The sequence below is a fragment of the Emys orbicularis genome, chromosome 1, assembly GCF_028017835.1.
Source record: "Emys orbicularis isolate rEmyOrb1 chromosome 1, rEmyOrb1.hap1, whole genome shotgun sequence".
In the NCBI taxonomy this organism is placed as follows: Eukaryota; Metazoa; Chordata; order Testudines; family Emydidae; genus Emys; species Emys orbicularis.
The window spans coordinates 113815056-113959234 of NC_088683.1; the positions used below are offsets into that span (position 1 = coordinate 113815056).

At 47.3% G+C, this 144179-nt stretch overlaps 2 protein-coding genes across 2 annotated transcripts; one reads left to right on the plus strand and one right to left on the minus strand.

Annotated features, from left to right (window-relative positions):
• The first annotated feature begins 2193 nt into the window (after positions 1–2193).
• DDX11 (DEAD/H-box helicase 11) lies at positions 2194–34686 on the plus strand. Its single transcript, XM_065402096.1, has 26 exons — positions 2194–2294; positions 4210–4446; positions 6984–7070; positions 8844–9001; positions 10489–10534; positions 11482–11589; positions 13872–13959; positions 15749–15954; positions 17410–17562; positions 17689–17735; positions 18632–18711; positions 19981–20025; positions 20152–20219; positions 23107–23145; positions 23658–23778; positions 24412–24546; positions 25850–25962; positions 28385–28454; positions 28893–28996; positions 29703–29852; positions 31482–31550; positions 31732–31832; positions 32368–32452; positions 33456–33531; positions 33882–34036; positions 34260–34686. The coding sequence occupies exons 1-26, from the start codon at positions 2229–2231 to the stop codon at positions 34302–34304; spliced, it is 2652 nt and encodes an 883-aa protein (XP_065258168.1). The 5' UTR covers positions 2194–2228; the 3' UTR covers positions 34305–34686.
• A 1680-nt stretch (positions 34687–36366) lies between these two features.
• Positions 36367–118722, minus strand: WASHC1 (WASH complex subunit 1). The gene is made up of 11 exons (XM_065412573.1): positions 118638–118722; positions 95581–95734; positions 60580–60691; positions 59865–60011; positions 51382–51518; positions 50223–50358; positions 41189–41393; positions 40308–40463; positions 38644–38802; positions 37730–37798; positions 36367–36828 (listed from the first exon to the last, which is right to left on the minus strand). The coding sequence occupies exons 2-11, from the start codon at positions 95727–95729 to the stop codon at positions 36677–36679; spliced, it is 1422 nt and encodes a 473-aa protein (XP_065268645.1). The 5' UTR covers positions 95730–95734; positions 118638–118722; the 3' UTR covers positions 36367–36676.
• Positions 118723–144179: the final 25457 nt, after the last annotated feature.

Consider the following 144179-nt stretch of genomic DNA (forward strand, 5'->3'; position numbering starts at 1 on the left):
TTAATTCAGGTCCTGGGAGTCAGCTGGAAGTATTCCACAGTTCCATAGGACACCTGCCTTAGTTCTCTCTAGCTCAGTGGTTCTCGAACTTCATTGCACCACAACCCCCTTCTTACAACAAAAATTACTACATGATCCGAGGCAGGACCAAAGCCTCAGAGCACCTGAGCACCACCACTGGGGGGAGGGAGCAAAGCTGAACCTCAGGGCTTCAGCCCCAGGCAGGGGGCCTGTAATCTGAGCCCTGCAGCCCAAGGCCTGGCGCCCTTGGCTCATCTTTGGCCTCAAGCAGTGGAGCTCGGGTTTTGGCCCCAGGCCCCAGCAAGTCTAACACCAGTCCTGGTGACCCCATTAAAACAGGGTTGTGACCCACTTTGGGGTCCTGAGAGAACCCCTCCTCTAGCTCAACAATCTACAATCCACTTTACTGAAAGCAGAAGTCACCTATGCTTTGCAAATAGCAGCAGTTCTGGTCAGCATTAACCCATTCTCTTCTGATCACTCATCTGCAAGCACGCTATCAGCCATCCTCCTGGGTTTGCAGTGGGGAGTGAAGCAAAATGTAAGTGCAGGCTGGATGGTAAAGTTTTCCAGTAGTACACCATGGTCCTAGGGCTAGAGTGGCCACATTTTGGGAGAGAGGAGCACTAGGGACTTTGGAATATGATTATTTTGACTCGGGTCTGCGCACCACCCTGGGGATGCCAGAGCCCTAGTTTTGAGCATGGGTTAGAAAAGTCTTAACGTATGGTTAAAGTATAGTATAGCGATGCTCAAGCCCAAGGTTCCCTCTCACAGGTCATCTGACTCAGGTCTCACTAACCCTGATCTTACATTGCCGTGACCCTTTGAAGCCAGTGGACATAGATCATGTAGTCCTCGCTAGCCCTCAGCAGCTGACTGACTAATACAGTCTGTGCTGCCTGCTGGTATTGCACAGGGTTTCCTTAACTGCTGACCTAAATCCTTCGTTGGCCTAAATAGTCACATAACCGAAACTACACAATCAACTACATAATCCATGATTAACCTGAAAAAACCCTTCCCCAGCCAGCATTAAACTACTATCAGACAAATGTTAGACCCTTAAATCCGTTTGTCCCGCTCTCCCCACTCCAGATCCTGATTCCTGGGGTTTGAGTTCCCACTTCATCGCCTGTTCCCTCTATTCCCCCTCCCCTCAATCTCACCAGCTCTTCCAAAGCCTCCCTCCCCCGCATCTGCTTCCTCGGCCCGTTCCCCCAACAAGGGGCCCTGCCCAGGTTGCACTAACGGAGGAAGTTAATGCCGGCTGCTCTGGGGGTTAATCTCAGGCTGCAGGCGGTGACTCTGCGCCGCTGCCCTCGCGCACACGAAACGGCAGCGCGGCCGGCGCGCAGCCCCACGGGCCACGGCTTGGCCCTGCACGGGGAGCGGCCCAAGCGCGCGGTCCCTCCGGGCCATATTCAGATGAGAGGCGGCGCGAGGCTGCCTGCGCCGAAGACCTGAGGGGGGAGGAGGAGCATCGCTCGCAGAAAACGATGCTTTGGCATCTCCCCGCCAACAGCACGCGTGGCTTCGTTCCTCGGTCCGCGCGTGCGCAGCGCGGGAGTTGGCTGGGTCTTCCCGTGCGAGAAACGTCTGACGTTGGCGCTGGAGCGAGGCCGACGTGGTGGCGTCAGGCGCAGGGGGTGGGGCTGAGGCCGTCCCGCATCATTGGCGCTTCGTTCGAAGTGGAACCTTCGGTGACGGGTCTGGCGCGGCCCCTGAGTGGCGCGCGAGGCGCTATGGAGCCCGGGCGCGGGCCGGGGGCTCGGCCGGGCACGGAGGTGGGCAACAGGGCTGGCGGCAGAGCGATGCCGGGGGAGCGCAGCGCCTGGGATGGGGCTGGCTGGGGGGCGGGGCTGGGGGGTCAGGCTCGGGAACTGGCCCCGGGGCTGCACTGGGGGCTGGGGAGTCAGGCTCGGCGACTGGTTCCGGGGCTGCACTGGGGGCTAGCAGAGGGGCTGGGGAGTCAGGCTCGGGGGCTGGCCCCGGGGCTGCACCGGGGGCTGGGGAGTCAGGCTCGGGGGCTGGCGGGGGGGTCAGGCTCGAGGGCTGGCAGAGGTAACGAGAGGCATGCAGAGCTGTGTTAGCACACTTCACATTGAATGTGTTTTCTATGCCAGGAGGCGGCTGGTGCAGCTCAGGGGAAGGGCAGGGTTAATTTCCCATTTCCTTACACCCCTTACTCCATCCAAGAGGATTTCATGGCCAAGCTGTATGATGTTCTGGAGGCTGGCAAAGTCGGGATCTTTGAGAGTCCCACAGGGACGGTAAGCGAGAGCTGCGTGTGGCTGAGCTTGTCCTGCATTTGGATATTGAAGAGACTGCAGTTAACAGTACCCCCACTGCAAGTTGCTTCAGTATCCCTTTCAATCCTGTTTGGATCCAGAATTATTGAGTTGTCAGGGAGCCTAGAGCTGTTGACAGCCACCTTTGGCTTATAATTGTCATGGAGAAAAGGTACAAACAAAAATATGGGAAACATGCTGGCAATAAAAAGATTCTGCCTGGACAAACTACATCTAGGCCGGGGAATAACAACACTAGTCAGTCAATGGCCTGGAGAAACCTGGAAAGCAGTAATTCTGAAATAGGTCATAGGGTAGGTAGCAGACTTCAAAAGTTGTACTAGTAATATGATATACTGTAGTATCTTAAAAGTGCCAGTGGAAATTTGAGTTGTATATTAAAAAGAATAAATCACACTGTATGGAAGCAATAGCCCCTGTCTGTACACTATATGATTGTGGTGTTCTCATTATTGCAAATACTACTGAGCCACATCTCTGGGGCTTGTTGTCTAGCAGTGGGCTAGTGCCTCTTCCTTATGGAAATCCTTCTTGTGAAACTTGTATTAATACATCTAGTTTTGAATCAATGTGTTTCCTCTTGAGGGTTTTCTGTGATTATTTTTTTAATTGATTTTTCTTGAGGAAACAGACAAAAAGTACAAAAAAGATAAATGACTTGCAGCTTGTATATGTACATGCTTGAATACCATATGCTTCATAGGGTATCCAGTAGAATTTATGCAATTACGCAATTTTACAGTTTGTCAAAAAGTCAGACCAGACAATACAAAACCAGGCAACACTATATAGACATAACATGTTAGGATGGAGGTAACAATAATAAAATAGAAGAAGAAATAAATGAATAGGGAGAGGAGGGAAGGAGGTAATGGGGGGGGGGGGAGGGAAAGAGAGGAGGAGTTAAATGGAATGGAGGTCTGGCATTCTTTGAGTCATCTCAGCATTTTTTTTTTTTTTTATCCAAACATATCTAGAAACAGGGTCCAGATTTCTTCAGATTCATATAATTGCTCTCTATGGTGATAAGATATTCTTTCTTTGGCTGCTAACTCAGACAGGTCTGAGTACCACTGCTCTATTGTAGACATAAGTGTACTCCTCCATTTTTGTAAAATCACGCACTTGGTGATCATTGCAGTCCTGAAGAACCAAAAACTTTGTGGCGGCGTTAACACAGCTTAGCATATAAATAATGTAGGATATACTTTTTGGTTGAGGTTTTGCTGCTGAAGCTGAGCACTGTTTTCACTCGTGTCCACCTCTTTCCACAGCTGCCTGACTGTTGCACTGTCCCATAGCATATGCCTTAGGGTTCCTATTTCTTATTACAACACCAGCAAACATCAGAGGCTAAAGTCTTTATCTTGTGCAACCTCTATGGCAGGGGTAGGCAACCTATGGCACGCATGCCAAAGGCAGCACGCAAGCTGATTTTCAGTGGCACTCACACTGCCCAGGTCCTGGCCACCGGTCCAGTGGGCTCTGCATTTTAATTTAATTTTAAATGAAACTTCTTAAACATTTAAAAAACCTTATTTACTTTACATACAACAATAGTTTAGTTATATATTATAGACGTAAAGAAAGAGACCTTCTAAAAACATTAAAATGTATTACTGGCACGCGAAACCTTAAATTGGAGTGAATAAATGAAGACTCGGCACACCACTTCTGAAAAGTTGCTGACCCCTGCTCTATGGCATCCAGTACATTTTGAATAAAATCTTTTGTTGTTTCAAGCATAACCTGAGATCCACAGAGGCATTTTTAACATAACAAAATATGTTTTGCCATTGGGATTATTTTAAGGGATGTGATAACTCCCATTTCCACCATGTGTTTTTGGATATTTTTGTTCTTTTTTTAATTGCAGGGAAAATCCTTGAGTCTTATCTGTGGAGCACTCTCTTGGCTCAGAGATTTTGAAGAAAAAAAGAAGCAGGAGGAGGCCCGCCTCCTTGCAGATGAACATAATGGACAAGACAAGCAACAACAGCCTACATCATGCAGCGCAGAGGCCTCAAACTGTCAGGGCTCAGCAGGGGAGCTAGATTGGATCACTGAGTTTATGCAGAAAAAAGAAGAGCAGGCCACGGTGGACAGACTAAAGGTCGGGAAATGCTCCTTTATAGTCAGGATCAGTAGCAGTCTGTAAGGAACACAATGGATGGCATAGTGGGAACAGGGAACTTTGTAAAGTCAAATGTTCTGATCTGCTAAGCACTTGTAGCTGACCATATGTAAATGATACTTTTACTCTTGTGTCTAAGGACTGTAGCAAGTGTCCCAATTATACTACTAATCAAAAGAATGTTAGGCAGGACATGCAGCTATTTACATGTTCATAACTTTCAGCTGTATTTCTGGAGAACATCCTCTCAATGAGCTGGGACAATGGCAGCTGAGAGGGACATTCAGCTCCAGTGGTTTAAACCATTAGCTGGATGTTTCTGGTGTGACTGTCTGCAATGAAACAAGATTGGCACATAGTGGCCATAAACTGGTCTCAAAGGTAATCCCATATTAAAAATGGGAGGATTCCCAAACCCTCTCTGCACCAATGTCTGGTTGTGTCACTAGATGACAGAGATTAATGGTCACATGGCTCTTCACAGCCAGAAAGTTCAGAAACTGTTCATGTGTGAGAGAGAACAAAAACATAGGGTCTACAGCAGTGGTTCTCAACCCCTTTACCATCGTGAGCTGCATATGAAGCTCTCTAAGTGTTATTTGGGCTGCATCCACACAATATATATACTACCTGTATGGCCCTGAGGATGTCACATGGGCCGCAGTTGTGTGCTGATTGGCCGCAAGTGGCTTGCGAGTTGAGAACTACTGGTCTAGAAAAACATCTAAATCAGCAGATGCCCCTCAAATCATCAGAATTCCCTGATTCTGGAGGTGCCTTAGCCATCTGTTATATGGCTAGCTGCTGACTGCTGGCAGTTGGAGGTATAAGCAGGGCCGGCCTTTGGGGTGGGCAGCCGGGGCGGTTGCGCAGGGCGGCCCACCAAATTGGGTGCCGTGCGCTGGCCCAGCGCTTCACTTGCGCACTGTGACCAAGCAGCTGTGATGCTGCTTCCTTTCTCTCCCCTGGCCCAGCATCCCCCCCACCCGCTCCTCTCGCCCGCAGGCCCACGGCTGCCTTCTCCCTCCCCACTCCCTTCCTCTCCCCCCCCACCCACTTGCTCCTCTCAGCCAGCTGGCCGCCAGCTGAGGGCTCCAGCCAGTGACATGGGGCTGAGAGGAGCCCTCAGCTGCTGTGGCCCCACCTCCTCCTCCCAGAGGCTCGTACCACTTGGTGGAGCAAGGGGTGGGGGGTGGGGTGGGGAGGCTCAGCGGCAGGCCTGGGGGTTTCTAGCTGCCGCAGACAGCTGGGCTCTCCTGTGGCGCGACCCCCGCCTCCCTGGGCTCTCAGGCCCCTGCCAGGCCTGGAGAAGCGCTGGTGGGAGGGTGCTGCACATACAGCTCCCCCCGTGTGCCCGCCTCGGCCCTGCCATTATTCAAATGCGGAGGCCAGGGAGTGTGGGGGTCCCGGACCATGCTGGGCAGGAGGTGGCACCGGCACCCAGCGGACAGACACCCCGACCAGTGGGTGCTCCTTGCTCCAGGTAAGCCCCCTCGGCATGAGCCCCGCAAAGCACCTGGAGTCCTTCACCCCATCCTCCCACCAGTGCCCCTGGAGGAGACACAGTGCCCCCTGCCAGCACCCCTGGGGGAAACTGGACCTTCCCCAGTTCCCCCTATCCCATCCCCCCACCAGCACCCTGGTCTAGGGAGGGATGTGGGTCAGGGCCAGTTTGGTGTGGGGGGGATGTGGGTCGGGTCCGATTTGGAGGGTTGGCCTGGTCTTGTGGGGGGCACAGCTGGTCTTGATCCTAGTCTCTGTGCCTCTCTGCCTGGGGGGGAAGGACTAACAAGACTATTATGAATAATGGTACTGTAAATAAAATGTATTAAAGTTCTTCATATTTTTTTATTTTTAAAATGTTTTAAACAGTTTTTAAATTCACCCCAATTTCATACAAAAATTTAATTCGAGCCCTGGTAGCTCATATGAGAAATGTGAAGGATGAGATAGTCTGATGGTTCCCTTTTAGTGGGAGCAGCGCGTGGCTGGTGTTTTGGCCAGTTTTGGCTTTTGTTATCTGTTTTTACACACACACACACACACACACACACACACACACACACACACACAGAGTCCCCCCAACACACACACCAGGGCTTCCTGCATCCAGGTCACTTTCCCCACATGTGCTGTGCTGTTCGGCATCAGGAGCTGTTGCTCCCATGCCGTCTCCTTATGCAGCCCAGGTGGGGAAAGTGACCTGGAAGCAGGGAGCCCTGATTTTGCTCCTCGCTCCCCCCCCCCACACACACACAGCCCCTTAGGGGTGTGCGGGGCAGAGCAGCAGCAGTTCTGGGGGAGCGAGCAGCAATGCCAGCTGCTTCGTGCATCAAGGTCAGTTTCCCCATGTGGGCGCAGGAGGGGGATGCAGAGGTTAGGAGTGAAGAGGGTGCAGGGATTAGGGGCGCAGGAGGGGGAGCAGGACGAAGGGAGGTTGGGGAGCCTAGAGGGGAATGCTGTTTGGGTTCTAAGCCTAAATTAGTAAATTGACCTATATACACCTTTCATTTCAGGAAGAGCAAATCAGGAGGAAGAAACGAGAGGATCGGCTTGAGAAAATTCGCCATAACGTGCAACTCAAATATGCATCAAAAAGAAAGGTGAGTTATCCCAGAGAGCAGAGGAGTTTCTGTACTAGAGGTTCAGGTCCTGCTATCGCTTGTTCATACGTGTGCCTTTACTCTCATGAATATTCTTGTTGAAGTCATTGGGACTACTTGTGTACGTAAGTGTTAGCAAGATTGGGGTGTTAAAGTCTTGGATTGTGGGTCACAAGTTTCTGTCTGTGTTTGTTTTGGAAGCTCTCAAGATCTGGGTGTGAAATGTGATTTTGATATGGAATATTTCCTGTGATTGCATTTGTATGCCTGGAGAGGAAGAAGGTGTACTTTGGTGGACTATACTCCCTTCTGTTGTCATCCTGTATGTCTACTTCTAGTGTTTTCAAAAAGCGTTGTTATTTGGTTGCTTTGAAAATTCACTAAAAATAGTACAAATGTGTTGGATTATTATTTTTTTTAATAGTCTCTAGATTTGGGTTCAACTTCAGCTCCTGATTGTGGCAGCAAAAAAACAGCTCCATGAAATTAATCTGAGGGTTTTTTTATTTTATTTATTTAGTTAGGTTCCCCTTTGGGGAACAATTACATCTATTGTCGTGCTTCACACAGTGATATGTTAATGTGTTTTGGAAATGGCCATGCTTTCTGAATAAAGACAGTAGATTTTATTTTTGCTCACTAAGAAGAGGGCTGGCGGGGGGAGGGAGGGGGCTGGTCTTAGCTCTCCCAATTCTGAGCATCTAGTTATGCATCTGGTTATGCTGTGGGCCAAAGTTTCAGAGACACCTGCTGAAATTTGCGTACGCTCATTCTGTGTGCCTGAGCAGGTAATTCTGTGTTCAGTTACCTATTAGGAAAATATGCTATTATATAAATTGTTGGCATGCCTTCACCTGGAATACGTATTCAGTTCTGGTCACACCATCTCAAAGGATACAGCTGAACTAAAAAGGGTGCAGAGACAAAAAATAATTAGGTATAATGAAAAATTTCCATGTAAGGAGAGACTGAAAAAAATGGAACTGCCTAGTTTAGAGAAGAGACAAATAACAATAAGGTGGAGTTATACAAAATAATGAATAATCTAGAGAAGGTGGATCAGGTGCTGTGTTTTCCCTTTTTCATGACACAAGAACCAAAGGGACATTCAATGACATGGAAAGGTGATTAATTTAAAACTGATAAAAGCCCCCTTTTTTACAGAGCACAAAATTAAACCATGGAACTTACTTCCATAAGATATTATTGATGATGATTTTAATAGAATCCATAAAAGGGGTTAGATACTTCTAGGAATAAGAACATCACAATGTTTTTTTGTTTTGTTTTTTTAAGCTGTAAGGGATATAAGGATATGGGATATGCTTCAGGACATAAATCAACCACTAGCAGCTTGGAGCTAGGAGAAAATTCGTTTATGGACAGTTTATGATCTACTACATGCTTTTTTACACACTTGTACAGTACACTGTCTTGTACTGGCCCCTGTCAGATAGGATGATGGACTGGATGGACCACTGGTATGAGCTGGTATGTTGGTTACTTATGGGCAGTTCTGCACATAAGTACTTGTTTTTGCACATCTGTTCACTGCACAAGCACATCTGTATTGTCTTTCTTGTACTGACTGCATCCTGTGGTGCTGAGCAGTTCCAGAGACCATTGGTCATGTACCTCTCTGTTCTGCTGGGGATGTGAATGAATCCTGTTCCCTCCATTCTGTAGGAGATGGTGCTGCCCTCTGAACTGTCTGTTGTACGGAGTGGTGCTCTCTGTCTTTGAGAGAATGATAGTCCTTTGTGTTAATTTCAGAGGCTTGAAGATGATGAGACACAGCGGCTGCTCCAGCTCAGTAAGGAGATCTTGTCGACGGAGTTAGGGTCAGATGTTCTAGAGCAGCTGGATCACGAGGAGGAGGAGCTGATCCTTGCCGAGTATGAGAGTGATGAGGAGAAGAAAGTGGGATTGGGGTAAGGGTTGGGAGTGGGTGATTCCTTGCCAGGGACTTGCTGCTTGTATCGCGTTCAGATAGTGATAATGATGGGGGGGGGGGGGGGGTTTCTGCTTTGCTGGTTCCTGGGGTTCTTTTGTGGAAACTCAAGCATCCTTCTTTTAGATCTAAATGTATCTCTGTCACATAAATCTGGAGTTTCTCCCCTATTTGGTCCTTGGAAGGCAGATTCTGTATTTCCATGTAATTACATGAACCCCGAAGGCTTTTGTTCAGCTGGATCAGCTTCATGCTGACAGCACTGTGGCCTGTAACTCCGATCTGAAGAAGTGCATCTTATCCGGAATGCGCAGAGCCATTTACTTCATCCAGGCCTGTTTCCCCACATAAACCCTCTGAGTGCTGGGTAAATGACTTGAGTTCAAATTCCTTACATCAGAGAAGCAAAATACTCCTCAGGGTGTCAGTAAAAGATGTTAATCCTGCAGATTAGTACTGACAGCTTTTGAGAATCTAGCATTTAAAAAGAAGACATGAACATCTTGAAGGACACTGAACCTCTACATAAAAACCACACAGTCTGTCTCTCTCTCTCTCATATAAACACAGTTGTTCCTTTGGCATCTGGATTTCAGCTTAAACCATGTGTTACCAGGGAAAGACAAAACACACTTAAAATTTGGATTTACCAGCAAGTATAATAAATACTTGTATAGCACTTTCCATCCGAATAAATCCAAAGCACTTATTAAACTACATGTAAATGGAATTGCTTTACCCAGCACTAAAATGCAGTCACTTCTGGGGTAACCAGGCACGCACCTGGAGCGTATGTTGTTATGCAGTAGTATGGGGAGTAGATGATTTTAGTCAAGGACACTAGGGCAAATACCTACTTGCCCCAAAATACCTTTGATTCTTTACTGAACGCAGAGAGCAGATAGTACCTCAGTTTCATCCTAAAGGCTCAAACACACGGCAAACTGCATCAAATTCTGTTTAAAACTTAATGCCTGCACCACTCAGCCATGCACTCTGGTTTATTTTAACATCTTTTGGAGACTCTCGTGTATTACATTTTTGGCTCGCCTGACCTCTGTCTCTGCTTTGTGCGCATATGGATGTGTTTGAGGTTTCATTTTAAATAGTGTAGCAAGGAATATTGTGGAACTGATTAGCGGGGGCTCATGAGCTAATAAATCCTCATAAACTCTGTAAAGTGCCTAATAAAGAGAATGCCAAAGAATGCTCAGGTTTGTGCTGGATACTGGAGTCATAATTGCTAAAAAGTGCATGTTTGACCCTTGATTGCTGTTCATCAGACTTACAGGCCACTTCTAGAAATCTGACTTTAACACAGCTAACGGTTCAGGAGACTGAGGTTTTTCCTGAGCTGATGCTGCCATCTCACTTGAAGTCACTTTCTCATGGGTGAGCACTGTATATGAGACAAATCTTTTGGAGAGCTGCTGAAATAAAACAGTTTTGTTTTCCCCACCCCCACAGGTTGGATGATGATGATGATGATTTGGAGGAGGAGCATGTGACCAAGGTAAGATGTGGAGGGGCCTCTAACACTTCCCCTTTACAATGTGTGTAAAAGAAGAATTAAAGTTTCCTTAGATCTACAGTGTGATATGGGACAGTGGGATCTAAGAACCGGGTATCTGGATTACTCCTCAACCTGTCAAAAGCAGCTTTGTGGATGCCATTGCCCGGCTAAGGGGATCTCTGCCATCATCTCCTTTTGAATTATACTGGCTGTTTAGGCAGCTTACTCTGCTGAGATCACTAAGATTTTTTCCCTGAAGTCACTGTAAACGCACACTACTGGAAATGGCCATTTATTACTTTTAAGAGCCACTGCATGCTTGCCACTTGGTTCTCTAGTGCCTGGACTGGTGGAGCATGCTGCTGTGTCCCCTGGAGAGTCTCTCTGAAACTTCGGAGAAATGGCAAGAGTCTCTTAAAATTTATATTAGCAGGTTTTTTCCCCTCTGCTTTACTCCTATTAGTAAGAGACAATGCTACAATCTGCTGGCCCCTGACAAAGTTCAGCCTTTGAAAGGCACACCTGATACGCAAGGCAGGAAATGCTTTATTAAATGTCCCAGCACCTTGTGGGGGCTACTTGAAATCCAGTCGCACATTGACTCCTTGGTTAGATTGGGAGACACAGATGTCCCCTTTCACTGCTAGGCTGTATTGTAGGTAACTTGCTAACAGTGTGCCAGCTGTCAGGTTTGGTCCTCAAAGGTGGGATGCTAGTTCCAGAGGCTGACCCCTCCTACTGAGTCACGCAGTGCCTTATTTCTCTCAGGATATTTGACAGCCAAAAGATGGTCCTGTGTGCAGTCATGGGGTCTTCAAGCGTCCCATGAGTCTGTCTCAAAGTCCCTCCTGTCCAGGTTTTGAGGATCTTTCCCATCCAGATTCTCTCATAGCAGGGTAGGCAGACAGCCCTCCTTGAGTTCCTCCAATCTTCCTTTTTCATCACAGATTTACTACTGCAGCCGCACACACTCCCAGCTGGCTCAGTTTGTGCATGAAGTTCAGAAGAGCCCTTTTGGTGAGGAGATACGGCTGGTGTCACTGGGGTCCAGGCAGGTATGCAGCACTCTGAGGTGATTCCCAGGGGAACTGAAATGCTGTCTTACAAATACAACCGTCCTTCTTGAAATCCCGGGAGATGTGTGTGGGTATGACAGCTATGTCACTAGTAAACACCTAGTAAAAATATTTGAGACTCACTTCCTCAGGTGCGCAGATTTTGCTCCTCTGAAAGTGACATTAGCGATGCGTGGGCTTAGCTTAGGTTGCCAAAATCAGAGCGAATACTAGCTACCCTAATCTTTTTAATTTGGCATTGTGGTGGTGCCTTATGCCCCACCAGGAGGTTGGTGTGACAACCTGCTGAGGTTCCCAGGACTGTGAGCCACTGTGTTACCCCTCTGAGCCTCAGCAAGTGAGAGCTTTGCTGCTGCTAAGCAGTGTGTCAGCTCCCTGACATGCCAGCTTGTCTGCCTTGCCAGCAAACTCTTCGGGACTCTGCCAGCCCAAACCTTGCCTAGCAGGTAACACTCAATGAACTCCAATTCCCGAGTTCTGCAGAGACATCTTTCTCTGCAATGCTCCGCCCTTGTTGTAGCACCCACAAAATCTTATCAAGTTTGCTGCTCCTTTAAAAGTACACAGCATCTTACTAACCTAACTGGGGTTGACAAATCCCCCTCTTCAGTGAAAAGCACTGAGTTGGTTTATGATAAAAGTAAAACAGGTTTATTAACTTGAGGCATAGGTTTAAGTGATACCAAGTATAAGGAATAGGGATAGAAATGGTTACCAACAAATAAATGCTTCTAGGACTCAAACTTAATTTCAGCAAGTTACAATCTTTGCCTATGCAGGTTTCTCACCTATACTCCGTTCCCAGAGACTTCAACCCCCTTGGCTGAAGGATCCACTATTCTGTGACTTCAAGAGCTCTATCCCTGTTAGTCCCCCAAGTGAGGGATGCCAGAATGGCTTTTTTTCTCTCTGCTTATATCCTCAAAGTTTTGTCTTTGTATTCAAAGTTGGGAAGCCCTGCTTGGGGCTCAGCTTGCTGTGCCCACCCAGGGAGCTGATGCCATGTTAATGTTTGCGGTCTTCCCCCCCCCCCCCCTCGAGTGACTATCTTCTCGCTTACTAGTTTGATGGCTTTGTTTACCTTTTATGTAAATGTATTTTCACTGTCCCTCTTTGCTCAACTTAAGTTGGAGACTCATTAAAGCAGGAGGGACCACATTCCTTTGTCTGAGGTGGGGGTGACTTAAGCTTTATCTGCCAAACACATCTTAAAAACATATTTCCCAGCACATATGTATAACTTGTCATACATCACCTGTACATACACGACCCAATATTAACGACCAGTGTGTTACTAGTTCGCATATGATACTTTTTAGATACAGATTATGACAACAGTGTGTTAGGTGTAGTGAGTATGTCCAGTCAGACGAGTTGCTGACACAGTGTAATGAACCAACAGTGGGCCTCTGTGTCATACTTGGATCAAGTGCTGGAACCTGTAATCTCCAGGGGTGAACCTCTGTATTAAAAATTAGAGCACCCAGGGGCCACGTTTGGCCCATGGACTGTTCTTTGGCCACCCTTGTCATACGTTCAAGAACGTTGCTTTCCTCTTCTACTTTGGGGACATCACAAACACCTGAAGTGTTAGGAGAGCAGTTCCTTGCTTTGTTTGGTATTCCTGCAGGTTCTGACATAAATGGCAAAAGCACAGAACCATGGATGCAGGCATAGATCATCTTTGGGGCACTTTTTTTTTTTTTGGGTCTGCTTGCTGGTTTATAAACTTTATGGTGGCGTACAGGAGATTTGGTAGCTCGTTCCTGAGTAAGGCAAAGTATGCACACCTGGCAGCATCCCATATACTGTAGAACAGTGGTTCTCAACCAGGGGTCTGGGGGCTGCGAGCAGGTTTCAGGGGGTCCGCCAAAATAAACCAGAAAGTACGGCCGGTGTTAGACTCACTCGGATCTGCGGCTGGAGCCCGAGCTCCACCGTCCTGGGATGAAGCCGAAGCTCGAGCAACTTAGCTTTGTGTGGCATGGGGCCCGAGGCAGTTGCCCTGCTTGCTACCCCCTAATGCCAGCCCTGGCTTTTAATCTATTGGATATGCAGAAAGAGAGTTGTGGCAGAGGAGGGCCGTGGCGTTTTTATAGCATGTTGAGGGGTGCTCAGAAAGAAAAAGGTTGAGAACCCCTGCTGTAGAAGACCTTTCCATTTCTAGGGCTAGTCTTAGACTGACTGTTATAAAGGAAATTATACCTTACAAATGAAAGTGAGAGCACATAACAGCCTCTCTCATTCTGTTTCTCTCTAAGAACCTCTGTGTGAATGAGGAGGTGCGCCATCTGGGGGCTGTCCAGCTGATCAATGACCGCTGTGTGGAAATGCAGAAGAACAAACATGGTATGAACACTTCCTAACTTGGACTACTGGGGAAGCAACTGCTACTGCAATCAGTGCGAACACTTTTCCAGTGCAATGCACTTTGGCTGCTGATACAGTAGCCTATGGGAGTACAAGGGGCTTTCTTCAAATGCTGCTGTTTCCCGTGTGGGAAGTGGCGCTTGTCTCTCTAATCCAGCTAGGCTGTGTCTTGGGGATGTTTGTTTCAAAGGGAGAGGGTATCATTTCCAGCTGGACTTCGGAGCTTTGTGAACAGACAAGTGGCGATCCAGAGTGATGCTTCAGTGAGTGGAAGGTTGTATTGTAGATATGGAAGAGAGATGTCTAGAATAGGAGCTAAAAGTCAGGAGATCTTTTTCTTTTTTTCCCCTAAATCTATTCCCAGCTCTGCCACTGAGGACAATCCTTCCCTAAAGTACCATCCACCAAGATGCTCACTTTTCAGCTCCCTAGAGCAAGACTGACAAGAATTCCCTGAGCTCGTTGGCCTTTAACATCAGTGGTGGTAGGGTAGGTTGTGAGCCAGAGTTCCTGCTTCCTGTCCTGGGCCAGGCCCGGAGCTTACTAGCTGCACTTGGAATGTTCCAGTTGGATTCTTCTTGACCACGATTGGTGATGAAGGTGTGGCTTCTGCAGCAAGCTCCAATACTAGCTGCTCCGGCTCTTCCCCTGCGTTACTCAAAGCCGTTGAGTGGCCTTTTAAAAATTCAGCTTAGCCTTCCCATCAGGTCCATTACTGACATATAATTTTCTCCATGAGGCTTTTGGTCTGTGATGCTTTTGGTTATCCTCACTCACCCATTCCATCTTCCCTTGGAGTTTAGAGATTATCTTTATTGACATGCGACCATATTTTCAAAAGCAGCTAAGTGACCGAGGAGGCCACGTCCCACTGAAATTCAGTCGGACTCAGGCACTTTTGAAAGCATTGCCCCCAGCGATGCTTTTTGCACTTTGCTCTTCGTTTTGAAGCATATTTTTGATTCTGGAAATTTTCACCAGTTGTGTAACTGGAACTGACTTGAATGTTCCAAGTGCACTCAATATTCTGGTGATGGGCTTTGTACAGGCACGTGAAGGAATAGAATAGAATAGAAAAGCCAAGTGCTCAGTGTGTGGTAGCTTGTATTGCTCCCTGCTATGACTGCCCTTAAGAGCTAAAAAATACTTTTAAGAGCTTGGAGAGTTCTAGGGGGAGACTGGTGGGAGCTTAGACTCCAGGAGTGAGAATCCTGTGGGAATGATATCTTCAGAGAAGCAGAACTAGTCAGAGACACCCCTCCTCCCTCTACCTCACAAGGGTGTGGAGATCCTTCGAGACACTTGTGCTCATTGGGTACTTTGAATCTGTCACTGCAATCGGGAGGACGTTGAGTGGAAGGTCCTTGTGTTTGTAACTCCCTACTGCTACTAGAGGTGATCAGAATGATCCCAAGTACGAGCATTTTTACAGTCTGCTGTTGAAGCCACCTTGTGATAATATCAGAAGCTGCACAATGGTGTGGGGGTGAGAAAAGAAGAAAAAATTCCAAGTGGCTAAATCTCATGATAGTAAGAGCAGGATCCACTGGGGACAATACTATGTGCAAGTCTTAATTCTCTATTCAGTGTCTCGATAATACAGCACTGGGCACTATATATGCAATAGGTAGGTAGTGGATGGTCAGGTGTGTTGCAAAATCTACTTTGAAATCCATGGATGAAAGGTGCTATAAAGATGCAAAGTAATTGTTCTGACTCTTGTGAATGTTGCTTATACTAACAGTTCCTTTCTGCCTCCTGTCCTCAGGGAAGAAGAGTGAGGGAGAGGAATCAGAGGGGAAGAAAAGGCGTGTGAGCCGGGCTGTGTGTCCATTTTACTCCTATGAGCAAATGCAGTTTCTCCGGGACGAAGTTCTAGTCAAGGTGAAAGATATTGAGCAGCTGGTGGCCTTGGGCAAGGAGACTAAAGCCTGTCCGTATTATGGGAGTCGCTATGCCATTCCTGCTGCCCAGGTGAGAAGCTAGGGCTGTTGGTGAGGAATAGCTCCCTGGCACCAGAAAATAAACGGACTCGCCTGTTCTCTGTAATGCTGTATTCCTCAGGTTTCCTGCTGACCATGTCAACCAAGAACTGGAAAGTTGAGTGTTTTCTACACATCAGCAAAATTAAAGCTGATTGGAAATTCCATTTTGCAGGAAATTCCAATATTTCAACTTTGGTTTCAGTCCCATTTTGGGATGAAAAGTCAAAATATTGAAACTTGTCTTGGAATGAAAAGTTCTGAAAGATTTGGAAATATCTAAATGTTTTTGTTTCACTGTTTGTGCTTGGAATGAATTGTTTCAATGTTCCTGAATTGAAATATTTTGTTTGTTTGTTGACCAAAAATGAAACGTTTCTGGTTGTTTCCGCATTATTCTCTGGCTGCCTGGGTTGCCATGGAGCCTCATGGTAGTTCAGATGCCTCAGACTCACATTTCCCAGCATGAGTCAGGACTATGTCTTCCATGTTGCACCTCGTTCCTGGGAAACCCAGGATGCACATGGCAGCTTGGCTAGGCGAGAATGTGGTGTGCCATGGGAGATGTAGTCTGGCGGGGGAGCCCAGCCCACGTGGAAAAGGGAGGCATGAGGCACACGATGGTGACTCAAGCTGATGTTGGGATGAATGTTAAATTGACTCACAATGAAACATTTTGTTTGCATTTTCCTGAAGGAAAATTGAAAAATTTCAGCAAAACTGACCCATTCCCATGGAAATGCAGAAACCAAATTTCCTACCAGCTCTAACCAAAAGGTAGAGCTAAATATAGCCCTTTGGAGGAGTGGGAGAGGAGGAGAGTGGTTAGAGCGGAGGGTTGGGGATCAATGCCACTATTTCATTGTGATGTGGTGCAATTCATTTAATCTCTATGTGCCCAGTTTACTCTCAGTTATAATACCCAGCTCCCTTACCAGGGACATTGTGAGGCTTACTTAATGCTTGTAAGGCATTTTGAGATACTTGGATGAAAGGTGGCTTATAAGTGCAAAGTGGTATTTGTAATGGTACTCTGGTGCCAGCCTTGACACGCAAAGACAATCCGAGCCATTTCCATTGCTCTCTGTGTGTTTCTGTGAGAAGAATTTCTCTGTGACCATCTAATAACATGAGAATTTGTGAAAGGCATTCATCTGCAGGTTCCTTGCTAAAATAGTGTTTTTAATGTAAATACTTCGGGGGAAACACACATCCAGTGGCTAGAGCATGGGACAGGCAGTTGGAAGACCCAGCTTCTCTTACCAGCTCAGCTGTTCACTTGCTGTATGATCTTGAACAAGTCCCCTAGCCTCTTTCTACCTCTGTTTCCTATCCATAACAAAAGGGAGTAATATTACTTACCTGCCTTTGGAAAGCCCTTTGTAAACGCCCACTATTCATACTATTGAAATAGTCAGGTCATTTAAGGCTTGGGTTTCTCCCGCAGCTGGTGGTGTTGCCTTATCAGATGCTCCTGCATGAATCTACCAGATGTGCTTCTGGGATCAAACTGAAGGATCAGGTGGTGATTATTGATGAGGCCCACAATCTGATAGACACTATAACCTGCATCTACAGCGCTGAAGTCCGTGGCGCTCAGGTGAGTCAGGGACTGGAGGTCCCTGCTCTGTTAACCACTCTTGTGTTCTGTATCTAGTAGATTTGCCACCTGTAATGGAACCCAGCATTTATGGAATTGTTAATACCAGCTCTGTTTCTGTTGTAGCTGTGCTGTGCCCACTCCCAGCTGCTGCAGTACATGGAACGATACAGGTGAGGATCCCAGAGAGGAACAGCCCCACAGCTGCAAGCAGAGGAGATGCCAGAGTTTATTTCTCTCTCATCTGCAGGGCCTTGTCCCGCTTTTCCCATGTGGAAGGCTATTTGTACTAATGCTCTGACAGATGAAAGGAGCGTGCTGGTTTACTAGCTCTGTTTAGAACCTTTGTAAGCCTGTTCCCAGGGTTGGTATTGGACAGCAAGGGTGACATTTTAGCATGTGTGGCTTTCTCGTTCTCTTAAATTCTTTCCCAGTTTCTCCCTCTACTTTCTACTTCGGCAGCCACATGCTGTGCCATAAGCTCCAGTTTTTAGTTTTTTCTCATCTCTCCCAGGCTTTGACCCTTCGTGTTCTAGCTGCCTTTGTGGCTGAAACAGAATGAATTCTGGTGACCTCCAAGGCAGAATTTGTGTACAGCGTATCAGCCCTATCCAAAGCCTGCATCAGGCTTACCAGCTCTACAGTGATTGTTGCATATAGGGCTAATAATTGTGTATTTGTCTAGCACCTAGCACAGTGGGGCCTAAATCCTGATTTGGGCTTTGGGCACTACTGCAATATAAATAAATTAACCCTAACCGGTGAGAGAGGAAAAAGTCAGTGCTAGAAACTGTTAAACACTTGGACTCTTGAAGTGACATCGCTGGGTAGTGCAGTGATTCTGGCACCTGTGAACACTTGGCCAGGGCTTTCTGGGGTTTGTCCCTTGCACACAAACCGGAAGAGTGAGTCCAAGAGAAAACTGTGTCTTAGTTCTCATCTCCTCACGATAAAGAAATGGAGTTGGGCCGATCAGCTTGATGGCTTGTGTTTGGGACTTAGGAAGCCGTGTGTTATAGTCCCTGTGGGCCATTCGTTCTGGAGTTTAATACCATCAACTATCTCATAGGAAACGTCTGAAGGCAAAAAACCTGATGTACATTAAACAGATTCTGTATTTGCTGGAGAGGTTTGTGTCCATACTAGGAGGTAAGAAAGCTTCCACTTCCATTGATGTTCCTAACGCTCTGAGCTGGCTGGTGCTTCCTCAGAGTGTAATTGCCTCCCCTCTCTCTCCCTGCGGCTTTTGCGAACTAGCTGTTTATATCCTAGCTCCGTCACCTGCTAACTTTATTTTTTCAACCTGTTCCGCAAACTGGGGATGTTGACTGTTGGATCCACCTGAAGCTTGCCTCCTCTTTCATTAAAAGGAGGCAGCAGGTCATGCTGTAGGTCACTGGGGAAAGAGCTTTTTTTCCTGTATTCCCAACAATTTCTCAGATTTGACTTTGAGTGATAGGGAAATTAAGGGTGCCAAATTACTAAAATGGCAGACAGATACTACAGTGATGAGTGTGGCTTAAGAGCCTGAATACAACAGAATTGCTGTACTCGTAAGCAGTGAGGCCCTTTGCCTTGGCAGACTCTTAACCATCAAGTGAATTTCTCTTTTGAATATTGCCTTTTATTCTGCTGTGATTCTAGACCCTCTGGAGCTAACCTGGCTTCTTGTTACTTCTCTACTTGTCCACTAGGCATCAGATGTGCCTTGAGGGGAACCGCGGCCTTCTGTAAAGAACTCTTCATTGTCACTAATAGGAAGATGCAATTTGACACACTCTTCTCCCTCTCCCTTTTCCCTCTTCTCTCAGGTGCTCCATCCTTTTTTCCTTACCTCCTTCCCACCCTGGCCCTCCCTTAAATACTTCAATCAGGAAATGCAGTTCAGGATTTAGGCTCCAGAAGTGTGAGACGGGAGGTGGGGATTAAATACTGGAAACAGAAAATAGTCAGGCACCAACTAACCTTGGTTTGTCTGCTGATGGCTTGAGGGAGAACTGTCCCCCTTCACTTGCCTACGTGCATTCCAGCTCCCTCGCACTGTGTCTACAAAGGTCACTTAGTGCTTGCGTGAGAAGGTGCTTTGCACTCCTTTAGTCTCTGCAGCATGATGAATACTGTGTTAGTGTTTCTATGCACCTACCCATCTGCTGCCTCCTGTACAAAAGTAACCTAGGCGTTAGCTTGCAGGGATGCTACAGAACATTTGTCCTATGATGTGGAACTATCCTACAGAGGAAAGCAAAGAAATGAATAGTAAAAGGCAATGTTTTGACTGTAGACCCACTTTCCAACCAGACGGGTGCTGTCTTTGTGCTAGAGTTGCATTCCCCCTTAGCTCTTTTAAGTGTGTTGCTTAAGTTTTTAGACAAACCCAGTGTGAATCATGCTGCCTTGAACTGGTTTGATATTTTGCAGGAAACGTGAATCAAAATCCAAATGCTCAGAGCATTTCTCAAGCAGGTAAGATGTGCCTCTGAATGCCTCAGGTGCCTAGAGCAGTGTACAGCTCAACAGGCAGGGGAGATGGGTGGTGGTGGGGTAAAGGTCTGTGGGCCCAGCAGGTAATGCATGTTTCTCTTCTCTCAGGGACAGAACTAAAATCCATCAATGACTTCCTGTTTCAGAGTCAGATTGACAATATCAACCTCTTCAAGGTAGTGTGAGGATTGTCTTCTGCTAGGACACAGAGGGGTAAAGTGACTTGGTGGGGGTCACGCAGGAAGCATGTAGCAGAGCTGGGAATAAAACCCAGATGTCTTGACTTGGTCCTATGCTTTGTTCAGAACACTAGCCTACTTCCTGCCAGCTTCTCTCCATTGCCCCAGTTGGTCTTAGGCTACGTCCTCACTACGGGGGGGGTCGATTTAAGATACGCAAATTCAGCTACGCGAATAGCGTAGCTGAATTCAACGTATCCGAGCTGACTTACCCCGCTGTGAGGACGGCGGCAAATCGACCTCCGTGGCTCCCCCGTCGACAGCGCTTACTCCTACCTGCGCTGGTGGAGTACAAGCGTCGATTCGGGGATCGATTGTCGCGTCCCGACGAGACGGGATAATTCGATCCCCGAGAGATCGATTTCTACCTGCCAATTCAGGCGGGTAGTGAAGACGTAGCCTTAGAAGGTATTTTTTTACGTTGGCTATGGCAGCATGCTAAAGCTGTGTGCACCCAGGGAGTGTAGTCTCAAGCCATGGCAGCAACACACGAGTGGAGGTGGGCTGTCTGTGGGCGAAGCAGGGTTATTTATACATGTGGGGCTTGTGATGCTCTCCTTAGGCTGCTCAGAACTAAGCCAGGGGGAGCTTTGCTGGGGTTTGGAATGTATCAGCTCCCTGCCACACCACTTCTGTCAGCCTCACCAGCAAGTGCCTTCAGAATCTGCCAGTCTTAACCTTGCTTTGCAGGTAACATTCAGCACACCCCAGTTCCCCAGATATGTCTCTGCAGTGTCTAGTCCCTCTTACTGGGCCCTCACAGAATTTATTAAGTCTGCTGTCTCTCCTGTTGGCTCACTGAGGATGCTCTTTCCCTTAGTACGCAGCATTGAGATGGTTCATTAATAAAAACAAGAATAAGTTTATTAATAAAGAACATAGACTTAAGGGTTACTAAGCAAGAGAAAAAGACTGCTATGGTTACAAGCTAAATAAGTAAAAATACGTTTTCTAGCATCTAAAACTCAACAGGTTTCAGAGTAGCAGCCGTGTTAGTCTGTATCCGCAAAAATAACAGGAGTACTTGTGGCACCTTAGAGACTAACAAATTTATTAGAGCATAAGCTTTCGTGGGCTACAACCCACTTCTTCGGATGCAGTTTACAATCCTGGTCTCAGGCAATTTCTCACCTACAGTCCCCTGCATCTTCAATCCATGAGGTTGAAGGATCCACCTTTAACAGATTCCAAGAGTGCCAGCCTCTTCTCCCTTTAGTGATGGATAACTAAGGGTTCTCTACATTTCAAGGGCTTACTGGACTAAAGAAAGGGATTCTTCTGAAGTGTGTCCCTAGATAAAGTTCTTCTCCCATACTGTTTGTCTCTTCCTGATGAATTCCCATGCCCTGGTTGACTCCTATATAAATGTAACTTCCATTGTCTCTAGCCTTGGCTTACTCAATTTACCAGAGACCCAGGCAAACAGGAAAAACAACATTCCTTTGTCTTAGGCAAGCTTGTTTATCAAGTCTGCCCCCAAAAGGTATTTAGGAACGTATTTCCAGCGCACATACATAACTCTGTACAGACATCGTGGAATAATGCAATTAATGACCTGCGTGTTACCAGTTTTTACGTGATACCGGTAACGGAGTCACACTCACCTCTCCCAAGCGCCCCCTGTCCGAGTGCGTGTGCCTGCACTCTCTCTGTTTGAGGTGGGGTCTTCGGTGACTCAGCCCTCTGGCCGAGTCTCTCTCAGTCTGCATGTGAAATAAAAACCCCTTCCAGGAAACAGTCTGATGGGGGGGACCTATCCCAGTACCCTTGGTTGGCCTTTCTTTCCATGGACTCAGGCCCTTAATTAATCCAGCAGTCTTTAAAATGGCCTCAGCCCTGGTATTGAGCTGTACTCCTGCAGCTCCCTCCCTGGAGGCAATGTCCTCACCCTCTCTGGGCCTTTCGGGCCCCAGCTCTCCTGCTTGGCCACTAAGAGTTCAGTTCCTCTTCTGGGATGCATCAAGTCCAGACCATTTTCCCAGTGGCTGATGGGGGAGACCCAGGCCTGTCCTCTACTCCAGGTCCCAGCCCAGGGACCCTAAAGATAGCAGTAGTCCGCCATGTCCCTTTAACTAAGCTGCATTGTTGCTAGGATTCCCTGGACCACTTCCCTGTGCCCCAGCACGTTCTTCACTCTTCCCTCAGGGCCTTGTCCTGGTTGAGTCCCAGCCGCCAGCCCGCAGCTCCTTCTCGCTCCCCCCAGTCTTTGCCAGCACTGCTCTGTCTGAGGTCCTGTAGCTCCCTCAGACAGCCAGGCACACTGTTCACGCTCCTCCAGCTCCAGGAAGAAACGGAACTGATCTCTGCTGCTCTGCATTGCAGCTCCTTTTATATGGGCCTGCTGTGGGCCTGGATTGGCTGTTCTCTGGAGACCTTCTGTGATTGGCTGTGTCCCACACCGCCACTCTAGGCAGCTTGGAGGACTCCACTGCCCTTTTCTGGGGTGCGGTGTGGCAGGGCCTCGAGGCCTCCAGCTGGGGGTGGGCGTAGGACCTAGTCTACCCCATCACAATACCTCACTGTTTGGCTAAATATTCTGACAACTGTGTGTTGGGTGTGCCTTTTGCTAGTTGGCATTAAGGAGTTCTTTGGTCAGTGGTTTTGAAGAACACACTTATTCTGGAACCTAGCAAGTCATTTAGCTGCAATTGTAATAAAGTATAGCTCACGTTAGGCCATTAATATTACGCTGCACTTCTCTCCCAGCATTGCTATTGGAGGAGAGATTGCGGGGGTGAGGAAGGGATAATAGTCCAGCAGGGGGGGCTGCAGGATGGGGAAGGGGATTCTGAGTATTAACACGCGCTCTCTCTTCCTCCCACAGGTTCAGCGTTACTGTGAGAAAAGTCTGATCAGCAGGAAGGTATTTCCCCACTGCTCCTTAACCAACATGGCAGGACATTCAGCCCCGTCTAGTTCAAGGACAGGGGCAGTCAGGCATTTAAAGGGGAAAGAGCATAGCAGCTGGGCATATGGCTGTAAGCCTCTTGCTTTCTTCTGCATGCTTATTATGCTTTCCTCTGATTTACAAAATGATCCCTGCAAGTGTCCCCGACTGTGCTGGGTATTTGACATTCACAGTGTATGGCAGCTAGTAAGCACTGGAACGCTAATACGGTGCTAGTTCTGCACTGCCTTTTCTGGGACTCTAAAACATGCCACCCCTAGCGGCTGCGTCGTGTGGAAGGGGCGAGCATTAAGTTTTGATTCAAGGGAGGGAAGACGCTCCGGCTAGAAGAGTTGGGAAGCACTGAGACATGCCACAGTGTCTGGCTTCTGTAACAGGTGTATAACATTCAGTGAGGGCCTTTGTATGTGACGTGCTGTCAGTGCGTTTGTATCCTGTGTAAATCCTGCTCTTTATTTACGTGGCAGCTTTTTGGGTTTGTGGAGAGATATGGAGCCACCAGTGTTGTAAAGACTAACAAGGAAAAGCAGAACATGGCTGGACTGCAGAACTTCCTTCTCACCCTGCATCAGGGGCCAGACAAAGGTGGTGAGTTCAGATGCAGGGTAAAGAGGCTGTGGAGCTTGCATCTACATGGGCCAAGGGGGGAGATGAACTTGGCTTCAGAGCTGTCTCCCGGGGAGGGAGACACGTGCTGCAGAAGCTGCCTTAGGAAAGCGAGTGAAGCAAGGGAGGAGTAGGCCATGAGGAAGGTGAAATTTGGGTTCCCTACTCTACCTATTCTGTTTGCCAGAGTGGGTGCTATTTATCTGGAAAGATTTGTTCCTTTCCTCAGGGAAGTGGCATGTGTTCCATAGTATACACCTTAGGCCACTTTAGCACCGTGGCTAAACTAGCATAATCCCCGAGGGTAGATGCAGTGTATGGCAATGGAAGGGGTTGGTCTGTCTCTCTCAGAACTCTACCTCTTGGACCAACAGTAGCTAGGTTGACAGAAGCATTCTTCTATCGACCCAGCTGTGTCTGCACTGGGGGTTAGGTCGCCGTAGCTTCAGCGCTCAGAAGTGGGGATTTGCACATTCCTGAGTGCCATCACCTTTTCAACCTAAATTTTACATATAGACCAGGCCTTCGCTCTTGCATTCTTACTCCTCTGGGAATGGAACCTAACCACTGATTGGGTGATTTTCCCCTCCTCCCCCTTTCTCTTTTGACCTGCAGCTGCTATTCAGTGCCATCCTGTGGAGGTTGAGGATGGCCAGCCCAAGATGGCATCTCCTCTGATGCAGATTGAAGGATTTCTCTCTGCTCTCACCAATGCAAACCAAGATGGGAGAGTCATCCTCAACCGGCAAGGTAGTGGAGTGAAGAGCACTCACGAGGCTCAAGCAAAGCAGCGTTAAAGCCACTGGCTAGTACCTAGACACCTCACTGATGGGAGACTTAGAAATTTAAGTATAATTAGATTGTAAGCCTTAGATTGCATTGTAAGAGACAGGGCTGTCTCTTACTCTGTGCAGCATTGTATACACAGCACCTAGCACCATGGGGTGCTGCTGGATTGGGGCCTGGGAGCAACATAAATAATTAGTACCAGCTGAAGGGTCCTGCAGGAATGTGAGACCTGTGTTGGAAGGGCCTCATTCCCAGAGACAAGTACTCTATGTAGGGTTCTCATGAAGCTCAAGGAGAAACCTTGGCAGAGTCACCCACTTGACATTGGAGCTGGCCATCCAAACTATTACTCCTGGGGGAATTTGCACAGAATTAATGTTCTGCACATAATTTCCTTTTTCCCTCGCAGAAATGGGCTGCAGAGCTGCTGGCCGCCACTAGGGGCCATTAGACCTGGCAGAGCCCAGCTCCTCAGCCTGAAGATAGAAAACACTGCTGGGGTGACAGGGAGGGAGTTGGAGGGTTCCCGGCAGCTGCGGTTCCCAGCACTCCCTGAGGGAAGGAGGTGGTGTGCAGGAAACTCCACAGAAGTCTGGGACCCAGCATCAGGCTGTTTCTCCCTCTGGGCTCTGAGGAGTAGCGGGTTTGGAAGTCTGGGCTGTGGGATTCCTCGCAGCTGGGCTCTGGGGGGGAAGAGGGTGTGGATGTCTGGGCTGGGGGATGCCCCATGGCTGGGATTTGGGGGGAAGGAGGTCTGGGCTGTAGGGGCTCCATGGCTGGGCTCAGTGGGGGATGGAGTGTGAGTGTCTGGGATTGGGGGGGGGCCTGCAGCTGGGCTCTGTGGGGGATGGGGTGTGCGTGTCTGGCCCCCCTGCTGGGCTCTGGGGGGAAGGAGCAGAGAAACAGGAACTGGGTTGTCATCGGAGTTTCTTTAACTCTCTACTCCTGGGGGATTTTTTTGTTGTTGTCTGTATTATTACAGACACACTTGCTGACAGGTATTTTGAAATAAATTACCACAGTAATTGAAACTGGTGTGATGACATTGTGTTGTTTTGACAAATAAAATATGCAGAACTTTAAAATATTGTGCGCAGAATTTTTAAGTTTTTGGCACAGAATACCCCCAGGTGTAAATGATTTAGATGGGCCCTGCAGCACTCTGCTCCTGCTTTGAAAGTGGGATTTCCCCTCACAAGGTGGTCTGCTGATAATCATGGGTGTTCTACTAAGGTGTGTGTGTCTGTTTGTCTTCTTTACCCAGGCACTGTAGCTCAGAGCAGCCTCAAATTCCTCCTGCTGAATCCAGCTGTCCATTTTGCCAAGGTGCTGAAGGAATGTCGTGCTGCGATCATCGCAGGGGGCACCATGCAGCCGGTGAGGGAGCAAGGTTGCTTCTTTAAGATCTAACCGGCCTATCTGTCACCTTCTGCCAATCCCCAGGCAGCAGTGGGAGGAGATGGATATTGGTTGTAATTGGGATGCTTTAAAATACACCAATGAACCGCTAAGCAACACTAGAGCCATGTATTCCCACCCCATTTTAGCACGTTTCTCCATGCTGCCCCCATTGCAGTGATCCGGCTGGGAATCGGCTTTTCCATCCTCCTGGTGGCGGGGAAAAGGTGGCAGTCTCTTTGCATATTAGCGTGAGGCCTAGGGACTTTGTGCTGTGCCCGTGCTTCATTTATTGCTCCTCTCAGCAGCAAAAGAAAAGCATTGTAGGCACCAAGCAAAACCCTCCTCTGTCCCATTGCGCCATTCCCCATGAGGTAGCTACAGGATTAACGATTCCTGACGGTACAAGCATTGCAGGACCCAGTCTCCCTGACACGCTGTCCATTTGAACTGCTAGGGATGGGTGTGCTAATACCCCCTTTGCTGTGCCTCCTGCGTGGGAGGATACTCACCCGAACGCCTTCAGACATCGTAACTCCTCGGAGTGGTCTCTCCATTAGACGTCTCATCCTGGCTGAATGCCTGGCTGTGGCTTAACATTGCACAAAGGTGGGATGCCCTGGGCCAAGTCTCCCAGCCCTCAAGATATCTGATTGCCCTTTGAGTTATGTGGTCTGATCCAGTCCCTCAGGCTGAGTGCAGCTCAAAACTAGCACTGGATAGAAATCTTCTGACCGATCTTATAATGCTGATCTTGCCAGAGGGACCTTCCAGAAAAATCAGGATTTCAGTAGTGCCACAGTGGTGTGAACGACCCATCCATGTTAGGCTTTTCTATCTAGCCCTTCTTCCCATGGTATGTAGGTGTGACAGCACATTACTGTTTCCCTCCTGGTGTGCACCTGCATGGGGGGCACAGGGGTTCTGTTAGATCACTGCTCATGCCAGATAGTCCAGTTTGCTCATTTAATTTTGCCGAAGCTGAGTCGTTTCCATTGGGTGAGTGTAAGCCACTGACACGGTCACACCAGAGAAGAGGGAGTGGTTCCCATGCTGCAGCTCTCTGTGGGTAAAGTCATGTGGAGGGACCAGGGACTAAAGACTCTAGGGGTAAGTCTACACTGCAGCTGACTCGGGCTAAGAGGCTGTTCAGTTGCAGAGTAGACGTTCGGACTCAGGCTGGGGCTCATGAGATGGGAGGGTCCCAGAGTTCAGGCTGCAGCCTGAGCCCCATAATCTACACTGCAATATAACAGCCCTGTAGCCTGAGCCACGGGTGTCTAACTGCAGCATAGACATACCCCAAGGATTCCTCATGTAGTGTGTGCTGCCTGCAGTGACTGAAGGGTCGTTTTGCTGTTGTGGAGACTAATAAAGGAAGGGAGGGTGCTGGCTATAGGGCCTCTATGTCTAGTAAAATAATGATTCTCCTATGGTATCCCTCTGGGAAAGTCACAACCCAGCCACCCATCAAACCCCGTAGTTGTCACAGTTCTGCTCTTGGCATGAGCTTGGCTCGTGGGAGGTCTGGCACTTTGGCATCCTGGCGTGATGGGCTTCCTTGTGAGAGACCCAGTTGCCGTAGTGACCCTGCGAGACATGCCCCCTGAGCACTGCAAGGGTAACACATGGAGACTGTTGTACCCTGCTGTCTGGATCCTCCTCCCGCCATAACTACCAGCCCAGGGAAGGTATTCAGTCTGTTGCCCGTAAATGGCAAGGCAGGGGAGTGGAAGAGGTGTGCTATGGTACTAGGAGTTCGGTTCCTGATCAAAGAGGCAGACCCAAGCTCGGAAAGCTAGGCCGAATGCCTCGCTCACAATATACGCTGTGGATGGCTCTGTCTAAAAAGAGCATTGCACTGGTAGGATGAGGCTATTGGACCACAGGGTGGCGCTCCTGCTCTGCACCTACTAGCACTGGCCATAGGAAGCTGTGGAGGTGGCTGGCTGCTGCTTCAGCCCATGCTTTGTGGGTTCTCTGTTTTCCTGCCTAGAAACCAATGGTTCCCCCTGCCCTGCAGAGGGTCCTGCCCAAGGACTTGGAGAAACTTTAATTGCAGCATGGGATGGTGCAGCTGTGCTGGCTGTGGAATTGCAGAATTTACCTGCCAATCAACCCCGCTCCCCTGGGTACAGCTCTGGTTTGAGGCCAGAGTTGCACCTACAGTATTTCTGCATCCGTTCATCCCTCTGTGCGCCCTTGTGTTTCGGGGTCCCACACCTGCACCAAGTACCCAGCACATGTCTTCCCTCTGTCCTTTTCCCCAAACCATTGGCCTGACTCCTCCTCCTCCATCCTTGTATCTGGTCCTCCCACCCGTGTGCTGACTGCAGCCCTTCCCCATCTCCTGATGAGAGCACTTGGGCTTTGCTGATTCTTCTTGGCTCCTGGTTTGTAGGTGTCTGATTTCCGAGAGCAGTTGCTGTCCTGTGCCATCGGTGCTGACAGGGTGGTGGAGTTCTCCTGTGGTGAGTGTCGGGGGAGGGGAGCTGGTCACATGCTCTCTCTGTAGCTGGGCCCCTAGTTGAGCTGTATGGGAGTTCAGGCAGATGCCATTGACTTGTTTGTTTGCCAGCTCCTTCTAGTGACCAGACATCCTGCCTGGAAATCACAGCAGCAGAGGGCAGCCAGGTTCCCTTTCACCTCTGGCTGCTAGGGGTGTACCGTATTCCTCTGCCCCAGAGAGAATGGGCAGGGAATGATTTGAACCAGGTTACGGCTTGTGTGATCCTTTAAAAGGCATTGACAGGCTTGTGCTAAAGCTGCTTGCACTCCCCCAGACCAAGAGAAATGAATGTGTACCTGTGCTGCTATGTGCATGTGACCTACTCCCAGAGGCCTTGCACTGTTAGCTTGCTTTGCTTGAACATCTGTAGCTTTTATTCAGTCTACTTGTTTGTCATCAGGTCATGTGATTCCTCCAGACAACATTTTACCCATAATCCTCTGCAGTGGTCCATCTAACCAGCAGCTAGAGTTCACCTATCAGAAGAGAGACCTGCCTCAGATGGTCAGCACGTCTATTTCATTCTTAAGCTATGCGGTCTGATGGTTCAAGGGGACGTTTTGTGTGCAGAGTGGGGGATTCTGGGGGGCTCCAAGATGGGAAAAATAAGTCCAGAGGGGTGTGCAGATTGGCAGGGGAGCGGTCCAGTTGTGGAGGGGCTCAGGGGCAGGCATACTGGGGGCGGTCTGGTTTTGTTAAGCCATTTTAAGTGAGTTTAGTGCTAGTGAAAGCTGACTTGACAGGCCTGGAGCGTGAAGCAAAAGCTTCCCCATCCTCCTTTGCCTTTGAGGGGCCCCTAGGAGTGAGACATCAGTCCTCTGGCCCATTCAATCCTTAGTTGAACCTGCTAACAGAGCTGCCAGTGAGCTCTCGCCATCATTCCGGGGGTGTGAAGCAGACACATTTCTCTGGGAAATGGACAGACCTCCTAGCTCATTTCACAGCCGCACCAAACAGCCATTGCTTTACAATGACTCGAGACTGCAGCTTAAGATGGGGAGACCAAGGAGTGAAAGGGAGCATGTTCATTCCCAGGCCCTGGAGCCAGCTAGTGCCTCTAGGCAACTGTTGGTGAGCTAGCACTGCACTGATTTCTCTACGTGGAAGTGGCTACACGAGTGTTCTAAGACTTGTCAGTGGGAGGCATCTGTCCTTAGGCCATGGCAGTGCCATGGTAAGCCCCAGCAAACACCAGTCTTTCCCCTTACAGATGGATGAGATGGGCCGAATCCTTGGTAACCTGTGCAATGTGGTCCCTGGGGGCGTGGTGTGCTTCTTTCCCTCCTATGAGTACGAGAAGCAGGTGTACACGCACTGGGAGAGGACGGGGCTGCTCACCCGCTTGGCGACTAAGAAGAAGGTAATTGTGTAACTGAGGGTGGTTGGTACCTTAAATGGAGGTTTCAAAAGTCCAACAATTATCTGCACATTACAGGCCTTGTCTCTCTCTCCCCAAATTGTTCTTCTATCCTGCAGAGCAGAGAGGATGTTTATCTAGCCAGTCCCTCCAGTAATGAATAAATGATTCTTCCCACGCGGCTGATCGCTGAGCTAGGATCTAAATTAGTTTAAATGCTGTTACATGGCTCCTGTAAATGCAGAGACGTTCTTCATCTGCATTAGTCAGCCTACAATGCTCTCTGATTCCCTTGCTGTGAGGGGCAGGTTTATTAAGTTCTTACAGGGGATTTGTTTTCCCCAGACTTGGCTGCACATCCCCTGTCCAGGGAATAGTGTGATTGACTAAGGGCTTGTCTTCACTCTAGCGAAGACCCGCTAAATCGACGGCAGAGCGCTCTCCGGTCGACCCCGGTATTCCAGCTCTCCGAGAAGAGTAAGGGAAGTCGACCGGAGAGTGTCTCCTGTCGACGCAGCGCCGTGAAGACACCGGGGTAAGTCGACCTAAGCTATGTTAACTGTAGCTGGAGTAGCAAAACGTAGGTTGGCTTACCCCGGTAGCGAAGACAAGCCCTAAGACTCAACTATACACTGTCAGTTACACACAAGCTTTCAGCTCACTGTGGGTCTACTGGGAGGATGAATGGGTCTTCTGGTTAAAGCACAAGGCTGAGGATCAAGAAATCTGTGTTCTGTTCTTGACTGTGGCACAGGGTCACTATGTAATCTTGGTCAAGTCACTTAATCTGCCACTTCTGTAAAATGGGGATAATACTTGCCTACATCTCAAGGTTCAATGTTTTAGCATGGTACAAAGGGTGTATAACCAGGAGTAATAGAATGAAACTGAACAGAAGAAAAGTGGCTGAATATCAGGAAACCTTTCTGAACAGTGAACTCTGATAACAAAGCCTCCAAAAACTTTCCTGCTTGTGCAATTTAAAACTGGACTGAACAATGCTCAGGAGGCTATATTGTGAGAAACAGACCTGTACTGCTCCTCAGGAGCTGAATTGGCAATAACCTCACCTTTCTATAACTCTGCTTCCCCTCCTACCCTATTTCAATTCTAATCTCCCTTGGGCAGGGACTGTCTCTTACATTGTTTGTACAGCACATCAGCACACATGGGCCCTAGTCACACCTGAGTGCTACTGTTCTATAAATTATCATACTAGTTCTGGAGATCTCTTCCAGCTTTGTTACTCTCTTGCTACACCTGAATTCCCAGATCTTCACTCTCCCTTTGTCCTCTTACATGGATGTTTCTTTCCACTTTTCAAACAGTAGAGATCTGGGAGCAATGACCCATGAAGAAAAAACCCTGGTTAACATCTCAATAACTGGAAATGTCTCCAAAGTCACTAATGGCCATCACTGCTTCTACTTTGGATTTGCTAGGTCCCACAGGTGCTGAGCAGGATACCATTAGGATGTGTCTGCATTGCTTAACCAGGGAGCATAGTTGGACATTGGTTAGAGATCAATGGTAACATGCCTCTAGACCCTCCTCTCTGTGTTATTTTTGGAATGGCACCATTAAATCTATTTGCATCTTCCTGCTGCAACTTATGCTTTATGCCTGTGACAGATATTTCAGGAGCCCAAGAGAGCAAAGCAGGTGGAGCAGGTGCTGGCAGAGTATGCTAAGTGCATAAAGGTAAGCAGGGTTGGCAGGTTGCTGAACGTTCAATACCCCATATTGCAAGAGAGTATTTCTAAAGCAGGTGATGTGGGTGGTTAATTGCTCTGGCCAATGTAGACAGGTCTCTGTGCTGCCAATGCACAGAAGTTTCCACAGCTCCAGTGTCTCCTGAGTCATTGGGGGTTCTTTTGTGCAGCGCTGCAGCCAGGTGGGAGGCCATGTGACGGGGGCCCTGCTCTTTTCTGTGGTTGGAGGGAAAATGAGTGAAGGAATCAATTTCTCTGATGACCTGGGAAGGTAAGAAATATCTGGTTTGCTGCTCATCTCCTAAGATGGTATCTGAACACAGCTCTCTGCTGATGTTGTTGCTGGGTCTCCTAGGCTATGCTGGGCGGGGTGGGGGGAAGTCTGGTCAGGACTTGGGTGGGAGACCTGCAAGTAAACCTCAGGGGTGCAGGAAGTGGGGGTGGTGTGATTGAGTTAGGGCTGAAAGCAGTGTGCCTGGTATGGTGTCAGGAAGCACTGTGAGCTGAAGGTGCCTTTCAGACACAGCATAAAGCAGACACCCAACCACTCTGTGGTCATGAACTAGCCTGAAGTGCTTTTCACAGGACAATGCTGGGTGGGATAAATCCCCACTCTGGCTGCCTGAATTCCCCTGGCAGTTTTCAGTTCAGTATTCCTGTCACGTACAGCTGGGCAGTGTTGTTGCTTCCACGCCAGAGTTGACTGCGTTGCAGTGGTAACCCTCTGCAGTATAGTGTCCCTATCAGTTTGTTTGGGATGACAGGGCACTAACAATGCTTGTGTGTTCCCCTCCTTCCATTTCCAGGTGTGTCGTCATGGTGGGCCTGCCTTACCCCAACATCAAGTCCCCAGAACTCCAGGAGAAAATGGCCTATCTTGACAAAACAATGGTAGGAGTAAGCACCCCAGCGCCTATTTCAGCTGCTTCACTTACTGTCCTTTCAGGGTCCAATTCCCTCTGCGAACTAAAGACCTGGCTCTTCCTGTGCCTCCGCCCGTGTTTGCTGTGTCTGGGTCAGTCACGCTGGGGAGAGAGATCTCCTTGACTGTGCACTTGAGTGGCTTTGGGGGTAGTAAATGGGCTCAACAGGGCTAGAGCCGGGCAGAGATCTGCAGGAATGACCCTGCTGAGTTCCCAAGAGAGGCTGCCAGAGTAATACTGCACAGAGAACTGCATTGCAGGGTCATGTGCCTCTTCCTAACGCAGTGAATCCTGCTCATTGCCTGCCACAGCCCCTGTTCCATGCAGCTCTGAAGCCCTGGGGGTTGGCATTGAAACTACCTTCCTCCTTCAGGTGCCCTGGAGCTGGTTAGTTTGAATGTCCTCTCTGAGGAGCCTGATCACACTTCAGCTGCACTTCCCAGGATCTAGTGTGTGACTGAACTCCCATCTCTTTGTAGTGGCCCTTGAGGTCCCTTCTTTATTGCAAGTACCTGGGGCTGCCTGGCAGCACCATTCCCTAGGCCAGCTAGGCAGCCGCAGGGGTAAAGAATACACTACCCCTCCAGGGCCTGGTTTCGGCACTGAAGAGCTTTAATTCCTACTTTGACCTCCATATGCCTTTTACTCAGGCTTTGTCTACACTGGCAAGTGAACAACAAAACTTTTGTCTTTCAGAGGTGTTAAAAAACAAAACAAAACACACACACCTCCCGAGAGACAAAAGTTTTGCGGACAACAAGCGCCAGCGTGAACAGGTCTTGTTAGCAGGAGCGCTCTCCTGCCGACAACGCTAATACCACTCCGTGGGGGTGGACATTTTTTGTTGGCAGGAGATCTGACAAACAGCGGCTACACTGTGCACTTTTTAGTGACACGGCTGTAGCAACACAGCCCTGTCGCTAAAAACTGCTTTGTGTACACAGAGCCTGAGTCTTATTTCTCTCCTCTAGCCAAGAACTGTGGGCCAGCCACCTAGCAAAATGCTGATTGAAAATCTATGCATGAAAGCAGTAAACCAGTCAATAGGTAAGACTTCATCTTTCATGGGGCTGGATGGGCGGAGTATGGAGAGCAGTTTACGGTAGCTAGGGTCATGGAATAGGCAAAGAAGCAGTTGTGGCAGAGTGGGATTGGTGGGGAGCAGCATAAGGAGAGGATTCTTTTATGAGAGACAAGGTATTGGGAAGAATTGTCTTGGCACATGCAACTCAGGTGGTAGGAGATCCAACAGTTACCTGATTGTGTGTTCAAGCTAGTGGCTAGCAGCCTGGTGGAGGCCTGTATCTAGAGTGGATCTGCAGATAATCTTGTGCATGTAAGAATAGGGGGATACAAAGTGACAAAACTGAGGTTTCCCTTTATGGTGATCTGTGCAGGGCGAGCGATTCGCCATCAGAAGGACTTTGCTAGCATCCTGCTTGTAGATCACAGGTATGCACGCCCCTCCGTCTTCAACAAACTACCCCAGTGGATCAAGGAAAGAACAGAGATCAAACCTACCTTTGGACTAGCATTTGCAGCATTAAGGAAGGTCAGTATTATTTCATGCACCTGGCAGTAGCCAGCTCTTCTGAGCATTCGCTATGTCCTACTTCCCCTTATGCACCCATCATCTCCACCCCGTATATGTCCTGTAACTGCCCCCCAGCAATACCTCCATGCCCTCTTCCCCCTGCTCACAGGCCTGACCCCTCTGGATACTAGAGTGCTGGGGCTAGGAATGAACAATGCCATGTGATCTCCTCTCTTCCTAGTTTCACCATGAGAAGAAGTCATGTTATGGGTCAGAAGCTTCCTGAGGGAGATGGAAGAGCAGTGTGCTGATGAATGGGGTGCTGAGTGGCTGTATCAGCTCAAAGTGGAGCCTCCTGCAATTGCTGTCCCTGCAACAGAAGTTTTTTTCCCCCAAGACTTTGCAGTTGAAAATTATTGACCAAAGCTATTCTTGCCTATGTGGCTTCTGGACTGCATCAGAGCTGGGCTGGACAGGGGAAAGTACCCTAGCTCAGACTTTGGGGGGAGGGGGAGATAAAAGCACCCTCAGCTGGTGCATCTGAACCCCACGTGGACTGGGTTTGTGTTACTCCTCCCCTTTGTTCTGTTTCCCAGCCTCGGGTATTACTACTTGCCCTCTTGGGGCAGGGTGAAGTAAAGTATTAAAAATCAGGCTAATGTTCCATGGCTGCTGCTGCTTTTTCTTTCTAGTATGGGGTGGGGGACTAGAGCTTCTGGCAGCCTCCATGGGAGCAGTACAACAACAAAGCTCTCTGGAAGCTAGAGACTAGATTCCTAGCCCGTGCTCCAGTGGCCACATACCTGCGCCATAGATCAGTTAATTCAGTAAGGGTGAATGCCTTGGGCCATCTCAACTTCTGAGGCATTTTTAACTCTTAGCTTTGCCCTGCCTGAAGTTACATCTCTGACCACTGGCATTGTGGTGTTAATCTGTGCTTTACCAGAGCCCTCCCTAGATAATGGCTGGGGAGTGGTAGTACTGCTAGCTGGAGGTAGGGGCCTGACTTGCTTACCCCTTGCAGACAGCAAGACTATTTAGGGAACTTTGGAGGCTTTTTTCTGCCATGGCAAAAGTGCTGTGACAGCATGAATCTGTAGCACTCCACACAGGGCTTCAATTGTTGGGGGCTGAATCCATGACAGCTGGGTGGCTTGCGTGTGTATTTACACACACACAGCAGGCCTTTATTTCCTCATCAATGCTGTGTAAGCATTCTCCAGCTGAGGCTACTGCCATTCACCTCCCACCTGGCCTGTCTGCTAATGTGGACCAAGAATGTTAAGCTACCGCACAGCCCAAGGCCTGTGTCTATTACTCCACTTTACTAACCTAGCCATAAAGCAGTGCAGCATTTATTTCATTTCCTTTTGATTACATACCTGTCTGCAGGTGTTCAGCTTTACTGCTGCCTTTTCCTGGGGCTCATGGTTAGCCCTCCCTCAGCATAGTTTATTGTAAATCCCTTTAAAAAAAACCCTTTCCCTTTCTTGTAAAGGGAGTGGGCCACATTCATTCCTGGCTTTTGGATATTTCAGCTTTGCGGTGTAGTGGGCTGCTGCCAGGAACCCCCTAGTGATCAGTTGCCACCTAGTAATTCAGGAAAGCCATTAACTGATGTGCTCTAGGCATTGGCTAACAACTGTTCCTGTGTGCTTCTACACATACCTGGATAAAATCTCTATTCTGCTGTACCAGTCCCTGCAGCGTCTAGCACATCTAAAGAGAGCTCTGACTTAAACGCTATACGTAGGAGCTCAAGGACATCTACTTTCCACCTACAGTGATAAGCAAACTATGACTAGACTGTACTGTAGTTGCATAGTTCTACTCCTCTGCCCATCACCTCTTTGACAGAGTAGAAGTTGTAGGTAGAGGCTTTCATACTGCACCTCAGTGTACAGCAGTTTTAGGGCTTCTGCCTTATGTTTGTCACACACACAGTACCCCTCTGCAAAATGCCTGCTGTTCCCTAGCTCCACCAGAGAGACTAATGGTGGACAGCTGGGTCTCTCCTCCTCGAATCTGTTAATTAAGAGCACTCCACTTGTAGACTGGAGTGGGCTAGAGAAGGCTGCTGGGCACTTGTAACTCAAAGGAACACTACAGCTGCTGTAGAAGCCATTCATACCCAACAACAGAGTTTCCATGGCTGTTTTCACATGAGGGAGGCTATGAGGCAGCACTGGACCAACCACCTTCTATCCTATCAACCACTTCAAGAATTTCTGCCCAGGAGCACCCAAACAAGCCAGGCCCAGCCCAGCTGGCTGAGGAGAAGGCTGTTAGAGCTGCCCGTGCAGTTGTGCTTGATCACGCTCGGTAGAGATGCTAGTTCTGATCTTCCATGAGCATGAGCTGCCCTCCAGCTACAGCAGGATTTATTGAGTGAGCAGGAGCAGCAGCATTTGAAATTAAATGCACTATTTGTGGGGGAGTAAACAGAGCAGAAGTAATGTTCATTGATAACTATACTCAACAGTGGTTAGAGATGAGCAGGAACTAAGAGAAAGTGACGGGGTCCCTCTGCCAGGCCTGTGCCCTCTCACCAGCAGTTATTTCCAAGAGCTGGTCCATTTCTGAGGTGCTTAGCTCAGCCGGGCCGGATTGCCAGTTAGCCAAGAGGAAACCAATCCCAGGCCTGCGGCATGATAGCATTTATGATTCCCAGTCATCTTCCTCTTCATCCCCCGGGGGTTGTTGTGGGGCTGGCAGAGGTGGGATTGAGTCCGACATGCGGGCAAAGGCACCAGCAGGTGCACTGGGAGCATCAGCACTTCCTGCAGCTGCAGGCCCCTTGCCTGAAATGCCTGCGGGAGGAAAAGCAGGTGAGTGAGTGAGGCCTAGGAACTAGAATTGAGAGGTGAGTTGAAATGAGCGAGGATGAGAAAGGCAGCAGCTAGCCCTGCACCTGTGCAAAATCCTGCCTCATCAGCTGAGTGACTCAGGCACACACAATCTCACCTCCGCTGCTGCTGGGAAAGGGTTCATTAGCTAAAGCACCAAGTCAGCATTTCCAGCTGGCAGAACAGTAGAGGGCAGGGACCAGAACCGGCTCTGACTCTGTGAGCAGGGGAGGAGGCAGCCCCCAGCTGAAGCAGGGGAGGGGCGGAGGTGTCTGCCTGGTACCTACAGAGGGCCTTGTCATTAGGTTATGGCTAAGAAGCTACGACAGCAGGTGGCAGGCCCCAGCCCTTAGAGAATAGGCATATGCAAAATGCTTCCCCCCTCTGAGGCTCTCTGGATATGCTGAGCCTTTGCCCAGCGTGTGCAGTGAGACGCGCCCCCCCTGCAGCGTAGGGACAGGGGAGCTTTCCCTTAGAGTATTAAAAACATACAATTCACTCTACCTCAGCCAGTGCCCAGGTTTCTGCCTTGGGGATGCCAGGTAAAGCTTAGGCACTGAAGCCAGCTAAGCCCCTCCCCACTACAGCAGCACCTCCTGTCTGGATTCACTGCAGTGACACTCTGCTGTCGGCAGCATTGGTATACAAGTAAGTTCTTCCTGCTCTGCAAGGGGCTTGCCCTGTCTGGTCCATAAGGGCATTGTGTGCCTCCCCAGCAGGATCAAAGCATTCAGCCAAATGGCATGCCAGGCTGGCCAAAAGCTTCCTTCTTTCTAACTCCTGCAAGCTGCAGCAGTGAGGCAAGGGAACCTGCCCCTCTTCATGTCACACTACAGGAAAGGAGCAGCCCTCCACGGCACGGTACCTTTGCGCCTCAGGAGCAGCTTGTTGAAGAGGTCGGACATCAAGTCTCCACCCTGTGCTGTGGTTATCACTGAAAGAGTAAAGCCCCACAAATCAGGTGACATACCAAATGTCTTGCTCACAAGGTCCAGACTCCTACTAAGGGCTAGTTATTAACTGGGGACCAGCTTCAACACGTGGTCAGGACACAACAGGAGGACAGGGTATGTCCCACCCTATTCGACGTGACACACTGACTCTGCAGGGTACAATGGTGCTGTATTGGCAGAGCTGCCTAGGAGTGCAGGGTTGACTAGCAGGATATGCTGAAGGCTAGGACGGAGCTGCCTTGGCAGAGATTGTGTTGGGACCCTCACTTGGAAATTAAATAAATAAATTGACCCCTCCCATCCTTGTACCACATTTACCCTTCCCCCTTATGGACTTCAGATCACAGCACCCACGGCCTGCCTGGGAAATGTGTCAGCTTCCTACAGCAGCTCGGAGGAATTAAAAGATCGGGCGTTTCAGCCAGTTTAAGTGAACTGGAGTTAACCAGTCTACTAAAAACAGCCCAATCGTGACCCAGGACTTCCAATGGCACAATTTCCTCTCCAGAGGCAGCCTGCCCTGAGCTATCTTTGAAATGCTTCCAGCGATACAAGTTCACATGAAACATTTTCATCTCCACTCTCAAGAGGGGAGAATTCCCCAATGCAGAGCGTTAATGCATTTCTGGCACCTACGGGCTAGTGAGTTCAGACAAACATTCCAAACTGTAACGTGAGGTGAGATAAAATCCCTCTGCTCCAGGGCTTCTGTGCAGTGCGGGCTTTGCCTCTCAGGTATTTATGGGACTCCTTCACGTGGGTACCTAGGCATATCTAGCTGGGGCGGGGGAGTGAGGATGACTACTGATGGGAGCGCTCTGGGCACCTTGTTCTTGCTCCTTCTGCTTCTTCTTCTCCAGCTTTCTCTCCTTAACGCTTCGGAGGTTGGCCTTCCCAATGCCGCCAGCCTGGCGGATGGACTCCAGGAGAGTGGCCCGGCCAGTTGAAGGATTCACAACTTCCTTTGGAGCCCCTTGGACTGGAGCTGCAGGGATACAGAAAGGAGTCAGCCCAGAGGAAACGACACCATCTGATGTGTCAGCAATTAAAAATTAACAGCAGGCACTCTACATGCTGCTGCTTTAGCTAAACCTAAACCTAAACCTAAACCCTAAACCACCTGCCTGGGTGTGAAACCTGAGAGACTGAAGAGCTCTGGCACCTCATCACTTGCCCATTCCAAGTCACTGGGAGATGACGCAGTGCATAGAATGCAGGGGAGCCTTTAAAATAAATCAATGAATACTGTGGGCTGTGCAGGGTGCTGCCAGATGAAGGGTTTTGAGCTAGAATCCTTCCCCGCACCCTCATATTCTGTCCCTTGATCCCAAACTGACCATCTCACACCGTTCTCCAGAGAGCCCTCTGCCCTACAGGGGAACAGCACCCACTGCCTCTATAGGAAGACCTGCCCTGCCCAGTTAGCAACACAGGGATTGCCAGAATGGATCCGAGCAATCCGTCTAATCTGGGGCCCCCATCTCCAGCAGTGGCCAGTACGAAATGCTCCAGAGGAAGGAGCAATGTAACCCCAAACTAATTCAACCATTTCATAGCCTGAAAGCAGAAACACTGCTGCTTCCCTGGGTTTGGAGGCAGCTTTTTTGCATTGCTCCTGTTTTAAGAAATTCACTTCCTTGTGGGACCAAGAGAAAATAGCCCGGACCTTGTCAAAGGGGCACTGTAAGGGATAGGGTTCTTGTGACAAATGTTTGTATCAAACTAAAGCCAATAGAAAGGTCCATGAAGATTTTAAGCTATTCAATTCTATTAAATTAAGTGAGCAGGAGTAGAAAGTATTTGCACCCAAAGCATAGCTGCATCTTGCTAGTGCATAAGAACTTTCATGGGAGATTCCCTAGTAAACCAATACTCGCCAGAACAGTAAAACGGATTTATCTTGCTTCCATTGCCCTTGGGAGGAGAGATGCAGATAAAAGTTCCATGGCCCATCTGTGCCACAAAAACTGTTTTTCTGCATATAAAAGCCAGGGTCAGCATTAGGGGGTAGCAAGCAGGGCAGTTGCCTGGGGCCCCACTCCACAGGGGACCCTGTGAAGCTAAGTTGATCAGCCTTCAGCGTGCTGGCCCTGCTTGGGGGACCCCCTGAAACCTGTGCGCTGCCCCGCAGTGGGCCCCAGATCTCTGGTTGAGAACCACTGCACTATTAGATCTAGTCTCTCTGCAGCCTACACTTGGGTACCGAGGTCTACTCAGCCTGCTCTCCTGGGGCTGTTTGTTCAAGTCAATGGGCCACAGCGACAGTCCCGTTTGCAGATTGAAGAGTTGAAGGATTCGGCACCAGGGGAGGAAACAGCCAGAACTCCACTGAATTTTCATCGTTGCTTGTAAGGAGAGAAGAGCCACTGGAAAAGCTGGCCCAAGCCTTGGGGTTACCATTGGAAAAGCTGGCCCAGGGAAAAGGGCGGGGCCAAGTTGCTAGGTTAGATCCTGCCAACTAACAAGCCATAGCAAAAGCTCAGTCCTTACCTGCAGACATTGCACTGCTGCTCTCCTCGCTTGCTGGCTGTTTGGAAAGGGAGGCAGGCTGGGGCAGAGGAGGGGGTGGGGGAGCACTAGTTGGCATCACAGGGGGTGGAGGAGGCGGAGGTGGGGGCGGGGGCACTAGCACAGCATCTTGAAGACCTGAAATGTTAAAGGGAGGAGTGTGAAGAGTCACCAAGGGACATTACCTGCTAAGACACTATCTCCCCCCCGCCAGCAAGCGCGGATGCTCAGAGCCCTCACCCACAACAGTACCACCACTAACAATCCTCAGCACTTTGTGCGGATGAAACGGGCAGCATTAGCCCTTCTGTTATAGAGGGGGACAGGGAGCAGGGCCCCAGAGCCAGCCCATGGCATCAGGGGGCTCTTCCCCCATTTGCCGTGTGTAGTCAGGGTGGCACAAACTAGCAGTTTCTCATCACAACAACACGGCTGACCGGCTGCCAGCAAAACACAAGTGCTTGCAAGCTCCCCTCCTTCCCAGCCGGGCAGGAGGGAGGGGCTGACATTTTGTGCCACAGGCTGTGCAGCAAAAGGCCAGGGCCACACTCGTCTGTGCGGGGAAAGGCGCTAGATTTGGCCCATGCACGTGAAGCTGGCCAGGAAAGTCAAGGACTCCTCCAGCTTTAATCCTGCTGGGGCCTCTAACAAGGGACTTTTCTAGGTCCTCACCAGGGTCTACGCAGAAGTCAGTGCTGGGGAGAAGTCACAATTCCAGCCTCTGGGGCCTGCCACTGGGCAAGTCTGCATCTGCAAATACTTATTTGCTCACAACTCCTTTCCCTGTTTATCCATCTCCGCCTTGTCCTAGTGGCCTTCCCCCCACCGCCTGGATGAGCCCCAGACAAAGGGAGTTGAAATACCTGGCCTGAAGTTCTCCACGGACTCAGTGTTGAAGGTGGGTAGCTCTGGGATAGTGCTGCTGGGTGCCGAGGGTGCAATGCCAGGCCCCAGGTCTGCGATGTACATGAGATCAGCAGCGATGCCAGGCAGGTCTGGCAGGTAGGACGGCACGTCTATCTCAGGCACCTGACCCAGATCTGGTACGTAAAAGTAATTTTCAGCTACCTGGAAGACAGAAATACAAAGGGTAACAGCTGGGCGTCTGGAGACTGTTTTCCCTTAGAGAAGCCAGTAACAGAGGGAAGGGATGCAGCCTGCAGACAGTGGCATGTGGGCTGCAGTCAGCTCTCCTGGTGGCTCATCACCAGGTTTCAGAGCCCTGAACATCTACACGGCTATTTTTAGCTCTGCAGCCCAAACCCCACAAGTCCAAGTCCTCTGAGACTCAGTGCCATGGGTTTTTCTTTGCAGTGTAGATGTACTCTTCCTGGCAGATCCTCAGCACACTACACAGGTATTTAATCAGCTCAGTCTGCACTCTGGGATAACAGCATCCCTGGTGTTACTCCAGTGTCGAATGTGTGCGCTAAAAGCAACCTGCATAGGGGCAAAAAGTGGGTTTGTGCCCTTTCTTGCTCCATTCTAGAGGGGTGTCTGCATGTGTGTGTGTGTTGGTGTCTGTGTTCCTTCAAAGGGTTATTTCCATCAGAAATTCTGGTCCTGTTCAGGTTAGAAGATGACGGACAACTGGCGAGCTGATGAAACAATGGCATTGCAAGGTCTAACAGTGAAGCTGAATTGTTCAGCAGGGAAAGGGTTTTCTTTAGCCGTGTTGTTAGTTTATTTTGCTTCCACTCAAACTCCAGTGACCAACATGCATTTTAGAGAAGGGAAGTTTGAGTTGAAGATTTAACACCGCCATCTCTTCAATTATGGCCTCCAAAGCTCACAATAAACCTCCCAGAAACCCTCCAAAGCTGCCAGGGAAGACTGGACTTTACATTCCTTTTTCTTCGATGGGAAAAACCCAAGCAGGAAAGAGTTAACACGCTTCCTGGCCTCCTCCAGGCCTCAAAAAGGGCACAACACAATTCTTACTATTTCCTTGGCAGGTTCCCTTTACTTAAGATGCAGAAGAGAGAGATTCAAACACCAGCCCGTTTGCAAAGGGATGCAGACTTGCTACCCTCACAGTGGCAGAAGAGCCCCCTTCCTTGCCTCTTTCCCCTCCCATTGACTGACACTGGGGGCCAGAGCAGCTCAGCACCACCATCACAGGGCACTGTCAGCTGGCGTGGGCTGCTCTCCGTGGCTGGACTTTTCTCCACACTTGGGCTGAGCGCAGTCCTGCTCAAGAGATTGCTCCACACGGGAGGGGATAAAGAACTCAGCTAGATTAGTCTGAGGGCATTATCTGAAATCCCTGACAACACACCAGTACTGTGATCACCCGCCTCCAGCTAACAGGCTGCTCCTTCCATCAGCCCTGTCTCCTGCTGTGCCACGGGCACTTCATATTAAAGAGATAACAGTCCTGTCAGGCTTTCCCAATGGGGTGAAATGCAGGGTATTTGAACGGTCAATAATTTTTTAAGAGCCTAGCGCTCCTTTGGTAGTTCCCAAGCATCGCACTGCAGCCACTTTCCACCTGAGGCTGGGGGAAACTGCTCCTCCTAACACCTTCCTCTCAGGACCAGAAAGAGGGACTCAGAATAGCGGCTGCTTTTCTCCAGCTCAAATAAAACCGCCATTTCTCCACCTGCCTGCCAAAAACCCCTTCTGCAGCTCAGGCTCTGACCAGGCCAGTGCAGGAGGGAGACAGCCCTGCACCAGAGGAGGCCACATCAGCGCTGTCACTACCCAACCCGCCAATTCTACATAGAGCCTGGAGAAACACAACCCTCAGGCATAGGTGGTGAGTTATATGGGCCAGTGGTGCCCGTGCTCCACCAATATTCAGGAAAGTGGGCCCACTCCACCAATGTTTGGGCTTATATTTTCAGAGCCATCCCATCCATAGGATGGACCGGGGCAACCGTCCTGGGCCTCACACTCGGGGGGGCCCCACACTTCAGGGGGACACGGGGTCCAGGGCGGCCTGGGGGACGAGCAGGGGGCCTGGCGCTGGCAGCAGCGAGTGACCCAGCCCCTGTCCTCCCCGCTCCGCTCTGCCTCTTCCCGCCCCTGCTCTGCCCCTACCAACCCCCAAGGCCGCCTGGACTCCACATCTCTCTGAAGCGCAGGGCCCCCCAAAGCACGGGGCCTGTGGCGGTTTCCCCGGTCCGTCTGATGGATGGGATGGCTCCACTTGGACCCACTCTGGGCGCCACCAAAAATTATACAAACCTGGCACCCATGCCCTCAGGTGTAGAAGTCTCATTGCATCCACCAAGCCCAGCAAGGACTATACACACAAACCCTAATGAGGTTACTAAGGCAGGTGAAATGCCCCACTGCCCATCACCCAAGATCTCCTCTCTGGGCAGAAGTGAAAGTAAGCCGGCAAGAGCCGATACGCCATGCCGGACCCGACCGGCTTCCCCAGGCTGGCGATTTAAAGGGCCATGGGTTCCCTGCAGCAGCCGGAGCCCCTGGCCCTTTAAATCCCCACGGGAGCCCCAGGGCTCCCAGCCGCCTCTGCAGCTGGTAGCTCCAGGAGTGATTTAAAGGCCCCAGGGTTCCCAGCTGCAGCCAGAGCTCTGGGGCCTATAAATCTTGATTTAAAGGCCCCGCCTCTTCCGATTGAGGCCACGCCCCTGCCCAGGACTCTGGCGTACCGGTAAGTCCTTTAACTTACTTTTACCCCTGCCTCTGGGCCATTCCCCCACCAACTCCTGCCTCTACAAAACCCAGCTCTCCTCTAGAAGGTAAGCATGGTGCTTTCTTCTTCGAGTGATTGTTCACGTCCATTACACATTAGGTGTGCGCGCGCCGCGTGCACGAACGTCGGAAACTTTTTCCCTCAGCGGCTCCTGTCGGGCCTGCAGGATCTCCCCTCCCGCCAGAGCGGCGCCCCGCTCTAGCGTATATATATCCCTGCCGGCCCAACACTCCCTCAGTTCCTTCTTACCGTCCGTGGTGACGTTGGAACAACTCTGTCTCTCATCTGAGAGTGTCCCTTAGCATAGTAATTAGTGTTACAGTTATCAGTTCGTTAGTAGTTAGTAGTTAGTGTTAAGCTAGCAGTTATCAGTTCTTTACAAAGGCTTAAACTCTTTGTGTTAGGTGTTTGGCTAACCCCGGCACCGGCCCTGGGCGGCGGGGCATGCCGCACGCCCAAGGCTTCAAGGCTTATGCCACGTGCCGCAAGCCTATGCCATTGAGTGATCCACACGACTCATGTCTCCGTTGCCTGGGGGAAGCACACCAAAAGGAGCGCTGCAAGATCTGTAAGGCTTTCAAGCCCAGGACTAAGAAAGAGAGAGACTTTCGCCTTAAGCAGCTGCTCATGGAGTCGGCGCTGCAGCCCTCCACTTCGACGGCACCGTCAACCTCGGTGCGGAGTGCCCCGGCATCGGTTCGGGATCCGATGCCGGCGGGGCAACCTAAGCCTACGGCACCGGCTCGGAGGGAACACCCCCAGCACCGGTCCTCTTCGCCGGCTAAGCCGAAGGGCCAACCCAAGGCATGCGGACGTTCCCCGCACAAGAGGGTAGCGCCCACGAAGACCGCAAGTGCCACTAAAGCCGTTGTGGTCCCAACACAGATCCCGGTGCCAGTGGCTCCGGCGCCGAAAGGCCTGTCGAGCCCCGGGATAGGCGCGTCGAGTGAGGAGGAAGGCTGGAGGAACTGTTGGAATAGTCCTCCACCCCGGACACATTTGAGGCAGCAAAGGACCTCATTGAATTGTCCACTGAAGGCACCCTCCGCGCTAAGGACATTCCGCCGAGACTGCCGTCCAAAGGCAAGCCGGCGATGATGCGCCCATCACGGTCGCCATCTCGGCACCGTTCGCGGCGCCAATCCCGGTCGAGCTCCGCCTCGGTGGACTCCCGGCTTCCCTCCGCGCAGCGGGCCGCACAACCGTCGGGCCCCAGCAGACGCGAGGCACCGGCCCAGCAGCCCTGCTCGAGCAGGCACCGGGACGTTTCGGTCACGCGATCCCTGAGACCGTCCTCCCGCAGCCGCCACCGGTACCAATCCAGGTCCAGGTCGGCACGGCGCTACTCCCGGTCCCGAAGGCACCGCTCTCCAACCCCGGACCGGCACCGCCCCACGGCACCGCCGTGGCCCTCTAGATCACCGTCCATAGTTTCGGAGGTGGACTCGGGCCATTCCAGCAAATATGCCCACAGAGCGCAGGCCAGTAGGGAGCACGAAGCCTCTTGGCAACCACAGTGGGGCCACCCAGGGCAATGGCCATTCTGGACCCCTTGGGCCTACCATCAACAAGGCCCCCCGTCCAGAACCTCGAGATCGGGCCCCTCAGGACACCGGTCCCGCTCCCCACGGTGGCGCCCACCCTCCCGCAGGGAGTCCACGGTATCCAGGCCGCCAGAAAGGGAAAGGGCCGACTCGGCACCGAGCCCGGCACCGTCTCAGGCCCACGTCAGAGAACGCATTCCGGAGGAGCGCCCTGCTGATGAGGAGTTACAGGAGGAAGAGGACGCACAAAAGGCCATGACCTCCTCCTCCTCACCAGACGAAGCCGTGGCGGGCACAACAGTGTCCGGTCCTCCCCTGATTGACCATCGGGCACACCAGGACCTGCTCCGCCGAGTAGCCCTCAATTTGGGGTTGCAGGCAGAGGAAACCGTAGAGCAGGAAGACCCTATGGTCGACATTCTAAGCCCGGAAGGCCCCTCCAGGATTGCGCTCCCGCTCATAAAAACGGTCCAATCTAATTACAAGACCCTATGGCAAACACCAGCCTCCGCGGCGCCTACGGCAAAGGGCGTAGAGAGGAAATACTTCGCCCCATCCAAGGGGTTTGATTTCCTATTCTCCCACCCAACCCCATGTTCGCTGGTCGTCTCCGCGGTCAACGAACGGGAGCGACATGGCCAACAGGCCCCGGCCCCCAAGGCCAAGGAGGCAAAACGCTTGGACTTATTTGGGAGAAAGGTCTACTCGTCCGGAGGCCTCCAGCTGCGGATCGCGAACCAACAAGCGATCCTGAACAGGCACAATTTCAACTCCTGGGCATCAGTGTCCAAGTTCAAGGAAGCCTTGCCTCAGGGCTCGCAACCCGAGTTTGCTGCCTTAGTAGACGAAGGGAAGGCGGTGGCCAAAACCTCCTTACAGGCCTCACTTGACTCCGCTGACGCAGCCGCTAGGACAATTGCGTCAGGAGTGGTAATGAGACGCTCGGCATGGCTGCAGGCTTCCGGCCTTCCCCCAGAGGTGCAAAACACCCTCCAAGACCTTCCGTTCGAGGGTTCAGGCTTGTTTTCAGACCAAACGGATGCCAGACTACACAGCCTTAAGGACTCTCGAGCTACCCTCAAGTCGTTGGGGATGCACACCCCAGTGACGCAGAGGAAGCCCTTCAAGCCCCAACCTCCGCAGAGGCAGTACCACCCTTGTCCTAGACAGGAGCCGTACCGCAGGAGGGGCAGGGATAACAGGCGTAGACGCAACAACACGCCCAACCAAGGCCAAAATCAGGGCCAAAACAAACCGCAGCCGGGAAACAAACAAGGGTTTTGAAGCTGCGATCGAGGACCGTATACCAACCTCTGTTCCGGATCCCCCCCTGTGTTTCAGGGACCGCCTGTCCCGTTTTTACCGTGCTTGGTCACGTATAACATCGGACCGCTGGGTCCTATGCATGGTGGAGGCAAGATACACCCTTCAGTTCTCCTCGCCCCCTCCCTGCCACCCCCCAACCCCGTCCCTCTTCAGGGACCCCTCTCACGAGCAACTCCTCTTGCAAGAGGTGCAGGCCCTCCTCACAGTAGGAGCGGTGGAAGAGGTTCCTCCGGACCTCAAAGGGAAAGGGTTCTATTCAAGATACTTCCTCATTCCCAAAGCAAAAGGGGGCCTTCGTCCTATTCTGGACATACGCAAGCTAAACAAATACTTGCTCAAACCACATTTCCGTATGGTCTCCCTTGGTACCATCATTCCATCCCTGGATCCGGGGGATTGGTACGCTGCCCTCGATATGAAAAATGCCTATTTTCACATCGCTATCCGACCGGCCCACCGGCGGTTCCTGCGCTTCACTGTCAGCCAGCGCCATTTCCAATTTACAGTTTTGCTCTTCGGCCTGGCAACAGCCCCGCGCGTATTCACGAAATGCATGTCCGTGGTAGCAGCTTTTCTTCGAAAAAGAAGGATGCGTGTCTACCCTTACCTGGACGACTGGCTCCTAGCGGGCCGGTCGGAGGCCGAGGTTCGCTCCCATGTGGCATTGACGCTACAGGTGTTCCACGAACTCGGTCTACTGGTCAATGTACCCAAGTCATCACTGGTCCCTACGCAGAGACTGGACTTCATAGGGGCAGTCCTGGACCCAGTGGCGGCACGGGCGAGTCTCCCCGTGTCGAGGTTCCTGGCCATTCAGAAGGCCGTGAGCTCCATCCAGCAATTCCCCACGACCACGGCCAGATGTTGCTTACAACTCTTGGGGCACATGGCGGCCTGCACCCACGTAGTCGGACACGCCTGCCTCAGACTCAGGCCGCTGCAGTTGTGGCTGGCCCAAGCATATCGCCCCAACAGAGACCCCTTAGACCTGGTCGTGACTATCCCGGCTCGGGTGTCGAACGCCCTCCGTTGGTGGCTCGATCGGCAGCAGGTTTGCGCGGGAGTCCCTTTCGCCGCCCCACAGCCCGTTCTGACATTAGTAACAGACGCGTCGGACCTGGGTTGGGGGGCGCACCTGGGGGACCTGCGCACTCAGGGCTTGTGGTCCAGGGAAGAAAAGTTGCTTCATATCAACCTGAAGGAGCTAAGGGCGGTTCGCCTCGCCTGCCAAACCTTTCACGCTACCATAAGAGGCCACAGCGTGTCGGTTCTGACGGACAACACTACCGCCATGTTCTACATAAACAAACAGGGCGGGTCCCGGTCCTCTCCCCTCTGTCACGAGGCACTCCGCCTCTGGGACTTTTGCATAGCCCATTCAGTCCACTTACTAGCGACATATCTCCCGGGGGTCCAAAACGGACTAGCGGACCACCTCAGCCGGTCATATCTCATGCACGAGTGGACGTTGAAGCAGGACGTCCTGCGTTCAATCTTCCGGAGGTGGGGGTTTCCCCAGGTGGATCTCTTCGCCACTGAGGACAACAGCCAATGCCCCCAGTTTTGTTCATTCCAGAACCGCAGTCCGGGCTCATTGGCAGATGCCTTCGCAATCCCGTGGGGCGGGAGCCTGGGGTATGCCTTCCCCCCATTCCCGCTCATCCACAGGGTCCTCCTCAAAACCCGCAGGGACAAGGCGACAGTCATCCTTATTGCCCCGGCGTGGCCACGTCAGCACTGGTTCACGTCCCTGTTGGAACTGTCCGTGTCCACTCCGATAACCCTCCCCCTCCATCACGACCTCATCACACAAGACCGAGGTCGCCTGCTCCACCCGAACCTACCGTCACTGCATCTCACGGCGTGGTTTCTCTCTGGCTAAACAATAGGGAGCACGGGTGCTCTCATGAGGTCCAGCAAGTCCTCCTTGGTAGTAGAAAGCCCTCCACAAGAGCGACCTACCTTGCCAAATGGAAACGGTTCTCCCACTGGTGTGAGCCTCACCACATCCAGCCTCTGCAGGCCTCAATCCCATCAATTCTAGACTACTTGCTACCCCTCAAGCATCAAGGGCTCGCCCCCGCCTCAATTAAGGTGCATCTGGCTGCCATATCGGCATTCCACCCTGGGGAGTTGGGGGTTTCGGTGTTCTCCAACCCCACAGTAGTCCGATTCCTCAAGGGGTTGGAGAGGGTGTTTCCCTACTCGCGCCCACCGGTCCCCGCGTGGAACCTCAACCTGGTCCTCACTAAGCTCATGGGGCCGCCCTTTGAACCCCTAGCCTCTTGCTCCCTCCTGCACCTCTCATGGAAGGCAGCGTTTCTCGTGGCCATCACATCGGCTAGGAGGGTATCGGAATTGAGAGCCCTCACTTCGGAACCTCCTTATACAGTTTTTTATAAGGATAAGGTGCAACTGAGGCCGCACCCCAAATTCCTTCCAAAAGTGGTCACGCACTTTCATATGGGGCAGGACATTTGTTTACCGGTGTTCTTCCCCAAGCCCCATACGGACCCAAGCCACCGCAGCCTGCATACCCTGGATGTCCGTCGGGCCTTGGCGTTTTATCTAGACCGCACCAGGCCATTCCGCAAATCGACTCAGCTGTTTATTGCCGTTGCGGAGCGAATGAGAGGCCAACCTATTTCGACGCAACGCTTGTCGGCATGGATTGTGCTTTGCATACGCACGTGCTACGAGCTCGCCAACGTACCAGCCCCGGAGATCAGGGCTCACTCAACTAGGGCCCAAGCGTCCTCGGTGGCCTTCTTGGCACAGGTTCCGCTCCAGGAAATCTGCAAAGCAGCCACCTGGTCGTCGGTGCATACGTTCACAGCCCACTACGCGATCCATCATCAGACCTGAGAGGATGCGGTTGTCGGCAGGGCTGTGCTTCAATCAGTTATTCCTTGACTCCTACCCTCCTCCAATGGTAAGCTTGTGAGTCACCTAATGTGTAATGGACGTGAACAATCACTCGAAGAAGAAAAAACGGTTACTTACCTTCTGTAACTATTGTTCTTCAAGATGTGTTGTTCACGTCCATTACACTTCCCACCCTCCTTCCCCTCTGTCGGAGTCACCGGCAAGAAGGAACCGAGGGAGGGTCGGGCCGGCAGGGATATATATACGCTAGAGCGGGGCGCCACTCTGGCGGGAGGGGAGACCCTGCAGGCCCGACGGGAGCCGCTGAGGGAAAAAGTTTCCGACGTTCGTGCACGCAGCGCGCGCACACCTAATGTGTAATGGACGTGAACAACACATCTCGAAGAACAACAGTTACAGAAGGTAAGTAACCGTTTTTTCTGCAGCATGGTATCCCTTCGCTCAGCATGTACAGCCCCACCCGCTGCTGCATCTCACCTGCCGATCCAGCTGCCCCCTTTTGGTGATAGAAAGGGGTGCATCAAAGAGCTTCTCCTCAGTCTCTGTTCCCAGAGTCACATGGGTCTTGGTCACTGCTCCTGCCAGAGGATCCAGGAAGACATACTTCTTGTACCTGGGGATGGAGAAAACCTCAGTGATTCTAGCTCAGGGAAGAGCCAGGGAAAGGTTCTTCAGCCAGAGGATGGGACCAGGCGTTAAGGGGTGACAAAACAGACTCCTGATGTCCCAAATCTAATCCCAGTCCCAGTCAATACTGCCTCCACTCAGCTACATCGCTCCTGTGTTCTATCCCACCTCGCCCACAGGTTTGCCCCTCTCCCTTCTTCACCGCCACAGCCAGGAGCTGGGATTTCCCCATCCTGACCTCACACTCTGCAGGCTAGTGCAGGGCGAACCTGAACACCTGTCACTACCATCTGGATTCCACCAAGCTTCTCTCCCCTTGCCCACCACACACCATGTTACGGGGACAGCAGTTACACCACTGTCTAGAGCAGGGCATGCCTAGCATGCCAATCTCTGCTGGACACACTGTTTGAGAGGGAGGAAGAAAGTCAGAAAGGAGAACATCGAGAGCCCCAGGAGCAGCGAGGGAAATACTGTCCAAAGCAGATGAAGATCAAGGAGGATAAGCACCATGGGGGCATCCTTAGATTTGACCAGGAGAAGACATCCTTGGCAAGCACTGTTCCACTCAAGGAGAACAGGAGAAACAAGGACTGCAAGGGACTGAATCAGTCAGGGAGGAAGTTGAAGTAGTGGGAATGAAGTGACCACTCAAGTTTAGGCAAAGAGGTGGAGGGAGATGTGGCAGTAGCTGGATAAGCAAACGAGACAGAGAGAAGGACAGAGAACAGAGAAAATATTCAGGCGCTGGGCAAGTAATGATGGGGGAGAGGAGAGGTGTTCAGGGGCACATGCTGGGTCAGAAGTTGACAGTAACAAACAGCTCTGACTCAGAATGGGGTGAGGAAGAAAGGATGTTGGGTGGAGGCTGCTATTCAGGGGAATCAACCCACCAGCCCCCCAGAGCAAGAGCATCTCCCCAGATAAGGTGGCAGGCCGGGGTGGGGAGGCAGCAGATCAGAGGCCAGGCGGTGGGAGCAGAGCTGCTTGGTGCTGCTCCAACACTCACAGGTTCTCGGTGGTGTTGAACAGCAGCAGGGAGCTAAGGGAGCTGATGTTCCTGGGGAGGCTGCCAAGACCTTCTTCTGCATCATCCTCCTGATGAACTTTTGTGCTCACACACACTGGGAAGTACTTGAGCTTCTCCTGCAATGAAATAAACAGGTGGCAATACAGTGGGAATGCATGGCACCTCTGGTGGCCCTCTCCATTATCCACATGCTACCACTGCTGCTCCACATAGCCACCCTGCTACGTTACCCTTGTTCACACCAGGCAGGATACCGGCTCCGTGTCCAGCAACAGACATGGTCATGTTTCAGAAGAGAAGCCACAGTAGTGCATTTAAGATGTTGTACACAAATCACCTGGACCTGAATTTTTGTGGCAAGCACCTCTTATGGACTGAGCCCCACAGCCCTTCCATTAACCTACCCTATCCTGTGCAATGCCTCCTGCTGAGCGGGGCTGGGATTGGAGTGATTGTGCATGTCCGCACAGCCAGCGCTCCTACACCAGTATCTACAGCGCTTCCCTCTGGGACTGACCTGTCAATTCCGCCACCTTCAGCTCTCCTCCTATTGAGATGCCCCCGCCCCGGGTGGGGGGAGAGAAAGGCAAGCATGCCAGCACCAACTAAGAGGGCAGACGAGGGAGGGTGAGCGGAGGGAAGAGTGTGAGAGCCAGATGGTTTTACAAAGCCCAGGAGATTTGCAGGACTTTTCAACTCCAGTGAACCAAAAGCTCCTCTCTCTCAGCTCTTCAGCTTCATACATAATGTATAGAACTCCCTTTAGAAAGGGAGTTATTTCAGCTGAACAGCTTAACTTTTAAAGAACATGGGAATTGCCATCTCAGATCAGACCAGTGCCTGATGTTGTGGGGAAGATGTACAACCTCCATAATGTACTTAGCTGTACTGTACTATACATAGACTCCGGATTTAAGATCAGACGGGACTATAAGATCATCTACTCTGACCTCCTCTATATCACATACCATACCACAGGGGAGGGGAAGGGCTATTGCTTCTTGGGCCCAGTTGCTGACCAGCTTAAGAGGCCACAGGACTGAGACTGGACTACTGGACTGAGCACAGGACTTGGAACAAGGAACTTGTGTTCCACATCTGCCTCTGGCTTGGCCAGTTCACTTATCCCGTCAGTTTCTCCTAGCTGTAAAATGGGCACAGCCCTTGTCTCACAGGGATGAAGCGATGAACCCTCAAACCAGAAGTGATTTGTACAATCAAGTAAATTAGCCACATTCATATTTTCACTGTTCACATATTTGAAGTGACGACAACCATGCAGCATTGGCCATTAGCAGCAAATAAAAAAACCTGATGTAAATTGTTCTTTAGTGACTGTACAAGTGGAGATTCAACAGAGATTCAGAAATAAAGTTCCATTTGGTCATTAATATTCATTTCCTAATGTTTAATTTTTAAGCATCATGGAATCCTGACGTCTTCGGTAGAACTGCTCACACACTAAGCCCTCAAGAAATGTATTTTTTAAAACTTTCCCTTTGTAAATTTCAATTAGCACTGGAAGGGTCGGTGTCGCTTTTCGGATGGAGTGAGAAATCAACCATTACTCACATTTACTTATTAAAAAGTCTAATCCTTCTAAGGCATTTATAAAAAGTACAAAGCATGACTATTACCCTGAAGTATGAGGCTTTATATAGTCCTTGTAATTTTTGTGCTACTTAAAGTAACTGCAATGACACTTTTATACAAAGATCTAATCCTGTTCTGAAATTTATATCTACCTCAGTAACATCCTGCAACTGTGATTTCCGCAGGTGAAACCACATCATATTTTTTTTTCTTGTAACTTTTAAAAGGACTGATCCTGCAATATGCTCAGCAAACTCAACTCACTGAAATCAGTGGGAGTCTAGAGCACTAAACACTTAGCAGAACAGGCAGCTCAGGACCTGGCAGGATCAGAGCCCTAAATTTGCTGTCTTTCAATTTACTCTTTCTAAATAGCCAAAAGTTCAAATATATTAACCCATGACAGGACTTCATCTCTCACCCTCCAGTTACCAAGTTTCATTAATACTAGGGTGACCAAATGTCCCGTTTTCATCATAGAAGATTAGGAGGTCATCTAGTCCACAACCCCCTGCTCAAAGCAGGACCAATCCCCAACTAAATCACCCCAGCCAGGGCTTTGTCAAGCTGGACCTTAAAAACCTCTAAGGAAGGAGATTCCACCACGTCCCTAGGTAACCCATTCCAGTGCTTCACCACCCTCCTAGTGAAAGGACAGTCCCGTTTTTTGGGACTTTTGCTTATATAGGCACCTATTACCCTCCACCCCCTGACCTGTTTTTTCACAGTTGCTATCTGGTCACCCTATTAATATCGTCTCCTGTTAGGGGCTTTAGAGAGTCTAAATAAATTACATACAAAAACATACATTAAAAGAATATTATTTCGGTTACAAATTCAAGCATTTGAAATTCAGGAAATGCCATACTCATGGTTGTCTGTGCAACCTTGATTGGCCTCCCCATGTGCCCATGGTGTGCACTGAACAGGGCAGAGTCCCACTGAAAAACAGAATGTGCTCATGTAATTAACGACTATAGCATGCATATGCACTAGGGGGCCAAATTAAGCTGGTGTGGGCAACGGTAGTTCTGACATTTCTGCTGCCCACTTGTTAAACCTTCAAACAAGCACTTTCATGCCTTCTCCCATGCTGCCCCACATGTGTTGTAGGTGGCCCCAATAAACAACCGCAAAGCTACCTCATTGTCCACCTTCAAATCCCGCCTCAAAACTCTCCTTTGCACACCAACAGCCTAACCATCACATTTTTTGTAGGCATCACAGCAAAAACCACTGGAAGTCGTGCTGAACAGTACTGCCTCATTGAGTCCTTGTACTCCCTCATCGGTCAGCATCCATCTTTTGTCTATTGTCAGCTCCCTAGGGACCAGCCTTTCTTTGTGTTCTGTGTCTGTGCAGCACCTAGCACAATGGGGTCCTGGTCCATGACTGGAGCTCCTGGGGGGTCACAGTACCACAAATAATAAATAAGTTTGGCGATGGTGACGGCAGCAAAAGCCACCCGGGGCTTTCCTGCAATACAGCAGATATGAAGCCCTCCGGTTCCTCAGCCCAGTCAGGGAAGGCCCCGCCAGCTACTTTCAGCATGTAACGCACAGCAATGGGCCTCGTCGGATGTAACAATGGGCAAGGAGGCTGCCACTGAAAGCCTGAATAACTGAGGGTATAAATACACTGGTCTACAATTTTTGAGAAGTCGTCTGCTTCAGAGATAAACTGTGCTATTTATTATGTATTTTGATGTGCTGAATTCAAATATGACAATTAAAACAACTGATTGGCTACTGTTTCTAAGATATTTAAGTTTTTACATTTTATGTCTATGTATATTGTGTAGATAGTAGAGTTTTAATCATAAATTGTAAACCTAGGTCTTTTCATGTGTTTATGGTTGCTTTACATGATAATATTTCACCTGTCCTGTTTATGGAACACTTTAAAAATCAGCAAAAGGGTTATATAAATAAAATTTATTATGAAACAAAAGGCAAAAAACTATTATGTACATAGTTTAGTCCTATTCAGTGTCTACTTGGCGCTTCTTGGCTTGTCTCTTGTATTCATTAAATGGAGCATCTCTTGTCACTGTCCAGCAACAGTCTGCAAGCATTGATGGGCTCCATTTGCCCTGATAGCGTTTCTCCATTGTTGCAATGTCCTGGTGAAATCGCTCGCCGTGCTCGTCGCTCACTGCTCCGCAGTTCGGTGGAAAAAAATCTAGATGAGAGTGCAAAAAATGTATCTTTAGTGACATGTTGCAACCAAGGCTTTTGTATGCCTTGAGGAGGTTTTCCACCAACAACCTGTAGTTGTCTGCCTTGTTGTTTCCGAGAAAATTTATTGCCACTAACTGGAAGGCTTTCCATGCCGTCTTTTCCTTGCCACGCAGTGCATGGTCAAATGCATCATCTCGAAGAAGTTCACGAATCTGAGGACCAACAAAGACACCTTCCTTTATCTTAGCTTCACTTAACCTTGGAAATTTTCCACGGAGGTACTTGAAAGCTGCTTGTGTTTTGTCAATGGCCTTGACAAAGTTCTTCATCAGACCCAGCTTGATGTGTAAGGGTGGTAACAAAATCTACCTTGATTCAACAAGAGGTGGATGCTGAACACTTTTCCTCCCAGGCTCCAATGACTGTCGGAGTGGCCAATCTTTCTTGATGTAGTGGGAATCTCTTGCACGACTATCCCATTCACAGAGAAAACAGCAGTACTTTGTGTATCCAGTCTGCAGACCAAGCAAGAGAGCAACAACCTTCAAATCGCCACAAAGCTGCCACTGATGTTGGTCATAGTTTATGCACCTCAAAAGTTGTTTCATGTTGTCATAGGTTTCCTTCATATGGACTATATGACCAACTGGAATTGATGGCAAAACATTGCCATTATGCAGTAAAACAGCTTTAAGACTCGTCTTCGATGAATCAATGAACAGTCTCCACTCATCTGGATCGTGAACGATGTTGAGGGCTGCCATCACACCATTGATGTTGTTGCAGGCTACAAGATCACCTTCCATGAAGAAGAATGGGACAAGATCCTTTTGACGGTCACGGAACATGGAAACCCTAACATCACCTGCCAGGAGATTCCACTGCTGTAGTCTGGAGCCCAACAGCTCTGCCTTATTCTTGGGTAGTTCCAAATCCCTGACAAGGTCATTCAGTTCACCTTGTGTTATGAGGTGTGGTTCAGAGGAGGAGGATGGGAGAAAATGTGGGTCCTGTGACATTGATGGTTCAGGACCAGAAGTTTCATCCTCTTCCTCTTCCTCGTCTGACTCAAGTGAGAATGATTCTGGTGCATCAGGAACCGGCAGTCCTTCTCCAGGGGGTACTGGGCGTATAGCTGATGGAATGTTTGGATAATGCACAGTCCACTTTTTCTTCTTTGACACACCTTTCCCAACTGGAGGCACCATGCAGAAGTAACAATTGCTGGTATGATCTGTTGGCTCTCTCCAAATCATTGGCACTGCAAAAGGCATAGATTTCCTTTTCCTGTTCAACCACTGGCGAAGATTTGTTGCACAAGTCTTGCAGCATATGTGTGGGGCCCACCTCTTGTCCTGATCTCCAATTTTGCAGCCAAAATAAAGGTGATAGGCTTTCTTAACCATAGTGGTTATACTGCGCTTTTGTGATGCAAAAGTCACTTCACAACAAACATAGCAGAAGTTATCTGCACTGTTCACACAAGTACGAGGCATCTCTGCTCACTTTGGCTAAACAGAAATGTGTCCCTTTGCAAAATCAAACACTGACAAATGAGAGAGCACAACACTGTATGATTTCTAGAGCTGATATAGGGCAATTTGTTCAGCAGAGTGATGTAAACTTAGTTATGATTGCATCATCCATGACTTCTAGGAATAACATGATGCAATTCATATCATGTATGCCGCAATACCAGCTTCAGATTGCATCATTCCTTGTTTTGCCTAAAAAGCAAGTACTGTCCAAACACAGTCATAGATTTATTCATAGATCCAGTCAAAGATGTATTTTAGTCATTTCTGGTTTAAATTGAGATCCCTTCCCTTTATAACTCACTTATCCTCCGCCATTCCCAAGTCAAGGGTCGTATATACTGACCCAATAGCATATCTTGAAAACTAGAGCCAATCAACAATTTTAAGCATCATTTTCGTTCTCAGTGACCCAGAATTAGTCAAGTTTGACTACTTTTATTTCAGAAGCATTTTGGCTGTAGAGCAGTGATACCAATACAAGATTTTCCTTTGTCATGTCTCATTATTGCGAGAGCCTCAGTCTCTCTCTGTTTGTATGTGGCAAACAGCCACATACAAGCCGGATCCCTGGAACGAGCTCAGCACTCTGACTATACTGAGCCTTACACAACGTGCCAGCTGCCACTTCGCCCAGACCCCTCCTGTCATTAATAAACCAACTGCCACCTGGTAACACAGCACTGGGCCTCTCTGCCCACCCCCCATCCAGCCCTCCAGGGAGCTTCACCAGGAGGCAGTTAGATGAGGCCAGGGATGGGACTAGCTGGCAAAGTCAGGCCCTGAGGTGGGTGAGTGGGTAGAAGCCAGCAATGCAGAAGGGTCAGGAGTCACAAAGGAGGGTGCAAGGGCTGGGAGCTGGAGGTAGCCCAGTGCAGGGGAAGAGGGCCAGTGAGGCACTACTGGAGTGTAACATGTGCGTGCACACGTACCGTGGGGGTTGGTCCTGGAAAGTAAAGGAAGAAATCAGAAAGGTGCAATGTAGGAAAGCGGGTGCAGAGAGGCAGCACAGAGGAGGGAAAAGGAAGGCACTGCAGACGGTTGTGAGGCGGCGGTGGAAAGAGAGGGCAGACTGACGGAGCCACCATGGCAGCTGACATAGATGTACAGCATACATGGTAATAAATGACTGGGATTAGGTGGCTAAAATGTCATTCCCAGGCCAGAGAGACACTGCCCCTCCCTGACAAAGTACAGATGGCACATGGGGACACAGACTGGCAGCTGCCTTTTTGGCTCTGGAAGCAAGGGAAGGAGAAAGTCTTGCATGTCCCTTACTGAGATACAGCTCCTCAGCAGGCTCTGACCTCTAGTCAGCAGGATTCAAAGCAGTCTCTGCCCAGGGGCCGTCAGCAGGTTTCATACAACTGCTACTCTGAAGCCACAACAAGGGAAGCACAAGCCAGCTTGGGTGAGCTATCAGCTGCCTGCCCAGCCAGCAGCTCCACTTCCCTGGGAAGTCCTGAGGACTGGCTGAAATATTCATGCTGCTTTGCTGGAAGAAGCTTCAACTCCTTTTAAGCTCAGGAAAGTTTATAGCACTGAATTATTCAGGGACAGCTTTATTTTTGGGCTGAGACACACGAGGAAGAGAAGGAAGAGGAAAGTACTTCCAAGGGGAGAAGAAGAGACAGACAGGCCATTCGTCTGGTTTTAAACCAGACAGTCCTGCTTTTCTGAGGTTTGTTCCCCATCTGGTACTGAGACAAAAGCAGTTATGTCCGGGCACCATGACGAAGAGAGCGCCACTGCACCCTACCAGCATGACGTCGTGTGCACGGGGGGAAGGGGGGGGTCACGCTGGCAGGGGTGGTGCGCTCTTCAAAATGGCGCCTCCCGGGTGGTGAAGTCACTCCGAGAGGGGTGGGGTCACGCTGGCAGGGGTTCCCGAAAGTACTGGAAAGTCTGGTATTATGGGAATGTGTGAGCAGCCACCCTAGGAAGGGAATTGCTGGGCTAATCCCTACCCTGCAGGGATCAGCACCAGATAAAATTTCCAGCATCGTGCATTAGCCATCCCCTCGAAGAGCAGCACAGAGTTATTCTTCCTCTCCTGGGGGTGTTCTAGCTCTGACAGCTTCAGAACCGCCAGGCAACACCTCCCTCTAAGCCACCTTCTTGGCTATCCCACAGGCCCCACTCACGGGCTGCCCTCCCTTCACCACCACAGAATCATTAGCGCTGAGGGGAATGCCATGGAGATCTTGGGTCATTCGCCAATAGCTACACATCTAACCTTAGCCTTTAATAGCACCACTGGTTACAGACATTACTTGTATTATGGGAGCAGGCAGTGATGACAGAGGCCTCAGCTGACAAAGACTCCCATTGTGCTAGGTGCTGTACTAACAGTAAGAGAGAGTCCCTGGCAAGAGGAGCTTACAGTCTAAACAGACAAGCATGGGAGGGGAAGGGACTTGCCCAACCTCATCCAGCAGGTCAGTGCCAAAATTGGGAATAAAACCCAGGTCTCTTGACTCCCAGCCCAGTGCCCTAATCACTAGACCATGCTGCCTCCTTAGAAGAGATCTCTTCCCCTCTTTCTTCTCCACAGACTCACATATACAACACGTCCATCTTCTCCTTCACATAATTACTGTGTAATAAAGAACTATGATCTGACAAACTGTTCCTGAAAGGTCCCCCGATCCTCCCAGACCATCAGCCCATGCAGGTCCCAACCACCCTGGCTCCCCCCTGCCCTGTGTCACACCACAAAACACCCTCAGGAGAGTCGGCAGCTGCTGTCAATGCCACTGCAGGAAACAATCAAGTTGCTCAAACCAAATAAGAAAATGGAAACACAGATGGCAAGGTGAGTAGCTATGGCCTGTGCTAAGAGTGCCAGAGACCAGAGAGGGGACCCAACAGCCTCCCACGCAGAGCACACCAGCCAGTAACCACCACTGAGGGGCCAGGAAAGTCTTCCACTGGCACAATCCTCGCACGTTCCACAAGCTTTGGAACACATGCTCCCACGTGTCTTGTCAAGTCAGGTGGAAAACAGACCAGACCCTTTGCCTATGCCCATCCCCAAATTTCTCCCATATACCTATATGCCTTCAGCCCCTAGTAACACAGTCCCCTCCAGCCCTCATCCCCCTCCAACTGCATATTCATTCACCCAGGGGGCCTCCCCCCTCAACTCCCTTACCTGCAGGGATTTCTCATCCAGCAGTCTGTGTTTGCTCTGAATCTTGTGTCTCGGCCGTTTCTGTGTGGCTGGATCCTCTGCACCAGCGAAAATGGAGCTGTACTCCTGCAGCCGCTCTGGGGCAGGGTACTTGGCACTGGAAAACACCTGCCGGGAGAGGAAGAAACTAAAAATCCTATCGGCAGAGCATTCCAGCACCCCAGAAACAATCAACACAATGGGGCTGGGAGACGGGCAACAGGACAGGGATTTTCCACACAGTTCTGTTTGGATCCCAAGATTAGCAGGGGTTGAATGTGAGATGCTACAACAGCAGCTCCCAACTGGATGAACAAGGTGTAAGGGGTTAAAGATGGTGAAGATGCAATCCTTACTAACAAGAATGTGTCCTGGGCTCCTCAGCAAAATGGGATTTTGAGAGAGCCAGGGGAGTGGAGGTGGAGGGGGTGACCTTTTCTTGAGACACTCCTTCCTATTCAAGGCCAGAAATATGTGGGTCTGAGAGAAGAGAACTACCATGTGAAGGGGTGGTCCTGTCAGGAGGGGAGTTCATACCATAGCTGTCAAGATAGAGGGACTCTGACTGGAGAGCCCATGTGTGTCAGATTGCCTGTACTGCTAGTGAATTCACATCCAGAGACTAGAAAGTGAGTGGGAAGAGACCCAGAGGATGGCTGCGCAGCCTACAAAGGTGGCTGTGAAAAGCACCCACTACCTTAATCGCCTTCTTGCTGCCCTTTATCTTCTCAATCTTAGCCTGAGCCAGTGAGACTCTCTCTCCGATTGCCTGCAGCTGCATCCGGCTGGCCTCCACCCGCTGGGAGATTCTGAGGGGTAAACACATTCCCCCAGGGTAAGACTCCAGGATCCAGAGACACTTCTGCAAAAGCAAGGACCCCCACGTGCTCATGCCGGAGGGGGAAGGACATGGCTCTCGGCAGACTGCACTTTGCAGCAGGGTAAGTTTAGTGCTGGTGAAACATGCTGGCCTGATAGCTCTAGAGATTTAAGTCCTCCATTTTTCTGCAAACAGGTATAGCTAGGGCAGCGTTCCCCTCACTGCTGACTGACCCAAATGGAAAAAGGCCAGGGGGAAGCAGGAACAACCAGCCTGGTGAATCCCGGCCCTCTGCTGAGACTGCTATCAAGAGGTCCAATTGGTATCAACTGCTGAGTGGTTTTTTATTATTAAAATCCTTTAATAAAAGGGAAGGCAGCATGGCATAGTGGCTAAAGCACTGGACTAGGACTCCAGAGACCTGGGTTCTAGTTCCAGCTCTGCCACTTGCCTACTGGGTGACCTTGGGGAAATCACCACCCCACTCTGTGCCTCAGGTTCCCCATCTATAAAATGGGAATAATGATACCAACCTCCTTTGGAGTATCAGTACCACTACCTAGCTCTTACAGTGCTTTTCATTAGGCGCTTTCAAAAGCATTATAAAGGAGATCAGTATCAAAGTACTTTAAGTTCTATGGATGAAAAGCACCACATGAGAGCTAGGCACTATTTATTATTAAGCACCAGTGTGCTCGGCACTGTACAATACACAAGTGATACAGTTCCCGTCCCAAAGACCTTACAATATGACATGGTCACCTGACCACTAGGAACAGGACTGAGACCATCACCTTATTTCAGATTGGCAATTCCTATGACTGCTGAACTTGAATGAATATGCAAACTAGATACCATTAATTTAGGCTTGAATAGAAACTGGGAATGGCTGGGCCATTACACTAATTGAATCTATTTCCCCATGTTAAGTATCCTCACACCTTCTTGTCAATTGTCTGAAATGGGCCATCTTGATTATCACTACAAAAGTTTTTTTTTTCCTGCTGATAATAGTTCATCTTAATTAATTAGCCTCTTAGAGTTGGTAGGGCAACTCCCACCTTTTCATGTTCTCTGTATGTATATATATCTCCTTACTATATGTTCCATTCTATGCATCTGATGAAGTGGGCTGTAGCCCACGAAAGCTTATGCTCAAATAAATTTGTTAGTCTCTAAGGTGCCACAAGTACTCCTCATTCTTTTTATGACTATGTAGTGGCTTTATGGTACAAGCCCAGTGGCCAGATTCATTCCCTTCCCACCACCCACCCTTCCTCTCCACTGAGTGGTTCCAGTTAATTTATACACTGATGGCTTCTCTGAGTAGTTCAAGTTGCTCCTTTTGGTGTGCATTACAAAGCATTTGTCTTCACTGAATTTCATCTGTCATAGCGTTACCCAATTGCCTAACTTTGCTACGTCCTTCAGAAGCTCTTCACAATCTCTCCAGTCTTTATTATCTTCAACATTTGTATCACCAGCAAATTTTGCTACTCACTGTTCACCTCTTTCGGATCCTTAATAAGAATATTGATTAACACTGTTCCTAGTACGGATCCTGGGGGCACCTCACTATTAACCTCCTTTGATGCTGAAAATTGACCATTTATTTCTGCTTTGCTTTCCTCTCTCACCAGCCTAAAATCCATGATGTGACTTTATCTTTCACCCGAGACTACTTAGTTTCCTTAGCAGCCTCCTGAGAGAGACTTTGTCAAAGGCTTTTTGAAAGTTCAAATATAATTTATTGATTCTCCTTGCGCCTCTATTCTGTTAGTTCCCTCACAGAATCCTGATAGTCTGAGGAGGTACAAGTTTCTCACAGACGCTGTACTGATTTGTCCGTTTCGTGTGTCCCTATCTGCTTGCAGAACGAACGGCTGCCCGAGCTCATGTTTCAGACCCACAGTAGCAGTCTCTTCTCTTCACATTTGACCATCTCCCTCACTCCATCTCCTCTTCATCCACTCACCTTCCTCCCACTTCTCCTTATCACCCCTTTTCCATCCCATGCCCTCCTCCTCACTTTCATTGAGCGATGCGGACAGATTGGAGGGAGAGTATTTGAGTCCCTTCCCCCACTGCCTGCAGCTGTGAGAAGAGGTGCCCTTGAGCACTGCCATGGCATGGGAAGCAACTGGGGAAGGGGAAGCCCTAGAGCATCCCCCTCCTGCTAGTCAACAGCAGTCCAGGGAAGAGGAGCCTTATGGTTAATGTGGTGGACTTGGACTCTGAGTCCAGAGACCTGGGGTCAATTCTGGCTCTACCAAACACTCCCTGTATGGCCTAGGAGGACATGTCATTTAGTCTGTGCTCTCTGCTCCCCCCCGTAGAATGGGGATGACAGCACTTCCCTACCTCAGAGTTGTTGCAAGGATTAATACATTAGAGACTGTGAGGGGCTCAACTACTATGGTGAGGAGAGCCAATTAATAGCAGAGCTAGCTAGAGCCCTGGAGTGCTACCCTCTACCCTCCCAGCTGGCAGCTCCATGGGATGCCTGCACAGGTGCATGGCTTAAACAGAGACCCCTGGTCATCAGACAGGAATGATTTATTGTCTCCACAACCTGGGCCAGATTCTAAGAGGCCTGGGGGTGACTTTATCCCACTACCAATTCCATGGGACAGCCAGCTCCCCACCTTTTCATTGCTTTTAAAACATTTAGATGGTGGGAAGCAGGTTCTTTCCTCAATGATCTGAGTTTTACAGACATTGATTTTCCACCTCGCCATGTTTTACAGGAGTGGAGATTTCCATAGCTTCATTTCCTTCCCTGGCCTGCACTCCAGCATCATGAAAGTCACACAGCTCAAAGAAGTACTTTATGATGGTCAACATGTCAGCATTTATTTTCCATTGGCACAACAGAAACAGTGGCTATATTTCTCTCCCAGGTAAGCCACGTATGACTAGTACGACTATTGCACACAAGCAGCGGTCAGGGAGAAGGGAAGAGAGAAGAGAAGAAAGCACCTCTCAGCCAAAGCACTTTACAAGCCCTACTTATATAAGAATCACTGAAATGTAGCCACCTCCAGATGGAATATGTATGGCAGCTGGTGCACAACTTACTATCACAACTAGGACAGGAAGTGAAGGTGAAAACTGCATGCAAAGGAAATATGGAGTTTGTTTTTTAAAAATAATGATCACAAGTTATCGGGGCCTCTGTCTCAAATCCCATCTAAAGACAGCACTTGGAGACAGCAAGCCCTCCCCTGGGGAAGTTGTTGAATACCAACTCAGATATAAGAGTACGCTGTACTGAATCACCAATGATATTCCCTGAAGCACCTTGCATTTTTCTTTGTGATCTCCCATCCCAGGATTTACCAGGCCTAATCCTGCTGAGTTTGGCAGATCTGACAAAAGCTTAGCCTGCAGTGGTATGGCTACAGGCACCTATCACAGGAGCAGTACATACAATCCTCAGGAATTAATCTATTTCTTGCTGAGCAAGGGAAGTATAAAAAAATGATTAAGTCACCTCAATCCGACTAATGCAGTGAATACCCATCACATGTGTAGGGACCTAGAAGTTACACTACACTACAATGTTCTGAGTTTAAATTTCAAGTTACACTGATATATAGAAGTTTAAAGAAAGCTCAGTGTTCTCCCTAAGAAAGACTGTACTGTACAGGTATCCTTTGAAAAATACATACAAAAGTAAGACTCCCATTAAAGAACTCTCTGGAAGCTTCACCCTTTCTATTGCAGTGATACGAGAGCTCACTTCCAGGAGGCGGCCATACGCGTGTGAAAAGGCAGGACATTTGACGGGATGGAGAGCTCGTCCATTCGTTTCTGGGGGCAAAGTGCTCTACTTGAGTGCTGCGTTAGGTACGTTTTAGCCATGTATTTAAAATGGAGGGGTAAGCGTAAGGTTTTTTTTTTTTTTTTTTTAAAAGGTAGCTGGGGGTCTGGGATTGGTCCATGTAAATAGAATGCACCGCCTGAACCCTAAACAGCAGACAGTGCTATTAATATTTAAACGGATTGTGCTCGTATTAGTCACTGCTGTTTGTTAGTGATCTTGCTCTCAGTACTCCGTTCTGCCTGAGACGCTCCCTTCTTGGTTTCAATGTCACTTTGGAGCTCCAGAGAGGAGCATGCAGGCAGCAAGATCTCTCCCCCTCCTCTCACGGAGCCTCCACACGCAGGGAAAGGAGAACAGTGTCTGAGCAAGGCATGTGACCACATCACCCATATTTAAGTACAGATCCTAATTCAAAACCAGAATAACCATCCCCTCACACCCAAAAACAGTTGTCTTGGGGGAGGTAGTACAGGTTTCTCTAATGGATTAGTTTTAAATCCAGATTTAGAATCCAGATGGGTTTTAAACCCGTCCTTTCAACTGCTACAGCTTCACCACACACACACACCCCACTTCACGTTCAAAGCCCTCCAGCTATCTAGCACAGATCTCATCTGTTCCTGCACCCAACTTGCTCTTTTAAGCTCCTCTCTGTCAGAGGTGAACTCCTTGCTCCGGCCACACCAGATGATGGAAATACTCCATTCCATCTCACCTATTCCCCATCCCTTTCAAAACCCACCTCTTGGACACTGCCTACAGCCAGTGAGTCAATGGCCAGTTTCTCCACAACAGCACTTCCTGTTACCTCATCCACTCGTATCTTTATTGGGAGATCCTCAACACTGAGCTTTTAGAATTGTAACTCATTTTTCATACATCCCCCTCCAATGGGGAGAGGATTTGAAGCATCAGACAGCAGTCACTGCTACAGGCAGGACATTAGACTCAACCGACCAATAGTGTAATCCAGCACTGGCAAAAATCCTACGTTCCTATGAAAGTGTCTCTGGACAGGACAATCATAAACCAACAGTCCCTGAAGCCAAAGCCTGTGTGATTTATATGGGATTAGAGGGGATCAGAGATGGACCAGATGTGAAGGAAGGTGCTTCCAAAAAGCACATCTCAATGCCAACTTTTGAACTAGAAAGGATACAAAAGCAGGACAGAGGACTTTCAAGACACACCCCATAGTAAAGCAGCCTGAGGAAAAACTGTATTAGGCTTTGTCTACACTACGCACCTTTTAGCAACACGGCTATGTTGCTACAGCCATGCCGCTAAAAGGCGCGCAGTGCCGCTGTTTGTTGGTAGGAGAGAGCTCTCCCGCCAGCAAAAAACTTCCACCCCCAACGAGCGGCAGTAGCCAAAGCGCTGTTCACATCGACGCTTTTCCTTGACTAAAATTTTGTCTTTCGTGTGTGTGTGTGTGTGTGTGTGTGTGTGTGTTTTAACACCTCTTAACGACAAAAGTTTTGTCGTTCAGTTGCAAGTGTAGACAAAGCCTTAGGCTCAATTACATGTGGGATGGGTCAAGGCAGAGAAGGGTGATTCACAATCCGTAACTAGGTCCTGGACAGATTCAATGGGTAAGAGGTCACCCAAAGATGGAAAGAGGGATCAGAAATATGGGGAAGTTAGACAAATACGGAGGATTATCAGAAATGCAAAGAGAGGCTGTGAATAGATCTCCCTGGAATACCAAGCAACTCCAATTTTATATCTGAAGTACAAAAGTAAGCGATCAGCCAAGGAGAAAGAACATTACAGAATGGAATGAGAAATGAGGGCGCACACGAGGATAAAGCAGCTGAAGTATTAAATGACTTTTCCCTAAAAACGTACTGTATATACAAGGGGCAAGCCAGCCTCTGGCTCTGTGTCAGCTTGAGCTGCAGCCCTGGGCCCTCACACTGAGTGACTCCATGGAGGGGAAGGGGATACTAGCAGAGTTAGCCAATCGGCTACATGCACTTGTCAGGTTAACGCTACATGCCCTTGGCTTTTTTAGGAGTTCCAACATTTACCAAAAGTTTTTGTAAGGTAATAAAATGGGTTGTCTGTAAGCGAGGACTGGCCTGCCTCCCAAGGTCTGTGAGAGTGAGGGATCATTTTCCAGGATAGGTTGTAGATCGTGGATAATGCACTGGAGAGGTTTTAGCTGGGGGCTGTATGTGATGGCCAGTGGTGTTCTGTTATTGTCCTTGTTGGGCCTGTCCTGTAGTAGGTGATTTCTGGGTACCCGTCTTGCTCTGTCAATCTGTTTCCTCACTTCCCCAGGTGGGTATTGTAGTTTTACGAATACTTGATAAAGATCTTGTAGGTGTTTGTCTCTGTCTGAGGGGTTGGAGCAAATTCGGTTGTATCTTAGGGCTTGGCTGTAGACAATGGATCGTGTGATGTGTCTTGGATGGAAGCTGGAGGCATGTAGGTACGTATAGCGGTCAGTAGGTTTCCGGTATAGGGTGGTGTTTATGTGGCCATCACTTATTTGCACTGTAGTGTCCAGGAAGTGGATCTCTTGTGTGGACTGGTCCAGGCTGAGGTTGATGGTGGGGTGGAAATTGTTGAAGTCCAGGTGGAATTGTTCAAGGGCCTCCTTTCCGTGGGTCCATATGATGAAGATGTCATCAATGTAGCGCAAGTAGAGGAGGGGTACTAGGGGACGAGAGCTGAGGAAGCGTTGTTCTAAGTCAGCCATAAAAATGTTGGCATACTGTGGGGCCATGCGGGTACCCACAGCAGTGCTACTGACTTGAAGGTATAAGTTGTCCCCAAATCTGAAGTGGTTGTGGGTGAGGACAAAGTCACAAAGCTCAGCCACCAGGCTTGCTGTGGCCTCATCAGGGATACTGTTCCTCACAGCTTGTAGTCCATCCTCATGTGGAATATTGGTGTAAAGTGCTTCTACATCCATGGTGGCCAGGATGGTGTTTTCAGGAAGAACACCAATGCATTGTAGTTTCCTCAGGAAGTCGGTGGTGTCTCGAAGATAGCTGGGAGTGCTGGTAGCGTAGGGTCTGAGGAGAGAGTCCAAATAGCCAGATAATCCTGCTGTAAGAGTGCCAATGCCTGAGATGATGGGGCGTCCAGGGTTTCCGGGTTTATGGATCTTGGGTAGCAGATAGAATACCCCTGGTCGGGGTTCTGGGGGGTGTGTCCATGTAGCTTTGTTCCCGTACTGTAGCTGGGAATTTCTTGAGCAGATGGTGTAGTTTCTTTTGGTATTCCTCAGTGGGATCAGAGGATAGTGGCCTGTAGAATGTGGTCTTGGAGAGTTGCCTGGCAGCCTCCTGTTCATAATCCGACCTGTTCATTATGACTACAGCACCTCCTTTGTCAGCCCCTTTGATGATAATGTCAGAGTTGTTTCTGAGGCTGTGGATGGCATTGCGTTCTGTACGGCTGAGGTTATGGGACAAGTGATGTTGTTTGTCCACAATTTCAGCCTGTGCACGTCTGCGGAAGCACTCTATGTAGAGGTCCAGTCTGTCATTTCGACCGTCAGGAGGAGTCCATGCAGAGTTCTTCTTCTTGTAGTGTTGGTAGGAGGGTTCCTGTGGGTCAGTGCACTGTTCAGTGGTGCGTTGAAAATATTCCTTGAGTCGGAGACGACAAAAGTAGGCTTCCAGATCACCGCAGAACTGTATCGTGTTCGTGGGGATGGTGGGACAGAAAGAGAGTCCCCGAGATAGGACAGACTCTTCTGCTGGGCTAAGTGTGTGGTTGGAAAGATTGACAATGTTGTTAGATGAGTTGAGGGTACCACTGTTGTAGCCCCCTGTGGCAGGTAGGAGTTTAGATAGCTTACTGTCCTTTTTCCTCTGTAGAGAAGTGAAGTGTGCATTGTAAATGGCTTGTCTCATTTTTGTAAAGTCCAGCCACGTGGAAGTTTGTGTGGAAGGTTGGTATTGTATGAGAGTCTCCAGTTCTGAGAGCTCATTCTTGATCTTCTCCTGTCTGCTGTACAGGATGCTGATCAGGTGGTTCCTCAGTTTCTTTGAGAGTGTGTGGCACAGTCTCTCACCATAGTCAGTGTAGTATGTTGATTGCAATGGATTTTTTACCAACACTGTGCCCAAGATACACCTGTGGAACAAGGATCCCCATTCTGAAGTGACAGAAGAGTCTAGATGAGAAGGAGCTCATTTGGAAAAGTGTGGGGGCCGGTTGGATGCTGCTGGGGGCCTAACAGATGGGGGGGTGCTTGGGTCCCGCTGTGGATAAGCTGAGCGGCTCCACTGGAAGGGTTGTGGGGGGCAGATGGGGAGCCCGTCCTTGCTGCAAACTTTAAAGGAGGTATGATGGGAGTGTCACACTGAAGTTTCACTTAGGGCAGTAGATTGGCTTGAGCAAGCTCTGCACCTAGGGACTGAAGTGTGCGTAAAGCCTTAATACTTCTGGGTGTTGGGTAGGACACCCTTTTACAGATTGGTAAACGAGCACAGAGAGATTGAGCACCCCATGTCATGCAGTAATCCATGGCAGAGTCACGAATAGATTCTAGGACACCTGACAAGCAATCCCATACTCTAACCACTAATCACTCTGCCACGCCAGCCAGCATTTCCTCATAACAGTGGAGGAATGAGCAAGAGAAAAAAAGCTGCAAAGACACTTACAATTTATGGTTGTTCAGGGAAGCATTCAGAGTCCATTAAAAATACCAATTCCCCTCAAAAGTTTGAAAGGCAGTGAATAAGAGTATGTTTTCACCAGAAAGTCAAATAAGTTAAATCACTCAGTTAAAGAAAAAAATGCAGCTTGTTTGCCTTCTGCTCTCTTTCTCCTTCACATTTAAGCAGCTTTTTAGAGTCTTTTTTCATGTCTGAGTAAGTGTAATCAAAAACTGTCATCTAGCACCATCCTTGACAGAATGAAATCCTAAGTGAGATAACGTAATCAGCATTTCTTCCTCCAGTAAGGGGTTGGTTATTACCCTAATTAATGTTTATCACACTTTGATTACTCCTTGAGCCTGATTTGCAGGTGTCTAAGTGTTAGCATATAGTCCCATTTCTCTAGAGCCCAAACATCCTTTCAGAGCTCATACAGTCAGGTTACATGCAGCAGGATCTTGTGTGCATTACATTACACAGGGTAGGTTTTCACACTCAAAAATAATTTTCTTTTGTCTTTGAATTTTTCATTTCACAGTGTTCCCAGCACAATGAATTAAGACTAAGGGTATGTCTACACTACCTGCTGAATCGGCGGGCAGCGATCGATCCAGCGGAGATTGATTTATTGCATCTAGTCAAGACGCGATAAATCGACCCCCGAGCGCTCTCCCGTTGACTTCTGTACTCTACCGCTGTGAGAGGCACAGGCAGAGTCGATGGGGGAGTGGCAGCAGTCAACTCACCGAGTAGGTCTAAGTTGCGTAACTTAGATCGACCCCCCCAGTGTAGACCAGGCCTAAATGAAAGTCCAGGCTACCACAATTTTGTCCTATTCACAGCCCACAACTAAGGATCTTCCCTTCCCAGGGCTCAACCCCCCCACAAATCAGCAGCTATAAATTTACTGTTGCAATCAGGGTTCCAGTGGTATTTCCCAATACATCCTGGGGAGAAATTCCTTTCCAATCTCAAATCTGACAGTTTGGTTAATCCTCTGCACACACAAATCAGAATCCTTTGTTAAGCACCTTAAACCTAGTCTACATCAAGTTTAACATTTCTCATCAGTGGTACCCAGAGTGTTAAGCACTAGTGTTTTCATAACTAGCATATCCACGGGGAGCTGCATCCTGTGCTAACAACGGAGGGAAATCTAGTGTAGACACACCCTAGAGGAAGGGCTATTTCATGGCTGGAGTCCAAGGAGTCCAGGACTCACGGGTTTAATTCCCGGCTCTGCTACAGACATTCTACATGACTTTAGTCATGTAGTTCTTTGCTGCAGTTTCCCCCATGTAAAAAAGGATAATATTTACCTCACAGGTGTGTTAGACTTCATTCATTAACACGTTTAGATCCTCCAATTGAAAGATACCAGACTTGATGGGCCAATTGTTCAATACAGTATGGTGCAAATCTTATGATCCCATGACAGGTGATTATTTCTTACGAGTAGCACCTAGGGGCCCCATTGTGCTAGGTGCTGTACTAACAGCAAATTTTTCCACGCAAGTACAAAAATAAAAAAAGATAACCAGTGTTCAAAGCACTAGCCATTCCGCTCCCCCTACCTCCAAATTCTAGTACGTGGAATCTTCTTCTCCCTGTGACAGAACGCCACATGCTGATCACCCTCCTAGGAAAATGGCCTCTCTGTGTATTTAATCTAATAATGGTTTGAATTTCATTGCTTTTCATCCCAGGAGCTCAAAGCAATTCCCAAATGTTAAATAAGCCTCAATACCTAGGACACAAAGGGGCAGAGTTACATGTCCCCAGTCAAAAAGCCAGGCTGTGATAGTCAGCAATAGAACTCCAGGAATTCTGATTTCCAGGCTCTTGTTCTAGCCACTATTTAACTTGAGCTTTCTTTTTGTTAAGTTCCCATGGGTGGCCACATGTTTTCCAGCTGCAGCTTACTTGTAATGGTTTGACTAAATCTGAACACCCCCCCCCACACACACACACATTTTTTTAAAAGTACTTCTGCACTGCAATGCATCTCTCCTACAACTACTTATTTTTCCAGACTAAATAACAGTAAATAAATAAATAAACAGTAAATAAATAGAGAGACAAAGTGGGTGAGGTAATATTCAGTATCCTGGGAGGGACATGGCTATAACAGTGCATAGAGTAAATAAATAGCAAGATTTTGCACAGGCTTAAGCTTATTTACCCCTGCCCCCCGTTCTCTGGACCAAAGATGTAACCCCCTTCAGATGTCCTCAAACTGGGGTCTCACCAATGAACTCCTTTGCTTTATTTATGGTATTCTCCCACCCTTCGATGGAGTGTGTGATCAAACAGCATGCTCTTTGCATGTTAGTGATAAGCTGAAGCCCTCAACACTTTGCCTGTCAGAAGATGGTCCTGCTATGAACACTAACTCCTGTATATCTAAGTGTATACTTTAAATGTCATCCTTCATAAAAACACTGATCCATCCATGTATAACTAAAATTAGCTTATTCAGGAGGAGACAAGCCCAAGTCAGAGAAAGGGCCTGCCATGGCAAAGCAGCCTATCCCACAAGCAAAGAGCTTGTAACCTGCACTATGTAAGGGCTTGTCTACACTGGCACTTTACAGCGCTGCAACTTTCTTGCTCAGGGATGTGAAAAAACACCCCCCTGAGCGCAACAAGTTTCAGTGCTGTAAAGCGCCAGTGTTGACAGTGCACCAGCGCTGGTAGCTACGCCCCTTGTGGAGGTGGTTTTTTAGAGTGCTGGGAGAGCTCTTTAAAGTTGCCAGTGTAGACTAGCCCTAAGAGAAACACTAGCAGACAGTTTTGCCGGAGCAGCACGGGCTTTCTTCTCCCACTTGTTTCTGTCTCCTTTCAACTTGCACCTTCTAATGAGGGCCAGTCATTTTGTCTTTCCCTCCCCAACAGTTTGGATGCCAGCAGGTTTGGTAAGTGGGCCACCTGGGCTTTTAAAGAGTTGCCCATCATCAAGGTATCCAAGTCCTTGTTCTTCCTGGTGACATGTTCACTTCTTTCGACATATTTGCTATAGTAATTAACCCCTCTTACAATTCATTGTATCAATCTAAATCCGTCTCTACTCCTCCCTGCCCTACCATTCAAAGTTTTTCTGCCAACATTTTTCTAGCTGTTTTTGTTCAGGTGCCAGAGATCTTCATCACTATCTTGTGATCACTACTGCCAATTAGTTCTTAAATGTCAAGATCCCTCATCATTTTTTCCAGGATTAGTAAGTCCAGCAGCACCAGAAAATATCCTCTCCCAGTAACTCAAAGCCCCTGCTTGACAGGCTATCAGTTCATTCCTGCTGCCAGTTTATCACTGGCTCTAAAAAAAAAAAAACCCAACCCTTGACTGACACGTTCCTTTCCTCATCTGTGCTTCTAATTTCAGCTCCCAGGTCTATCTCAAAAGGTTCACTCTAGTAGCAAAGGCTTGGTAACAAGCTACTTGTACACAAGTATTTCGCCAACTTTTCTGTATTGCAAATGAACATTCCTTCAGATAGGCTCATCTTCTACCGTCCAGCTGTGACCCCAACACCTCCCCTGAGGAGACCACAGTGCTTGCTTACACACGCGGGGGGTTATGTTTAGTTGCCCACGAAAAACCTTTGACACCCTGTGGAGAACATGGGAAATGTCTGTATTATTTTTATGAAAAAATGTGTGACTGTCTCCACCACTCACTTTTGTACTGTTACCTAGTGGGAATGAAGGGGTTCATTTCTTTCATGGATTAGGGGAATAAGAGATGGGTATTTGTCACATAGTTTTCATACCAACGCAGACATGCCTATCAACAACTGTCAACATGTGAATGGAGCTACCTTGGAAAGGCAATGGATGACCGCTGACTGGACATTAACTTCTAATACCAGGCAAGGGAGACAAAACGTGTGAACACCAAGGATGCGGGCTGCCCCATGCAGTGAGGTGATAGGATCCAGGACCAGTGGGGGAGGCAGGCCGCCTTCTGCAAGCAGGGACTCTACCTCTCAGACCAAGGCAAAGAAGGGCCCACCGAACTGAAAAAAGAAGAAGCTAGCAAGCTAGGAGAGAACCATGCATGAACATTTTACTCTACCATTTTAACCCTGTGACTCTAAAATAGTATGTTCCAGGTGACTAATATATGCTGTCTTGTTTTGAAATAGCTGTCCTATGTCACTGCAAACATCTGCTTGTTGTACAGCTTCCAAAAAGGCTAAGACCCCAACAGGAGTTCACGGTCTTTGGGACCAGTGGAAGGAGCCACCGTGAGAAACACAAATACTGAAGCCAGCAACCCAGTCTCAGAGCGGTGGGGCCATCGGGCTCACCACTGAAAAAAGTTGAGGCCTAGGGTTTACATTAAGAAGATGATACTCCACCAGAGAGGCTGTATAAATATCAGAGGCAGAGCACACTCTGTTGAACAACACCACACCCCTAGAATGAATCTTAGACTGGGTTCCACTGAGCAGAATGGTCACCACTTGAACAGATAGATGCTAATCATTCTGATTCAAACAGCTCATGGCTCTCCAGTGACCCAGTTTGAGAACAGCTATAGACAGGTAATCTTCTTTACTTCTGTGCAATGAAAGGCCCCACCTTTTGAATAAATCTGTCCCAAGTAATGGACTTCCTTAAAATGAAAGTGTATTGTAGACAAATCATTAAGAATGGTATTATGGGATTCCATCTTTCTTGCATCTCCTTGATACCTGCTCAAATTTGCTCAGTGCACAGAAGTTTTTCTAAGTACCATCCCCACAAATGCAACCTGGGCTCTGACAGACATGCTGGCTTCTCTCCTTGTGGCACATCACAGTCAGTAACAAAGGTTCTGCTGGACAAACTATGTCCTATATAACAGCCATCCAACCCCATAGGCAGATAATGCAGTAGGCACAAGTATAACGGAGGGCATGATTTGGCCTGCAAAATCTTTGACTGACCATGCCGCAGAAAGAAAGAACACAGCTTGATTCTCAAAGCTCAGAATGAGTTTTTGCAAGACTAGAAAAACATCTCAAAAATCAGCACCTTGATATGAAATCAGCAAGAAAAACTCTGAACAATGCCATATTCAGAAAGCCAAGTTTCAGAGGAAAAAATAAGCTTTGAAAAAAATTCACTCCTTAGAACCATGGAGCGAACACAGGACCGTGTGCTTTCTACAGAACTACATTTGGTGCTGAGATACTAAGGTGATAGGTGCCTCAAATATCTTAGGCCTGGTCTACACTGGGGGGGATTGATCTAAGGGCAGGTTTTCACTACGGGGGGGGGGGGATCGATTTAAGATACGCAAATAGCGTAGCTGAATTCAACGTATCGGAGCCGACTTACCCCGCTGTGAGGACGGCGGCAAAATCGACCTCCACGGCTCCCCGTCGACGGCGCTTACTCCCACCTCCGCTGGTGGAGTAAGAGCGTCGATTCGGGGATCGATTGTCGCGTCCCGACGAGACGCGATAATTCGATCCCCGAGAGATCGATTTCTACCCGCCGATTCAGGCGGGTAGTGTAGACCTAGCCTAAGATACGCAACTTCAGCTACGAGAATAGCGTAGCTGAAGTTGACGTATCTTAGATCGACTTAGAATCACTTACTTCGCGTCCTCGTGGCGCGGGATCGACGGCCGCCGCTCCCCCGTCGACTCCGCTTCCGCCTCTCGCCCTGGTGGAGTTCCGGAGTCGACAGCAGAGCGATCGGGGACCGATTTATCGCGTCTACACTAGATGCGATAAATCGATCCCCGATAGATCGATCACTACCCACCAATCCGGCGGGTAGTGTAGACGTACCCTTAGATAATCAAAAAGACATTCCACTTCTCTGCAATCTTACCACAGCACTAGCACTGACAGAATGCCAGCCATTCAGCATCCCACCCTCTTTCCTAAAGCCCTATCCTGCTGATGTGGAGTGCTCATGTGCTTCTCATCCGAATCAAGGGGCTCCTCTTAAACAGCTATTGAATGCAGCTCCAAAACCACAGTATTAGTAGTAAAAAGTTCAAGTCCCATTTGTTTAAAAGGTGCTTTAATTCGGATAACAAGATCACTATTCTTGGATAAACTAAGAAAGGCAGCTGCCGTAGAAGATACACGCTCACCTATTTAGAGAGCAGAGGGTGGAGTGCACTTACAAAACCCTTATACCTAAATAATCCTCCAACCCCCCCAAAATTTTCCATTCTCTCCCCCCCACACACCCCTCCAATCTCACAGGATGGCACATTCCCTCCATGAAACAGACCCTTCTTTTTCTCTCAAAAAACAGGATTTTTTCTTCAACAAATGAGGTTTCTCCTTCCTTACTCTATAAATGGAGTTTTCCTCATTTCATGAGTGTTTGCTAGCTCCAGAAATAGATTTTTTGCTGACATAAAGATTGCATTTACACTCTGAGATCTCAATCCTATCGAATTTCAGACAAAGTCAACTGACAGCACCACATTTAGTCAAAGAAAAAGGATCATAAAGAGAGAACGTAACGTGCCAGCCAAGTGTAAAGAGCAGACCTTTTGCACTCTTCCTTCCCCTTCCCCCCATTTATATTGGTGGGAGTCTGCAATACACATTTCAAGTCACTCAATGTTATTTTCCAGACAGTTTCCTCCACACTAAATCCCTGATGGAAGTCATGCCTATAAAATGAAGTGACTTCTCTGCGTCTCCTCCTTCAGGGCTGACTGAGTAGAAGAAACTCATCCATAGGAAGAGAAAGGACTCAAGCCTGTGTGTGGGAGTTCAAGTGATGGAAACTGGTTGAGAAGGTAAAGCTATCACATTGCACAGGAAAACAATGACATCAGGAGGACGGATGGAGTTGGGGCCAGTTCAGACAGTGCTGCCAAACCTGTAGGCTAAGTCATTTATTTTTGGGGATGGCGGGAAGGGGTGTCCCATGCCACCAGGGACAGGTTGAAATGACAGTGAGATTTTTTCCCCTCTGCTCATGCTCCAGTGCCACGTGATGTGGAGTACAAGCTGCTTCCTGGTGACAGATTTGTGGGGTGATAACTGAAACCACCTAGGGAAAAAACTCGATGTTTCCCCTAATTGGGGAAACAGGAAACCTCCATCCACTATTTCCCTAGGACTCTCCAGAGCGATCCCCTCTTTCTGGAATACTCTTGATTGGCTCACCTTCCACGCTGTGGGACTAGAGCTCCTCCACCACACTGCTATTAGGAGCAGTCTGAAGCAGGTTATGGGCTGAAGGGAAGGAAGATCCCACATGACCTTGGTCGAGAGCACAGTTTGCAGAAGGCCTCAAAGCTTTGCTTGAGCTGCTCATTGTGAAAGTTATGAAGAGAGTGGAGATTGGGAGCGATGTCAGGGTAAGAGGGCACATACATGGAGGGAGGCAGAGCATGGTTATAGGGTTGATGTGGGCAGCAGAGTAAGCTGAAGTTCATGTGTCCACTGTTCCTGTCTGAGGGTGCAATCATACCATATGACATTTCAGGAACAGTCACACTGGGCCTAGTCTACACTTCAAAGTTAGTTGACATAGCTATAGTGCTCAGGGGTATGAATTTTTCATAACTCCTGAACACCGTAGAGGGTTGCTAACCCTCCAGGATTATCCTGGAGTCTCCAGGAAAATAAAAATTAATCTTTAATTAAAGATGGTCCTGTGATGAAACCTCCAGGAATATGTCCAACCAAAATTGGCAACCCTAGCACCACAGCTATGTTGACCTAACCCCCTAACCCCTAGTTGAGATGTGGCTAGGTTGACTGAAGAAGGCTACCATAACCTAGCTACCGCCCCTCAGAGAGGTGGATTACCTATAGCAACGGAAAAACCCCTTCCATCACTACAGGAGGCATCTACACTACAGTACTAAAGCGGCACAGCTACAGCGCCAAAGCAGTGCCGCTGTAGTGCCCACAGCATAGACCTGGACCTCCTTACAGCATGGGCAGTAAGACAGCACCTTTTCCCAGTGGCTATATCTTGTGTTCCAGAAACTGAGGGCATGTCTATACTACAAACTTAAGTCAACCTATAATTAGGTCAACTTATAGCCACCACAGTAATTACTGCAGTGATTCATGTCCACACTGCCCTCCTTCGGTCAGTGGTGCACATCCTCACCAGGAGCACTTCCACCAACTTAAGAGGGGCAGTGTGAGGGGCTGCCTGCCAGAGCTTGGGCAGCAGCTTGGCTGGGAAAGAGGAACCTGGGGGGCAGCCAGGCTCTAGCTGGAGCTCCCAGGGCAGCTGGGCTCTAGCTAGAACCCTCCCAACCCCACCCTGGGGTGACAGCCCAAGTTGTCAGAGGCTTTCTTGTCAATTTCACAGGTCTACCATGGAGGAGCACAGGAGAGCTGTCATGGGTCCGGATCAGAAAGGCTCATCCTTATTCAGGTTTTAGACCTGGGTTCAGACTACTCGCTTTGATGCCACTGACCTACTCCTATAGATGCTTCTGCCTGAGTCACCTGTGAATAACTCTATTCCTTCCTCAGAAATTCCAAGGCGTCCTTTCACCTGCTCTTCAAGTCTGCTTTTGGGTATGCAGAAAATGCCACCTCTTCCTCCCACATTTGGAGACTGCAAACTTAGAATGTTGCCACATTAATCCATGCTTGTATCACATCAATCCTGCATTGCTGGAACACACCATTCTGACAGCCCTGGATGAGCCTTCAAAAACATCCACTAGTGCAGCTTCTGAGTGGAATGGATCACTTGGAGAACATATCACTTGTGCTCCATGATATCTGCTGGCTACCATCGAGTTCCCATCACAGTTTGAGAATCCAGAGAATCCTAAAACCCTACATTGTTCTGAAACCCAGTTATTTAAAGGATCACTTTGTTCTATCAGCAGATTGAAGGTCCACTTGGGTATCTCTGTTGTCAGTGCCTGAAAATCCGTTGTGGTGGATGTGATAAACAAAGGGGGGAGGGGGAGGTAGCTCCCTTTGATGGACACCCAGCCAGCCAGTTAGCCATAAAATCCCTCTTGGTAGCTGTTCTTTACTTGCTTTACCTCTAAAGGGTTAAAAAGTCCACCAGGTAAAGAAAAAAAAAAAAGTGGGTACCTGACCAAAAGAGCCAATGGGAAGGCGAGAACTTTTTAAAATGGGAAAAGAAACTTTCCCTTTGTTTGTGGTTGCTCTCTCTAGGCTGCAGGAACACAGAACAGCAGTGCTATAAGAACAGGATTGGATTTTTGGTGTCCTACGAAGTTTGTGCATATGCTGTTTGATTAGCTGGGGGCAACAGCTAATTTCCTTTGGTTTTCTTACTCAGCTCTTCCCCGGAGGGTGTGGGTGAAAGGGCATTAGGGTACCCCACAGGGAGGAATTCCTAAGTGCTCCTTCCTGGGTCCAAGGGGTTTTTTTGCATTTGGGTGGTGGCAGCGTTTACCAAGCCAAGGTCAGAGAAAAGCTGTAACCTTGGGAGTTTAATACAAGCCTGGAATGGCAAGTATTAATTTTTAGAATCCTTGCAGGCCCCCAGTTTCTGCACTCTGAGTGACAGAGTGGGGATTCAGCCTTGACGGTGGGCAATGCAAAGATTGTGGCTTAGGATACCTTCCTCCCACCCTCTGCTGCCCTCCTGCCTTCCAAACTTCTTGCTGCTGTCACAGCCCCAACTCAGAGCGCTTCAGATCACACTCCAAAGTTTTTGCAGTCAGTCAGTCTTTAGACTGAACATCATTTTAGTTTGTGCTTCTGGACACTGTATGATTAAATTAATATTTTATGAAAGGCAGAACATTCCTGTCTTTTTGGCTTGTGTGCACTGCTTCTATGTACTTCTGTTCTAGGCACCATAACGATTAAAATATGCTAAGCAGTCAGCCAGTGGCCAGTTGGATTCATTTCTTAAATCCCTTTCAACTTCGCCACTCAACTTGACCACTCACTAAGCTCACCTTTGGTGAAATAGGAATGATCAGCCAGGAGTATTATTTCCTACCTGCATCTCCATCAGCAGTTTTAACATATGCCTCTTTCTTCCCTCCTAATAGAAACCTGGTTATGAATCTGGAACAAACTTTCATTCCATCTATAGAATCATCTATTTTGGCTCAAGATCCTTGGCCAACAGGCAAAGACAGCTACTGCACGTGACATCCGTAGCATTAAATCTCAGCTGTTTAAAAATTTTAGAAAGGTTTTGCTAAGCCAGAGTGGGCGAGAGGTGGCAGAAGTTAATTTTAGCCTAGACATGTAAAATAGTTATTGAAAGAAAGTAAAGAATCAAGTCAAAAAAACGGTGTGAACTGAATTTGATTGGACTAAATGAATTTTTGATTAGCAGTTTTCCAGGGGGTTGCTACAGAATCTTTAATATGAGAGGAAGTGTTCATATATCGACTACCAGAAACTTAATTTTAAGTGTGGAAAGGTTGCCACGGACTCCTTTGGACACCTCTTTTCTGGGGAGCAGTTGGCAACTTGATTCAAAAAGTGGGCATCACCATGGTTACTGCTCCTATATACTGAGACCTAAGAGATATACTGTTGTGCTGTTGAGCCTCTCTTTTCCCCACAAACCTGAAATATCCTGACCAGATGAGATGAGAACAATTAAGTTGCTGGAAGACCACAAGCAACTAGAGACCGAAGTGCATCTTCCTATCCCTTTTCTATTATTTTCTTTCACCCTTACACACCTTTGCAGGAGTTTGTCTTGTCTTAAGAGTCAGGATCAGCCTTCAACAACAGAACTGGAGAGCTGCCACCTAAAATTGACATTTTTCCCCCCATCAAGAGATCTGATGCAATTTGAGAGACTTTCAAGCAAGGGTTTTAAAAAAATAAAAAGATATAAGATATTCCAAGGTTGTACAGTGCCCTTCTGTACAGTGTTTTTTGTAAAATATATGTTATGTTTTGATCAGTCTTCCTTGTTCTCAGTGCAAATTTCAAAACATGGATAAAAGCATACAGAAAGTCTTCTCTGAGCATTCCACCAAGTATCACTGGGAAGCAGGGGAAATTATTTTTAAAATTAACCAACCCTGAGGCCGATAGTGGTTGTGGAAGGTTTTTTTCCCCCTTTACCTTCTGCATTGTGCTTAAGGCCAGTTAAGTGTTAGCTTCTTAAACACTAAAAGAGAGAACTGATACATCAGCAGTTTAACCTGATTGCACCCGAAGTGCATTTTATTTTCAGTGATTGAGCATATGGCTAAAACCTTGTCATGTTTCCCTTTGCACTCTTGGATAGAATCTTCAGTAGCCTGCACACAAGGTTCTCTCTCCTCTGATATAAGATCCAGCATTCAGTAAGAACACTTTCCCACCCATTATAAGGATGCTTTTGTAGATACTACGAAATAATTTCTCATGTTTTCCCAAACATCTTGTATTAATACCGGTGCTTTTAGTTAGTCCTTAAAATGTACATTTCTTCACTTGTGGCATCTAGTAGCAGACCTGTGAGTTTCAATCTGTTTGTATGAGTGCTTCAATCATTTCTTTAAATGGCACATTTTGTGCTATACTGCAGGCCTTGTTAGCATAAAAGAAGGCTACAGCTTTCTAATCAAGTTCAAGTCTTTGCCTTTAAGTCACTTATGGCATAACTGATTGAACTCTGCCATTCTGGGGGGATGGGGTTCAAGGACAAAGACTGCTCCTGAATGTTAAAGAGTTGCTAGAGACCTGGAACAAGGACTTAAGTAATCATGGCTTCATTTCAATGACAATGGCATCAAAAGTATCTCAGCTGCAGGATTAAATTCAATATTCTGCTCCTCTACTTCAAGAGAGAGATTTAATCTTGAAGAATTCAAAGAAACAGATACTCTGCCCTTTTGGAGGTGAGCAAGAATCCTGCATTGCTAATTCTTGACAATATTTACATTTTTATTTTAAAGGAATTATCTGTTATAATTACTCAATTCCATTCAATCTCTTGTCTCCTACCATTTCCTTCAATTTTAAGCTATTACAGCTCTAGCTGAGCTCCCTCTGTGAACAGTCACCAGGCTGCTGAATTGGACCCAGCTTTGGATTCGACTTATTTTAAAGCCTATTGGTACAGAGCAGCATCCAGACACTGTCTCTTAGTCTGTCCCAGGGGTGGCCAACCTGAGCCTGAGAAGGAGCCAGAATTTACCAATGTACATTGCCAAAGAGCCACAGTAATACGTCAGCAGCCCCCCATCAGCTTCCCCTCACCCTGCTCCCAGCGCCTCCCACCCATCGGCAGCCCCACCGATCAGCACCTCCCCCTCCCTCCCGATCATCTGTTTCGTGGCATGCAGGAGGCTCTGGAAGGGAGGGGGAGAAGCGAGGGCACTGCAGGCTCAGGGGAGGGGGTGGGAAGGGGTGGAGTGGGGGCAGGGCCTGTGGCAGGGGCAGGGGTTGAGCAGTGAGCACACCCCGACACATTGGAAAGTTGGCGCCTGTAGCTCCAGCCCCGGAGTTGGTGCCTATACAAGGATCCGCACATTAACTTCTGAAGAGCCGCATGTGGCTCCAGAGCCACAGGTTGGCCACCCCTGGTCTGGCCTCTCTGGCACACAGACACCCTGTTTGGCACCCCCTTCTTGGGTATGTGGGACTCTGCAGTCCAGCCGCTCTAGGCCCCAAAACCAGTACTGATTCCTCTAAGTCTCCCAAATAGCTGTCATAGAAATTCATGTCCGTTCCAGCTGAGGAATAAGGACAGACGGACACAGCTAATCAAGCAAGGAGCCCCGGGAGGGGCGATCCGTTTATTTCAATTGCAATTGGGTTTGAGCTCATAAGTCAGCAAGAACAAAGAAAACACTTACACCAAAGCATTATATGCAGTTGACTATGATAATCTATCGCTCTATGATTGGCCAAAATTTGCCATCATTACCATACATAGTTAGCAAGCTACATGTATCTGCCCCTCTTATGACCCCTTATTGTTCATCTACTTGCCCCCTCCTTGGGTTATTTTGCAAACCAAGCAGTTAGTTATCTACAGGACGCAGGCACAGAAAGTTCCATTGTCTCCAGGTTTGGAGTTTGGCTATATTTCCTCTCAAAGGAACTTCCTGAGTTAAGATATAGCTATAGCTGATGCTGCATGTTGCCCTTCTCCCATGTGTCCGTGACAAATTTGCCCCCTGGCAGTTAAGTAGAATAATTTTATATCATAGCTTAAGCACGCCCTCCCCAGAGCTCCACCCTCCTGGGTATTTTGATTTACAATGTAACTCTTAGGGTGTATGTAAGCTACAGTTGCTACAGCAGTACAGCTATGGCATTGCAGCTGTAGCACCATAGCTTAGAAGGTTTCTACAGCGATGGAAGGAGTTTTTCTGTTGATGCAGTAAATCCACCACTCCAAGAGATGTTAGCTAGGTTGATGAAAAATTCTTCCACCGACCTAGCCGCATCTAGACCAGGTCAACATAACTACATCAGCTCAGGGTGCAAAATTTTTCACAGCTCTGAAAAACGTAAATAGGTAGATCTAATTTTTAAGTGTAGACCAGGCCTCAGGATCTTGAGACAGTTGAAACAAGAGAACACACAGACTTTATAAAGGAACTTCTAAACCAGATACACTTTACTCACAGACAAAGCACAAGATTTACAGATCCAGGCAAAAACAACAAGTGCCTGAAGCAAAACCCCTTCCTCGGGCATCCTTACCACTTTTGGGTTTTGATTAGTGTCTTTTTGGGATCCCAAGACCATCCAGTTCCCCACTTCTCCTGCTCAGACTTCCTGATCCTGGCAGTGGATGGCTGGTGAGAAAGCCCCACAGCTGGAGAAGATCTGGCCTTTAAACAGAATTGTCCTGGGGTGGATCCGTTCGAATGGAAAACCATCAAAGTTGACTACTCTTGGTGGCTTTCCCATGGTTAGTCCCTCTGCTAAGCGTAAGGATTTCTCCTAATACCACTTGGGTGTTCCAGCTCAAGATGGAGGGTACAGTGCAAAAGCAAAAGGCATAGTACAGTATGAAGTCAAAATGGCATTCACAAAACAATGAGTTTGCAGACTGATATAGACATATACTAATCTGTCACATGGAGTCAAAAAGATTCAGTGGCAAAAAAAAATAAAAAATCATTAACACAGAGTTAAGGTTGCTAGGTGGTACATCACCCCTTGCAGAATGATGTGTTGAGCAAAATTCAAACTTTTGAAAGCCAGAAAAATGCACAATTAAGGTTGCCTATGACATCTTAACTCTGCCTTCTTTCAGCAATGCCCCAATACAGCCCTGTTAACACACATACCTTCACTCTGCCAACCCCACAGTTGCTGAACTGTACAAGCTCTTGCTCCTGGGGGAATTCTGCACCAAAAAAAAATTCTGCGCACAATATTTTAAAATTCTGCATATTTTATTTGTCAAAATAACACAATATGATCACACCAGTTTCAATTATTTTGGTAATTTATTTCAAAATACCTGTCAGCAAGTATGTCTGTAACAATACAGTCAACAAAAAAGACTCTGGAAATGTTTTTTTGTCAAACAGATTCCTTGCTAGGCATAGTAATACAGAACTTGGAATAATTCATTTAAACTACAATACAGAAATTGTACGTCCACCAATGTTATATATGCCATCATGTGCCAGCAATGCCCCTCTGCTATGTACATTGGCCAAACTGGACAGTCACTACGCAAGAGGATAAATGGACACAAGTCAGATATCAGGAATGGCAATATACAAAAACCTGTAGGAGAACACTTCAACCTCCCTGGACACACAATAGCAGATGTAAAGGTAGCCATCTTACAGCAAAAAAACTTCAGGACCAGACTCCAAAGAGAAACTGCTGAGCTCCAGTTCATTTGCAAATTTGATACCATCAGATCAGGATTAAACAAAGACTGTGAATGGCTATCCAACTACAGAAGCAGTTTCTCCTCCCTTGGTGTTCACACCTCAACTGCTAGCAGAGCACCTCACCCTCCCTGACTGAACTAACCTCGTTATCTCCATACTGATTTATACCTGCCTCTGGAGATTTCCATTACTTGCATCTGAAGAAGTGAGGTTCTTACCCACGAAAGCTTATGCTCCCAATACTTCTGTTAGTCTTAAAGGTGCCACAGGACCCTCTGTTGCTTAATACAGAAATGTACTTCCCCCACCCCTCAGAAGCAGTGCAAAGGCTTGGGGGAGTCAGGGGTAATGGAGGAGCTGAAGGAGCCTGGGTGTGAACTTGGAGGGTTGTTGGGTGTGGGAAGAAGTATGAAACAGGTGGGGGTTTTGCGGGGGAGGGATTGTCAGGGAGTTGGGGAGCCTCCCCCATGCAGACCATGGCTGACCCTAGCCTCTCCCATTCAGTCAAGCACATCTGTACCTGTCCCAATGTGTCCCTGCACCTCCCTCCCCCATCCCCATATGTCCCTGCACCCCCACTGAGCCAGCACCATCCCCCATGTGTCCCTGCACTCCCACTCAGTCACCCTCCTCCTCCGTAAGCATGTGTCCCTGCATCCCCACTCCCATTCAGCCCCCACCCCAGTCTGTGCCCCCCACTAGCCCTTCTGAACTCCAGTCTGTGACCCCTCCCCCATATACCCCATGCTGTCCATCCCCCCATATCCTGTGCCTCCTCACCTGGCCCTGTGGGCAGGGTGCTGTGAGGAAGGCAGCCTATTCTCTTCCCTATCCATTGTTGGAGCCCCTCCCACCCGAGAGTGGCTGCTTTCTGTTCTGGTGACACAGCAGCCCCTGGTGGGCGAAAGGCGTAACTGAAACACTTCTATGCAGAATGTATTTTCTGCTTAGAAAAAAAATTCTGCATGGCACATGAATTCTGTGTGCACACGGTGGTGCAGAATTCCCCCAGTAGTAAAGCTCTTCACTTCCTTTCACTCTCACCCACAGGATTCCATTTAATACCATTAAAAGCTAAGAAAGAAGGGAAAAAAGGTTGCCCACCCCACTTCCCTCTACCCTCTTTGAACAATGCCTCAATATGCACATACTCACACTGACTTCTGGCACTACAGATTCAGGAGATTTCAGATTCTGGTGTACACACACACGCACACACACACACACAAACTCCCCAGAAATAATACGACACATGCACAATTTAAGAAACACTTCCCAGCCTTTTACAGCTCCCTTACACTTATCCACAGGATACCATCTCAACCTACACACTAACTTAATCACCATAAAAGCATTAGAATCTTTTCATATTCCACCTCACTGCGGACAGTATCGTTTGCAATAAAAGCTCTATGTCCTGCTACTGACTTAACCTATACAATTCTGCATGGAAATGATGCATGCAGCATCCTGAAGGCACACATGCACGTTTTCCCTTTCCTCAAGAGTGTGGAAAACACATCTCCTCATATCACAATCACAACTGTGTCACACCTCAAAGTAATCCACAGCTCACTCGCTCACACACAGACACTTACACTCACACTCCTCTACCAAGCAGAGCTAACTATGGTACCTCCACCAATCAGCACAGCTACATCTGACGTCGACCTCACTCACTTTACCTGGAGTGCATGCAGATACTAAATGCTTAGGCTATTCACTATTGACAATGCCCTTCATAATAAAACCCCTGTGCCCTGCTATTATATAATGTACACATTGAAATGATGCATACTGGATCCTGAAAGTACACATGGCAACTCTTACCTTTGCTCACCCACATTGGAGGGTGCAAAACATATCTCCTATCATAATCACAGCTTTGTCACACACCTTAAAGTAATCCACAGATTCCTCATATCATACATGCACTAGCAGGCCCTGCTACTGCCTCCACCATTTAGTGTAGGTACACCTAACACAGTGACTGCACCTGCAGTGTATGCAATAATTCCCATTGGCTACTGCCAGCTCCAGGGGAACATGGGCAACCTCCCCTCCTTTAATAGTGTTAGATGAAATCCTGTGAATGAGAACGAATGGGTTGTAAAAGGAGGTGAAGAACTTGTACATTTCACCAACTGTGGAGTTGGCAGAGTAAAAGTGTTAAGTGCATGGGAAACCTTAACTGTGCATTTCCTGGTTTTCAGAAGTTTGAGTTTTGCTCAACTCAGTGTTCTGCAAGGGGATGACATCCCACCAAGCAACCTTAACTCTGTTTTAATGTAGCGTTTTGCCATTGAATTTCCCACTTTATTTATAAATAGAAAAAAAGATATGTTGTTGGTAGAAGTTAGCAATCATTTATGCAGTTGTGCGTATCATGTCCTACAATTTACATACCGAACCAGCCACCCTCTCTCCCTCCCCATTAATTGGGCCCCACCAGCCCTGCTATGGCACACCTCCCCAGCCATCCCCCGACGCATATCCCAACTGTTCCTCCCTCCAATCTGGCCTCCTCCCCACTACTGTACCCAGGCACCCCCCATTGCAAGCAGGGAATTCATCTTCCTGGTGTACATACATATCTATTGCCCTTGCTTCTTCCTTCCTGTAACCAACTCACATGCAGTGCCTGGAGCAAAGGACAATTATGTTACAGTGGATTGGTGTTTCAGAATGGTTGGAGGGTGGAGTTTGTGGCAGGGACAGTGAGAGGAATCACAGACAGTGTTTCTGTTCCAAACAACTGAGAGAAAGATCCTCAGACCCCTGTCCAATGTACCCCATCTACAAGAAACAGGGGATGTCAGAGCTTGTAATGTTTCTATGCCATACAGTACACGTTTTCCAGTCAGCCATGAACCCTCCAATTTCCTGATTAATGTTTTTCCAACACTTATTAATAGCTTTCATACTGTCACTGTAGCAATTAGTCAGCTGCTCAGCCAAATCAGAGAAAACTATTGCAGCTCCGGGACACAAATCTCTGATGCCATCCAAATCTGCTCTCATACACTCCATGAGGTGCACAGCGGGAATAAGGCCCAGATCATTTCTGCCCAAGTGAATCACCACAATGTCCGGTAGATCCTCTTAAGTCATCAGTTAGATGCGGCAAAGTGGGCAAAACATGATCCCAACACAGGCCACCCAAATCAGCCTGTTGTCAGCAATCCCCATGTCATGGTGTACTCCTTGCTCTCCCACAAATTTCTGCAACCTTGTGATCCAGGAATCGCCAGAACCCACATGCTGGTAACCCTGGCAGTGCACCCATTTCATTTCCCTCAGAAGTCAGGGAGCCTGCCCTGTCAGTTCTAAACCTCCTCGCTGTGTCTTTGGAAACGTCACATTAATCTGCCCCGAGATCAGGAAATAGCCACTTGCCCCTTGCCCCGCACCCCAGGGACTAGTAATATACAGATTTTCCTCAAACAACCAATCCACGGCTTCCGTACCACCCATCCTCATTTTCCCACCCCTCTCTCTCCCCGTGCCCCTCCTCTGTCACAGCTCTCCATCTCCTCTCCATCTGATAAAACAAAAATGTTGGTTAGATCAGCTGCTGACTGTTCTGCTGTGATCATAATAAACCTCCCCCTAAAATACAAACACTTAGAGCCGAGACAACTTGTAGCAAGCAACATGAGTTACTAAATCTTTATTGCACAGGTGTACAAAAGTTTGGACTAGAAACATCAGCGGCAGGGTGTTCAGCAGGGACAATGGCGTCAGCATTATGCCAGAAAAGCATAAAGCAGCTGCATAGACACCCTCTCTCATGGTTTTCTATTTTATTGGCACATGCGCACTGTAATCCTTCCAGACTATACACTACACTAGCAAAGTTCTTAAATACCATTCATAATTTGGGTCCCACACAGACTTAGTGCACTACCTTGGGTAAAAAAAAAACTAAAACCAAAACCAACTGAGATGATTCTGACCCATCATAGCAATACTGATCTCCAGTGCTGCTTTAAAGGGGGGGGGAGGAGGGAAGAAGACACCTAGAAACGTTGAAATATTGCTTTCTGGGGGGGGAGCTTATATCTCTGAACTCTGGCTCAAATGACCCCAAATGTGGGTCATAAACCTCACTCTGCACTCCCATGAAGCCTAGCAAATTTCAAGAAAATTCATGCAAGCATGTGGATTTTAGAGCACATAGAAGTGTTGTCCTTTAAACAGGAAGGATAGAGGGATGATGGAGGTAAAGGGCTCCTTCTGCATATTCATCTGCAGCATAGGAGGCTTGGAAAGATGTGATGTGGCCCATTCGTTTCAATGTGATGCTCTCAGCTGATTGAGAATACCCCTGGAGATGAATACAGCCTGAAACAATAGCTGAAACATGTGAACTGCTCCATTCATCTGAGTGGGTATTCCCAGTAGCGTAGCTAGCGGGGTGCAGGGGAAGCAGCCGCTTCCCCTGCCTTTCCAAAAGCGGCCGGAGGAGCGAGGGGGTGGGGTGGGGACGCGGCATGCGGCCCGCAGCGCGGCCGGCAGCCGCAGCCAGAGGAGCGAGGGGGGGCGCAGGCTGGCGGCCCGCAGCGAAGCCGGCAGCCATGGGGGGGGGCGGCGGGCACGGCTGGAGGAGCGGGGGGGGGGCACGGCCGGAGGAGCAGGGGGCGCAGCATGTGGCCCACAGCGTGGCCCGCAGCTGCGGCCAGAGGAGCAAGGGGGGGCGCAGGCTGGCGGCCCGCAGCGCGGCCCGCAGCCATGGGGGGGGCGGCGGGCACGGCCGGAGAAATGGGGGGGGCGCGGCCGGAGGTGGATTATTCACACCCCTGAGTGGCGTAACTTATACCGACCTATGCGCCAGTGTAGACACGGCTAAGTTTACACTAGAACTAGGCTATCTTTATACATTAGATCCTCTGCCCACCTTCCAGAAATCTCTAGATCCTAACCAACCAAATCCCCTAACAGTTCACATCTCCACCCATTCTCCTCCTCAACATTCAACAACAGTTGAATCCACCCACTAGTTACTGCCCATCTCCCCAGTCACCAATGACTCCACCCATTCTACTTCCTCCCTAGGCCTGTAGGCTGTTCTGTATCATTCTTATGGTTTCCCAATAGGCCTAAAAAGAACCTTAATATTTCTATCACTTCCTTTTTAACATTAAAATAAAAGTTCTTCAGAGATTGAAATAACAGCCTCAAGTTTCTAGTATCTACAAACTCTTTCAAGTACTGTATATTTAATCTTTTTGAAGTTATAATTCTTTATGGGAAAAAATTCTCAAGTTTCTCAAAATCCTGTTCCATGCAAATAGGGAGGGAATAAGGAAATTCAAACAAACAGACTTGCTTGGGTTTGTTTTTAAGTGTTAAACTTTTCGTGTGTGTGTGCATTTAAGAAATGTTAGAATTTCTTGTTGGGACTGGTGATTTACAACAGAGGAAGCCAGGACATGACAAGCAAGCTCCAGACCAAAATTAACGTAAATGTTGTGGCAGTAAAAACACAAATAAGGTAACTTAAAAGCCAAAATATCCTAAAATCCCTATCTAATTCTCTACACATTATACTACAGTAACAAGCCTGGGGTATATGCTCCAGATCAGGGAGCAGTTTGAATAGCGAATGTGTGTATCACAGGAGTTTAACAAGCTCTGCAGAAAAAACCACTACAAAAACAAAAAGCCACACCCACCCCAACAAACATTAGCAGGAAACCAAAAACTCAATAACTTGAGAGAAGAGCTAAATCCTCACAGAGGAGTCCCAGACATCCAAGAGCCCATCAGAAAAGCAATGAAACGTGCCAAAGTCAGATGACTTGCATCTCCAATAGCATCTGAGTGGCAGAAACGATGGCAGATGATTCCAATCCAAGACCCCATATAGGGGACAGTAATTAGGAAAAGAAGAAGAGGGCCCCTTGTTAATCAAGTGTTGTAGGCAGTCAGTCTGGTTCATGAGGAGAGTATTAGAAGCTCTCTTTGGCTGCCCCAGAGTTAGACTCCTGACATTTCAAGATCAGTAAGAATCTGAAGACTATGATATAAGGATTTTTTTTTTTAAAGCATAAAAGACCACTCTTCAACATATAATCCTAACCAGGGGTAGTCAGCAGGCGGACTGTGAGCCAAATCCAGACCGCCAAATGTTTTTGAACAGAACCCGAAATTTTTAGTTACTTCTCATTATTGTTATTTTTTATTATAATTATTTTCTCTAGAGTTTGGACCTCGACCAAGAAATTTGGACCTTGACAAAAATAAATAAATAAAGACTCCCCCTGCTCTAAACTGTTTAGCCCTGACAGAGCAGTGAATACTGCCTGCATTCTAGTTTCCACGGTGGGCTAATTACATGAACTCCTTTCCTAGCTAACGTGCAACAGAATAAAACTTCCATCAAACTGGAATATGGTCCTGATAACTATAGCTTCAGCCTCTCATTCCAGCAGACTCACGAATACTGGCACCAAGAGGACAGGAATCCTCGGAAGGGGACTGGACTGTTAGCAAGACTGGTAACAGAATACAGAAACTGACAGCTCACGTGACAAGTGAGCTTGTTGTCCCAGTTTAGGGCCTAGCGTCTATATCAAACACCACCAGCGCACCTGAGTTTGGTGTATTCTATTTGAGGCAGCCCTGGGTGGGTCTCAGGCCTGATATACACTACAAAGTTAGGTCAAAGTAAGTCACCTTGGGTCGCCCTAGTTGGGCCTGTGTCTAACACTTAAATGTGTCTCACCGATGTAAGCACCCGATTGCGACAACACAGTAACATCACCTCCGTAGTGGCAGCAACCAAATTGCTAAGGTCTGAACCAGTCATGGAGGCCAAGCTTCCTACCCATTCCCTGGAGATGGTGCCTCTTGGTCACAATCCAAGCACAGGACAGATCAGATATTGCTGCTGCAGTCACATGCTGTATTTCACACAGGAACCCTCCCTCTCCCCAAATGCTTTACCTGTTCTGAAGATAGGAGGGCTCATTCTTCAGGGCTGTCAAACATCTTTCACTAGCATTAAACTAACCTTAAAATTCTTCTGGCTGTTATCTGTGAATGGGAGAACTACAGGTCTTGACCACAGATTACCCCATCCACATATCCCTTTGGCTCTTTACAGATTAGTCAACCATGAGAATTGCTTTCACCACTAAGTAGTTTACCAGAGCCAAAGCCAAGGACAGAACATTTGCAAAGGAGAGAACAGGCACCGATTTCCTGCACTTGTTACATGTGGTGGTTCCTAAACCTTCCCAAGCCGCAAGAAGTTTCCCTTTTCCTTTCTCCCTCTTCCCAAAATCCAAAGAGGTCCTTTGTGCCCTTTTCCAGGAGGCTAATTCCACGTGTCCTCTTCACTGTGGCAGTCCCTGGGCTACCATTAACCTACCCAGCATATGCCCCTCCTCTGCCCCTATCCCAGGGTTATGTGAGACCTAGACAGACCACGACAGCCCTCATCACATCACTGGTGCCCTTTCTATATCATTGGCAACATGTTCCTGAGGGTGGAGAGCATAAGTGCCCTCAGGAAGAAGATCACTCCGCTCATTCCTAAGGTAGATTGTTTTAACCAGAAGAAATCCTCATCTGGCATTCATGTCATCATCCGGTTAAAATTCAAAGCAGACACTAGAGCACATAACATGGATAGGGGTGGGGAAACACTCAGACCTTCTTCCACTCCACCTCAGACAGTTATACAGATTCCCTTGCCACTCCTGGAAGTGCAATACCAAGCAATCTACTACTACAACATAGCATCAAAACTTCTGTCTCTCTCACAACACAAACGCAAGGAGCTTGACACACTCAGCTGAACCTGCCATATTGCACAAGTTTCTCTCCCCCCCATCACAGTGAGCTGGTGATCTGCAGTTCAGAACAGGCAGCTTCCTCCTGATAAGGCTGCTCCTTCCTGGAAACAGTAGATATAGCTGCCTTATCTCAGGGAAGAGAAGAGGCCACTTTTGCTAAGTAGCAAAGTTCTCACCTTGAAAGCCTTTCTCTTGATTGGCACAGAACACCCAAGGTTGGGGAACTTTTAATCAGACGCCTGCATAATTACTAAATCATTATTAATTATATTGGAGAGCAGAGACCTCAGAAGAAAGGCAAAGCAAACAAAGGGCCCAATGAAGTCTCCTCTGCTGTTGGAAAAAATTAGTAATTAAAAGTCATGAGCGCACTGAAGAGTGAGGGAGCAGTGTCACAGTCAGCGTTCAGAACTTGCGAGTGACTTGCATGCTAAGGAGCAGGCCCTCATCCCCAGGGAAATTACAGAGCATTGCCTCACAAAACTGCAAGTACAGAAATGAAAGAACAGCTCCTGTTAACTGATAGCTTTATTCATGCACAGAATAAGGATTTGAGACAGGGACCCCACCCGCCACCCACTGGGGCTCCCATAAGACCTCCCCTCTGCACGTCTCTGGCCCTGCCAGAGCTCCCTCTAACCTCCCCAACCCCACAGAGCTCCCACAGTGCAAGGAGTAAGAGAGAACAAAGCCTCAGGTCTATCCATTCCAGCCTACATGTCAGTGAGTCAATTGCTCGACTGGAGCAATCCCTGCCCCCAGGACTCTTGCGACACAATTGCATAGGACAGCAGACATTTCACCTTGATAACCTAATCACACTATCACCCTCTCAAGATGAGGAATCTACACCAGCTAAAGACATGCTATTAGCACTGAGGCCAAACATGTCCTAGGAAACATTGAAATCATGGTCTGCCAGGGAAAAAAAAGCAAAGCCAAATGTATGGATTTAGAGAGATCCCACAACCTGAATTGGACAGGCCTAGACCTCACAATAAACCAGAGGAGTATCAGGCTGGCTCTAAAATCCAATCTGAGAAAGGACTGTGGAAATCTATCTAAACCATAAAAAAAATATATACTAGGCAAATACAACCTCACTAAAGCCACTGCAAGAACTATTTGACAGAATAATTCAACTCATCTGGGACCAAAGACTAGGACTTAACAGCAAACTACATTGAATTCCCCTATAGTAAATCCTGCAAATGAACTAGGTGGACAGAGGAACTCATCCAACAACAGTTGCAGAGCAGAACAAAGGCAACTGCCTCTGCCGAGCAGTATACAAGAAAGATACTGAACTGCTGATACCATTTCAAGCAGCAGTTAAAGGCCAAAATTAGACATTTGATGAAAGCACACAAACTACTCATTCAAAAACAAGTAAAGCTAGAGACACTAGGCCCAACCTTAACGTTCACAACATCCTGGTAAGACAACGCACAAGTTGAATTTATAAACTGGCTCTTCATTCTGGCAGCGCACGAAACCATAGTGAAACACACAGAACACAGGCAGACACTCAAATACAGTCTCAGCTGTGTACAATGTACAAACTTGGAGGTGCAAGACACTAAAAACTTAGGGAGGACTCATACTGCAACCAACATGGCTGAGTAGAGATCAAAACCAAAAGACATCTTCTACTCTACTGCTCAAACAACAAAGAACAAGAAAAAGACACTGCAAGTTATTATAAATAGTAAGATTTCCCATTTAAAAGTGAAAGAAGAAAATAAGCAGAACTGTGGCAGAAATAACACTGCAGTATGTGGCAGCCTGCCACGGAGTTAAAAACAAACACTACCAAATTGCTGCATGCTAAAAGCAAACCCAGCACAGGCAACTATTTGATCATACTTAAGGCTACGATTTAGTCATGGAATCCGTGCAGGTGGCAGGGGTACACCGGAGCCCCCAGGTGCTGCAGGTGGCTCCTAGTCCCTGCGCAGCTGCCCTCCTCAGGCCATGTAGGGACCCACAGATCCCCATTTTGTCACCGATATTTTTAGTAAAAGTCAGGGGCAGGTCACAGCTTCCATGAATTTTTCTTTTTTGCCCGTGATCTGTGATTTTTACTAAAAATTAAGGCTGTCAAGAAATTTGCTGCTGGCGAGCAGTGCTGGCTTCAGAGCCGACTCCTGAGCAGTGCAGAGCTTGAGGGGGCATCAGCCTTACCCGGGAGAGGTGTGGAGCTTTTTTTGGGGGGAGGGGGGAATCATCCTCAGCCGGGGGAGGCACAGAACTTTGGGGGGGGGGGGAGGAGGGGACAAGCCCCATAGCTTGGGATGGGGGTCTGTCCCAGCCCTGGGCGGCATGGGGCTCGGGAGGGGGAGGGGGGTCAGCATGCATCCATGCTGATGATGGGTTATGCTCGATAACGATTAAAAGCACAGTGGACCGACACATGTTCATTTTCATCATCTGAGTCAGATGCCACCAGCAGAAGGTTGTTTTTCCTTTTTTGTGGTTCGGGTTCTGTAGTTTCCGCATTGGAGTGTTGCTCTTTTAAAACCTCTGAAAACATTCTCCACACCTCGTCACTCAGATTTGGGACAGCACTTCAGATTCTTAAACCTTGGGTCAAGTGCTGTATCTATCCTTAGAAATCTCACATTGGTACCTTCTTTGTGTTTTGTCAAATCTGCAGTGAAAGTAAGTGTTCTTAAAATGAATATGTGCTGGGTCATCATCCGAGACTGCTATAACATGATATATATGGCAGAATGCAGGTAAAACAGAACAGAAGACATATAATTCTCCCCCAAGTAGTTCAGTCACAAATGTAATTAACGCTTTTTTTTTTTTTTTAATAAGCATAAACGGCATGGAAGCATGTATCTAGAATGGTGGCTGAAGCATGAAGGGGCATACGAATGCTTAACATATCTGGCACGTAAATACCTTGCAACGCTGGCTACAAAAGTGCCATGCGAACACCTGTTCTCACTTTCAGGTGACATTGTAAATAAGAAGCCAGAAGCATTATCTCCCATAAATGTAAACAAACTTGTTTGTCTTAGCAATTGGCTGAAACAAGAAGCAGGACTGAGTAGACTTGTAGGTTCTAAAGTTTTACATTGTTTTTGAGTGCAGTTATGTAACAACAACAAAAATCTACATTTGTAAGTTACACTTTCATGCTAAAGAGATTGCACTAAAGTACTTGTATGAGGTAAACTGAAAAATACTATTTCTTTTGTTTATTATTTTTACAGTGCAAATATTTGTAATAAAAAATAAAGTGAGCCCTGTTCACTTTGTATGCTGTGCTGTAATAGAAATCAATATATTTGAAAATGTAGAAAAACATCCCAAAATATTTAATACATTTCAATCGGTATTCTATTGTTTAACAGTGTGATTAATTGCGATTAATTTTTTAAATTGCAGTTAATTTTTTTGAGTTAATTGCGTGAGTTAACTGCCATTAATCGACAGTCCTAGTTTTTACTTTAAAAATGCGGGGATGAGAACTACATTACTTTCTGTAGCCTCGTCTCTTCCCGCCCTCTGGTGGCGGTTTGTGTTACTGCGCCTGACCAAACAGGTTTTTCGGAGCAGCTCATGCTGCCTTCCAGCCCAGAGGGTCTGCGATTAACGTGTGTTAATTGTGCTGCAGGTTAATCGCAGGTGTTAATGGTAGTTAATTGACAGCCCTATTAAAAATATCATGATACAATCTTAGCCTTAATCATACTAAACAAACCTGAACTCAGTCTATTTTTGCTGGGATACATCTGGCCCTCCCCACCCCCTTTGGAACTCTGGTGGCTCTCCAAGGCCCCTTCAGTGCCACAGTCTTATTGCAGCATTTGGTTTTCTCCTGCTTGGCACTCAGCATCAGTCCCAGTCCCCTGTGTGACAGCAACATACCTGTTGAAGATATCACTAGACACTTTCTGCAAATACTGAAGTGCATCTGCAATCTGATGAATAGCCTCTTCCCTGCGCAAGTCAGGTTGGATCAGAGGGACAGAGTAAGCCTGCCCTTCCAAGAAGTGCTTCTGGGTCACTGTAGCCATTGTGCCTGTGGGAGAGAGTGTGAACAGGTAATTGCAGCATATGCAGCTCCATCTCATCACAGCCTTTATCCCAGAAACCTTATACCTTTACTCTTCTCCTTGACTTAGGCAGACATGAGAGAGAACACCCAGAAACTGGGAAGGAGAGGGCAAGCTAGGCATATCCTAGAACAGCACCATCTAGAAATCTAAAACAGTCTCTTTCATGTAATTAGCCAAAGCCACGGTGCAGTGGAGAGGGAAGGTTTTACTTTGCTTGGATGCTCCTCAGGACAAGGACTGTATCTTTGGTCTAAGTTTTGTACAGCACTCAGCAAATCAGTGCTCAAAATAATTATGCTGAAAACAAAGCATCACATTTCAGAACATAAAATCATTTTATCATCAGACTATGGAAGAACATCCTGGAGGAAGAAGAATTTTTCTCCCCTTTCCCATCCCCAGACAGACTCCACATCTGTACATTTCAGAGCCACCCAATCCTAGGAGTAAAACTTGAAATGTTTTAGTTCACGTTTATACCACAAGAAACCCAGACCACTCGCCTCCTCCACGTACCAGAGGAGTTATGAAGTTATTGCTCAAACTCACCTCCCCTGATTTGATTACATACGAGTCTCCCATTCTAGCACTAGGGACTGAGACCCACAAGGGCAGTTCATACCCCTGGTGACCCATTGACTCTTCCCCAATACCTATAATGGAAAAACCCTACTTATTTTACATTCCTTTCATGAACAAAGCCTGGATGTTCGTAGCAACTTTTCTGTTGCATTCAGCACACACAGAAGTCTAGGAGTGCCAAAAGTCTCATCAAGGATGTGTATGAGGCCATGTCATCACTGAATCACCCTCACATCTCTACCCCAAGGGCAGTATGGGCCCAGGACAGGATCACCTATTGTCCTAAAATTTCCTTAAATGCCCTCATGACAAATGTGTTGGTGTCACCCTGAATTGCTCCTGTAGTTTTCTGGAGGGTCTGCCGTGGTTCACTGTACAAGAAGAAAAAACTGCCAGGAACCAGAGGGAGGGAATCACTACAGAAACCAGCTTCTTTGGGCACACTGAAAATGGAAGGCAAGTCTACTCATTACTACTATTTGGGAGGTAGTATGGTCTAATCGAGAAAGCACTAGAGGTCAGGAGACCTGGGATCCAATCTCAGCTCTTCCATTAGCCTGTTTTGTGACCTTGGCCAAATCACTTCACCCCATGTCTGTTTCCTGCTTCCTCCCTTTGTGTGTCTTGTCTATTTAGATTGTAATGAACTTGAGGCAAGAATTGTCTCAATGTGTTTGTATAGCACCCAGCACAATGGGACCCAGACTGCACTTGGGGCCATAATACAAGTATTAACTCATTAAAATTCAAAAAGATGCTAATATGGGATGAAAATTAAGTTTAGTAGAAAGACGACAATAAAAAAAGCCCTTACCCTCTGCTGGTACTGGGAGATATTACAGTTTTCACATAGTCTTGTTCAGGGACCAGTCTTGTGCAAAGAACACTCTTGGGACCACACACTCTGCTGCTATCAGGGGAATTCCCCCCAATTTGCTCCTGGAGCCTAATTCAGAGGGGATGTGTTAGGTGGTGCAATTACCATATCTGTAGTGTCTATGATGGGTAATTTACATGGCAAGGGCCTGAAGAGTCAGTTAGAGCAATTTATAAGAGGATGTAAAGAGATAAATTACAGTGTTTGCTGCACACACCTCAAACCATCTTTCAGCTGCACAACACATGAGTTACACCAAATAACTCTTCCCTCTAGTCACTTCTTGATGGGTAAATTACACATCAGTTCTGAATTTGTTCCCTCAGATCCAAGATTTCCCAACACATATGGTAAGGAAACACTTTCTAAAATTCTGTGGAGTCACTTTCCATTTTCCTGTAGGCAAATCTGATTGTGGGGAAAGTTCACTAGAAGAAGTGGGGAACAGAGGTGTCTCCCTGTAGTCATGGCTGGTTAGTTTGCTAACAAAACCAAGATTAAGTCCAGCCATCGAAACTGCAGACAGCTCTAGAGGAGCAAGACCAATTCTGTTCTGCTTCAGGCATCACAGGCAGGGCTATTAGCCAAGTTCGGAATCCAGAATGTTTAGTGCTGATGATGTTTGAAGTAGAAGACACATCGATTCTCACACTTCTAACCAATGCAGATGGACAGGAAATTATTTCGATTTATAAGCCTAGCAAGTCTGATATGGAATTATCAGAGGAGTAACAAATCTAACTGCAAGATGACATTTTTTGATCACTTTATTGACCATAACTCAACTTCACCTCTTATGCTTCCACAATTGTTCGACTTTGTCAGCCAAACAGGCTGACATCCAGAGATATAAAAGCACTGAGCCATCTCATCGTTGTAGAGCAAGAGGCCCAGGCAGACATTATAAGCATCAACAAGAATTAGGAAAACTTAAAATCTGATTTGTTCAGAGATCTGTTTAAAATTGATTGTCTCAGTCCAGTTTCCAATTGAAAAGCATCAACACAAAAAAAGCTAATATTACAAGTAGAATCAAGTTATTGGCAGTCAGAAACCATAAAGGCTACTGTCCAGCTCCTATCACCCCTTTCCAGGAGAAGCAGATTAGTGGGACAAGGTGTGAAAAGCCCGTACTGCCACTATCCTAGCAGCTAGACTACTTCAGTTTCCTGGGCTCTCAACACAACACCTTTCAGCAGAGCCTAATATATATACATATATATATATATATATATATATATATATATATACATACACACACACACACACACACACACACAATATAAAAATTATAAAAATAGACATTGTGGGAAGCAGCTAGACATGATCACTTATATGCGAGGTAACAAAATAAAGCTTTACAAAGAGAAGCATGAGAAATGGAAGAGGCACCTTGAAGCAAATGGACTTGGAAAACCAACATGAAAGGGTTTGTAAAAATGGCTTTTGGCTACTCCCTGTGACTAAAACAAGCTGAGAAAGTAGCAGGTTTTCCGAATGATGCAGGTAGCGGCCTACCACAGCTCTGGCAAAAGCATGAGCTTGTTCTACACAGCTGCTTGGGTCTGCTAGAATGAGAGGAGACTTTAGGCCAAGCACTTCCTTAAATACGAATCTCAAGTGCCTTAGCAGGTGAGGAAGAGAAGTAGACCTTGGCAACCTGATGGGACCTGACTAAAAGTGTCAGGTTTGGGGTGGGCTGGGTAGTCTCTGATCACCTCCTCCTGCCCGTGGGGTCAGTGTGACGGCAGCTGTGTACCCCAGCCCTGCCAGCTGCTGCCACCTCACTGTGCAGCACGCACTGCGCAATAAGCATGCCGAGTCGCAGTACGTCTCTCTCCGCAGCACTCACAGCATAGCAAGGTAGTGGCAGCAGCATGGGCGGCAGGTATCGTAGGCTGGGGGAGGCTGTGCTTCCCCAAACAGCCTAGCATGGCCCCACCCACGCTCCACCCCCAGGCCAGGCCCCCTTCTGCGGTTCCCAGTGCTCTGCCCTGGCACAGGCTGGCTGGCCTGCCTCCTGTAGGGACTCAGGGCGGCTGGTGCTGGGGCCGCCCGGCGCACCAGGGCTGGGGGCCCTGCAGCCGCACCAATTGACACACCAGGGCTGGCTGCCCCAGAAGGGGAGGGGGAGGGGCAGGGCTTCAGGCACAAGGGGAGGGGCTGGGGGCTAGCCTCCCCCAACAGCCAGGTCACCGGCCGCCCATGGGCAGCAGCCAGCAGGAGTGGGCCATGCAGCCACTGAGCCACTGACCCCACAGGTAGGAGGAGGCTGGAGACAAATTGTGGGCACTGGGAGTGGGAAGCCCCCACTCGGACAAGCTTGGGGATGAGACAGTGGCACTGACACATGTTGGGGGAGCAACCCAGGGGCAGGGGGAACCAGCTGTCCTTCAAGTGCATGGTGCAGAGCTGGTGTGGGCAGCCGGCCATGAGAGAGGCAGGCAGCAGAGCCAGGGAGTAAATAGCCCCAGTGGCTCCATAGAGGAAACAAAGTAAAGAAAATGGAGTCCAGGCCAGCATCTAGACCCTTGCAACCCAATGCGAACCACACTACAAAAGTGTTGGGTCAGGTGTGTAAACAACCCAATGGGCTCGAGTCAAGTCAGATTGGCTCTGGTGTAGTTGGTTCGTATAAGCCTTTACATTGAGGCCCAAGGAGACCTCTAAAGAGAAGAGTCCTTTCCTGTCATACTGCATACTTGTTACTAAAGTTACTCCAACCTGAAGTTTTGACCAAAACATCTTAACTTATGAATATTCAAGGTGGCATTTTTGCCTTGAATCCTCTGCGCGTTTGTCCGACAGTGGCAGCTGGCACAGAAAGTGCCAGGGTTCATAGGCACTGGAGCACCCATGGGGAAAAACTGGTCGGTGCTTAGCACCACCGGCAGCTCCCTGCCCCCCCTCCCCCAGTCCCAGCTCACCTCCACCTCCGCCCTGCCTCCTCCCCTGGGCGCACCGCGTGCCCGCTTTCCCCCCCTGCCTCCCAGTGCTGGCGCTGCAAAACAGCTGAATCGCGCGGCAAGTGATGGGAAGGAGGAGGGGGAACGCGGTGTGCTCGGGGAAGAGGTGGGGCCAGGGCCGGGATTTGGGGAAGGGGTCCAATAGGATGGATTCCCATTGACCCACAGGTGATAAAGACAAGAGGTTTTCCCTGCTCCCTCTGCTAAGCCAACCTTTCCTCAGTTTGTGTAAAGTTTTATTTGGATTGCAGAAGGGAGGGGAAAGCACTCTGAAAAGTTAGAGGATGAAAAAAGTCTATTTATATCTTTTTTAATTAACCATGTTCTACAATGTTATTAAGCAGCACTCAGAGATGCAGATGTTACTGATTTGATTGGGAAGAGGTGCACTGTGCTGAATATTAAGGAACTCTGGCCCTATAAATAGGTTTAATCACCATCTGAAGGCTCGAAGGAAGTGATGAAAAAGGCATTAATAAGGTTGTAATTAGGCCCTGCAGCAGGCTGCACTCCACCATAGCTCTCATGGTACCCGAGACCTCTTAAATAGCAGCTCACGAGCCCACAACCCAAGAGAGACAGACCTGATTTAGGTCTCAAGATCCCAGGTTGCCTACTTCAGACACAAAAACCCAGACAAGGGCTTCTCCACATTTGGAGGGGCTCTCTGGCCAGAGAGATGCTGTGAGGACACAGAGCCCTATGAAAAGGGAGGCGGGTGGAGTTAGCTTCCCAGCTCTTCCATCAGAGAGCTGCAGCAGAGACCAACTCCAGCTGTGCCTCACAGTGAGCAAATTAAACAGGGCAGCCAGAGCTCTCCAGCCACAGGCACTGGCATATAATGCAGACAGCTGGGGAGCTTTAGAGGATATTGTTCTCACCCCCACCTTCCCAGCAGCATTTACCAGTCCATGAAAGGAACCTAGTCATAGGTGCAGGATCTACATCACCTCCTACCCACAAAATATGAGAGCAATACTCTCATCTACAGCCCAGTGTTTCTGGAGTGTGGCACTTCCACACGGACACAGCTTGGGGAGGAGAGAAGAGAAAAACGGCTTTCCTACACCACATCAGAAAAGCAAGGTGCCTCCTGTGCACCTCCAATAGTCACTCACTGGCAAGATGTCACTGGAGCAGCCAGTCCCTTTGCAAAGGGAGTTAGCCACCCACGTGTTATAGCCTCAGAAGAGGCAGCCTACTGAAGAGATTGCCCTGGTATTCATCATGACTCCAGGGCTTCACGTGCACACCACATACTGCATCCTTGCCTCTCACCCATCAATGTGCCCCTGGACTGAAATGGGGTGGGCATCACCTATATTATAGTCTTAATGGAATGGGTTACTGTAGGCTATTAACGCACTAAATTGAGGAGCAAGGTAACATTTGATTTGGGACCTGCTGTAGCAGAAAGACACTCCATGTCCTTTCTCCCTTCCCCATATGTCTATTAAAATGACAGTCTCCTCCTCCATTCTCCCAGGGAATGGCAGAAGTGGGTTTCATTGCTGCTGTGACTACCTCTCATTCCACAACTCCTGCACCGAAAGATGAAGGGAAAAAAATCCTAGTGCCCTATTGGCAGAAAGCCTTCACTAATCACCACGCCTGCTCCCGGAGGCCCCACCCTTTCCACTGCTGCTGTGCCACAAGGTACGGCATGGTCAGCATATACATCCTCATCCAGGGGAGAGAACAGCCCAGACTGGTTCCACCATTTCATCCCCATAACCCATAATTTCTACAGGCATTTTCCAGGTGTGAAGAACAGCAACCACTGTATCTGCATAAAGCACAAACAACATTATGATCCAGCAGGACTTTAAAATGCCAGATACCTTTTATCTGAATAACACTAAATACTGCCGTCTAACCTTCCAGTCCAACCCAACCCAACACAGCCAGGGGATTTGTATAAAAATGCCTTCAATCATCTCAGAATAAAGATGAGCAAAACAAAAAGCTTAACAAGCCCATGGGTCACTTCAAACAACTACTTAAAAAAATATTGCTTAGATATTCATGTACATACAATAGCAGGAAGAGACTGTAGTATAAGCTGGCCTCCAAAACTGAAGGTGTTTCATCTCAGAGGGTTTGATGCCCCATCTTTATAGTCTACTTTGGAGTATCCCTATTTGCCCTAGGTTTAGCTTTTCAAAAGGGTGAGCCTCACAGCTCTACAATTCAGACTGGGCCTTCGGATTACAGCATCCCTGTTTCTCAGTGTGTCTATATGAATTCAGAATACTGTTAGAGACTTTACCGCTTCAGGGAACAATATAACCTGTAAGTATTTGCAGTGACATAGGAAAGCCTTTTCAAAGCAAACCAGCATTTATTAGTCACCCACAGTACAGACTTTGATAGTCCTTAGGTCAGTATGGAAAAGCCAAGCTCAAGACAAAGTCTCCAATGGCAAAAGCAACTGCCCCATTATTCTATGGCCTCCTAGAATCCATCTTAGTCTCCGTCAGATCTCTGGCCTGGTCTACATTTAAATCTTAGGTTGACATAGCTACAGCACTCAGGGATGTGAAAAATCCATACCCCTGAGCACCATAGCTATGCCGACCTAACCACCAGTGCAGATGAAGCTAGGTCAACAGAAGAAAAACCCTTCCATCACTATAGTCTTCATCTAGACTACAGGGTTATAGTGGCATAGTTAGTGGCCGTAGCTATGCCATGATAGGACCTGCGGTGTAGACATGGCCATCCCAGTTTTCAACAGTCACCTGACACCTCCTGTCGTTATCCCTCATTGCAGCCCCCGTTGTGTTTCACATCTCTCCCTTGGTTGCCAGGTGTTAAGAGATAATGCCCAGTCAGACTCTGGTCACTGGTTCTTCTATCATATGTGCTGATTCCATTCAGTTCTTGATAGCATTTTTGAGTTCAATCCACACTAGCGTATGTGACATACAACCATCCCTAATTTCCCTGTTCCAGAGGAAGAAATTAACCCATTCACTCCTAGTGAGTAACAATACAAAGTGAGTAGGTAAACTGAGTCACACATATTGTCCATAAAAATTCTTCACAACTCTTCCCCCTTTATCAACCAACTGAGCAGGACTACTCTCCACCAGTGATCTAGGGAACTTCAAGCATCCTCCTAACCTGGGATGCAGGCTCCTCTCAGTTGAGCTAAAACACAAATGTCACCCATATGTGCCAGGACAAATTTTCCCCCAGTAGCTGTTCTACCAGGCTTTTTCAAGATTTACGGTACACATTCCATTAAAACCATATGGTTTTCATAAAACAGTACAGAGCAGTTTCTAGCAGGGTAGACATGGAGAAGTTCCCATGCTCCCCCATGGCACATTTGCCACTCTGAAACTTTTGGGTTTGGAACTGCGATCAAGTCTTACCACTACCTCCTCCCATTTATCAACTGGGAAGTGAGGAGGGAGGCAAACCCACATTCCTCAAGGCATCAGCCATCTTGGGGAGGCAGTATGGCCTAGTGGCTAGGCACTGGACTAGTATTCGGGATACTAGAGTTCTAATCCCAACACGGCTACCGGCTTGTTGGGTGATGTTGGGCAAGTCACTTTCCCGCTCTGTGCCTCAATTTCCAGTCTGTAAAATGGGGATAACTGTGAAAAGTGCTTTGAGATTTACTGATGAAAAGTGCTGCACAAAAGGTAGGTATTATTGCTGAACAAGTAAATTTCCTGTAACTGAAATGATTATCTTGAGGGGGTAAGAGGGGAATAGAAAGAAACAAGATTCAATTGGATTGGTTTGGCATCAAAAAATTAAACTCAGCCTATTGTCACAGACACGAATGGATGGATTCTGGGAAGGGGTAAGCGAAGAAGGTAAATATTGAAGGAAGAGACTTACAGAAGTTACAGAACTGTGCTTCAATCATACCAGCTCTGTCAGTGAAGATGCCCCCCACAGACACACCTGTCTCACAGCAGATGCTCCTCTTCTTTATAGGGTCCCTCCATTCTTTTACTAGAGAATTGTATTTTCAAGAGAATCCTTCTCAACTCTTGCTCTCACCCAAGAAAAGCTTAAGACCCACTTTCGTTTGCAGTGTTGTTGTAGCCATTTTGGTCTCATGTAGGCAGCAGGTTTAAAACAAACAAAAGGAAGTTTTTTTTCACACAACGCACAGTCAAGCTGTGGAACTCCTTGCCGAAGGATGTTGTGAAGGCCAAGACTATAACAGGGTTCAAAAAAGAACTAGATAAGTTCCTGAAGTATAGGTCCATCAATGACTATTAGCCAGGATGGGCAGGGATGGTGTCCCTAGCCTCTGTTTGCCAGAAGCTGGGAATGGGGCGACAGGGGATGGATCACTTGATGATTACCTGTTCTGTTCATTCCGTCTGGGGCACCTGGCATTGGCCACTGTTGGAAGACAGGATACTGGGCTAGATGGACCTTTGGTCTGACTCAGTATGGCTGTTCTTATGTTCTTAGGATATTAGAGAAACAGCTGGGTGAGACCTGAAGAAGAGCTCTGCATAGCTCAAAAGTTTGCTCTTTCACCAACAGAAACTGGTCCAATAAGAGACACTACCTCACCCACCTTGTCTCTAAGACCCATTTTAACATTCTCAATGTCCAGGTCTAGCCTCCCCCTCCCTTCACCTGACTGCCCAATTGATCTGTGTCCATTCCCACTTAGGCCCAGGATACGTCCAAGTTCCCTGTTCTATCTGACTCGCCTTTGACACCATTTAAATGTGACAAACTGTCTTAACTATTTGAGTCTCCATGAGGATTCCAGCTGTCCTGCTGCTGCAGTGCCAGCAAGCTCATACAGCTGGCTTTGGTTCAGCAGGGTTCAAAGCTCCTCCGTTTTAATACCCTCACATACAAACAATATATTTCTCTGAAAATATAGCTTCTCCCTGAAATAAAACAACTAGTCCCTTCTTCCAACTCACAGGGCAATAATGTTCTGTTATAGTCTTCAGCTTAGTGATCTTGCCCTCTCTTGTCCCCCCACCCTCCATTACCACCACATTTCCCTCCCACCCAAATACTTCCAGTATCCCACTTCCATCCTTTCCTCAGACCCACTAGATCTTCCCTGCATTTCCACCAATACAAAAATTCATGCATATCACAATATTTCCCCCCCGTCCCTACCCCATATTACTAGGGCTCAATAGATGATATTTAGCACAGTCAGCTATTCAGTCTGGTCATGCCAAATCCATTAGATCCAACCCGCCAGCTTTGTATACGCAGCAGCAAAGAGAATGCTCGTGCTTCTTACAGACAATGTGGCAGCAGCTGTGACTCCCTGAGATAATACATACACACACACACACACACACACACACACACACACACACACACACACTAGAAAGGGGGAACTTATTCAGTACTTCCAATGTTAGCTAGCAGGAAGACCCCAACGGGGTGGCTTGCATGAGATGAACTGTCCTATTTTTACCCCAGCTTTTTGTGGCCCTGGAAATCAATAATCTAGGAAATAAACCGCAGGTTGGACTGCTTTTTGGCAGGGGTTATCTCAGGAAGAGGTCAGAGAGAGTGGAGATTAAAAACAGCAGAAATTGCTTTCAAGTGATGAAAACTATTCCCTTCAAACTCAGACACTATGGCCACGGGATACAGCATATCATTCCATCTTGGAGCAGCTTCTCTCAAGACACAATTCTCCTCCTCTTCTCCTGCCCACTATCTTTAATCTTCTGAAAGTGCCTCCCTTGCTCTTTCAGGTTTATCTCAGTACTATTTCTCCCAGCTGTGTTCTTCACCATCTCTCCTACAACTCAGGCAGAGTGTGCAGTGTCTGCAGTTACCCAATATTACGAAGGTCCAGCAACCACACTGCAGAGTAGTTCCCTAAGGATTACACTGGTCTACAATTTTTGAGAAGTCGTCTGCTTCAGAGATAAAATGTGCTATTTATTATGTATTTTGATGTGCTGAATTCAAATATGACAATTAAAACAACTGATTGGCTACTGTTTCTAAGATATTTAAGTTTTTACATTTTATGTCTATGTATATTGTCTAGATAGTAGAGTTTTAATCATAAATTGTAAACCTAGGTCTTTTCATGTGTTTATGGTTGCTTTACATGAGAATATTTCACCTGTCCTGTTTATGTAACACTTTAAAAATCAGCAAAAGGGTTATATAAATAAAATTTATTATGAAACAAAAGGCAAAAAACTAATATGTACATAGTTTAGTCCTATTCAGTGTCTACTCGGCGCTTCTTGGCTTGTCGCTTGTATTCATTAAATGGAGCATCTCTTGTCACTGTCCAGCAATAGTCTGCAAGCATTGATGGGCTCCATTTGCCCTGATAGCGTTTCTCCATTGTTGCAATGTCCTGGTGAAATCGCTCGCCGTGCTCGTCGCTCACTGCTCCGCAGTTCGGTGGAAAAAAATCTAGATGAGAGTGCAAAAAATGTATCTTTAGTGACATGTTGCAACCAAGGCTTTTGTATGCCTTGAGGAGGTTTTCCACCAACAACCTGTACTTGTCTGCCTTGTTGTTTCCGAGAAAATGTATTGCCACTAACTGGAAGGCTTTCAATGCCGTCTTTTCCTTGCCACGCAGTGCATGGTCAAATGCATCATCTCGAAGAAGTTCACAAATCTGAGGACCAACAAAGACACCTTCCTTTATCTTAGCTTCACTTAACCTTGGAAATTTTCCACGGAGGCACTTGAAAGCTGCTTGTGTTTTGTCAAAGGCCTTGATAAAGTTCTTCATCAGACCCAGCTTGATGTGTAAGGGTGGTAACAAAATCTTCCTTGATTCAACAAGTGGTGGATGCTGAACACTTTACCTCCCAGGCTCCAATGACTGTCGGAGTGGCCAATCTTTCTTGATGTAGTGGGAATCTCTTGCACGACTATCCCATTCGCAGAGAAAACAGCAGTACTTTGTGTATCCAGTCTGCAGACCAAGCAAGAGAGCAACAACCTTCAAATCGCCACAAAGCTGCCACTGATGTTGGTCATAGTTTATGCACCTCAAAAGTTGTTTCATGTTGTCATAGGTTTCCTTCATATGGACTGCATGACCAACTGGAATTGATGGCAAAACATTGCCATTATGCAGTAAAACAGCTTTAAGACTTGTCTTCGATGAATCAATGAACAGTCTCCACTCATCTGGATCATGAACGATGTTGAGGGCTGCCATCACACCATCGATGTTGTTGCAGGCTACAAGATCACCTTCCATGAAGAAGAATGGGACAAGATCCTTTTGACGGTCACGGAACATGGAAACCCTAACATCACCTGCCAGGAGATTCCACTGCTGTAGTCTGGAGCCCAACAGCTCTGCCTTATTCTTGGGTAGTTCCAAATCCCTGACAAGGTCATTCAGTTCACCTTGTGTTATGAGGTGTGGTTCAGAGGAGGAGGATGGGAGAAAATGTGGGTCCTGTGACATTGATGGTTCAGGACCAGAAGTTTCATCCTCTTCCTCGTCTGACTCAAGTGAGAATGATTCTGGTGCATCAGGAACCGGCAGTCCTTCTCCTTGGGGTACTGGGCTTATAGCTGATGGAATGTTTGGATAATGCACAGTCCACTTTTTCTTCTTTGACACACCTTTCCCAACTGGAGGCACCATGCAGAAGTAACAATTGCTGGTATGATCTGTTGGCTCTCTCCAAATCATTGGCACCGCAAAAGGCATAGATTTCCTTTTCCTGTTCAACCACTGGTGAAGATTTGTTGCACAAGTGTTGCAGCATATGTGTGGGGCCCACCTCTTGTCCTGATCTCCAATTTTGCAGCCAAAAGAAAGGTGATAGGCTTTCTTAACCATAGTGGTTATACTGCGCTTTTGTGATGCAAAAGTCACTTCACCACAAACATAGCAGAAGTTATCTGCACTGTTCACACAAGTACGAGGCATCTCTGCTCGCTTTGGCTAAACAGAAATGTGTCCCTTTGCAAAATCAAACACTGACAAATAAGAGAGCACGACACTGTATGATTTCTAGAGCTGATATAGGGCAATTTGTTCAGCAGAGTGATGTAAGCTTCGTTATGATTGCATCATCCATGACTTCTAGGAATAACATGATGCAATTCATATAATGTATGCCGCAATACCAGCTTTAGATTGCATCATTCATTGTTTTGCCTAAAAAGCAAGTACTGTCCAAACCCAGTCATAGATTTATTCATAGATCCAGTCAAAGATGTATTTTAGTCATTTCTGGTTTAAATTGAGATCCCTTCCCTTTATAACTCACTTATCCTCCGCCATTCCCAAGTCAAGGGTCGTATATACTGACCCAATAGCATATCTTGAAAACTAGAGCCAATCAACAATTTTAAGCATCATTTTCGTTCTCAGTGACCCAGAATTAGTAAAGTTTGACTACATTTATTTCAGAAGCATTTTGGCTGTAGAGCAATGTTATCTGCTTGCAGTTTTCCTGCCATAGAATTCTGGGAGGCAGGAAGTCAGGGCAGCACTTTTAATCTGAAGGGATGAAGATTACCTCAGCAGAATGGAGTTTGAAGCTATGTAACAGAGAGATGAAGACAATGCTAGCATTCCAAGTTGTTCTGGTGCTACATGCACAGGCATTTGTCTGCCAGGACCCCCTTAGAAACCGTGAAGGAGCAGCCATGTCATGAGAACAGGGCTTGGAAAAAACTCATTTACTCACCACTAGCAAGTGGGAAGCTTTCCCAGTGAGCTTAAGCTCCTTCATTATCAATTCAGTGCAATTTAAGGTTGTTTATTTAATAATTACATTCCTGACCATCATGGGTGTTTAGATAGCATTCCAAACCTGGAGTGAGTGTAACCCGATGCAGTGTTCTCCTGAGTCTCCATTCACTGCTCATAATTTTCCCAATCAGAGTGAAACTAAAACACTAGCTAGACAGCTTAACTGTTGCTTTTTAAAATCTTATGGGCATCAATGAAAGCGACAAGAATCACGTCAATTTCACTCTTGGCACTTGGGAAACTTGGCTGTTAAAATGCTAGTGTTGTTGCCTCTGGATCTCGCTAGTAGTTCTCCCTTCTCCTCCTCCATTTCATATTTGCCTCTGGATAGTAAGTGTTTGGTAATTGTTTCCAAGCCCTGCGTGAGAGCAACAAACGTTAAGACTCTTCAAGTGAAGGGCCATTTCATACAGTGCTCCTTGAGGCTCAGAAATAGGCACAGCATTCTCTGCTCAGCATCTTTCCTGATCAGTGTGACATCTTTTAAACTCAGAGTATTGCAGACCAGCCTTTAGGAAATTTCCATGTCTGAGATTTGTTCTTAGATGATGGGGAGACACTTTGGCAACCCTAATATCACCAAAGCTGTAACAACCGAGCGCTGACATAATATCCCGGGTTTGACAGGGTAAGGGGCACAAGGCTCACTCCAGAACCAAGCCTCCTATATATAAAGGAAACTTGGTTGGAGGAAAAAAATGGGAAGGAGGGATTTCCCAGATTGTCAAAATTGTTCCTGTTCCCCTGCCCTTCCAAGTTTTGAATTTTAACTAAAATTTTTAAATTTGACCAATTTTAATTGGTTTAATACTAAGGGTACGTCTACGCTACCCGCCGGATCAGCGGGTAGTGATCGATCTATCGGGGATTGATTTATCGCATCTAGTATAGACACGATAAATCGATCCCCGATCGCTCTGCCGTCGACTCCTGTACTCCACCACGGCAAGAGGCGGAAGCGGAGTCGACAGGGGAGCGGCGGCAGTCGACCCCGCACCGTGAGAACATGAGGTAAGTCGACCTAAGATACGTCGACTTCAGCTACGCTATTCTCGTAGCTGAAGTTGCGCATCTTAGGTCGATCGCCCCCCCACCTCCCAGTGTAGACCAAGTCTCTCTCCCTCTTTAGCAAGACAGTGTTTGAGAGAGCATATTCACAAAGCACCAGGACTCCATCACCAGTATCACAGTTCACAAATTTCTAATCCCAAAGCACTGTGGGAAAGCCAGGACACCTATTCCTGTACTTCTGACAGGTACAGTGTAGCAGCTACTGTTAAAGTTCCAATTTAAGCCAGTCCAGTGGCCTAGAAATTGCTATTCTATACCATCATGAAAGCTCTCCAGTTTAGAGTCCTTGCCCTTGGGCAGGCATGAGCTGGAAATAGTTCTCTAATTTACAGAATGCTTCTCTCATGGATCATAGAAATGCAGGACTGGAAGGGACCTCAAAAGGTCATCTAGTCCAGTCCCCTGCACCTATTATCTAGACCATCCCCGACAGGTGTTGCCTAAACTGTTCTTAAAGACCTCCAATGATGGTGATTCCACAGCCTCCCTAGGTAATTTGTTCCAGTGCTTAACCACCTTTACAGTTAGGAAGTTTTTTCTTAACGTCTAACCTAAATCTCCCTGGCTTCAATTGAAGCCCAATGCTTCTCGTCCCGTCCTCAGTGCTTATGGAGAACGGTATCACCCTCCTCTTTGTGACAATCGTTTATGTACTTGAAGACTCATGTCCCCCAGACTTTTGTTTCCAGACAAAACAAACCCAATTTTTTCAATCTTCCCTCCTAAGTCATGTTTTCTAAATCTTTAATCAATTTTGTTGCTCTCCTCTGGACTTTCTCCAATTTGTCCTCAAGTGGGATGCACAGAACCAGGTACAATGTTCTAGTTGAGGCCTTATCACTGCTGAGTAGAGTGAAATAATTACTTCTCCTGTCTTGCTTAAAACATTCCTGCTAATACATCCCAGAATGATGTTTGCTTTTTTTGCAACAGTATTACACGGCTGACTCATTTAGTTTGTGATCCACTATGACCCCCAGATCCTTTTCTGCAGTACTCCTTCCTAAGCAGTCATTTCCGATTTTGTATTTGTGCAATTGATTTTTCCTTCCCACTTTGAATTTCCTTCTTACTTTGAATTATTCCTTATTGAATTTCATCCTGTTTATTTCAGATCATTTCTCCAGTTTGTCCAAATCATTTTGAATTCCAATCCTGCCCTCTAAAGCACTTGCAACCCCTCCCAGCTTGGTATAAAGTTTGTGGATAAGTGTACTCTCTATGCCATTATCCAAATCATTTATGAAAACACTGAATAGAATTGGACCCAGGAAAGATCCCTGCAGTACTCCACTCGGTATACCGTTCCAGCTTGATTGTGAACCATTGATAACTATTCTAAGTACAGTTCTACAACCAGTGGTTTACCCATGTTACAGTAGGTTCATCTAGGCTATATTTCCCTAGTTTCCTTATGAGAAGGTCATGTGAGACAGTATCGAAAGCCTTACTGAAGTTGAGGTATAGCAAACCTACTGCTTCCCCCTCCTCATCCACAAGGCTTGTTGCCCCATCAAAGCTTTTTATAGTAAAAGTAGAAGAAATAACCAGCAAAGAAGAAATCCTAATTTAAAAAAAAATGTGAATGCTCTACTTGAATTTTAAACAATATGGAACACCAGTCAGACCAATTGTTACCCGGGGTTTTCAGAACCCCCAACAGGGGCAACGTAACTATTTCACTCCAGGTGGTGTAAGGAACAAATAAACAGGAACACAGCACTTCTGTCTGATCAAAGAGTAATGCAAGTAAGCGTGCTCTCATCTAAAACTGCAGTTTATTAGATTTAAGCACACACAAACATAAGCAATAGGTTTAGAACAGCCCAGAGATTTACCTAACATCTGGAATGGTATTGAGTAATTAACAGCAGGTTCGCAGTGTCCAGTTGCTTACCCACCAGGGAGAAAGAGTGTCAGGAAAAACGTCTCTCAAGTTGGCTTCAGAAGACTGCTCCAAAGTACACTTTATTAGCTAATCTTTTATAACTAACTTCTACAAAACACATAGGTCAAAATGACCCCTACTGGATCACCACTTTTCTAACTTTCAATGAACTTTAATATCAGAGGCGTCTAGACAAGATTTTCCAACCACCAAGGTTTTCAGATTCAGTTGTTTACATGTTTGTCCCCTCCTCCCATTCTGATTAGCAGAAACCGCCAGCTAGATATCACCTTGCTTCTGAAAGCCTGTCTCCAAATTAACCCTTAACTAAGTGGTGTTCTATTGTATTACTTTATGGTGGCTGAATGCACATAATATGGTTGGCAATTAGCTTGAACACATTCTGGGGTATACACACCCCTCAAATCCAGGGCAACACAATGTTCTGTGGGAAAGTTGGGTTCCACACACAAGGAGCACATCTTTTGCCTGGCAGGAATGCTCTTGAGTCAGGGATGTAACAGCCTTATACTATTAGGTTCCATCTTATTCTCCCCCAGGAGGCCAAGGGAGAATTGTTTCATCCAGTCAAATATTAAAATGTTTCAAGCGAAAGAGCTCCCAGTACCTCCCACTGAATACCTGCAGACCCTCCCCAAACATCTCACAGAGACAGAGTGTGTAAAGGGTTGATCCTCGTGCCCTGAAGTCAGTCTCTTCTCCTCTGACTTATTTTCCCCACATCTTTTAAATTGATCCTTAAGTGATGTCAAGACACTTGCAACTGTAGAAAGAACTGTATCTGTGATGCTAGATTGAGGAAGAACACAAGTAAACAGGGCCCAACATGCTAAGAAACAGACTTCCTTTATTTTCTGTTCCTATAGAAGAGCTCAAACTGGTTATGCTTGGAAGCAGCAAGACAGAAAGCAGACCATATCTGTAGTCCTGCCAAAGGCTTTGGAGCAGCAGTAGAGCAGAACAGATTTGATGTGACTAGGGAAATTGGTCGACAAATGTAAAGTAACACAAAAGAGCCAAAGCAATCAATCAATGGAAATAAGAAGCCAACAGAAACAAATTAGTGCAGGCAACAGGCTTTGAAATAGGATCTACATTTCTCAGGAAACTGCCAGGCAAAGGACAAGGAAGAAACAAAGGATTCTGGGATGCAGCAGGAAAAAGAGCCTGAGGAAATTCCAGTGATATTACAAGATCCTGTGATCAGCCTCATGGAGTGGTCTGCTGAGTGTGTGTCATTCAAAAGGAGATGCTGTAGAAGTAGCAGCAGATGATACAAGACAAGAAAGCAGAGTAAAAAAAAAATCATCCCCAAGAATGCCACCTACAAGCCTCACAGACAGTCAACATCCAGTGCAGTCTGGAGTAAAAGGGCAGGGAGGGGATTTAACAAGGTGTGTAGAACAAAGGATTATTGCCATTCCTGACAAGTATTTATGTCCCCAATCCAGCAGAGATGGTGAGTCAGGAAGCGCACTGCAGTGACAGCACCACTTCCATGTAGAAGTACCAATCAGGTAAGGGTATGAGGGCAAGGCTGTAGGGATCTGCAGTGAAATGAGGGATTTGAGGGAGGATGCAGCACCAATGGAGAACAAGCTTCAGAGTCACCATTCAATGGCCAGCACTATAAACTTCTCATTTTCAATCCCTGACCCCTCCTATCTCAGCGACAGAGCCCTCAGCCTGTTCAGCTAGTGCCACTGGCATTACAGTTACATGATTCTTTTGGTGGAACGAGTGAGAGATCTTTAAAGGTGAGTATCCATCAGCACTCTCTCATCTACAGAGCTTACAAAATTGTGGTCAGCTCTCATCGTCTCATGTCTCGATTAGTGCAACATCCTTCTCTCTGGCCTTGACAAATGCAATCTTGGCCCACTGATATCCATTCAGAATGCTACTGCAAAAGATCAAAGTGTTGGGCTAGGAAATTGAGCATGTCACCCCCTCTTTGCATCCCTTCCTTGGTTCCCTCTTCTCTATCATACATAAGCTACTTGTCTCCACTTTCAAGACCCTTCATGACCTATCCCCACCAACCTATCACCTCTCATTCAGCAGCAAAAGATCAGCTTACACTTCCAACTTCTCCATGATGCCAGCCTCCATCACCCACTTGTTAGATTTTCAAACATGCACCTTTATGCTTTCTCCCATGCTGCTCCCACAGGCTTCGGAGGAGCGCCCCATAAACATCCTCAAAACTCAGTCATTATCCTTCTTTAAATACCTCCTTAAAACTCTCCTTTGCCATGAGGCCTACAAAAAAATTGACAGCAGCTAAGCTACTGGTGTACTAAGACCACTGTCTGTCACACTGCCAAATACCATCTCATTGTTTCCTTGCGCACCCCCTTTGTCTGTAAATATCTGTTGTAGCATCTTAGACTGTAAGCTCTTTGGGGCAACGACTGTTTTTGTTTTGTGTTTGGGGTTCTGGTCCATGCCTGGGATTCCTAGATGTTATAATACAAATAAATAAGAAAAGCACCACATTTAAGATGGAAGCACTGATGGACTGGTGCGGTGGTGGGGTGGGCATTTCTGTCTTGACAAAGCAGTCCCAGGGAACACATGGGTTTAATAATGTTGCCATTTTAGCTCTTTCCACTTTCTAAATGAGACGAGTTCATCAACCAAATATAATTAAACAAACACATCAAGGCACCCCCAGACATCCTTCCCAAATCACGACAGCCTAACCAGAGCAGAAAGAGGGGAGTGGCAAAACAGCAGAACAAGACTCAAAGGAAGACTGAAATACAGAAAATTTCCCAAGACATCAAAATAAGTTTGCTTCCAGACCTTGCATCAGGCAGAGGAAGTGGTATCTGTTCTGTTCCAGAGTAATCTCAGTACTCTAGGAAGACTGGATGCCTCAGAAAATTGGCAATAGATATAGAGCCTTTCACCTTTAGGTCACCTGATCTGGGTCAGAAGACTGCAAGCCATTTCCAGTGATGGCTACTGAGTGGTCTAAGAGAAGTGAGATGGTGGTCTCAGTCCAGTCCCTAGCAGACATTTGTTCACACCGTATGAATCACCACCGCAGCTGGCACTGATTCCCTGTAAATGGACCAATCACAGTAAAGAGGCAAAAAGACCCAGAGAAAGCGTACTTTTCCTCAGGGTGAGGCCCCCTCGTCTAGTGGTGGAAGCATATCTGCAATGCTCTTAGAGAAATATGAGTCACCTCTTTTTGATAGGAAAGACCTTGGATCAATCACTGATCAGTTTAACATTTCATGATGTGATTTTACAATGGGACAAAGTTTTTCACTCAGTATTAGAGTAAATATTATCTGTGCCCACCATTGCTGATGTGGCCTCAATAACAACCTTTTTCACAGCAGTTATTATGCCTGTCAGCAGCCTCTCTCAGTATACACAGGTAAATGTAATACCACTGCAACCGTATGTATTACTGTTGGCTGACTCATTCTTTATTTTCAACACAGAAGAATTTTATTAGAATGAATGCATTTATCACAATAGCATGTGTTTATTTTGAAAACATTACCCATGCATTTATTTGACAAATGCATCTCCACAGTGCAAGAGAGGCATCTATTTTAGTCAATGGTTAGTAATATTACTTTAAGCATACCAATGTACAGCTTAAATCCAAAATTTGTACTTTTAAAAAACAGAGCTCTCTCTGGAACATTAAAAAATGGATTCTAATGCACTGCTGAACTACAAATCTTCCACAAGCCGGTGGCTTTCTTTGCATTAGTTGCTGGTTCAACAGCAACTACTTGATATTCAGATTAATAATTTTTTTAGAAGATTATTCATCACAACTTTACTGCAAACCATCAGCTGATGTCCTGGGTAATGATGACTGAACCAGTTTCACAAGCTTACTCCCTCCCCCCAAACACACACTGCAGCTTTTGCTTGTAGAGTATTCCTCACTACGTATTTCAAATGGCAGCAATTTTTTCTCCATCAGTACTGAGTAACTAAAGCAAGGGCTTTCCTATGTGTACACAAACTACATCTGGGCCTTGGCTACACTCGCGGATTCACAGCACTGCCGTGGCAGCGCTGTGAAGCGCGAGTGTAGTCGCGCCGCCAGCGCTGCAAGAGCTCTCTCGCAGCGCTGCAAGTACTCCACCTCTCCGAGGGGAATAGCGTGCAGCGCTGCAGGCGCTGATTACACTGGCGCTTTACAGCGCTGCACTCAGGGGGGGGTGTTTTTTCACACCCCTGAGCGCAGCAAGTGCAGCGCTGTGAATTGCCAGTGTAGCCAAGGCCATAATGAGTACACAGCAGCGTTCATTATTCAGGGATTCTTTAGAAATTCTCCATGCCCAATATACAAACTGCAATTCAAAGCCTTATAGTACTGCACTGCTTCCACTGCAGGATTTGAACAATACAGTCCACAGCTGTGGAGAGCAGAATAAGGGCCGGAACAAAGCCTGTTCCAAACTTGTCATCCCATCAAAACAGACCATTATACATCAGTATGAATCTCATATGTTATCAAGCCCCTCTTTCTAAGGCTTAAATTGGTCACAGATCTGTCATTACTAGGAACAACTGCATTTGTTTGCAACATATTTTTAAATCTCAGAGTGGTTCTTTAATACACTTACAATGTCCTGTCAGCAGCTATTTACTTGCCTCAGACCTGACTCAGATAATTTTTTTTAATAGTTCTGTGACTCCAAGTGATTCAGTCCACTTTAAGCCCTGCCTCCTCCCGCAAGTAAGCTTTATTTCTGTGAATGGGATGGTGGTGCCTATGATTCTGGGGAGGGGCCAAAAATCTTCAAATGCAGTGGTATCTACTATCAGGTCCATCTGAGGTACTGATTCAGATTCTGCAAAATGCAAACTCTTTTTAAAGTAAATGTCTAGGGTTGTGAAGAGAGTCTTTCAAATGCAAACCAAGCAGTAACTGATACAAAACTGAAGCAAAGTTGCCTTCCTGCATCTGCAACAGCCTGAAGCAACTCAGAGATGTAAGCATTCATAGCAATGTGATGCTAACTCTCAAAGTCATTAATCATATTTCCAAAAATTACCAAACGTGTACACAAGTCTGGTAACTGCCAAATTACCAAATAATCAAAGGACAAAAAATAACAGCAGCCCCATGAGTGCCTGGCATACATAGAATCATAGGACTGGAAGGGACCTCAAGAGGTCATCTAGTCCAGTCCCCTGCACTCATGGTAGGACTAAGTATTATCTAGACCATTCCTTACAAGTGTTTGTCTAACCTGCTCTTAAAAATCCCCAATGATGGAGATTCCACAACCTCCCTAGGCAATTTATTCCACTGTTTAACCACCCTGACAGTTAGGAAGATCCTAATGTCCAACCTAAACCTCCCTTGCTGCAATTTAAGCACATTGCTTCTTAACCTCCGAGGATAGGACAAGAAGAACAATTTTTATCCCTCCTCCTTGTAACAACCTTTTATGTACTTGAAAACTGTTATGTCCCCTTTCAGTCCTCTCTTTTCCAGAAGAAACAAACCCATTTTTTCAATGTTCCCTCATAGGTCATTTTTTCTGGATCTTTAATTATTTTTGTTGCTCTTCTCTAGACTTTCTCCAATTTGTCCACATCTTTCCTGAAATGTGGCACCCAGAACTGGACACAATACTCCAGCTGAATCAACGCAGAGTAGAGCAGAAGAATTACTTCTCATGTCTTGTTTACAACACTCCTGCTAATACATCCCAGAATGATGTTTGCTTTTTTTGCAACAGTGTTACACTGTTGACTCATATTTAGCTTATGGTCCACTATGACTCCCAGATCCCTTTCTGCAGTACTCCTTCCTAGGCAGTCATTTCCCATTTTGTATGTGTCCAACTGATTGTTCCTTCCTAAGTGGAGTACTTTGCATTTATCCTTATTGAATTTCATCCTATTTACTTCAGACCATTTCTCCAGTTTGTCCAGATCATTTTGAATTTTAATCCTAACCTCCAAAGCACTTGCAACCCCTCCCAGCTTGGTATCATCCACAAACTTTGTAAATGTACTCTCTGTGCTGTTATCTAAATCACTGATAAAGATATTGAATAGAACCAGACCCAGAATTATAAATGTAAACGTATATGTACACATGCATATATACAACCATATATACAATCACCCAAGCTTTGCCACAGAGCATTGATGAATATACTAGTAATGTCCATAACTAGGAGTTTTGTTATTACAAAATTGTCATTTTACCCAGTTTACCTGTATAAACCCCAATATCTGCAGGAGATCTATTATGCACCAAAGGTAAGATATGCACCTATTTTTTGTAGGTCCAACTCATGAATCATAATTAACGATATAATTAAGCCATTTCCCCAGAATGCTACAACAACCCTTTACTTTAATATATTACGTATCCAATGCCCTCCAGCAACAAGTGCACCATCTCAGCAAGTCTCACACACACACACATCTGTGGGACTGCAGAGAACACTCAGAAGTCCTACGAATATGTCCCAGTAAGAGGTCATCTCGAATCCCTTCCCTCCCAGCCCGGGCTCCCCATACAAGCGTCAGGTAACAGGCGGAGTTGCTGAAACCCCCCCAGCCCCCGCCCGGCCATAGCCCAGACACCCCCGCCAGGCCCCAGAGCCGCCGGCCTCCCAGTAAGGCCAGTCCCGGGGTGACCCGGACACTGAGGTCCCCACAAACTCCCCAGGGACCCATCTAGCGGCAGCCCCCGCGGCTCTGCCTACGGGCCGGGCCCGAACCTCAACCCCCTCACCTGCCGCGAGCGGGACACGCCCCCTAAACACCTCGGCAGCAACGGCAACAACAGCGCCCCTCCGACCCTCACCCACTTCCGCCCCTACCACGGGTCACTTCCGCTCCCGCTGAACACCACTTCCGCCCCTACTCTGCCCCACTCCCGTTAGGTCCTAGTGCCTGGCGGGCTGGGTCCCGCTGGTGGGCAGCAGCCAGGGGGCTGACATAGGGGGAAAGGGGGCGATTGTCCTGGGGCCAAGCTCTGGGGTCCCCCAAACGCCTGTAACCTCTATGTAAATAAAGTGACGGGGGGGGGGAACGATGTACCCGGGCCCCAAATGTCTCTGCACAGGCCTGGCAGCGCTGGGGAGGAGCGGGGCGGAGGGGTCCCCGGGCTGAAGCCCCAGGCGGCTGGGTCCTAGGAGCGAGTGCAGAACGGACACCGTGCACGGGGCTCGCCCGGCCCTGGAAGCCCGCCGCGTCCCTTCGCAGCCAGACCCCAGCTGGGGAAGGGGCCTGTCACTTTGACACGAACTGTTGGCTCGGTGTCACGCAGCCCGACCCCGGCTCTGGATCCACAAAATCAACAGTGCCAGTGGTTGGAGGGGAAGTGGAGACTTCGCCATGCAGTGCTTAAAGTCCCCAGGGCTGCTGCTAGTGCTCCCAGCTTATGGGAACCCCCTCAGATACACTTTTTTCAGACCACCTTAAGCACTGGCTCCACGCTCCCCAGCCCCAACGTGTCCCCGCAGAGCTATCACACTGTCTTTGGAGATACTGCCGCCGCATGTCGCATGACATAGGTTCTCAACCACCACCATAGCGTGACCCCATCTCACAATAGAACATATTTCAGGGTCTCCCCTCTCTAATATAATCACAAAGAAAGGAAAGCTGGTCACACTCCCCCTGGATCTGATTCTGGCCCATAGGCAGAGAAGTGAACATATGACTTAAGAGAAGATCACACACACAAAAATCCACTGTCTCTTCTGCCTCTGTTTCCAGCTGTCTTTCTGCTTCTGCGTTTCTCAGATTTGGGGAACAGGGAACATCTGACTCAGGTGCACTTGTTCTCCCTCCAGTGCTTAGTTGAAGATCTGGGCAAATAAATCTTTTTTTTTTTAATAGTGACTATTTGCTGAAATTTTTTGAATGAATTCTCCTTGGTTCTGCTTATGCCTCTTTTGCATTCTCTTTCTGCAAACATCCAAGCAAACAACTTTACCAGCACAAATACTCATGGCAAGTGAACTTCAAAGCTGTGTGCACAAATATTAATCAACCCCAAAATTTAATTGTGCATGTACAAGTCATCAGGCCAAAGGTATATGCATGCTCATCCACTCAAGTATCAGAAACAATTCCAGGGGACTTATTGATCATTTACAACTTAACACAATGTAAATAGCAAATATCAAGTATTGAAAGCTCACACAGAACTATTTGTGATTGATACATAGAGTTAAAGCAGCACAAAAATGTAGGCAAATAATTCAAACTAGATACATTTGAGGAAATCAGGATCTGCTCATGCATATTCAACTAGTGGGGGGAAATGCTAAATTCATTAGATAAAATACCAATTGCAAATTATTCACTTGGCTATGCTCATTTGCTGTGGGATCCAAAGTTATAAACACTTGTTGCAAACTGGTTGGAATTCTAAAGCAAATTAGCAGTGACATAACATTTTGGGCGTTCACAAGGAGAGTAAGCACAGTGCTGGCCCATGTGAAGTCTTAATGAAGGGACCAGATCATCAAGTTGTTTAGCATTTAAAGTGTACCATTAAGACAAGGAGGTAGAAAACAAGGTGAAAATCTCTGTAAGAAGAGGAAGTTATGAGGAATATAAAGCCTGCCACCAATACAACACTGAGAATGAAAGCAATAAGACCTAGTTGAGTCTGAGCAAGGAGCGTGTGTGGGTGTCAGGACCTGTCAGAAAGAGAATATGGGAACGGATGTAGAAGCAGCAATCCAATCTATTCTGATCCATTTTTATTTATATACTGCTGATGGAAAGCCCCTCAAGTGCTTTGCAATTACTCAGATAAAAATCCAATTCAATACACTCAAAAAATTCAAATTAAAGAGAGAGGAGGTGGGTGCAGGGCTGGGCCAGCCCCACTGAGAATGAGAGAAGAAAGGTAGAGAGAGAGCTATTGCAAGCAGATGGCAGACAGAAATAACAGAACTAGGCAGATGAGAAGAAGACCATGAGAACCCCAATAAGGCACTGGGAGGAAAAAGAGAAAGATTAGACAGCAGGAGAGCAACAAGAATGGACTGGGCCCCAGTTAAGAACTGGTATCAGAATGGCAGTGGGACTGGCCAGAATCTCAGTAAGAAAGTGGTTGCAAGTGGGAGGGAAGTAATAATATTCTGAGCTCCAGTAAGGCCTTGTCATATACCAAAAACACAGACCAAAAAAAACAAAAACAAAAAAAACCCATTCCCCTGTAGTCTAGATAAGGCCTAAGGAAATGGGAGACGTGATTGGACTAAAGAATTTTATAAAATAATAATCTTGAGGCAAATTAGAAAAAGCAACTGTTTTACTATGTGTTTAATTAAACTACACAAGCAAGCTGACAGGGCTAGCCTCTGGCTTACTTCTCATCTCCACCCACACAATTCTTCTGCAGATACTGAGTGACACCACTCTCAGCCAGTGAAACAGTGGATAAAAACCTATCCAGAACAATTTTCATTGGCTGATTAGTGCTCTTGATGACAGGACCCTCTTACATAGCAAGTACTGAAAGCTGACTAACCCACCCATGGGCATCATTCTCCTTCCCAATTCTCTGCATTGGCAAGTTTCAGTAAACAAATTCAAATCAGACAGTATAGCTTTTCTTCCCCTGCTTAAGAGAATACTGCCCACTGCTCTATAGGTGAGGGGAAAAAATGTAGGGAGCCCCGTCTCCCTATGCAACCAACAAAACATGATCTCTAGGGTACAAAGAGATGGTCTCAGCTAATATGCCAAACCATTTGTCCCTAAAGGGGCACTCTCTGCTGGGTAGAGGGGTTGTCTAGGCTGGCTGTCAGTCAGCTACTGAATATGTTGACAGCATCTGCACACGCTAGCAGGCAACAGCAGGAAAAGGCATACTCCTCCTGATCTGGGGAACTTAAATAGCACATAACAGTGCATTGCAACCTTTCACTTTCAGCCATCATGCCCTGTAGTGACAGGGGGTTATAGGTCCTCTTCCCCTGTCCTCACACCATGTGAGGTTGCTTGAGGTAAGGGCAGGATTTTGGCCTTAGTCTATTTAACAAACAAAACTAGATGATTCCACTGTTTCTTCCTGTTGTTCTGATGCTTTGCATGCTATGGCCACAAACCAACTTCATTGTGCCCAAGTGTCTGATCTGTGCCAGTTCAGGGCACTTGAAATCTTTTCATGTTCCAAGCAGTATTTTCAAAGCCATTCTTCCTCTTATCTATCTATATCTAGCTATCTGTGTGCTTGTCTGTCTTGCTGGTAATTGCATCACAGTAATATCTAAACTCTTCTACAATATCCATAGTTCCTGCATAAAAGACAAATTTTCCCCATAGGCTAGATTTATTGCTGTTATCAACTCATCCTGATCACTCATTTATTCTCCTGTCATAACCTCAAACTCACATGCAAAAGGCAAGTCTTTTAGATTTGCAATAGATTTGGACAGCTTTTCACACAGGTTCAAGGAACTGTACCTTTCATCTAGGAGTTTTTACTTAGGTGGGGGAAAAATGGAGAATTGAGAACATGACGTTACTTTGTTCTTTCTGTTGCTGCAGCACCCTTTAGCAAGCAAAGACATCTTGCATAAGTAATTCATGCCTCAGTTTCCTCACTTGAAAAATGGAAATAATAATGGCTTTCCACCTTTGTGATCTTCAGATGAAAGGTGGCCATGTGCTATTATTATACTGTACACTAGGATTTAATAACAGAAACCCCAGAACATGTGCAAAGGGAAGGTGATCAGAACCAGGGTGCTACCATGCATGTGTTTTTGGAGGTCCCTCAAGTTTCTTTTAGTTAGCTGAATAGCTCTTGCCAAAGATTCAAGAGGAGCAGGCTGAGTCTCAATTTTGCACAGCGTCAGGCCAGAACCAGAAAACATACCAGATATGATTCCAAACTTCCCTGTAGTTTGAGGTTTTTCAGATCTGAGGTTTGGTTTGACCCATTATAAAGACCAGGCCTGGACACTGCATTTGCATCTGGAACTGAACTATCCTAACATTCAGGGATGTTCAGACCTTAGGTTTTGGTTCAGGCTCAACTCTAGTTTTCCACCTATGGTACAGAAGTAAAGACAGCTTGGAATAGATTGAGTTGCTGTTCCTATATCTGTTCCCTGTTCTGTTTCTGATGGCAGAAGCACTCTCTTTAGTGCAAAATATTTCTCAGTACAGGCTCACACAACGTTGGGATCACACAACACTAAGCAATATGGCATATTAGTCAGGAAATAAAGCAATATAATAGAAGGTGCTACCATTTTTTCCTATAACTCTAGTTGCTCATACATAACCTTCTGTATTGGTGCACACACTCTGAAGCAGAATTGTAAAATGGGGCACAGCTCAGGCTGCCACTCCCCACCCCTTCCCAACCCAGAACTGTGGTGCATCCTCCCTTCCCCCAGCCATGTGTCCTTGGGGAAAGAATCTGCATTGAGAACCTGCCAGATACTGAAGCTGGCATGGCAGAGCAGTTGCAGGAGCTTCCTATGGAGCTTCCTATGGCAGTTGCAGGAGCTTCCTATGGAACCTGACGAGCAGGCACAGAGCGCCTGGCGTTGCTGCTTGCCCCTTCCCCCTCAGCTCCCTAGGGGGGCATGGAGGAAAGTTGGGGGGGGGGGAACAGCCACATGTTCTTTGCTAGCAGGTCAGTTTCCCCCTCATGGTCTGTGTAAGGGGAGGGCAGGAAAGCAGAAAACCAGGAGAGCCAGGCAGCTGAGCTGCTTCCCAAGCGTCTGTGCAGTGTACAGCCCAGGTGAGTGACAAGAGTGAATTAGTCCTAGGGGAACTAGAATTCTGCGCCTGGCTCAGTTGCTGGGGGTGGGGGGGAATGGGATTTCCTCTTCCCCTGGAGCAGCTGGAGCCCCATCAGACCCACCCCCAGGAACTTCCCTGGCTGCAGGAAGCTCCTCACCCACATAGGCGCCTACTCCGTGGGTGTTCCAAGGATGGAGCACCCATGGAAAAAAATAGTGGGTGCTCAGCACCCACTGGCAGTCCTGCCAATCAGCTCCTCCCCCTCCCTCTCAGTGCCTCCGGCTCGCCACAATCAGCTGGTCAGTGGTGGCGCTGGGGGAGGAGGGGGTAGAGCGAGGGCAGGGCGTGCTCAGGAGAGGGGGCGGAATGGGGCAGGAAGAGGCAGGACGGGGGCAGAGCAGGGACGGGAAGAGGAGGGAAGAGATGGGGTGGAGGTGGGGCCTTGGGGAAAGGGGTGGATTGGGAACAGGGCATGGTGGGGAGCCAGGGTTGAGAACCCCCAGGGAAATGAGGAAGCCAGCACCTATGTCTGCTCCTCTGCCCTGCTTCCTGCCTCCATCATTGCTCTGCCGCAGGGAGGAGAGGTCACTGTATGGGGAGCTCCCCTCCCCCCATCCATCCAACCCCCTTGCGTTTGGATCCCTCCACACACACCCAGAACCTCCCCCACTGAGTCACCCGCCCCATCAAGCCCCCCCTGCACTTGAATCCCTACCCTTCAGAGTCTCACCCTGCATTCAGAGCCCCCACACCGAGCCCCACCCCTCCACCCCCAGATCCCCTGCCGAGCCGCACCTCCCCACCCCTTGACACCCCCCCCCCAAATATAGAAGTCAAACTATACCTATGAGTGTCATGGAATTGACCTATAGCTGGACAGCATAAAGGCCCCCAATATTACAGGACAGGTGGTGACAATACCTCTAAATGGTCCGGGTGAGCCCCAATACATCATAAACATCCCCGCCCATAGCAGTATGGCTGTAGGCTAATGCTTTTATTTTTGTAACAATGAATTCCTAGGGAATATGATAACACAAGGAGGGATCAAACCCAAACTTCCTGCATAACAATGCAGAGTATTCCCACAAGGCTACCAGGCAAGACATCAAACATGACATGTAAGGCCTTTCAAAATAAAATCTTATTAAAAGTATAGCTAAACATTAACAATAGCCATTGTGCTAAGACAAAAGAAACAAGCTCAGAACAAGAAGTATTCTAAGGTGGCCACCCAGCCAAGTTCTGACCAGACAAATGGCTGAGTTTTTAAAGCCAATACAGACTAAGGCATGCTCATATCAATAAGACCTCCTGCTTCCAAACAGTCAGCCACTGCCCTTTCAGTTGCAACTGCCATTATTTATCCATCTCAGAGTGCACTTATAAATCTTGGCTTGGTATGTTTTCTTTCCAACATTTTGTCAAAATTTGACTGTAGCCATAAAACACATTAGTGCAATGGTGAAAGAAAGGAGCAATGAAGTTTGCGGTCATTGAAAACTTTAACCCACTAAGAATACTCTTGCTGACACTTTTAATAGGGCATCAACATGGAAGTTAAGAGACCTAAGTTCTAGTCTTGATTCTGCCATTGAGTCACTGTAACTTGGGCAAGTCATATAGCTTCTCTATTTCTCTGACACTTACCTCCTTGGCAAAGTTGCTTGCGATCTGCAGCTGAAAAGCGCAATATTAGTGCTAAATGTTGGAGCTGCTCACAGAAATTTGAAGTATTGATGATTTTATGATGTTGATATTTTGAATTGTGACCAAAAAAAAAAGGAGTCAACACTTTCATGAAAATGTCATCCCACTTTTCAACCAGCTTTGGAGCAGTAACATTTTTCTTTTAAGCTTTTAATTCCCAAGAAAAATAGGGGGTGGAATTTTCATGCCCATTGCATCCTCTATTTTCAAACAACTCTTTTAAGTATTCATATATATTCAATATATGAATCATATATCTTTGATTAGAGAGATTTTTCACAATATTTTCTTAGTTTCTTACATTAGCTTCAATTTTTTAATTTACATTTTAATACTTCTAGACCAATATAAGTCTTTGTCTGATTCACATTGAGAGGATCTCTGACTATCTCTAGAAGACTAATAAAAAAGAGAAACAGGAAAAGAGATGCAAGTCTATACATTAAAGATTATAGTTAAAAATAACTAGAGAGTGATAAAAAATGTATAATAAAATATACACTAAATATTATTGCATACTAATAAATTGCATTACTTCCAATTTAAATAGAGACAGCAGAACAATTGGTGCATTTTTAGGACAGCCTGTTTCCAGACAGAATAATGAGGAAAAAAGAAAGCAAGCTGCATGTATTAATTGTTATTTTAATTCTGAGCATCATCATCTAGGGCTTGATCCTGAACCATTGAAGTAAATGGAATTTTTGCCAGTGACTTCAATGGGCACATTTTAGAAAAATTAAATATTAGGGAAAAAAAGTTTGCACCCAAAATCTTGTTCATAAAAATATTGTTCATGCAGAGATAAATTTTTCACAGTTTCAGATAAAAACCCAAACCAAATCAAACCAAAATACCCTGTGGGTGAAGGTCACCCCTTGCAAAGAGCTTGATCCAAAGTTCATTGATGTCAATGGAAAACTCCTATTGACTTTCAATGGGCTCTGAATCAGGCCCCGAAGCTCTATTTGAGGCTTTAAAATAGATTCAGTGGTGCATAGATCTTGTGTTGGCCCTCTTCACAGGGGTAAATTTTACCCATTAAAAAGAACCAGAAACACCCCTGAATTTGGGGGACGTTTGGATCTCAACCAAGATCCAAACTTTCCAGCTTGGGCCTATCTTTTGTAAACATTAAAGATTTAATTCCACATCTGTACAGACATTTCCTTGAATTTCCTTTTAGAGAGAATCTAGGCTTTGCCCAGCAATACTAAGCACTTTTGCTTTTCTTTCCCCTTTTGCCTGTTCTGCTGCTGGGAGAATCTGCTGAGCTGCAGTCCTAGAGTCAAACCACATCCTACTCTTCTCTGCCTAAAAATGCCTTGGGGCTATTTGCCTACCTTTACAACAAGCCCTGGTGCGTGTGTTAGTGAGCAGAGATTGGTACTCAAAGGCTTGACCTTTCTAGCACTGTGGTGGTGGACTAGGGACTTAGGCCTTGGCTACACTTGCAGATTCACAGCGCTGCCGCGGCAGCGCTGTGAAGCGCGAGTGTAGTCGCGCCACCAGCGCTGTGAGAGCTCTCTCGCAGCGCTGCAAGTACTCCACCTCTCCGAGGGGAATAGCTTGCAGCGCTGCGAGCGAGCGTGCAGCACTGCAGGCGCTGATTACACTGGCGCTTTACAGCGCTGCACTCGCTGCGCTCAGGGGGGGTGTTTTTTCACACCCCTGAGCGCAGCAAGTGCAGCGCTGTGAATTGCCAGTGTAGCCAAGGCCCTAGATGGCTAAGACAGCTAAGTCAAATAGCATTAGGACTAAGCAGCTGGAGGGACTGGCTTATGAGGAAAGAGTCAAAGAACTAAATAGCTTAGCCAGAAAACGGCTGATAATGGAAGAGGAATAAGAGCCATTTAAAAGTATTTGAAGGATATGAATACCAAATAAGGAGAGGAATTATTTTGGACGTGCCAAGGGCCAAAAACCCTAGCTGGCTTCAAGACTGAGCTTGAAAAGTTTGTGAAGAGGATGGTATGATGGGACTGTCTACAATGGCATGTGGCCCATCCACGACTGCCAGTAGCAAAAATCCCTAATTGCCGGAGACGGGGACACTAGATGGGGAGGGTGTGATGTTCCCCTCTGGTGTTGTCTGGACCGGTGAACTGCTAGGTCACTCCAATCCTTGACTCTGGGAGCCAGCCTTACCCTGCTCTGCCATGAGAACCCCCACTCCCGGGCTGTTCATGCACAGCCTCTGGCATGTAAGCTGCTCCTTGGATTGTGCAACCGAATGACACTAGCCAATACCTCCGGTCCCAGACACAACTCTAGGAACCTCCATCTTGCAGTGTCCAGTTATGCCCACTGGATGCTGCAAGCTTATATGAGTTTGTCAATTTAACAAAGAAATTGATATGCACCAGGCTCGTTATCCCAAGGGGAGTCTCTGTCACACTTCAAACCAAACACACTGCTTCAGGCAGAACAAACAAACAGATTTATTAACTATAAAGATAGATTTTAAGTGATTATAAGTCAAAACATAAGTCAGATTTGGTCAAATGAAATAAAAGCAAAATGCATTCTAAGCTGATCTTAACCATTTCAATGCCCTTACAAACTTAGAAGCTTCTCACCACAGGTTGGCTGGTTGCTCTTCAGCCAGGCTCTCCCCTTTGATCAGCGCTTCAGTAGCTTGGTGTGGTGTCTGTAGATATAGGTGGAAGAGAGAGAGAGCATGGCAAATGTCTCTCCCTTTTATCATGTCCTTTCTTCCCTCTTGGCTCCCCCCCTTCAGAGTCAGGTGAGCATTACCTTATCGCAGTTCCAAACTGACCAAAGGAAGGGGGGTGACTCCCTCGAGAGTCTAACATATTCTTTTGTTGCTGCCTAGGCCAGCATCCTTTGTTCCTGCGAGGCTGGGCTGGGTTTGTCCCATACCTGCCCTGATGATGTGTGAACTGCCCCTCTGCTCTTGGAGAGTTTTTGCCTGGGCTTGCTTTTAGCCATGAGGATACATTTTCAGCCTCATAACTATATACATGAAATTATTACCTATAACATTACTGTAACAATTACTATAACATCATCAACCATGCTCAGTGCATCATGATCCTTCCAAAGACACCCAACATGACAAACTTTGCATTGGATACCACTCAACCATTTTATAAAGATGAACATGGGGGTGTAGGGTGTTCCCCCGAGGTACAGAGCATCACAGAGGGCTCTGAGTTACTACAAAGAATTCCTTCCCAGGTGTCTGCCTGGTGGGTCTTGCCAACATGCTCAGGGTCTAACTGATCACCATACTTGGGGTTGGGAAGGAATTTTGTCCTGGGTCAGATTGGAAGAGACCCTGGGGGGTTTTCACCTTTCTCTGCAGCATGGGTCACTTGCAGATTTAAACTACTATAAATAGGGGATTCTCTGTAACTTGAAGTCTTAAACTATGATTTGAGGACTTCAGTAACTCAGCCAGAGATTGGGGTCTATTACAGGAGTGGGTATGTAGGTTCTGTGGTCTGCAATGTGCAGGAGGTCAGACTAGACGATCACGATGGTCCCTTCTGACCTTAAAGTCTACGAGCCTATGAAACTAAAAAGGAGTTATGGAATGAAAGTAGGCAAAGGAAAATGTAAGGTCTCCATCAAGAATATTTTCTACTACTGAGACTGGTTGGGCTGTGGACTAATTTCCCAATGGAGGTGGTGGTAGCCCCATCTCTCATCTCATTGTCTAAGAGTCCTGGGGTTTATTCTTGGTTCTGCCACTGGTTAGCTGTGTAAACTTGGGTAAGTCATTTCACTCCTCTGTGCCTCCATTAGTTAAATGAGGGTGACAATGCCCCATAGGCTTAACTGATTTATGACTGGTGCTGACTTTTTGTAGAACTTCTAACCTTAACATCTTTTGATTGCAGGTAAATATTTCAAAACTACATATGTGACTTAGACTCCTAAATCACACTGAAAGTCACTAGAACATAGGTCCCTAAGTACCTAAGTCATTTTGAAAATGGGACTTAGGACTCTAAGTCATTCAAGCACTTTTGAAAATGTTACCCTAATGCAATAGAGATGGCAGGTTAGCATGAGCTCTGAATATGGAAAACATAGGTTCTTTTAAAAATGACAAAGAAAATAATGTTCTGAACACATGGCCATTTAGGTATGATCTGCAATGGAAAAATAAAAGGGATAGCAATTTAGGGCAAGAAACTGAATTGCTAGGTCTGAATCCTGCTGTTGGTGAGATCCCACAATAGGCTTACAACATGTGAATGGATCAGAGCTCATTGTCACCCTTCCTTGTCATCACAGATCTTACTAGGTGAAATTCACCCTGTGCACAGGGCCGGCACAATGCCTATGTATCACTTGTGTCCTCAAACTAGGGCTTAAAATGGGTCTGTGATGACCTGGTGCACAGGAGTGAATTTCACCCTTGGTGAGACAGACCCTATTGACCCCCTTTTTGAGATCCATATTTGAATCTGAACGGATTTAGTACACCTCTACCTCCATATAACGCTGTCCTCGGGAGCCAAAAAATCTTACCGCGTTATAGGTGAAACCGCATTATATTGAACTTGCTTTGATCCACTGGAGTGTGCAGCCCTGCCCCCCCCCCGGAGCACTGCTTTACCGCGTTATATCCAAATTCGTGTTATATCGGGTGGCATTATATCGAGGTAGCGGTGTACTAAGCAAGCAGTAAGGTGCAAATCGGAGCACAAATAAATATAAATATCTTAGGTATGAGCAATGGAAGCCGTTAGTGAAACTGGAAAGGAGTTGTGCATCTGTAATTGTTCACCAGGCTACCATCAGATTTCCAAAACATCCAAGGAGAAATAACTGTACTTTGATCAAGGCCTCCACTGCTCATTAACATATGGGTACATCTCTTCCCATGTGAGTCATTGTTTGTACTGTGTAAATAGTTCGTAACAGCTTCTTTCCACTTTTATTCAAACACAGAGTAGCTGCAGTAACCAGATAGAAAATTAGCAGCAGGCAAAAGCTGGTTTTTACTGATGTCAAGGGAGAAATGTTAATTACCTTAAAATAGTAGAGTGGGCACTTGGTGGTACCTGCTAGTGGTTAAGATTGCAGAACAGTTTCTGCTCATAACTTCCTGAAACTTTCACCTATGGTGCTGAAATCATTCCTCTCAATCTGCCACATGAAATGCACTGTGTGAAAAACCCAAAATGAGGGACACCAAAAAAGTGATTCACACAGGAAACTTACAATGCTGTGGGATTCCTTCTTTTAGGGTGCATAACTCTTTCTGTGGCTTAATTTCCATCTTTTTTTCTGATGTAAATAACTTTCAACAATAAAAATGAAGGGGCACTACATTTGTGTGGAACATAGACAATTCTGAAATTAAAATGAGGAATAAGCGATAGGCAGGATTGAAAATCTGGGGTCTCACCTTGCAAGGGATTGATCACCCACACCTCACATTGGGCTCTGGGTCTCTGCCCAAAGTGGAATTATTTTACAAAGTTTGAACAAAATCCCTTGAGCTACTTTGAGTAATGGAAGGGGGAAAAAAATCAGAAGACTAAAAATCTAACCACATTCATTTCAATGGAGCTTCAGAAAAAAACTAAGAAGGCTGAAGCTTGAAAATTAGCATGAACTGAGTCGTCACTGAGGACTAATTTCTTTATTTGGTTTGTGGCAGAGAGGTAATTTTTTAAAAGGTATGAATGATTGAAAAATTCTTTCTGATCATGCTCAGTGGGCATCCAGATACCAAGCATCAGATATAGCTAGTTCTATAGATGATAGTAGCTAGCTAGCTAGATTGTAAGGGTGAAATCTTGACCAAACTGAAGTCAATGGGAATTTTGCCACTGATTTCAACAGAGACAGGATTTTACCCTAAGATTTTAGCAGAGTGTAATGAAACCTTGCCCTTTTATGACATCACTTCCCAGTGGTGGAGTGCACACTCTCTAAGGGGCTCTGGTACAATTGGCCTGTGGGATGCTGCATGGCTGTGTTTACATTAATGAAAATTTCCCACCAGAGCTAACTACTAGCTCAGCTGAGCCAATAGTGGCACTGTAGGAAGGCCTAGAGTTTTTATCACTATATTAGTTAAACCTTTAGAGGAACCGGTTCAGTTAACATGGTGCTAAAAATGGCAGAAGCTGCTGGAGCCTTGTCTACACTTGCAGGGCCGGATTAACTCTCCTGTGGGCCCGGGGCTATTAGATTTTGTGGGGCCCCTGTATACAAGTCTTTTTCCTGGGAGGGAGTTTGGTGCAGGAGTGGGCTGGGGCAGGGGAGTAGGGTGCAGGAGGGGGTGCAGGGTCTGGGAGGGAGTTTGGTGCAGGAGAGGGCTCCAGGCAGGGGCAGGGGGTTGAGGTGCAGGAGGGGGTGTGGGGTCTGGAAGGGAGTTTGGGTGCAGGAGGGGGTTCTGACCTGGGGCAGGGGGTTGGGGTGTGGGAGGGGGTGCAGGCTCCGGCCGGGAGGCGCTTACCACAGGTGGCTCCAGACTGGCGGCGCAGCAGGTCTCAGGCAGGCTGCCTGCCCTGGCCCCACGAGCTGGCTGCTGGCATGTCTCTGCATGCCCCTGGGGGGAGGGGGACAGCATGTCTCCGTGTGCTGCCTGCACCTGCAAGCACTGCCCCCGCAGCTCCCATTGACCAGTTCCCGTCCAATGGGAGCTGCGGGGATGATGCTGGGGGCAGGGGCAGCATGCAGAGCTGCTTCCTCTTCCCCCCACCCCCCACCCCCAGGGGCCACAGAGATGTGCCAGCAGCCAGCTGCTTCTGGGAGCAGCGTGGGGCCAGGGCAGGCAGCCTGAGTGCCCCGGAGATCGCTGCCTGGGATTTATTTTTGCGGGGCCCCCCTTGAGCCAGGGCCCTGGGCTGCAGCCCCTAAAGCCCCTGCCTTAATCCGGCCCTGTACACTTGGGCACCCGCCAGTGCTATTCCTGGCATAGCTTAGCCAGGAGTAGCATCAGTGAGGTTTTTTACTAAATTCCCCTGTGAAGTCCCCACCAAGGACTGTAGCCTGCAGCATTATGGCTACATTCTGTGCAGGTACACAAAGTGATGGAAAAGCAGCTCCCTGTGTCCTCTCTCAGCTCTAGCACATCTGCACTGGGGCAGACAGGATTTGGTCCTGAGTTTGAACTGTTAAATTCACAGGTCAGGAAATGCAAAATTAGTGCCAAAAGCTACCTCAGTTCAGCCATATGTGGTATTTTCTATCCTTGTTTTGTTAATTAAATATGCAGCCTGGTATAGTATTGTTTATATCCTAAAAATCTGTATGATAAAAGATGAACATTGTGGCAGAGTTCCCATTGCTTAACTGCTCCATTTTCAGACAATTTGGGATTTTAACTACAACCTGCGTGTTGCATTAATGCCATTTTTCCATTCATTAATAACCATTTTATCAATTTCCTTTCCTAACTGCTGTTGGAGATTAATTTTAATTTGTTTCTTAAATCTAAGGAACTGGGCTTGCTCCTACTAAAGTCAATGGAGATTTTGTCACTTGCTTCATTGATAGCAGGATCCATCCCATAATAATGAAATACTTCTTCATCCACTGAAAGAGTTACAAACATAAACCCGAGTTCAGCAAGCTGCTCCACTCAGGTAGATTACTGCACTTGGGCAGAGCCCCATTTACTCCTATGAGGTTTCATGCATCCACCTGCATAGAGCAACTTATGGGATTGAGCCATATCTGTAACCACTGGAGGGAAAAGGGAACACATTCCCCCAATTTATTATCCTGTTCACATCACTTTCAATGTGACTGTAGCACTGAAGCGACCTGGTCTCTCTAACCTTTTGTCTATATGTCCTATTAGTAGGACAAAAACAGTCTCCCTCCTCTCTCTCTTTCTCTCTCTCTCATTTAATTTGCTAAGCATGATGATCCCTATGACATTGGTAGGATTTATATTGGCAGATTTAGCAGACACTTCATATTTACTCAGACTGGAGGATAGAGAGAAATCCCAAATTCAGATTCTATCAATAAGCTATTTGTTATCTAAATAAATATTTGTGACTAGTGGATCTGACATAGATAAGGCATGTTTATTATTATAGTTACACTTATTGGGCATGATTTACTTTGGTCTATATTGTTTCAGACTGTTTTCATTTTTCTATAGTTAATTTGTGCTGTTTTATTGTTTGTATATATTTTGTCACGGTTCGTTGTGTTTTGCCTCTTTTTGTGTGTGTGCTGAGCTCTGTAAAAATGCAGCACACAGAAAATTTACAAAACAAAGAGAATGTTTCCAGTCATTTCAAAATCCAAGCCATCCTCCAGTCATTTGTGTATGAAATGGAGTACAAAGCAGTGCAGACAGGGAGTTTTTAAATAAATCATAACTACTGACACACACAAATGCCATGGCTGCAATAGATGCCTGATCCAAAGCCTATTGAATGGGCATTGGGACCAGGCCCCACCGCAGGTTCACAACTGGTTACCTATGCAGTTGAATCTCTGAACAGATGATTTTCATTCTCCTGCCCCAAGACTTGCCCAGTTGGTATTAGCCTCTCACTTAGGTGTGCAATGCTGTCTTTGTTCTTCAGTGCCACGGGCTGAAAATGTTTAATGTGTACAGATGTGAATTTGCGTGCACAATTCCCCATGTCACATGGGCAAGATGGCCTATATGTTTGGAAATATTTTGCCTGCAGAGCTTTCCCTATGGTTCTGGAAGAAGATCTTAGAGTTGAAACATGGGCCAAATTCTGCTCTCCTTACTCATGCAAGTCTTCTCATTGATTTAAGTGGGATAATTTGTATGAGTCAAGTGACAGAATTTGGACAATAACTAACTTTGAGAGCTTGAGCCTGGAAGATGCTGAAGTACCTCCTACAATGTGCCTAGTCCTCTCAGTTGCTTGGAAGCACTCAACACTCTGCAAGATTGGGACCTTCACATTCCATTTTTAGTACGCTAATTTAAAAGAACGTTTTGTTGTATTATTTGTATTCATTACCACTGCAATAGTCCTCCGTGGTCCCTGTTTGGCTCAAATACCCTCTTGCACCTTGCCATGAAAACCATATTGTGTTTTTCTTTTCTTGCCTTCCTGCTTCCTTTTTGGTTTAGTTGTGTGCATATCCCCTTTCAAATACTCAGGAAGCATCAGAGATAGCACTGGAGGAGGCTCAGAAGATGTGGACACTCATATAGCAGTGGTTGCTATTACTCAGTGGCTCAACTATAGGTCCTGGCCCTGCAACTGGACTTTTCTGGGTGGACCTCTGTCCTGAGCAGAGCCCCACTGAAATCAATCATTAGAAACTAGAGCCTACTGTAAGCTGCAGCCTGCCACTGTCTGATCTGGCCCTGAAGTCTAGAGCCCTGCCTTCCCAAAATGAAGGATAATGCTTTGGTCTCTGCAGCTATACCCCACATCCACAATGATAGCAGCTCCACACATCGGGGTCTGCACAGATAGAGGGCCCTATCTGGTGCCAGGCTCTGGTCCACAGTTACTTCTTGAATCAACTTGTGTGTGTATTACTCAAGAGAAAGTCAAGAACCACTTTTTTGCTTCACACTGTTGTTTTTGCTTCACAGTCAGTTGAATGAAACTTTCTATACAAGAGAATAAGGAATAAAGAATGAAAAATAAAGAATAGTGAGCCTTGGTCTCACACAAATATAGATATTCATATGAAAGCAAACATTAATCTGAGCAACAACCTGATCTGATGAATGCTCATAAATGGTGAGCAATGAGGGGTATGAATATGACTGAGCACCACAGCTGTTCAAAATTAGAATGCATGTTCACAAACAGACTGTTTGCAGAGTGGCCAGCTCTAATAATGACTGAGCCTTGGATTCTAAATCTTGAAAGTTGCCTCAACAAAAGAGAAGAGTCACAAAAATGATTTTGAGGGCGGGAAAATGGCCTTACAGTGAGAGACTTAAAGAGCTCAACCTGTTTAGTTTATCAAAAAGAAGATCAAGAGGTGGCTTGATCATGGTGTTAACTACTTTCCTGGGGAGAAAATACTAGGTATTAATGGGCTCTTTAACCTAGCCAAGAAAGGCATAACAAGGACCAATGGCTGGAAGCCAGACAAATTCCAGCTGGAAAGAAGGCACAATTTTTTTTTCCCCCTCAACAATGAGGGTGATTAACCACTGGAACAAATCAAGACTGGGCACCTTTCTGGCAGATATGCTTTAGTCAAACACAAGTTATTGGATTCAATACAGGGGTAACTGGGTGAAATTTAATGGCCAGTGATGTACAGGAAGCCAGACTAGATGATCTAGTGGCGTAAACTGAAGCAGAGAATAAGGGTATGTCTACAGTGCAATAAAATACCTGGGACACCAGAGCATGGGTCAAATGAATTGGGCTCGCAGGGTTTGGGCTGCGGGGCTAAAAATAGCAGTGCAGATGTTCGGGCTGAGGCTGGAATCTGGGCTCTGAAACCCCAGGAGGAGGGAGGGTCTCAGAGCCCAGGCTCCAGCCTCAGCCCGAACATCTACACTGCTATTTTTTAGCCCTGCAGCCCAAGCTCTGAGACTTGTTGCCTGTTGTGGGGCACCAGGCTGAAGGGAGAGTTCTCCCTTCTCTCCCCTTTGTTCACAGGGCCATGAGGCCTAGCGGCCAGAGTCAGTAAAGCTGAGCCATGCCACCAGTGTCTACTGTCTCAGGTAAAAAGCAACAGAGAGTCCTGTGGCACCTTTAAGACTAACAGATGTATTGGAGCATAAGCTTTTGTGGGTGAATACCCACTGCGTCAGACTTCAGGACCAGACTCCAAAGAGAAACTGCTGAGCTTCAGTTCATTTGCAAATTTGACACCAGCAGCTCAGGATTAAACAAAGACTGTGAATGGCTAGCCAACTACAGAAGCAGTTTCTCCTCCCTTGGTGTTCACACCTCAACTGCTAGCAGAGGACCTCACCCTCCCTGATTGAACTAACCTCGTTATCTCCAGACTGATTCTTGCCTGCATATTTATACCTGCCTCTGGAAATTTCCATTACATGCATCTGACGAAGTGGGTATTCACCCACAAAAGCTTATGCTCCAATACATCTGTTAGTCTTAAAGGTGCCACAGGACCCTTTGTTGCTTTTTACAGATCCAAACTAATACGGCTACCCCTCTGATACTTGTCTCAGGTAGTAGCACCCAATATTAGGCCATGGCACCTAGGCCCTTGGGCAGTCACTGCTCCCTGTAGTGGATGTGGGAAGGGATAGGGGAACCCAGGCCCACCCTACACCACCAGGTCCCAACCCACGGCCCTGTAGAACAAGTGGTCCCAATTTCAGGTTCTGATTCCTATTTCATTAAATATGTTCCCTGGGCCACTTCCTACCCGGGATTCCAGCTCTGGTGGTTACTCTCAGGGCATCGGCCGCTTGCCTCCCTCTGTCTCCGTGGTTGCCTGGGGTCCCATAGTAGATTTGATGGGTTCGGCTTCCTCTGTTTGGAGCACTGGCAGCTTCCTAGCAGGAGCTTGTAGCCCGCAACCACTTTCCTCCTCAGTCAACCCAGCCTGAGCTAAGCTGCTTCCTTTTATACCCTGTCTCCAGCTGGAGCATGCCCAACAGGAGAAAGAGGCATGGCCTCTTGGGCCCACAGGGAGTGGCTAACTGTTGCTGGGTCGATACACCCCGTCACAGTGCTGCAGTTTTTTTTTTATTGCAGTGTGGACATACCACATGTGATTTGTCCAAGGTCACACAGCAAATCATTGTGGGTCTAGATCCAAAACCTACTGAAGTCAGTGGAAAGACTCCCATTGACTCCAGTGGGTTTTAAATCAGATGCTAATAGCGCCAGGAACCATCCCCAGGTGTCCTGGTTCCCATTCCCCTACTTTAACCATTCAGCAGTATACTCAGGAATCTTACCTACAGTCATTAAAAGGAAATCTGCAGTGAGGTGGACTCATGCCTGACAGGACTGTTTAATTGTTAATTCATACTGATATCCCAAAATCAAAAGCAAGGGTAAATGATTTTGTTTTATAAATCAAACATAAGGATCTGAGATTTGTTAAGTACACGTATTTTATTTTTTTATAATACTTTTTTTTGTTCAGTCAGCCAAGCTGATATATAAATATTTTAAAACATCTACTCATCAGGAAAAGTACAAATTCCATATTGTATAATTAGATGAGATGTGTACTTTTCACTTTAAAAAAAATTCTTGACTGTATTTGATCTCTCCTATTGAAACCTTGCAATATTTACAGCAAATTAAAAGGCAGCAAGGTCCCTCTTTAGAATGTACTTTTCCTTTTAATGTCACAAAATGTTACCTTGTCTCCTGCCTCTTTCACTGGAATAAAGCTGTGCTCACTTAATCAATTAATTCCACATAGCAAAAGCCACTCAGAGACATTTTCTTCAGAGGAGCTAGTCAGCCTCTTTGTTTGGAGATGACAGTTGTGCAGATTTTTGTGACAACAGTGGTAAAAATAAAAGAGCAGACCCTGGGTCTAATCCTTCAAATCTTATTCAGCCAAGTAGCCCCAATGAATTCAATGATGATATTCAGATGAGTAAGGGTTGTGGGATCCCACTCTATATGAACGTGATGCATGAAAATAAGAATATGTGAGGAACCAATGGGGTTTGTATCAGGCCCTAAGTGAACAATTCTGAGTGAAAGAATACTTCATTAGATGTATACTCTATGAATTATGCATGAGTACATTGTGATTTTCTGGAATATCTATTTGATATTTGAGTAGCTATTTGAAATTATTCATCTAATTCCTGCAAATAATTTTTGGTTTATAAGCTGTTTGCAAGCAATGTATTGTGAGTAGCTGTTAAAGCAGCTGCTAACTTGCAATGGGGGATGACTCAGCCCCTGGCTGCCCCCAAAGAGTATGGATGGGAGATGGAAATGTTGCATAATGCCCCCTGCCAAACAGCATTCTGGTGCACCTGAGGAGCCAGCCATTTGTGTCTATTTACATAATTAGTGCTATCATCCCTTATACATCCATCCTGTGCACTGAATGAAGTAGGGTCCTGTGGGGGGAAAAATAGTATGTGATCATGTAGTTAAAGACCCCTCCATAGGCACAAGGAGGAGGCTGAATTAAGGTTGCACAGACAACTGCAAAGCTAGCATTTCCTAACTTTCAGGTTATGGACTTTGGAATCAAAATAACATCCTTTGAATGTAGCGTTTTTGTCTGTTATTTCCTAAGATGGATGTTGTGTGGTTTCGTTTTGTTTAGGAAAAAGGTAAAAACAAATCCCATTTTGTCCAACTGTAACAACTTCCCCATTATGCAGCATCAGCCACGTTTGAACTGCAGCACAGACTGCTACCACCTGAGCTACCATAACTGGCAGCAGGAAAAAAGCTGTTATCCTGTGGGGGGGAAATGGGCCACTGGAGGGGTGGTTGAGGGGATCCTAGCCTGGCTTTCTCTCACCCTTCTCCTCAGGAGTTGGGGAGCTCCTGTCCTATGTGGCACTCCCAGAAGGGAAGATGGGTTGCTAGGACTGTATGCTGGGCCTGGGGAGTGACCAGGGGGAATGTAACCCTGGTTCTCTCTCTATATATGTATACACACATACCTGCTATAGCTGCAAGGACACCTTGGAGGTGCTGGAGCAGCTGTGGTGATTCAGGTGCCCTCTAACATTTCAGCAACATATTGTAGCTCTTTAGAAGTTTCTAATCATCTGTCAGAAAAAACATTTTTGGTCAGTTGGTATTTCCTTGAAAACTGCACACCAGAGCTAGCGTTAGTACTTTTAGGTGGACTTGCAAAATGATTGTTTTACAACCCACCCTTACTCACCCACCCACTAAGACCACATCACTATGCATGGAACTGGACTGAGAATTTAAAATAGCCTGGCTTTTTTTCCATTGGAGGAGTGAACCTCAACCAATCTCTCTCTCTTACTAGGGAAAAGGCCACACACACACACACTATTTCTGCCAGTCTACAATTATATTTATAATATATATAATATTTCTGCCAGTCTACAATTTTCATTGGTCCCTCTGGACTACATTCCCCAGAATGCCCTTGTTCAGGACTGAACCGGAACAGAGGTGGTACTGGATCAGTAAACTTCCTTAAAGGGCCCAGGACATCTTGTACAGTTAGCAATATGGCTCTTTGACATCCCCTGCCAAACTTAACTAGCTTTTACAATTCCACCTTTCCCTACTTATCGGCTTGTGTCTTGTATCACATTTCCCCACACCCAAACCCCCTGCTTTGCCAAGGATGCTAGCCCCAATGCACCATGGGCCTGCTTCTCCCACAACCCTCTTTGTACATTGTTCTGCACAAGGAGGATTTATGAATTTGAGGGCTGTATGGCACAAACTAGCATGTCCTATTTAATTGTCATCACCCCCTTGCAAGGGAGGTGGCTATTATTTCCAGTTTACAGATGTGGAAACTAATGTGTAGAGAAGGTAATGTCAATATTGCCAAATGTGGGTTTAAAAATTCAGCATCTAAAGCCATATTGAGGCACCTAAATAAAATTGGCTTGTTTGTTTCTTTTTTTAAGATAATGGGATCTGCACAAGCTCAGGATCTCTGGATTTAGGTATTCATTTTAGGCATCCAAATTTTCAAATTTGGATGCTTACCAGTATACAGCATGACAAAGGCCATAGAGGTAGTCAGTGTCAGAGCTAGGATTAACCCTTTGCTCTCAGTCCCTTGTTTAGGTCCTGATCCAATGCTCCAGGGAGTCAAAAAGAGTCTTAATACTGACTTCAGTGGTCATTAAATCAGGCCATTAGTCCACTAGCCAATGTTGTCTCTCAAGTTATTGAACCGCCCCACCTTGTGGCAAGAGATCTTCTTGGTTTGGCTCAACTATCATAGGTATTTGGATGGTAGGGGGCTTGTGGTATCCCTACTGCCATTCGTGGTAGGCTGGGTGGCCTTGTTCTTAACTGCTATGAACTAATGCTAGCCCCAATGCACCATGGGCCTGCTTCTCCCACAACCCTCTTTGTACATTGTTCTGCACAAGGAGGATTTATGAATTTGAGGGCTGTCTGGCACAAACTAGCATGTCCTATTTAATTGTCACCACCCCCTTGCAAGGGAGGTAGCTATTATTTCCAGTTTACAGTTGTGGAAACTAATGTGTAGAGAAGGTAAGGTCAATATTGCTAAATGTGACTTACTTCAGTGGTCATTAAATCAGGCCATTAGTCCACTAGCCAATGTTGTCTCTCAAGTTATTGAACTGCCCCACCTTGTGGCAAGAGATCTTCTTGGTTTGGCTCAACTATCACAGGTATTTGGATGGTAGGGGGCTTGTGGTATCCCTACTGCCATTCGTGGTAGGCTGGGTGGCCTTGTTCTTAACTGCTATGAACTAATCTGGGGTCTTCCCAAAAATAAAGGAGCCTATGGCTGTGGATTTTTGGACTCCAAAAGCCATCCCTAATTGGCTGTGAGAGGACTGACTTAAAGGAATCAGTGATAAGTTCCTTTCCAGGTGATCTGTTTGCATCAGTTTACATTTTCAAGGCTATCTGCACAAGGCTCATCCTTGATCATAATTGAAACTGAGATTTTTCTTTACATCTCCAGGTTCCCCAATAAAGGAAGCCATGGACATGGCCTGCAAAGCTAGCTGGATGCAGTTCAACTCTGAAATGTGACTATAAAATGGTTCTTTTTAATTCTACAGGTCTGCACCCTGTGTTTGTTTACTCATATCTACTGATGTGAGTGAGTGAAATAAGATTTTACTGCTTTTTACTCCTGTTAGCTTTGCAGAGCCAAAATAGTGATGGGAGAGGGAACTGAATTCTTTTCCTTCTTGTGTATCAAGATAATTGTTTATGGGGTCACACAGGTGACACTGGGGATAGAATTTGGCCAGCACATCCTTTACTACTGGTTATGATGATAATGCATAAGAATGAAAGAGCCCAGCTTGTCTCTCAGATCCCAGGTGGAGTTTGTAGGCTATAATCAGACCCAAAAAAAAATGTTATTTCTTGTGAAATGAACACATTTGATATTGAAATTGATAGCCAGTAAGCAGGGAGCCCCTATGACATTATTTTTACAGAACTTCTTTTCCCAGAGTAGAACTGAACTTTCTGTCCCATTTTATTCTGAAATAGAAAAGGGAGAGGAAATATTCAGGGGAACCACCGACTCCTAAGGAAGAATTCCTTCTACTATCTACTCTCCTTGATCATTCCTCTCCCAGGTGCATATTGAGTCCTGCCTCCTGCATGTTAACAGGGGAAGTAAAAAGCCAGAGTGTTATCAGCAGGACAAGACAAACCCTGCCAAAATTATTTTAATCACTTTTTAGAAAGAAAAAAGAAACAACAACAACAACAACCCTGTGTCATTATGGAAGAAAGCATCATCATCTAGAAATGCCACTCAAGGAGGGTGGGAGAAACTGTGATGAGGACACCCAGAGAGCAGGCCCTGAGCCCAGGGGCTGGGGTTTTTGGGTGCTGTGGGGGTCTGTGATGTAACTTCTGGCTGCTGCCAGCCTCCCCCTTGGTTTCGGCCACGACTTTATCGCATGGAGCTGGAAGTGGTCTGAGTTGCAAAATAACTTTCTCTGATGCCATTAAATGGCAGGCTGGAGCACCTCGGAGAACAACCCGCTGGGCAGCTAGCTCAGCGAGGGGCGGGAAAGGGGAGCCACAGGGGAGGGGGACTTTCCCTCCCCGCCCTTCTCCAGCCCACACCCATCTTCTCCCTTCCTAGTCACTCCCTTCCCGTCCCACCTGCCTCTCTCCAGCCCCTTCCCCAGCTCTCCCTTCGCTCTGTTCCCTGCCTACCCCCGCCCCCTCCCTCCCGGCTACCTGCGCGGCGCTCGCAGGGGGCTGTCCCTCCAGTAGCAGGGGGTGGGCCCTCCCGAGGAGACCTGCCCCCCCCGCCTCTCTCAGCCCGTGCCTGACGCGAGGGGGCAGAGGCTGGCGCCAGCCGGCCTTGCTGGGAGCCGGGTGTGTGTGTGCGCGCGGCGGGCGCAGGGGCCCGGGCCCGGGGCATGGAGAGCCTGCTGGAGAACCCGGTGCGCGCCGTGCTCTACCTGAAGGAGCTCACCGCCATCGTGCAGAACCAGCAGAGCCTCATCCACACCCAGCGCCAGCGCATCGACGAGCTGGAGCGGCGCCTGGACGAGCTCAGCACCGAGAACCGCAGCCTCCGCCAGCAGCACCCGGCTCCCGCCGCCGAGCCCCAGCCGCGCCCGCCGGCTCCCCCCGCGCCCGCCCCGCAGCCCGAGCCGGAGCCGCTTCAGCACCCCCAACAGCTCCCGGCGCCGCAGCCGCTCCAGAGCAGGCAGGCTCAGCCGGGCCCCAGCGGCGGCGGCGGCAGCAGCAGCAGCCGGGCTCCCGCTCACCAGCACCCCCCGCTCCAGCCCCATCAGCACCACCCGGAGAAAGACAGCAGGGAGAGGGGCTGCTGCACCACCCTCCTCCAGCACAAACCCGCCCCGGCCATCGGCAAAGGCGCCCTGAGCAGGAGACCAGAGTAAGTGTGTGTGTGTGGGGGGGACGACAAATGGCTCTTTCCAGGCCGAGCGCCAAGAGGTAACTGGGATCTAACGCCCCGGCTCCCTGCCACGGAGAATGCGGGGGTGGGTGGGGAATCCCTCCCTAGCTGTGCTCTCCAGCTGGAGCGTGCGGGGCGCAAAGAGCCGCGCGGCTGCCGCTTCCAAGGGGCATCAGCCGCCTTCCTCCCGCTTGGTTCGTTGGGGGTGTGTGTGTGTGTCTGTCTGCTGTCCCTGGTAGAATCCTGCCCGCTCGGGGCACACACGCCAGCCCCGTGCTCGGCTTGTCTCTGTCATAAATAAACAAGTCTCGGATCAAAGCTGATCTCAGTGTAGGCAAGGCAGGGAAGGAGGCTTTGCAAAGGACAGCGGCGGCCGTGTGGCAGGATCTGTTTTCATCAGGGTTGTGCGGCTGGTCGCTGGAAAAAAATCATCCCTGTCTGACCGAGAGGGGATTTTCTCACCTGTGGGGGTGCCTTAGTATATTACATATCAGGACTAGGTATATACATAAACATAGATGTTATACAGTTATGATATTTAGGGTGCCCATCTCAGTTTTCTGGGGTTATAGCTTTCTTTTCAAAGAGGTGTCTGACACCTGTCCAGCTTTTTAAAGGGAGAAAGTATTTTTTGCTGGCCTTTGTTCTCTAACAGATAGCATGAATACTAATACCGAATGCTAATAATGATATGTGTGTGTAGGGATAGTATACAAGGACTAGCAGTCCAAAACAGAAATAGAATAATACTGGAGAGTTACATTTTCCTGCTTTATGCATCCAGTAAGTCCCATCAGCTCACCACCTTGCAATCACAACTGAGCTAGATATCTGATCTGCCTTTACTTAGGTGGTTTGGAAACAGGGTATTTTTTGGTCAAAAGTCAGAGTAAGTAAAGTTAGGAACAGACGAAAGAGCATGTAGATTGCTTAAATGACTATGGCATATAACCAGCTCACATTGATGGTAAAACCAGAACTATTTCTCATCTAGAGTAAAAGTGTATGCCTTTCTTCCTGATGTTGTTGAAGCAAATAAGATCCTCCTCAGCGCAGTTCTCTGTCCAGATCATGGTTTGTTTATTTGTTTTTTTGCTCTTTCCAGAAAAGGAACCCTTCCTTGCTGTGTTTGTTTTGAATACTGAAGGGCAGTTAGAAACATCAGTGATTTACACCTGCTGAGGGTCTGGCCCATGACTAAGCAAGAAGCAATGCAGAAATGATAATTAAAGTAATTTATACCTCACCTTATATGTACAATGTACTTTCCACACCAAAAGCCCCTAAAAGCTTATAATTTTCAGGCTCAATCCTGCAAACCCTACTTACTGAGATCAGTGGCAATACTCATGGTAGTAACCACTAT

What these genes read in the sequence shown, in the direction of transcription:
- DDX11 (XM_065402096.1), top strand. Translation starts at nt 2,229, where the DNA reads ATGGCCAAGCTGTATGATGTTCTGGAGGCTGGCAAAGTCGGGATCTTT. An exon ending in GAGAAGAAAGTGGGATTGGG is followed by an intron (nt 9,002 to 10,488) that starts GTAAGGGTTGGG and finishes CCACCCCCACAG; the next exon opens with GTTGGATGATGATGATGATG. An exon ending in GCTTGGCGACTAAGAAGAAG is followed by an intron (nt 29,853 to 31,481) that starts GTAATTGTGTAA and finishes TGCCTGTGACAG; the next exon opens with ATATTTCAGGAGCCCAAGAG.
- WASHC1 (XM_065412573.1), bottom strand. Translation starts at nt 95,729, where the DNA reads ATGGCTACAGTGACCCAGAAGCACTTCTTGGAAGGGCAGGCTTACTCT. An exon ending in GCAGCAAGAAGGCGATTAAG is followed by an intron (nt 60,012 to 60,579) that starts GTAGTGGGTGCT and finishes CTCTCCCGGCAG; the next exon opens with GTGTTTTCCAGTGCCAAGTA. An exon ending in CAGCAGTGCAATGTCTGCAG is followed by an intron (nt 38,803 to 40,307) that starts GTAAGGACTGAG and finishes GTATCCCTGCAG; the next exon opens with CTCCAGTCCAAGGGGCTCCA.